Source organism: Chelonoidis abingdonii, chromosome 17 (assembly GCF_003597395.2).
Source record: "Chelonoidis abingdonii isolate Lonesome George chromosome 17, CheloAbing_2.0, whole genome shotgun sequence".
NCBI lineage: Eukaryota > Metazoa > Chordata > Testudines > Testudinidae > Chelonoidis > Chelonoidis abingdonii.
Window position 1 is genome coordinate 33,815,862 of NC_133785.1, and position 125,137 is coordinate 33,940,998.

At 44.0% G+C, this 125,137-nt stretch overlaps 1 protein-coding gene across 2 annotated transcripts; it reads right to left on the reverse strand.

Annotated features, from left to right (window-relative positions):
- Nucleotides 1–45,185: 45,185 nt before the first annotated feature.
- LOC116822127 (monocarboxylate transporter 2-like) lies at nt 45,186–119,410 on the reverse strand. Of its 2 annotated transcripts, none has more exons than XM_032775765.2 (5): nt 119,097–119,410; nt 116,514–116,773; nt 62,319–62,462; nt 52,156–53,031; nt 45,186–47,771 (listed from the first exon to the last, which is right to left on the reverse strand). In XM_032775765.2, exons 2-5 carry the CDS (start codon nt 116,728–116,730, stop codon nt 47,470–47,472), a joined length of 1,539 nt encoding a protein of 512 aa, XP_032631656.1. In that variant the 5' UTR covers nt 116,731–116,773; nt 119,097–119,410; the 3' UTR covers nt 45,186–47,469. The 2 variants fall into 2 exon arrangements, with proteins under 2 accessions (XP_032631656.1, XP_032631655.1); XM_032775764.2 differs by lacking the exons at nt 116,514–116,773; nt 119,097–119,410 and adding exons at nt 93,230–93,489; nt 95,841–96,096.
- Between the last annotated feature and the right edge of the window lie 5,727 nt (nt 119,411–125,137).

Sequence of the window (125,137 nt, forward strand, 5' to 3'; positions counted from 1 at the left end):
GCATACCCTAGATGCTGTGGAAAGATTATTGGAGGCTGGCACAGAAGCTACTGTTCCCTTTTTGATAAATTGCTGCTGCTTTTAATATCTTTTTAACCATTTGCCAGTGCAAAAGTTAACTCTCTGATGTTGCTCCAGTAATTCAGCCATATATAGGAGGAGGATTTAATTTCTTTAAAGTGTTTATTATTGCATATATTTATTGTAGATGAGGTGACAGGCAGGTACGTCCTTAGTCTCTGACTGGTTACTCTATGAGGTTATAGCTGGATTTTCACAGCATTCAGAAAGTTCTGAGCAGCCAAAGGGTGATAAACTTCAAACATTTGGAAGTCTAGAGAAACCCAGGATTGACTCCTGGAAGGGAGATCACTGAGCACTTCGTTAAAGGAATTAGTTAAGACTGGTGGCCTTTGACGAGTTCATAATGTCTGAATGCAGATGTAAGGGTGCTGAACATTGCTCAACAAGTCACGTTCCCAGCCTTCGATTGTTATGCATCATATGGGAGCTCAGGAAGCTTAAGAGTGGATCAGTGCTTTGAACAGCAGAATTTGAAAATGTATTTCTGATGCACAAGCCAGATACCCAGTGTAACCTTTGAGTTTTGGTTTTTTGTTTTTTTTTTTAAGATTTGGATGGCTTGTACATGAGTTAAGCACCTAAATAAAGATATCAATAGCACAATTCAAACATACTTTGTTAGATAGCTAATACAAGGGAGATTGACTGCTTGGCAGAATATATTGTTTTAAGGACCACAGAAGGAAACAGCAGATTTGTCCCAAGGTTAAGAAGGACATTAAGCACTGTGTTTTTGCTTAGATTGGCTTTATTGGAATTATTTTCCATAACATATGGATGATTTTTTACACCATGCCCACTACTGAATAGATTTTCAAAGTTCATTTCTCTCCAGCATAAATTATCTTGTCTTTTCTAAACTGGCAGTTGAATTACTATAAGAAAGTGTGAATATGAATTTGCAATCAACATTATGAATGTGGGGTGAGTGTTATTTTTTCCTCCACTAACTCTTCTCAGAAGATTTACTGTCACAGTGAGTGTTTTAAATACATTAAATATAACATGAACATAGTTGCTCACATGGACCTAGTAGTTTAAAGGCTCATTAATCACTACTTTAAATCCCAAAGTCTCCAGTCATCCTAATTAATGATACAGTGCTGAACTGTAGTCTTGTAGTGTCAACAAAAACAAGCTATTACCGATCTCAGCCGATAGTGACCATGAGTGCAAAAACTCAGGAAGGCACTTTAAGTGTAGTAAAATTCATAAACTTTCAAGAAAGAAGGGCCCAGTCCTGCAGCCCTTTTTCATCCAAGGAATTCACCCCAGGATGTGCAAATAGTCCCTCAGTGTTCAACTTGAGTTGGGTTCAGCGGGACTACTTGCACCAGTAAATAATAATCATTGTGATGAACAGCCCTATTGGCTTCAATTAGACTCCTCACTCGAGTAAGTCATACTTGCATAGGAATAGATTGTGCAAGCCTGAGGCACGCTCACTTGTGTGCTCGCTAGCATGAGACAATTGTTGCACAATCAAGGGTGGCAGATTTGGAGCCCATATTTGTAACTGGAAATCATAAATCATAACTATTTATTATTCAAACTCATTAAACTGATCATCAGGGTAGTCTGAAGTTTTATTTTACTTCCGTTTCCAAGGCAAACAACATTAGAATTGTATGGCTTTCTGTGTGAAGTATTTTAACAGGCAAATTGTTGTTTTCTTTGGTAAAATCAAAAGAATATGAGATCAACTTTCATTTTTGCTTTAGCTTAGTGTGTTTATTGAATGTTAGCAACACATTCCACTAGAAAAATGTATCATTGTTTCTCATTCTGTAATACACACACATGCAGGATCCTAGAACAGCACAGGACCACATTGCAGATTTCTTTGCCCCTCTCGGTCTCTGCCAGATGGAAATTAATTAATTAGATGGTCTTGAAAGTTTGAACTTAGCTGTTTTCAGGAAGCAACTTCCTTATGGTGATAGGAGAAAGGAAGCTATCTAGAGCATAATCTAATTGCATGGCTTTTCTAAGTAAAGTAGCACATTGCCATTGTGTCACTAATTTCTGCTTTTTACTCTTGTTAATTTTGATTATAATTAAATTCAGTGGTGCACCATATGGACTCAATGGTTCTGCCCATGGTCCTTTATGCAGAATTGGGGCTTAGGCTATCTCTACACTAGGAATGCTTTGCCAGTAAAGGAGAACTGCTACATTCTATTTGGCAAAGCACTCTTAGCAGAGATGCCACTGTGCCGGCAAAGGATTGGTCCTGCTTTGAGCAGGGGTTGGACTAGATGACCTCCTGAGGTCCCTTCCAACCCTAATATTCTATGATTCTATGAAAGCTGCAGTTGGTGCCAATATAGTAAAACCACTCCCCATGAGTGAAATAAGATATACCAGTAAAAGCACAGTTTTGCTGCTAGAGCTGCACCTACACTAGGGATTTCTGCTGGCACAGCTATATCTGTCAGCCATCACACTTCTTCACACCGCTGACTGATGCAGCTGTTTCAGCAGAAGTCTGTAGTATAGACAGGAAAACATTTTGCCTTACCCTAATCTGAGGGTACGATGGGATTTTTAGGCTATATAATTTGAATTATTTCATTAACAAGGGCCTATTTCATTCTTCACTAAGTTAAATTTGCATAAGACAACCATGTTATAGTTAATGTAAATCATAATTATCTGTATAAAAAACACAAGAGTTTTGTTCTGTTTCTTATTGAAAAATTATTCTGCAGTCTGACAGCTAGTAATCTCTGTTACACGAATGCTTTTCTTTGTGTTGGTAAGTTACAGCAATAAGACATAACCAGGTGTGTGTTAACAAGCGAAGGGGCCTGGGATGGCCAAGGTTAATGGCTGAGGCCCAGATCCACCTAACTCCCACTCAAAGTGATGGCAGTTTAGATACCTGAGTTCATTGAACTACTTCAGCAGGCATTTAAAACGGGTTTTCATTTTAGAGAAGAGAAGGAAGAAGGTTTGAGGTTAAGGCACTGGACTGGGATTCAGGAGATTTAGGTCAGCTCTACCACAGACTTCTTACGTGACCTTGGGCAAATCACTTAGGGCTTCCTACAAGGCATGTTGCTGCATGTCAAGCCAAGGTGCAAATCTATAGCTGTAGCAGTGTCCCTAAGGAGCATTACTGTGAGGCAAGCTGGTGCAAGGTAGATTCACTCTCTGACTTTCTGTGTAGTAATCTGCTGTGTAGACAAGCCCTTAAGCTCCGTGTGCCTCAGTTCCTCATTTGTAAAATGGCAGTGATAATACTTCCTCTCTCCTGTCGTTAATCAGCCTTGTCTATTTAGAATTTAAGCTCCATGAGAATCCTTTCCCAGAGTCTGGCCTCGCATGGCATTTGTCCTGCCTTCCTTGTCCCATGAAATGAGTCACAGAACATACCCTAAAATCCTGTGGATCCTTCAGGTAAATTTTATCCTTGGGCCCCAGCCCTACAAAAAGCTCCATGGGAGCCCCAGAGATTTCAATGCAAGGGTCTGCCTGTGCAGAGCTCATTGCATGGTCAGGGCCTTAATTAGCAAGGATGTGTCATGAATTCCTTCCACAGCTGTTAGCCTTAAAGGGATCATTTGAATTGTACCATGGGAGGCTTTTTAATAGCCATTATGAAAAAGAAAAATTCCTAAGAAAACAAATAAAGTAGGTAAATGGTTTATTCTCATGAATAAGCTGTCATGTTTTTTTTCTCCACGATGACATTTTTAGCATTTTTTTATATATATCTATTCTTCTGGAACAAATGGGCTAAAAGCCAAACCCAGCATGCAAACAGCTGTACATTTTGGGGAAGTTCATCTCTCATCTCCAGATCTAAACTTGATGGCCCATCACTATCTCCACCACCTCTAGTTTCTAGACTTGCTGAGTGCTGATTGCACACATACCAGTGATGATACTAGTGATGATAAACTGCACAACCCAGTGCCTCCTGGTACATACGGATATCACCCCAAATCTCTACCTCCCTACCTCAGGTGATTATGCCAAATCATTGCAACCGTTTAATTCTCCAGAATTACAGCTTACAGAGGACATCATGCTTGGTTAGTTATGCATTGGATTGATTAATATGTAAATCCTGGACACATTAAGTACCCTTATCGCCTGTTGCAGAAGATGCTTAGTACCTCACATGAGATGGTTAGCCCTTGATAAGATGAGCCCTTGTCCTTGCATGGGATATGTGGTGGAATAACCACACTTGAGAATGAAGGATACAGGTCCATTTATGCTAAAGTAAGTAATTCCATTGACTTCAGTATATAATGACATACTAGCCTAGCCCATAGCAGAGGTATTTAAATGTTCCTTATTTAATCCACCCACACATTTGTAAACTTTCCAGCTCATCTGCGATATCTTCCAAAAAAAGCTCAAGTGGCTTTGACAAATGCAGCTGAGTGATGTGCTGTAGAGCAATGTAACTGCCTTGGTGGCCATTTTATTTTTATTATCCTGTCATGGGGACTGCTTGGAAGTAGGCTGGAGTGAAAGTGTCTGTGTCTTGGCAGCGCGGGTCTCTTCACTTGTAAGAAGCAATACTGAATCCGGTAGAAGTGCACAGCAAAGCTGAAACCTACCTTGCGAAAATGATAACAGCAAATGGAAAAACATTTAATGCTGGAAGTGATGGCTAACTTGACAGTCTTGCAATAGTTTGCCAGCCCTGAAATATATTCCTTGACAGCACAGAGTGGGGCAGAAAAAGCTGAGGCTGCAGAATGGCTCGACTCTGGTTCAAAAAAATTGTAATAACAGAAGGGTGTCTCGGGAGTTTGCTACAAGTATATGAGAATGATATTTAACTGTCCTTTGGCTAACCAGTGTAGGGAAATAAAATTAAATATATTTCCTGAAACTGATCCTTAATTTGGTGGCTCAATCCAAACAGGACTTGAAGGGCTCATTAGTGCGGTACCTAGTCCACTATGATTTGCGGTGGAGAGCTCATTGATTACTAAAGTGACCATGGGCATTGTCCACCACTTGACATCTGGCACATTACTAAATATATACCATCTTTTTCCTAGGAAAGTACTATATTTAAAGTTGTTTTACCAAGATCATCATCATTTGATAGCAATAGATACTAGCATGACTGTTTCTCCGTGTGCCATTTTCTAGGCACCTAAAAGAAAGTTACTATCTCTGCCAGAAAGAACAGATGTGAGAAAATTGCAAAATGGTTGCCAAGCATTGTGAATTAACTCTGTTGGTCAGATGTTCAACTCCCCCTGTTGATCGTGAGCTAATCTAAATGAAGAGTAAATCAATCATTATCTACATTCATGCTGTCCAGCAAGACCACAGGAAGCCCTTTGATTAATGCACACATTCTGACCTAGAGGATGTTCAGCCCTGCAACTCATGGTTACAATTGGTTTTTAATAACCTTGATAATAACCTTCTGATGGGTCCATTTAGGATACTTTGTTAAACTACAGTTTTTGCATGTCATCAGCTCAAGTCAGTATGACATTATTTTGGAGTATTTAGAACTATTCTGGCCATGCTGTTGATCACGAAGAGAAGCGTTAGATCCTCAGCCAGTGTAAATTAATTGACTTTGACACTGACTTCAAGGAGCTGGGCTGAAATTTTGAGCAGAACTTGGAGTATGAGTCAAAAACCATGCATAAAAATATTAATATATACTCTATGTATAGACATAGAACATCATTAAACTGTGATCAAAACTGAAAAACACTCAGTTTACCCCTTATCTCATACACCATCTAAAGCCATATCCTCCTGAATGTGCTACAGTAACACGTACAACCAAATGAGCAAACTAGTCTCCTAACAGCTGATCTTAGGTCATGTGCTGAGCTCCTTACTCAGTTATTCTGCAATCCTCCACACTTACAGTGACTCCCCGTTTGATGGGTGTTCTCTCTGAATAGGGACCAGGTGACAACTGAATGAATATCTCAGAGTTTGACCCGGTGAGATGAGGCCAGGCACATGGGTGAGCTGCAGACCTGATGCAGGATCTCAGACCCAGAAGTCAGAGCATGGTGGAGACTACTGACCTTGTGAGGTAGTGCTGATGGATGGTGAGTAAAGATGCCAAGCAGATGAGTCATTGCTGAGGGTATGGGATGTGGGAAGGTTAACAAGTTGTCATTAAGGTGTAAGTGAACCAACAATGATTCGGTATGGCAGTTTCCAGTAATTTATGACATCTGCTGCTGATAAGGAATGCATGTCTGCAGAGCTTGTTGGCACAAACAGTTAAATCTGAAAAGAAACCCACAGTCCTGAACACTGTGGTATACGAGGCTGGAAATCTGTAATTTCATAATTACAAACTATGTAAATCAGCATAGATCCACCGAAGTCAATAGAGCTACGTTGATTTACACCATCTAAAGGGTTGGCCCTGAAAGATTCCAGATTTATAATGATCTTGTAAATATTGACACACTAGCATGAAATAACTCCTCTTTTCTGATCCTGCTCCCACTGGACATTGGGATATTTCCATTGACTTAAGTGAGACTGCATCCAGAATGTGCGTAGCTAACCACATTCCTGAAACAGTCACAAAGCAACAGTAGGCCATGTCATACATAGGAAATATTAGTTTCATGGAGAAAAGACTTTCTTTACCTTTTTCTCCATTACACCAATTAACAGCTAATCATTTTGTATGAAATAACACAATGTACCATGAGATCTGATCCAGCTATCCCTTTATGTACAATCATCTGGGTTTAATTGCATTTGGACAGCACAGAAGTAGGATTAACAAACAAATCTAACAGCGACGCTGACATTAATAAAAACCAAAGGAATGCGAATAAATGTTTCCCAGATTGGGTGAGAAGTGTTAAGTGTTGTTAATTGTTGTCAACCACCTGGGATTGGTGGGGTGAGGTGGGGCGCTAAAAGCAATCTCCACGCCTAGCACTCAGGGAGTTATACAATTGTATAGTTATATTATTATTTATTTCTATTATGACAGCAGCTAATGACACCGGTTGGGATCAGGGCCCTATTCTATTCTACACAGGCTCTTATGCCACTCTCATTGTATTGGGCACCACACATACACATTGAACAAATTCAGTCCCTGCCCAAAAGAGCTTATAATTTATACATATGATAAGACAACAATAGGTGGATACAACAAATCAAAGGGAGGGAGGGCAAGGTAAATAGTGAAACAATGCCAATGAGCATAATAAGTAGGAGAGACAGCATGCTGGCTGCCTTATTGCATATAAAACAAGCCCTAAATCAGACCCATATCGAATCAAAATTGCTTGATGAAAAAACTGCATCTTAGAACATAGGCTTTGTATCGAGTCCTGTATCCAGTCTGACAATGTGGCCAGGAAGGTGCAAGAAATTCTTTCATAGACAATTTTAGAATAACCTGCTGTGATGGGGGCTTCCATTCCCCACAAGGATGAAGGGGTTAAGGTGGCTAGGTAGGCCAATTAACAATCTGGGCTGTACCTGGGAGGGGAACCAGGGCATAAGGAGGACTAAATAGAGATGACACTCAGTTGGAGAGGAACAGGAGGGACCTGTGTAAAGCCTAGTAGCTGAAAGTAGACGGGGATGGGCAGAGAGAATGTATCTGCTGTCACTCTCAAGATGAGAGAAGACAAGGTAGGAGGTAGCTCAGGGATACAGCAGTAAGGTTTAGGACTGTGCAGATCTTGGCTGCTGGTTCTGGGTACCTGGGCTGGAACCCAGTGTAGATGTCAGACCTGAGTTCCCCTACCAGCCCCTGGGGAAGTGGTCCCATTAAGGGGTAGTGAATGGGAAGACTGCCTGGGACAGTGGGTCTCTAAATAGACTGAAACACACACAAACCTGGAAAGGGGGAAGAACTATGGTGACCTGGCTGGAGGGCAGGAGCAATTAAGTCCTGAAAAAAAGAGAGGTAATGTGAGCAATTGTAGGAAGGGGTGTCAGCCTGTCAGAGCTAATCCCAGATGTGGCCACAAAGAAGCACACCAGAGGTGAATAGAGCACCCCAGGACCTGCAAATGGGGAGTTGAGCACCACCTTTTGATATGTTGATTCATAATCCCACTATAATGTCTGGGTGTAGAAATGCTTCACCTGCATTAAGCATTGCATAGAAGAACTTACCCCTCATACCTGCCTATCATCAGTAGATCTCAAAGCACTTTACAAAGGAGGTCAGTGTCATCCTCATTATACATCTGTGGAAACTGAGTCACAGGGAGGCAAAGCTGCTTGGTCACCCAACAAAGCCAGGAATTGAACCAGATCTTCTGCACTCCTGTCCAGTGCTCTGTCTATTCCATGATGCTGAATAGAATAGAGGGGTGATGGAGAGTTCAGAGATGCTCAAGTGCAAAGAAGACAGTATTTGAGGCCCATTGTCACTGTCCAGATTCACTGAAAGTATGGAACATGTGTCTTTTTCCTGATTTAAACATTTAAAATATATATATATTGCTGTCAATATGGATCTGCGGTTTCATATGATAAGTATGCCATGGAACTATGGTGACAGCAATACTGCAAAATCAATATCTATGATACAGGATTTTAGAGAGGCTTTTGTTGGGCAAACTTTTCTTACATTCTAGTTCTGAGAGTTCTGCATCTGTTAGGGAAGTTGAATAGCAGTCAAATAGAAAGCATTCTTTGTCCCTCACAACCTTCTACAGTGTGTTGCTTTTACAGTAAAAAGGAGCAAAAGCTAACGAAAAGCACCTGAGATGTCTGGCTTGCTAAAACAGAAGTCTTAAAATGGAAGAAGCCTATCAATCACTGTGTTTTCAATACGTGAACAACATATTAGTGTCCATGTTAAGCAATAATGTTGTGCAGAAATGTGAGTTTTGCATACCAGCAAAACTAACATGGACTCCCTGCTGGCTTTTTTTTCTTCTTCTTCCCAGTACTCACAGCAAGAGAATATCTGTTTGAGCTAATGAGTCAATTAGCTTTGAATTAGCTGATTGAAGATCTCATTGCTACATCAAACAGCCAAATAAATCGCTACATTCCTAGGTTCGCAAACAGATTTTTTTTAACACACAAATCTTCCTGCCTTGTTTTTCCCTCACTGTAAAAGTTCATTTATTAAAATGGAAGTTATTGCTGTGCAAAAAAAAAAAAATTTAAAAAAACCTACTTTGTTTTCCTAGGGCTTTGTGTAGATAGTTTCTTTGATGTTTTTTCCCCCATTCTGATAGATTCAGAAATCATAAACTCTTCTCTAAGTTTTGGGCTTGTGCAATTTCAAAATCCTAGAGTGAAATTCATTTGAAAGTTCTGAGTTTATTTGGGATGCATGAGGAAGCAAGAGATGGGTCTGATTTCAATACAAAACTGTCTTGGTTTGCGTATTATTTATTGATAATGCTTTTGTTTATTTATGGTAGCATTCACTGTTTTGCTGGATGCTTTCCTATTATTGCCAAACCTAAGCATTCACACATCACAAGTCAGGCTGCAGAAAATATGTATTTGGGTTCTTTTTATTTGACTTTCCTTCTTTTGAGGCTTTAGGGTGCGCTCAGGTCATGTTTACTAGTTTCTCTCCTCAGCCATATGAACTAAAAACTTGCTCTCTTTTTTTTTTTTTTTTAATGAAAGCTGAGATTCTCACATACTCATCTGAATCCAGGAGCTGGGATGTGAGGAAAAAATACCAAATATCATGACACTTGGGATAATATTGCGAGAACTGGCAACCTGGCTTTCCGGACAGACAAAGCATTGCTGCCGGGAGTTTAAGAGCAGACAGAAAAACAGGTTAGAGGGAAGGGAAGCCAATAAGTGAAGTGATCTAGATGGTCCTTAACCTTATTTTTGCCAAAACATGGCCAAGATCATTTAGATTCAGATGAGCACAGGTTCTGTCAAAACTCAACCCAAGTTCATTCCAAACGCTTAATAAACCTGGTCGGTTTCTAGTTTATAATAAACCTCAAGCTGGCATATTTCATGTGTTGTGGAGTTTTGTAGCAAACATTCTACATAACTTTTTCAATTATTTCCAATCAAATACCTCTTCAGGATCTAGGAAGAAACACTGTCATGGTCCGATCTTACTGAAAAGATAGGACTAAGTTAAGAGAATCTGTGATCAGCACAAAAGGGACTATAATCAAGATAGAAGTATTATAATATAATTCCATCTTCTCTGTGAGAAGGTGAGATTTATATCTGCCCCATCTTATTAGTAAAACTGGTTTTCTGACAGCCAGGAAGGAAGTCATCAGTAATTGAAGAAGTGGCTGCCTGCCTGCAGAGAGAAAAACCAGGCTAGAATAAAAGCAAGGGACCAAAAAGTTTGATACATTTCAAGGCAAGGGAAGAAGCAAACCTACCATCATTGTTCACAGGTGCACCTGAGGGAGGACATCCTGGTTGTAATGGCTGAGACTGCAGCTTTGTCTAGTAATAATCCTCAATATTCTCATAATTTCCAGAGGAAAAGGGAAAGTCACAAGACATTGTGTTGTCTCATTCCTAAACCAATGAGCCCAGCTTGCAGGGACAGACAGCATGGGCATGCCAAGAGGTTAGCCAAAATCCTGCAGAGGGTATCTGGGTAAGGTAGGAAGGATTATCTAGTAAAGGAGATGGTCTACATCAGTGTGTCTCAGGGTTGTCCGCTAGGAGATCTTATTTAAAGTCAAAATTTCATGATCCCCTTATTTTTATAATAAACGTAAGGATAAAATGTCTGAGTGGTAAATCTGTATAATTTGTATGTGTGTGTTTCTCAAGAGGTTGACAGAGAATATTTGACCTTCAAGTTCAAGTGCGACGTTTTTCTCTTGGATTGGAATGCGATTCTTATTTGAAGAGCAATGCAGGTTGGAGGAGCTCTAAAGTAATATTTTGTTTGATTTCCTATGATGATCATGATTCACACTGGTATCGTTGTAGGGTGACCAGACAGCAAGTGTGAAAAATCAGGATGGGGGTGGGGGGTAATAGGAGCCTATATAAGAAAACGGCCCCAAAAATCGGGACTGTTCCTATAAAATCGGGACATCTGGTTACCCTATATTGTTGTCTTGTTTTGCATATAAAGCTATGGCCTTTTCATTCCTGTATCAGATTCATGGCTGACGATTCAGTTATGTTTGGAAAGGGAGGGAGATTGCAAACCTGCCAAAGCTAGTAGCAGAGGACCGAAAGAGGCAACTGGAATTCTTCGCACCTGGTAGCTGCAGGAGGGTCTATTGCTTCATGCAGGATCCTTTCTTCCATTTCACTGGGGACATGATGTAAATGTAACACAGATGCTCAGGATAAATAATTGAATGAGAAACAAGGGATATAAAATTAGTGAGCTGTGAACATACAGTCAGGACAACTACTGAAGTTGCATTTTTGCATCATTGTGCCAGCAATATCAGCATTTGAACTTCTTTTCCCAATGTTAATCCCTAATGGGGGCAAAACTGTATAGTTTTTCTTGGAGCTTTGTTACAGCCATGATATTTGTACAATAACAGCAGTGCATTCCCATTCTCCAGCTCACTATTTTTATAGCACAAAATACACAACTGTCATTCCACCTTGTGGTTTTCTTGGACACAGCTTTCCCATTTGAAAGAGTTAAGCAGTGGCTTTCACTCCTAATACAAGAATAAGCTGCATTGTTGACAATGGACTCAATTTTTTTCAGCGGCTCAACATGCCCTCTATCTTTGTGCCATCTAATTGTGGGTACAAATGTTATACTTTTGACATCCTGGGTCCAGATCCGCAGCTAGTATAATTGGTGTAACTCCATTATTTTCAGTAGAACTACACTGATTTATGCTGGCTGGGGATTTGGACCCTATCTGTTACATCCGATCTATGGTCACAAATAGTTAATTTCTATCACTGGCACCTACACTTAACTGTGCGCATACAGTTGAAGTCAATTAAACACACAGTTAAAAAAAGATATATTAGAATTGGAAAAAGTACAGAGGAAGGCAACAAAAATGATTAGGGGTGTGGAACAGCTTCCATATGAGGATAGATTAAAAAGACTAGGTCTGTTCAGCTTAGAAAAGATACGACTAAGTGGGGATATGATAGAGGTCTATGAAATCATGAATGGAGTAGAGAAAGTGAAAAAGTAAGTGTTATTTACCCCTTCACATAACACAAGAACCAGAGGTCACCCAATGAAATGAATAGGCAGCAGGTATAAAACAAACATAAGGAAGTACTTCTTCACACAATGCATGGTCAACCTGAAGAACTCATTGCCAAGGGATGTTGTGAAGGACAGAAGTATAGCAGGACTGAAAAAAGAAGTGGATAAATTCATGGATGATATGTACATCAATGGCTATTAGCAAAGATGGTCATGGATGCAATCCCATGCTCTGGCTGTCCCTAAACCTCTGATGGTAAGAAGTTGGGTCTGGACAACAGAGGATGGATCGCTCAAAATTGCCCTGTTTCATTCATTCCCTCAAAAGCATCTGGCACTGGTCACTGTCGGAAGACACGATGCTGGGCTAGATGGACCATTTGTTACCACACAAATATGGGGCGGTCTCAGGCCTACGCATTGGTCTGACCCAGTATGGCTATTCTTATGTATTTTGTCCATTTTTGAGTATTTCATTCCAGTATCTCTATAGTATGCAACTTGTCCTCTGAACGGGGCTTTTGAGTTATCAGTTTCTGCGGGATATGACAATTGATTAGTATACCTGCTCCTGTTTAACACTGAGCATGGAGGTATCCAAAGTTCAGCTCTTTCATTATCTTATGTGTACGTGGAGAAAATTGCTTCACACTCCTACTGGAGGATGTTGAATGAGAGGGAAAGAAAATTAATAAAAATGCAGTATGCGAGATGTTTGGAGACTAATCAAGGTCACATGGGGTTTAAAGGAAAATGATTCATATTTGATTAGTGAGCTCACTTTTTTGAGAAAGGCAGCTATGCAAAAGAACAATCTCAAGTCTGTAATAAGGACCTGTTAAGTAGTTAATACTATTTCACTCCGAGGGGCTGGTAATAAGATCCATGTTGGCAATGTTTTTTTGCCATGAGTGATCTCTTTGGCTCTTTCCAATAACCAGTAGTAAGTATGCCACGTTGGGACTGTTGAGGTGGTTGGAGAGGTTATAGAAAAGTTTCCCCAACCCATTCAGTTACATTTCCCTTAGTTAAGAGTCTGTCTTTCCCTACTTTGTGCAGGGCTGGAGACATTCCAGGCAATCATACAAGGAATCCGCATCTGGGCACATCTGGAATGATGCAACAGAATAAAAATGCCTACTACATTCAGGGGATTGTGGTAGCCTGCTGGACTATGTTGACCTTTTCAGTATTCCATATTTTGATTGATTGGCCATTTTTCCTCTTTGCCAGGTTGTAAACAGGGGAAATAGCCAGCCAAAATGAATGCTGCAAGTTGCATAAGCTAAAGCAGAATTTATATAGAATTTATGAGAGATGAAATTCTGCTACTGTGTTCTCATAAAAATTATAAAGAGAACAGAAAGTGACATAAAATCAATCAATTTTCATCACAAAGATCATTATGAGAAGAGAAAGTAGTGTCCTGTTTTAACTCATTCTCATTACAGTTATAAGATTATCATGTCAAGTTGACACATGAAGGGGCTGAGTGGAAATTCTTCCTTATCTTGGCACTGGAAAAAACAAACAAGCCAAATTACCCTCATCTTGTCCTATGTGCGATCTTGTCTTATTTCACAAGCCATGTAGGCATCAAGGCAGATCAAAACTTCAATAGGAGTCTCCCCACTACAAACACCTGGATGTTTTGGTGCTTCAGTAGATGACACTCCTCCTCCTGAGTCAATAATAAACCAACTCTCCAGCGTGGTCTCGGGAAGCATTGGATGTTGGTGGTGTCATTTGTTTAAGTATATGCAAAACCAAAGTCCTGTCAATTGTGTTTGCTAAAGAACCCAAGGCACTATTAGCTAAATAGTATCAACTTTGCTGAACTTCCCCTTGGCCAGCTCCCCTACATCCCTCAGTCTAGCTGTTAAGCATTGGCTGATGTCTTATAGGTGTTGCCTACCAGATTTTTCTTTTGGTTCATTGATATTTTTGTTTGTTCTTTAATTCCTTTTTTGTAGACTAATCAACACCATGCAAATCAAAACACTGACTACTAGACATTACATGCAGCCTAAACCTCTTTTGCATGCCTACAACATTATTTAAGTCCTCCTAGGCAAGGTGAAAGAAGTCTGCAGTTAGGTATGTATCATCTCATCTTGCGTCAAGGTCAGTAATAGACATTCTGCGTACGTACTTCCTGCTCGTGGGTATGAATTTAAGTATCCTAATGTACAATAATGTGCCACACTAAAATGGAGAATATATTGCTTTATTGCTATAAATGTAATTTTAAATGCCCATAATGTGTGGTGATCACATATTTTTATAGCCGTTTACTGCATATGGAAATGTTGAGAACATATAGATGCCCAGGGTTCTTTCAAGGGTGCTATTAGGTCTTGAAAGTTAACTGTAAAACATTTAATTGGGGGCAGCTGCTGTTTGCCAAGGCACGGGGCTGTGGAGGTCAAAGTGGCTGCAACTTTAATATCCTGATCCTTCTCCCATTGACTTAAATGAAAATAGGATCAGGTCCTTATTGAATAACTCAGTTAAACTCTTCAACCAAACTTAAACTAGGTTGCACGTTCTTGTAAAATTCAGCTCAGATCCACATGCTATCACAGTAACCTGAGAGCTTGTTACAGGGCCCTGTCCACGCTATAATTCCAAATGCACACTGTGCTAGGAGCAAATGAGATTTTTACTCTTCTGATTGGATTATAGATAAACAATCAGAGGCTAGTTGATTTAAGACCTCCAGTATGTTTCTAGCAGGCAGGTACAGATCCAGTTGCTGTTCTGAATCATGCTCTATTGGCAAGGACTGACTAGCAGGATATGAAGTAAGAAGCAGGTGGGTGAATAGTATGTAAACAGAACCAGAAAGGCCAGTCAATCCTGGACCAACCCACTAGGCCAGCTGTTTGAACTGACAGCCGTAAATTCCAATCAGTCCCTGCAGCTCTGGTTCTCAATACTACAAATGCAGAATAACAAGCCCAAAGTGGAAAACCCAGGCCTTCCACTTTGCAGAGAGGATGGTTGCACCATTTGTCATGCAAGTCCACAGCACTGGATCTTGTTGGGTACATTCAAAAATCTAGTCCTGTTCTCCGCATGCATTGTTCCTCGTGTGGTGCTGAGCAACTGTAGTTCGGTTTGGAGCTGACATCAGGTGCTGTCAGACTGTATAACTGGTACTGACTTGTAATGAGCTCTGAACATTCTGATCTTTATAACATATTTATGAGATATGATAGTCCTTATTCATAGCATAGATACACCAGTTATTTCACAGCATATGTAATCCAGGAATTTTGCATGCAATTATGGTGAGAAAATAAAGTACGTTTAGGAAAAAGAAGTCTTCCAAATTTGGCCAACATAAAACTTCACTAACCTACTGAAGACAGGATGAGCTGACATGATACTCTAGGGCATAATGCCCTGATCAGAGCAGGTGTTTCTTCATAGCAGGATTACAAATGCAGCTTCTCAGTTCACCCAGCCTCTTCGCTCTCATGCAGATAAAGTTCCCAGACTTAACCTAGGATCTGCAGAGCATGGAATGTGATGCCTTGATTCTCTCCCGATGGCTGCACACAGCTTCTGAATATATAGGACTCTACATACTTTACTTTGCTTCCAAAGAACACGTGGGTATTAACTGAAGTCTAGAGATGGAGCAGTTAGGGAGGTATGCTGAAATCTCTCAGCTTTACTCAGAGTGATGTTATTTTAGGGCATGCTGAATTTCCTTTGCATCTGTTGATAGCATACCTGGCTGTGGGGCTGTTATGTATTTGGAATCCTTGGGATACTTGACAATACCCACATGATGAAGGGAAGTGATATTACCCCATTTTTCAGAGGGAGACGTGAGGCACAGAGAGTAACTGCCCTAAGGTGACATGGGAAGCCTTATTTTGGGGGGTGGGAGAAGAGAGAGAGAGAAAGGCTGCAGGGAATTGAACCCAGGTGTCTCAAGTCCCAGGTGGGTGCCCCCACCACTGCACTATCCTTCCTCTGCATAGACTGTTATACTGAGTCCAGTATTCTACCTGTGGGCTCATACTGTGACAAGCATGCAGGAGATCTAACAGGCCAGATTCTCTACTTATGGAGCTCTGCCTAACCACACAGACTAAGTGTCTAGCTCAGTGTCTCCCAGAAAGCCTCAGTGCAGATGTCAGCAGCCTACAGCATCATCGGTAAATATGCCTAATGGCCTGTGATGGGATGTTAGGTGGGGTGGGATCTGAGTTACTACAGAGAATTCTTTCCTGGGTGTCTGGCTAGTGAGTGTGCACCCACATGCTCAGGGTTTAGCTGATCACCATATTTGGGGTCAGGAAGTAATTTTCCCCCAGGGCAGATTGGCAGAGCCCTGGGGGTTTTTCACCTGCCTCTGCAACGTGGGGCACGGGTCACTTGCTGGAGGATTCTCTGCACCCTGAAGTCTTTAAACCATGATTTGAGGACTTCAGTGGCTCGGATATAGGTTCGGTGTTTGTTATAGGAGTCAGTGGGTGAGATTCTGTGGCCTGCATTGTGCAGGAGGTCAGACTAGACAATCATAATGGTCCCTTCTGACCTTAAAGTCTATGAGTCTATGCTCCTTAGGAGGATGAAGGGTGCAGCAGGACAAAAACATGTTGCTACCTCTTTCCCAGCCCTGGGCGTCTTCGCAGCTTGTGGTCCCTGCACGCATGACTGCACGGGAAGTGCTGTTGTTGCTGGGTCCCTTCTCCCCTACTTCTGCTTCTTAGGCAGATAGAACTCCTCCTGGCGCTCCCTAGGACACAGTGAGGGTGTGGCCGCTGCTGCACTCCATCAGAGAGTGTAGCATGCTTGTCCCTGTGCACCTGGCCTGAATTTGTGCAGGAGCTCGGACCAGACGAAAATAAAGGTCCATCTGAATTACAACTAAATACAAGATCTGATTTTTCTTTACAAACATTTGCTTTTTTTCAAATACAGCTTTTCAAAGTAAACTCCAAAGCAAAAGTCCAGTGAGTACCTGGGCGGAGTATTCCTTTCAGACAGATTCCTTCTTGCTGTGAATTCACTCTTGGTCTTATTCATTTTCAATATTATGGCCGTTGAGTCTTAGCACTGACCTTTTCCGTGCCAGACACTATAAAATTATTGCCATTCCTCATTTAGAGATCTGCCGGAACATGTCTTCTAAAAGCATGGGATGTTTCTTCTAATGGATCTTCGTTTTTTAGGGAGCAATGGAGAATTATGTTGCTGACCTTTCTTTGTGCTTAATAGGATTTTTTTTCATGTTCAGAATCATGTGATTGGTTATAATCAGGACAAAGAGCAGTATTTTCCTGTTTGTGTGTGTGCTGGCATGTATTTAAATGTTTATTAATAATGTTACAACAGTACTTACAGCAGAGCGTATATGATAGGAAATCTCCCTTTATAATCAGAGGGGTAGCCGTGTTCGTCTGGATCTGTAAAAGCAGCAAAGAATCCTGTGGCACCTTATAGACTAATAGATGTTTTGGAGCATGAGCTTTCGTGGGTGAATATCCACTTCATCAGATGCATCTGACGAAGTGGGTATTCACCCACGAAAGCTCATGCTCCAAAACATCTGTTAGTCTATAAGGTGCCACAGGATTCTTTGCTGCTCTCCCTTTATTGTCACTTAGAGAATACTAATGGCTAAGAAATCTTAAAAGGTATGGTAGGTAAAAAAATGAGACTACTGATTCACGTCATCTTCTTCTTCATGCTGATAAAGCAAAACATACTGTGTAGTAAAGCATCTAAGTTTTCAGTAATTTCCATGCACAATTAGCTTTCTGTGTATTCAACGTGAATTTTGTTTGACCTCGCCAGTTCAGTGGAAGTTGGACTTGAGTTTTGCATTTGTGTGGAATGTCTATTCTATTCTCCTACATGGGGCTAGTAGCTGTGCCTACTATTAAGGTTGCCCAACACTTCCTTTTATAAGAGCGTGGTTTCAGTTGCTTAAAACTTTTGCCAATCGCTAACCATTTAGAATGACAGTTTGCATGCTGGGCATCTGCTTCACACTGAATTTGTCTGGATAGTTGGAGCCAAAATGATTGTCTTGTTTCTGAGAGTAAGGGTAGGGAAAAAATGCTGTTTTGCCAATGTATTAAAAAAATTCTGGTGACTTTTCTTTGTTCTTTCTTTCTTTCTTTTTAACAGCTCTACCACCTGCATGCTTTGGAGCAGGGATTTGAAATGTGATCTTTGTCAGAGATGTGCCTTTGGCCATCCCTGTGAAACTGCCTAAATTTGGCTGGATGATAAGCCATTCTAAAAAGGCAATTTGCACATGTTCTGTAGAGACTTCTTCAATTTTTCGCGTCTAAGATCTCCAAAGAGTCATCCTCGCTGAGCATACTCAAGCCTCTGAGAGCTTGTCATGCGGATAAGACTGAGCAGGTATCAATCCCCCAGGCAACCTTAATTCTGGGGTTTCCAAACTTGTGAATGCTTGACTTTACAAGTGTAATAATGTTCTCTTAATGTAGTGTGTGTGTGTGTGTGTGTGTGTGTAATATGTCAGTTCGTGTACCTCCTTCATCATCGTAGTCTCTGAGTACCCTCCAGTAATGCATTAAGTGGCCTGATTAGAACCTCAGGTGTCATTTTTCTCCTTTTCTATCCCCAGCAGAAGAATTGTGTGTGCACTGGCATGGTTTTGTTGTGGTAGGATTTGGTTTTTGTTTGTTTTTTATTAGAGAAAGCAAGATTGAAGGTGTGTGCTTTGCACTTGGAACAGAAGGTGGGTGAGGTTTGCGATGGTGCTTAGTTCTTGTCAGAGTTCATTATGCACTTTCAGACCAGACCCTCAGAAACCTCCGTCTCCTGCATAGAAAGGCATTACCTCTATGGCACAGTGCAGGATCAGGCCCTTCGTGTGAAACGGATTTATCCTGTTTTGGTCAATTTTAAGTCTTGTTTCTTGAGACATGCTGCAAACAGACCAGTCTTAACAACTTGGAATGTAATGCTGTATTTTGGAGATGTCTCCGTACAACAATAATTAGAAAACTTTGCACTTGCAGGGACAGATCCTCAGCTGGTGTAAATCAGCACATGCCACTTGAACATCACACAGTTATTACAAGACAGAGCTGCTTTCTGCATCCCAGTCCTCTGTGCCAAACACTACTCCATGCAGCTCTGTATTCAGATGCACAAGTTCTTCTTGTGTCTGCAACTCAATTTGGAGATCTCATTTGATGGAGAAAGTGAGAAATCAAACATGTCCAAGGCACAGTGATTGAAACACATGACCCCAACTCAGTCCCACAATGGGACTTCTGAGACACATGCTTAAGCATCTTGCTGAATTGGGGCCTAACTGACCTATAAGCATTCAATTTGTACTCCCCCGGGCAAACTTCAGGAGCCAAATTGTATCTTCGGATGCAAGTGTCTGGAGTTCCTTTGCCAATGGGATTCATGTGAATGTTGCTTCGGAAGCAGAATTTGGACTTAATAAAGCTGCTTTACCACAAATAAGTGAGGGATTGGATTTGAATGTGCCGTAATGGACCATAATGCTCAGCTCCTCCATGCATAAAGCTTGCTGGAAGGGCTTCTCACCTCTGCCTGTCTTTGTATTTAGCAGTGCTGGAGCAGAAGAGCAAGGGCTTTTCCATTAGCACCTCCGGTTTTCTGCATCTCCACCATGCTGTACCTCTGGCTGTCCTGACCTGCAATCCAGTGACAATAGATAAAAATAGCAGCAGTAAAGGAAATAGTATCATCATGCTGTCACCAAGAATGTTAGTTGACATTCTAGAATCCGTATTGACCCTCTGCTAGTGGGTCACAAAACAGAGCCTCCTCCAGCTGATGGTTCATTTTTAAAATTTCCATTGATGTCAATGCAACACCTGCAAGGCTGGGCCCATACTGCCTGTGTTTCAACTGACTTTCTGCTCTTTTATTCACACTGTGAATAAAATGAATCCCCCAGAACTGAAGCATTTAAACTTAGTGTATTTCTCGTTTGGTCATCGCATATAAATCTGTCATTCTTCCTGCTTAATTAGATAGAGTGCAAACCAAAACAATCTCAAATTGCTCTTATATTTTATTCTACACTTAATCAGTGCTTCTTGTTTGTCTCTAAATTGTCATATAAATACAAATTAAATGCCATGACATCTCTTTTGGGGACTCAGTCAAATACTTTCCAGTTAATTTCTCTCTTACAGCAAGATTAAGATCTTGAATATATGATTGCATATTTGTCACACACTTCCTGTAAAATAATCTACAGCATATGCATGCGCAAATTCAGCAGCTAATATTCTAATGTACTCCTCCTCTCCAATGTAGTGACAAGCACTTTTTCAATACTAAGCAAATACATAATGATGATATGTCTCCATCTGCTGTTTGTGAGATCAGAATCAAGTTCTATGTCTGGCACCTGGGGAGGGAAATAAGACCATTTTGCAGTGATACTACATGTGTGATTCCCCCATTCTCTCCTTTTTCCTCCATCTCACAGGGATCCTTTCTGAGTAGTATCTTATAGTTCCAGCAGAACAGCTAGCTCCTGCATTCATTGTAATTTCTACTCCCCGGCAGATTCATACTGTGATTTCTGGCAATTCAGAGAGGTTTGTGGTTCATCACAGGACTAATGGGTGAACATGAACTATTTAGGCTTTCAGGGTGGAGGGGGACAATGTTTCCAGGATCTGAATATCTGACAAGCAGATGCCTCTTCTGCTCTTCAGAAAATAACTATATGATGCCATGTTGGCCAACAGTCAACTCTAGAAATAGACAAATGCTAAAAGAAATCTCTGCTGATGTTCACTTGAGTTTGTAAACGTATTCGTGTCTCTTTTGTGCTCATTGTCCACAGAGATTGAAAGTTACTGGCGCAAATGTTTGCAAAAAGTGGATTTCAAAGCCTTGTCCACAAGAGTTTGCAGAAATGGAAGGCTGTGAAGCCCTGATCTAAAGGGGTGAGTTTGTGGGCCCCAGAGGCCAGAACTCAGGGGATACAGTCTGGAAGAAGGGCTCTGAAGCCCTGATCTAAAGGGTGAGCTTGCAGGCTGAGGAAACCAGGACTTGAACCACATAGCCCCTGAATTAGCAGCAGATAAACGGGGGCTCACTTTGGGAAGTGGGACCTATGAAGAATAAATTAGAGCCCAAGAAAGGGGGAACATGACTTTAAAGACGTTGTGAGTGGATTATTTTTGGAAACCTCAGGGAGACTGAGGCAGGGTGTCTGCAGGGCCACTTCAAGCCACAAGGAGATGCCCTGGGATGGCACAAATGAACAACAAGCATTGACTTTCTACAGGTGATCACAGCCTGTTGTAGAGACGTAGCTGTTAATCTTTGATAACAGTGTTTCCCTAAATACATTATTCTGTTCAATCTCACACTCCAAATTTAAGGAGACATGTTCAATGCCAGATGTTTCCTAAAACATTCAGACGAATTCTGCACCCTTTGCTGACTTTGCACTCAGTCACTGAGGCAGACTCTCATGGCATAGCAGTGGCATGACAGAAATCCAGAGTTGGAGCAAACTTTTCAGCATGTCGCCTTTTTTTTCCCCTTATTCCCTGTGCTTTTCAGTTCTCCACAATAATTTGTCATGGCTGGTTACATTGGCACATCATGTTCAATTTATCACCGAGAAGCAAAATGAGAGATGATTAGACAACTTTGTGAAATATTTGAAACTGAACTAACAGCTCAGACACAGCACTGAGCTAGAGGTCAGACCGGACAGCTCTGTTTGAAGGCAGTCCAGCTGCTGTGCCACTGCTGAAGAAGGTCCTCTCTATAGTGGGGGTCAGGAGTTGCCACACCGCATGGGGTCAGCTTCCACCAACTCCAGTGGCTGCAGCTGCACTATCCACAGCCCTGAGGGCCAGTGTAGAGGAGTTGGGGGAAAGGGCCTCCCTCCTTCCCCACATCAGAGCTAGCCTCCAAATACAACAGCTCCCATTATGCCTCTCCCCTACTTTGGCCAAGAAAAGTCTTGATGAATACTGGGCACTCCAAAAAACAGAGTTAAAACCTATTATAATTTGGACCTCAGCGAGGCTCTGTGAGGGCACAAGGGTCTGCATGCATGGCTCGGCTTGCAGGAGCAGGGCCAATGTCATCAGAGCTTTGACCAAAGTAGATGGCAGCTTTGCTTCTGGTCAGAAAATAGAGCTGGGCTGACCTAGCAACGTCCAGCTCCTAATCTCAATGTCAGCATTCAGGCCTGGGATGTTACCGGAGCCATGCAGCTCTCTGGATCCAGAATCCAAACCAAACCAAAATGAGGAACGTGTCACCAGAATAGCTGTTCTCTTGAATCTTCTACTGTTTCGGCCTCCCCCGGGTCTCCATTCACCCCATCTGGGTTGCATTCGACACGGCCGGCTGGCAGGCTCCACCAAAGGGGTACAGACTGTCCATTCACTTTTTAGTGGGGATTGCCCATGTCAGGCTGCCCAATCCCCAGACTGACGATATCTCTTGGGGATGGGATAAGAGTTGTCATGGAAGGTCCAACATATACATGCATGGGGTAGCAGGCAGCGGCACCGTGTATTCCTTCAGTAAAAATATGCATTCTAGGAAGAACTGCTCCTTTCCTCTTTAGGTTTTTTTGAGATTTTTTTGGTATAAATAGGAAATTAAAACACAAATTGTTTGCTACATGAAGATGTGGCACTTATGAGACATACTGAAAACAGGTAGGAATGTAATAGAAAAATAATTTCTGCATAAAAATATTGCCCCCAAACTGAAACATTCTGAGAGGAGAGTGCATATCTCCTGTGACGCAATGGTTAGAATGTATGTGTAGCACACATGTGTACACACACACACGTTGCTGTGGATGCCAAGCACTGATCCTCTTGACCCTTCAAAACGCATACACATAAAGTAAATGATTACTGATCGAGGCTATACTTGCAGAGAAACAAAACCTATCTTAAAGAAAAATACATGTCACTCATTTATAAATTGCCTGTAATTAATTAATGACAACCAAGCCTAAAGAAGGGATGTGAATATCCTCTAGGCAAACCTTACGATCCCTGGGGAGAACAGGTACATTCTGAAAATCAGATGTTAAAAGTCAGAAGGCATGCTCTAAATGAAACCCTGTCTTTCCAGCATGGCATTGAATGCAGAGTGAGACTGATCTCTAGTGGTTAAATCCAAACACTGCATTCAGCTTGAAAAATCTCTTTACAGCATATTCTAAAAGCCAGAGCAGTTGCTATAAGACAAAAATCACCCCTCTTCTCTTAATAGAATATACATTCATCACTTTAGCTTGTGTGCCATTGCTTGCATCGTGCAGATAACTAATTAAAACATAAAATAGGCTCTTTGAAAAAATAAGAATGACAAGGGAGAGGTTTAGGTTCTTACTTGTTGGCCGCTGTTTTGCAGGTACAAATGCCAGGTACATGTAACAGGGTGGTGCAGTTTTCCATGGATTACAGTCAAGGCCAGGTTAAGAGCAAACTGAAAATTTGCCCCTTAGTATCTTTAACATACCAATATATATTTTACCTTCAAGAGAAGTAACACCTTTCCTATCACATAATGTATTTCTTGGAACATAGTTGATGATAGAACATCAGGGCTGGCTTAAAAAAAAGTATATTGCATGAAAAATTTTGGAATAATACATGAAAAAAATATTTTGATTTAAGTCATTTTCCTGGAAATCTATTGTTTTGTTTAAAAAATAAAAAAATAATCTTGTTTCTATTCAAAATGGGGAAAAAATGCTTTTCAGGTGTTGGGTTTTCTTTTTTCCTCTAAGGTTTCTCTTCTGTCATTACCTTCTTTCCCCACCCCACAGGATAAGGAGGGAGGAAAGGAAAGAAGAAACCCCAAACTGAAAACCAAAATATTTTGGTTTTGAAACAGATTTTTGTCTTTCATTTTGAATAAAAATAACCAAACAATACAAACATTTTCCATAACAAATGCTTATATTGTTTGGAAAGGGCATTTTTATTGGGAAAAAATGCCTCCAAAGAGAAACAGAACCGACTCTTTAAAGCATGTATGTTTTCAGTCCTATCCAAACCATTCGTAATGAGATATGCACCAAAATGTTAAGGCTAGAAGGGACCATAATGACCCTCTAGTTGGATCTCATGCATAACTGGTTCATGTATCAAGTGGATCCTGTGTAACTCCCAGTTGAATTACTAGAGCATATCTTTTGGAAAGTCATCCAATCTTGACTCAAAGACTTCAAGCGAAGGAGAATCCACCATGTCTCAGGCAAACTGTGACAGTGGTTAAGTACCCTCCTGTTAAAAATGTGTGGCTTATTTCTAGTTTGAATTTCTCTAAATTCTGCTTTCATCCATTGCATCTTGTTATGCCTTGTCTGCTAGATTAAAGAACTCTCTAGCTGAAATTTTCTCCACGTGTAGTTACTTACAGACTGTGAGCACATTACCTGTTAAACTTTTCTTTTTTTTTCTTTCTAATGAAGTGCTCAAAACCACTCATCTTTTGCTTCAATTCTTGAACTACCCTGGCCCAAATTTTCAAAAGTGACTTACGATGGTTGGACACCCAGTTTGAGTCTCCATAGCCCAGATTTTCAGTGGGCGGGTGATCAGCACTTTATGAAAATCAGTCCCCTTTCCTGTGCCTCTCCCTTGATACCAGAAAAAAAAATGGAGGAACCCATAATCACTCGTGGCTTTTGAAAACTTTTGAACTCTTTGGCTTGATCTCTTTGGTATGACTCAGATTGCTGCCTTCATATATAGGTCACACGCACTGAAAATTGTTGCATTCTCTGGGGTTTACTTGCAACACGCATCATTACCCCAGTGTAGTCTGAATATTCCCTTTTTTTAAAAAGCTCACGTTAAAAAAATTACGAGTTGTAATTTTGTCCTTTTTTTAAGTTGTCTTTGACATGCATAAAGAAGTACTTTACGGGCTGCACATAAGACCCATTGGAGTTGCTGGGAGAAATCATTTCTGTCTCATAGTGCTGGCCCTGTATAGAATTTTTAGGAGAATTTACAACAACAACAAAATAAAAGTAATTAGTATCAACTTAGAAGAAATATTGGAAGTCTTGAGAGAAACGGATTCTCATTGAGTTATGATGTATAAACCACTAAAATATAAAAACACCACTTTGTCCACATGCTGTAAGTGCCTGTAACTGATCTGGCTATAGTTCTGTGGACAATTGCTTGAAAATGAACAAACTCTTAGAAATGTATCCTGACACTGACTTACTACGCACCGATCTTTAATCGAGTGGGGGTTTAAAATTAGCTGATAAAATAACAATAGTGGTATCATGTATATTTGTATATGATTCATTAGCAGCCATTACGAAGCATACGTATTCACCCACGAAAGCTCATGCTCCAATACATCTGTTAGTCTATAAGGTGCCACAGGACTCTTTGCTGCTTTTACTTAATGTTGAGTGATGAACTTTTGCAAAACTCAGGAAAAAAAACTGGAAAGAGTTCAGAAAAATATGCCTTCATCTATAGCTATCATATGAAATAACAAACCAATTTTCCCCAAATAATTAGGGATGAAATGTATTAATCCTTTATAGTGTTTGGTGTACACTTCATTCCACGTGCTTTGCACCCAACCTTCATACCATACAAGCCAATCTAAGTACTTAAATGCCTTGGGGAAGGGACTATGCTTTTATTCTGTGTTTGTATAGTCTCTTGCACTATACAGTTCTGGCCCATAACTGGGACTTCTAGGTGCTACGGTATACAAATAATAAATTAAGATCACTGAAAAAGAAGCCATTTTGGGGAGTAGGGGAGAGAGGGGAGGGAGGGAGAGAGTAGCAGCCAATCAACACATTGCACTGGGAGAGAGAAAAGTTGGCAAAGAACATGAATTCTTTAAAAAGACTGGATTTTCAACAGTGTTCAGCATTGGTCCAACTCTACTCTCACAGAGGTCAATGGTAAGCTTCCCATCAACTTCAGCCAGAGTAGATTTAGGCCAATGTTGAGCATTTTTGAAAATTCAATCCTCAATATCTACCCAGAACAGACAGCATGTCTGGGGCCAGATCCTGTCCTGGTGTGAGGTCATTGGAGCTATGCCAGCTTACACCAGTTGAGGAGCTAGTCTAGTCTTTAAGATCTCATTCAATGAACTGCATGAGACTCCATTTATCTGCTTTGAAAGGGTGAGTTTGTCTTGGTGGGATTTGAACCTGGGGCTCCAGGGAATCTAGCTAGTCCTATCCAGTGCCTTTCCCCTGGGCAAAAGAAAAGCTGCTTTTCTAAATAGCATTTGCAAAGGGGTGAAATAGCACCTTCTAGAGAGCTGAAGCATTTTTTCATTGCATTCATCCACCCTGTAATCTACCAGCTAATTGGGCAGGGAGATGTACCCATTCTCTGTCCAAGATATTCCGGGCAGGCCAATAGGGCATGTAAATGCCTTAACATATGGTATCTAAATGGTGGGTTACAGGCTTTTATAGCAGAGCAATGTAGGGCAAATTTAAATTTTGCATGAGTAGGCAGATCTACAGTAGGCTATGCCATTACATGGTTGGATAAAGGCTCCTGGAGTTCTCATGGGAAATGCACTGGAATTTATAGCATAGATTCCCTTATATTAAAACACTGCAATCATTGTTTTGGTGGTAAGTAGTTGTGCAAAGCTTCCATCTTCCGCGAAATGAGAGCACAGAGCTACATAGAAACACCCCATCAATTTTATTGCCTCTTCTGCCACTTTTTGATAAGGGCCGTCTCTCTCTCACACACACAACACACACGCACGCCTGGGGAAATACCTCCCCAGCGTCTCATTTGGATTAGGGAAGTGCTATTTTCCAAATCCCTTGCAGCGAGAGAGACTGTGTGTATACGTGAGAGAGATGGCACTTTCTGCAGGTGAATTCGGAGGCATCTTAAACTGGGCTGATGCCCGTGGCATTTTAAAAACAACCCTGCATGTTTGCTGTCTGCTTCAAAGCAGGTCTGCACATTGTCGCTATTGTGTCTCCAGCAGTCAACACCAAAAGCATTTGCTGCCTTGTGACAAAGGAGCATCTCAACATGCATCAGGCCATAAAACTCCTTAGGCAAGCGCCCTACCGTTTGTCAGAATTCTGCAGGCCAGTTCCTGCCTCTATCTGCAAACACTCACTCGCTAGTGTAAATGAGGAATAACTCCGTGTCACTACGCTGGCAGAAAACCAGCTCAAAGGAAACCCTTTTTCTCACAAGTTGCTGAACTGAATCCTCTGATTCGGGGACTAATTCTTCTGACCCTGATATGTTTGAAAAATAATTGAGTATGCAAAGATGGTAGGTTAAGATCAGGTAATATAAAGTGGGCAAAGATGTGTGTTAATTATTATAGGTCAGTGACGTTCAACCTTTCCATAACAAGGACCCTCGTCCCCCTCTCCCAGGAGTCTCCTCCCATGGAACAATTCAGGAGAGACTGGCTCGGCCATAGCTTCATTGCCTTAGTTAAAGTAGAGATGGCACTTTCTATTCGACTCTCACCCAGACTAGGGGGTCAGGTTTAGGGCTATTCTTGTGCCTATTTAAAATGCTGTCGTGTTTGACAGGGATGCAGAAATCTCTTTCTTACTTATTTGGCTGTTACCATGACATCAAAATTAATTTTATGGGCTAGATTTTCACTACTTAAATAGTGAGGTCATGTCCACAGAAGGTCCTCTTGGCCATATGACTCTGCTGTCAAAATAGTCTCTGTGGACTCTAAACCTAGGAACACAACAGATCTGATTTTGTGCTCACTCACACCAGTGTAAATCCAGAGTAATTCCACTGAAGCTGAGGGGAGGTATGCCAGTGTACACGTGATGTGAGATCCAAATCAAGTGTCTGCATTAGCCGGTGTTGGACATTTCCACTTGCACAAAGCTATATTTTTGATTAAATAGTATAAGCTAATAGCAGAAAGAACAATGAGAAATGGAAACAAAGTCATATATGGAGGGTATGTGATGGGAGAGAAATGGGTAGGGAAGAATGAGTCTAAAGCTATTGGGAAAGATTTTCCTGTAACTCCCACCACAGGTTTTCCTATCATGTAATGCTGCTGACTTCTGTCGAGTTGCTGCTGAGCACATCAGGGTAGCTGACATGTCCATGAAATATCATGAGGCTTGAGCCATCTCCCTAGTGCTTCCACAAACGTGATGCAGCTTAGCCCCACACCCTCCTCGAGGCCTCTCTGTTTGCAGGCACATTTTGCACTCATACTGAACGTCTGCTCACACTCTGCCACACTGAATTGTCAGAGCAAATCCAATAACTTATGCCCCCAGCTACCTGATCTGGGCTTGCAAATTGTGACTGCGAAGAGGGAGGTTCTGGCCCAGTTTATAGTCACTGGCATTTCTGAGAGGCAGGTTCTTTTACTGAATGAACCCCCACCCATTAGTTCAAATGGCAGTTATAATGCCTACATGCTTGGGAGTAAAGCAAAACAGCTGGCTTTAACTTTTCCATCTTTATAAGATCAATTTCACAAACTTTTCTAGGTAGGCTGATTGCCAGCAGCAGGAAGAGTGTAGTAAATTAATTATAGATGTATGTTAAATTACTTTCTTTACCACCTTCCATTCTGGGATGGGCTCCCGCAAGCAGGAAGACTGATGAAACAGCATTTTTATATAGCCCCCTGATACTGGATATTTTTACTCGATGGGCACTATCATTTCTGAGTTCACAAAAGCTGGAACTGTGTTTCAGGAAGCCCATGGCCAATCTAACATAAACCCCAACCAGTGTAAGCATATTGTGGCTAAAAACATACGCACTAGCATTTGAGCTATCCATCTTGAGTCTAATATTGGCACCCCTTAATAGAGTATATGGCTACAAGCCCCTAAACTTATATATCGGATACAAAATATTAGAATGTAAATAGTGTTTATAAGTTGACTAGAATATTTAGACATCATTGAAGAAACCCGGTTGGTTAACTGGGCATTATATCTATAGACACGCCCAAGACATAGCAGCTGAAACTGAATCAGCTATGAAGGAAATCCACATACATTTTTCCTTTGTTCCCCTTTATAGCAAACTTGGCCAAAGATATTTTCTAGGGAGCCATGACCAGCTGGAGTTATCAACCCTCAGCTGAACTTCAGGCTATCAGCTCTTCACAGGCAGTTATTAATTCCCAGGAACTATCCTCTTCCATGATTTTTTATTAAAATCAGTACATTACATTACCACCAGCTCTAATTACTAGCTTTAGCTACACTTCACAAGGCAAGTAAATTAACTACAGTGTAGTTAGGTTGCAATTACAATCCAGTTACAGTACTGTCCTAATCATTGTTACATGTGATTACCACTGACTCCTATAACTGGAAGTAGTACTTAATGGCTGAATTACTTAGTCTTATCCCTCCAGTCTTATACCCTAATGTAGCTATACTGTACTCAGTGTACCTGCATTTAGTTTATCCTAACTTGTAAATGACTGGGCTAATTTTACATTGAGCGAATTACTTAAACACTCAAGTATTATAATCGATTATTTATAAATTTTTAAAAATAAACAGAGTAGAAGTATTTTACTTGTGGAAAAGTTAACACGTTACGAAGAATTTAGGACAAGAGTGGCTAGAAAAGTGTGAGAGATGGGGCTAACTAGCAGTGTAGACTATGAGCTCTCCATAGGGTGACCAGACATCCCAACAAAATCAGGACTGTCCCGATATTTAGGTGTTTGTCCCGTGTCCTGATCAATCTTTGGTTGGGACGCAATTTGTCCTGATATTTTGTTCCACTGGCAGCACTTAGCTTTTTTTTTTCTTCTCTTGCTTCTACGCCAGCAGCACTCAGCTTTTTTTTTATTTATTTTCCTTCACTGCTCTGCCGGCACCATTCGCCTTTTCTTCCCCCCCCCCCACCCCCCCCCGCTGCTCTGCCGGCAGCACTCGGCTTTTTTTTGTGTGTTACACCCCCTTCCCCTCCCCATATGTCCTGATATTTTCTCCCTCTCATCTGGTCAGCCTAGCACTGCATGGTGTCTTCCTCAGACAACGTAGATGTTTAAACAACGATTAAATGGTGGGTCAGCTGCATAATGAGCACCTAACAAAGATTAGGCAAATCAGTCTTGCCACATTCAGGGCATATTTCAAGAGCCTCCTCTTCAGTAACCCATCCTTATGTGTATATACTACTAATCTTAGTCATGATACATTAGTAGTAAATATAGGCTAAGAGTCCAGCAAAGCGCTAATGAGTTATAACACTGCACACCTCTTGTATGGCTAAACACTGGTGGCCAGATTGACCCAGAGAGATGTGATTTAGACCCAGAAATAAGGGTACTCAGAATTAGAGGCCACTTTAGCAAAAGTATGGTTCAGTGAAAAAGAGCATGCACCCTGTGAAAACAGGCTCCTAAAGATATTCCATGTTGGGTACCATAAAAGGAAGTACCCCAAATCACGCTGGGTAAGTGGCATTATAACTCTCGGAATACGCCACTGTTTGACGATGGTAAAATGGATAACCTGTTTGCACGTCTTTCAGAAACCCCACAAAGCTTATCCCGCTCACAACATAACAGGAAGGTCTCGCTCTTGGTCTTCATTTTTCACCACAAGTAATTAAGAGAAAAATGTATCTTCTTTATTAGCTTTTTGAATGAAACGCAAAGACTCATTCATCTTAAACATATCAACTTGCTAACGCTATTGCCGGACAGAATAATGACACACATTGTGGAGAACACAGTCTGTCAGGAAGGAATATATTTTCTCCTAAGTCATTCTGCATGCATATACAATCCCCTTACTCTTACTAGACTGGCTTGTGAGAATAATGCTGGGGAGCTACAAAAACACAGAGCAGCAGAAGACTGTGCCATCCCAAATCTCATCCCTCAGAAATGAGGCCTCTATCCATGTTAAAAATCTCAGCTCATGAGCTGGAAACACACCTTACACTTGGGTGGGGGGGGGGGCACAACCATAGGGCAGTCCCTTCAGTCCCCTACTGCCCTATGCTTGTGAGAATAAATACTCATAGACTGTCCCCTCTCTCCTTGGTGTGCAGTCGTTGTTTGGATTTCTCTGTACCCCAAAATGCTGTCAGAATCCACATCAGTGGAATGTAGCTATCCACCTGAAGGACCTGTACGGGCCTGTGATCATAGCATCTGAGCATCTCACAGTTTTTCATGCATTTATCCTGCCATCCCTGTGAGGTAGGGTTGCCGTCTTAAGAACCGGACACTCCAGAAGAAGCACTAGAAGCACCCCGCCCCGCCTCTTCTCAGTGAGGCCCCATCCTGCCCTTCCTCTTTCCCCAACACCCCACCCCTTGCCCCATGGTCCCATCCCCCATTCACTCCTCTTCGTCCTACCTTCCTGTCACTTACTGTTTTCCCCCCATCTCCCTGCTCCCCTGCCACGGTCAGAAACCAGGGCTGGGAGCTGCAGCTGCCTGTTGCTGGTAGGAGGTGGCCCTGGCTGAGTAGGAGCTGGCACAGGTCGTGACCCAGCATGTCCTCACCTCCTCCACCTGCAGTAACCAGACTTTGGGTGTCCGGTTTATACTACTGACCGGACACTGTCAGGTCCCCTTTTTGACCGAAATTTCCAGTCAAAAAACGGACAAGGCAGTGCGGTTGTCCCCATTTTACAGATGGGGAGCTGAGGCACAGAGAGGCTTAAGGTCATGCAGGATGTCTGAGATACAACTCTGGTCTCTCAAGTCCCAGGCTAGCTCTCTAGCTTCTGGACCATCTTTCAGGAGAAAAGGACAAGGGGTTCCTTCAGGGAAAGTCGTCAGCTGCAAAAGCTCTGTCAGCATGGCTCCTTCATAGATGTATTCCTGTGGGAAGGGGTGCTAGTACAAACCAAGAGTTGGCTCAGAGATGGGGCTTCGGCACGTGTGGATCTAACCACCTGCTGTTACTCCATGATCCACTGGGGATTGGGTGAGGGGGAGGAGTCAGCCAACCACAGCAATGAAATAACGGGGAGAATTTTGCAAATTTCTTCCTCTGTCACACCTCTTCCATGATTGAGCCTTCAATAGTGCCCTCCAGAGCTGTAGAACATGCAGAAAAGTTTTCCAAGTGCTGATTACACATGCTGGGTTGTAAGGAGGATGTGGGAAAGGCCATAATGAACAGTCTGAGAACCTCTGGAGTTGTGTTGATACAATGGATGATCGGCATTGATTATCAGCCTTGATACTGAGTTACACACAGCTTAAAAAAGTGAGAGGGTCATATGTTCAGGAAGAGAATGCAAGCCCTGCCACGACTAGGAAAATTCCCCCTATCCTCACTTTTTCATTTCAGCTGTTGCAGCACATCCACACCCTGATAGCAGCCACTAGCTAACATTTCGCATTGCACGAGAAAGAGATGGCAATGTATAATACAGATTTAGTATGCGCCAGGTTTAATCAGAATTAGATCCAGAAGATAAAGCTCACTGATATGTGCATGATTGTCTTTTCTCATAAATATACAGAATGTGATAAAAAAAAGAATGAAAAGTATGCTAATTGTGGGTGAATAGCCTATCAAAAAGAGTGATACTCCCCTCTCTTCTGGTAGAGAGACAAACACTTCCGTAGCAGAACGTTTTTGGCTTGAAGTCTTTGTGCTCATGACCTGCAAGTGCAAAAAGTAGGGCTGTTGATTAATCGCAGTTAGCTCACACGATTAACTCAAAAAAATTGATAAAACTAATCATTCAGGCATTCACACGGCACTATCGTAGCCGGCATTGCTAGGTATTTATGTGCCAGATATGCTAACCATTCGTATATGCCTTCATGCTTTGGCCACCATTCCAGAGAACATGCTTCCATGCTGATAACACTTGTTAAAAAACTAATGTGTTAATTACATTTGGGACTGAACTCCTTTGGGGAGAATTGTATGTGTCCTGTTCTGTTTTACCTGTATTCTGCCATATATTTCGTGTTATGGAAGTCTCGAATGACGACCCAGCACATGATGTTTAATTTAAGAACACTTTCACTGCGGATTTGATAAAATGCAAGGAAGATACCAATGTGAGAGTTCTAAAGATAGCTACAGCACTTGCACCAAGGTTTAAGAGCCTGCAGTGCCTTCCAAAATCTGAGAGAGACAAGGTGTGAAGCATGTTTTCAGAAGTCTTAAAAGAGCAACACTCCAATGTGGAAATTACAGAACCTGAGCCACCAAAAAAGAAGATCAACCTTTTGTTGGTGGCATCTGACTCAGATGATGAAAATGAACATGCATTGGTCCGCACTATTTTGGATTGTTGTTTTGCAGAACGCTTCAACAGCATGGAAGCACAAATTCTGGAATGGTGGATGAAGCATGAATATTTACTGAATCTGGCATGTAAATATCTTCAACGCTATTCTACAACAGTGCCATGCAAATGCCTGTTCTCTCTTTCAGATAACATTGTAAATAAGAAGTGGGCAGCATTATCTCCAGCAAATGTAAAAAAACTTGTTTGTCTGAGCGACTGGCTGAACAAGAAGTAGGTCTAAATGGACTCGCAGGCTCTAAAGTTTTACATTGTTTTGTTTTTGAATGCAGGGTTTTTTTTTTATATAATTCTACATTTTTAAGTTCAACTTTCATGATAAAGAGAGAGCACTACAGGATTAGCGCCATCAATAGTAATAGCAACTTTGTGAGGTTTTCTAACCAGTGAAACTACACTGATGCATATAACAAAGGCCATATATACTCTACAAAGACTATAGCAGCATACCTAGGGCATCTTAGCAATGCTAGCACAGTCTAATAGTGTAGACACAGCCTTCAGTGACAGGAGAGGTTGCTGTAGGAAACCGCCTCCCTGAGAGATGGTAGCTAGGTCTTCTTCCATCAACAAGGTCTAATAGTTACAATGCTCACAGCAGTTGATTTTTCACACACTGAGCACCATAGCTATGTTAACCTAAATTTTAAGGGTAGGCCACGCCAAAACCAAATTCCCAGGGTAGAAAAGGGCTTTAGTCTTGGCACAGGGGCCTGATTCTCCATTGCACAATGGGAATGCAAAGGGGGAGTGAATCTGCTACTCCCAGTGCCCAGAGGAAATGACTAGTGGTCATGGTTCGAGTCCTTCCTGGAGGGACACTCCCAAGGAATAGTGCTGGGAAACTGCACTTCTACCACTAGTCCCCTCACTTGTGGAGCCACACAAGGACCAGTTTCACTCTCGGGTCTTTTTCAACATCTACAAGTAGCCAGTAGTGAAGTGGCGAGATGACATGGACGCTAAGTGTCAGCAATACGCATATGACACACAGTTGCTCTACTTACCCTTCACCACAAGTCACTACCACCAGGACAGCTCTGTGCTCAGATAAGATCAGCTTGTGGAGGAAGAACAGCTGGTTGAAGCTGAAGCCGAGCAAGCTAGATGTTATGCTGGTGGGCAGGGGAAAGCATTTTGAAGAGCTTTCAGACACAGTGCAGTCACATTTGGTTAAAGGCACAGGCATGTAATTGGTGGATTCAGTCCACAGCCTAGGTGTGCTTTTCCTGATGCTGAGCTCTCACAGGGCAGTATTAATAATTAATACTGTCTAGCCTCTCTGACTAGCAAGGGGATTCTGTCCTGTCCTGGGAAATGATGCCCATGCCTCAAACATTCACACCTGCATCACCTCATGGCTGGACTACAGCAAAGCGATGTATCTGGGCATGAAACCTTCATGCAGAGGAAACTCCAGCGGGTACAGACCACTGCAGTGTCTCCCCTCATCATACAGGCTATTGCAAACACATCAGACCTGTCCTCTACTCTCTGTACTGGTTTCTCATAGAATATCAAATCACATTCAAGGCCTCAGTCCTTATCTTCAAAGTGCTCAAAGCCCAGGATAGCTCATAGAGCCTGTAGTAGAGCGTGACCGGGGCTCAATCCTCCTTCAGGGAGGGGAGGGGAGCCACGCCGGCTCTCCACGCTCCAGCCCTCTGGTTGGGCTGAGCCAACCAGGCCACAGTATGTAGTTGAGTCCAGGCCCCGGGGCAGGGTGGGGCAACACACAGTCTGAGCTCAGGCCCTTCAGCAGGGGCTGAGCAGGTAAGACAACCACTGTAGATGGTCTCCTTAGGCAAAGGGAGGGGGAGTCTGCCACCCTTAAAGGGCTGGCGGGGGAACGCAGGCCCTCCCACTCCACTGCGCTCCAGCCCGGGGCCCTAGCAGCGGTCAGCGCCGTTGACGTCAATGGGGGATCCTGACCGAAACACACTGACATGGGCTCAGGCGAGTCTGCAGCCAGACGGGAGTCGGCTGCCCCCGGGCCACTTCCAACCTCCCCCTCCCTGGGTACCTGCCCTTCGCCGGCGTCCGGGGGGGTCCAAAAACCATGGGTTCCTCAGCAGGCTCGGCGGTGGGAGGAGGGTCCCGTCCAGTCCTCAGGGTACCGGGGGGTCCGGTCCAGTCCTCAGGGTACCGGGGGGTCCGGTCCAGTCCTCAGGGTACCGGGGTCCAGGCGGTCCGGTCCAGTCCTCCCCAGGCCAAGCGTCAGAGGGCTCAGCCGGCTGCTCTGGGTACTGGCCCCAGGGGAGGTCAGGCCAGTACCCCTCCGGGTACCGGGCGCGGGGTAAGCCGGGCCCAGCGGGAGCTCGGGCCCCAGCGCCTGCCTTCTCTGGCAGCCTCCTCCTAACTGAGGGCTGGGGCCGGGCTTTTGTACTTCCTGCCCCCCCCCTGACTTCCTGGGGGCGGGGACAAGCGGCGGGGGCCTTGGACTTCCGGGGGTGGGGACAGGCGGCGGGGCCTCCGCCCGGGGCCACAGCTTCTTTGGCCTATTCCCTTCAGGAGCGTGGGGGAGGGGGGCCCCTCGCTACAGAGCCCAAAGCTCCAGGCTGGAGACCGTGGTCACCAGCTTCACTACTTTGGCACAAAAAGAATGGCTACAATTAGGATAAAGCTAGTAGACGACGTTTTCTCAAGGGGCCGATCTGACATTGTGGAATGAACTCCTACAGGAACAGGGGATCATCACAAACCTCATCACTTTCCACTTCAAGTGCAAGGTGCATTTCTTTGACCTGCCTTCACTAACAAAGGGGTGTGTGTGTGTGTTTTTTTTAAAAAATACCAACACTCCAGTGCACACACGTCTCCCTCCTTGGGATACAGGGCTGGCTCCAGGCACCAGCTGAGCAAGCTCGTGCTTGGGGCGACAGATTCGACAGGGCGGTATTCCACCCAAACCTAGGGCGGCACAGCTGCTTTTTTTGTTTGTTTGCTGCTCCAGCCGCCCTGTAGGAGGCGGCGGCGCAGAGGAAGGGCGTGCCCTGCAGCAAACTCATGTCCTTCCCTCTCCGCTGACCGGAGCGGAGTGCAGCCCTCCCGGCAGGCAGCTCGGCAGTCTGGGACGCGTGGCGAGTGCCCCGCTGAAGCGCTGGCTGCCCCTCTTCCCTCTCTCTCCCCTGCTTCCTCCCCTTCCCCCCCATTAGACCAAACACGCATTCTGTAGCACAGGGAGTCCCCTGGCTCCGGCCGCCCTGTAGGGTTTTTTGTTTTGTTTTTCCCCTGCTTTGCCGCTCCAGCCACGCTGTGTATGGCAGGCCATGACTGCTCATGAAATTGGGGATTGGGGTGTGGGAGGGGGTGAGGGCTCCAGCTGGGGGTGAGGGCTCTGGGGTGGCGCTGGGGCTGGGGGGTTGCGGTGCAGGAAGGTGCTCCAGGCTGGGACAAAGGGGTTTGGAAGGCGGGAGGGGGATCAAGTCTGGGGCAGGAGGTTGGGGCACAGGAGGTGGTCAGGGGTGCAGGTTTCAGGTGGTGCTTACCTCAAGCAGCTCCCGGAAGCAGTGGCACGTCCCCCTCTGGCTCCTAAGTGGAGCTACAGCCAGGCGGCTCTGGGCACTGCTGTGGTAATCTAGCCTCCCAGTCCCAGACCTGAACTTTAGCGTCCACAATCTGGTCCTGTCCCAAACCTGGACTTTTGTGTCCAAAATCTGGGGGCTTACCTGAAACTCCCCCAAGCTCACTACCAACTTGGATATTCTCGCTGCCACCAGATCAGGAATTGATGGCCGATCCCCCTTCCTCTTCTGGTGTCCCCAACCCTCCTCTGGTGGGACACCCAGATTCCAAATCCCTGTGGATGCTAAAGCAGGGGAGAAACCCTCCCCCCTCTTCCCAAGGCTTCCTCTTGGTCTAGCCGCGGTATCAAGAAACCGGTTTTCTCTGCTTCCAAGAGATAAGCGTTCTCTACCCTCAGGACAACTGAGATGCAAAATGCCAACAGCTTGGCTTGCCTTCCCGTGCCTGCTCTTTCCCTGAAGCAATAGGAAAATAGCCCACAGCCTGGCTTTTCCCTTCCTTTCGCTCCCTAGGAAAAGAAACTTCCACACGTTTTAAAAGAAAAGTTTATATAAAAAAAGAAAGAAAATATAAAAACAATAATCTTGCATTAAGAACTCAATACAGGCCTCTTGCTTATAAGAAAATATGAAGAAACGTCTTGATTAAAAGATAGCCGATTAACCAGTCCAACCAATCCACATACATGTATAATACAACCCAAAGCTCCTCATAGCCGAATGGCTTGGGGTTCCTTTGTACTCACAATGTGTAGGAGACACTTGGAGATAAGATGCAGTTAGGAGGAAGCTTGTTAACTCACAGCCGAGAAACAACAAAAGAACACAGCCATCCACATCTATTCGTACACCCAAAGTTCCTCATACTGAATTGCTTTGGGGTTCCTTGTACTCACAGACTTTTGGTATACATATTGGAAATAAGAAGGAGTTAGGAGGAAACCTTGTTTACTCACAGCCGGAAAACAAAAAAAGACCTGAGTATGCCAATTCCGGCCCCGCACTTAAACAATCCAGTTCTCTGATTGGTCCTCTGGTCAGGTGTTTGGTTACCCTTTCCAGGTAAAAGAAACTTAACCCTTACCTTACCTATCTATTTATGACAACTGCGTCTGCAGGCGCCACCCCTGAAGCTCCCACTGACTGTGGTTCCCGAACAATGGGAACTGCAGATCTGGCGCTTGGGGTGGGGGCAGCATGCAGCACCCCCTGGCTGCCCCTACATGCAGGAACCAGAGGGGGGACATGCTGCTTTTTCCAGGAGCCACACAGAGCCATGGCACACACAAAGCAGCCCAAGCCCCCAACCCTGCTCCCCAGTGGGAGCTTGAGGGCCGGATTAAAAGGTCTGATGTGCCAGATGTGGCCCGTGGGCCGTAGTTTTCCCACCCCCATCTTAGATTCTATGGTGATGAGCATGGTATAAGAAGCTATACAGAACAGAATATGTAAAGGCAAGACAGAAGGGCATCAGGAACAGGGCTGGCTTGGAAAAGCATTACTGTGAACTTCACTTAAAACGGCATGGGGAAAAATGTGTCATTGTCCCATTGCTCATAAATGTAACATAAAATGTTGACACCTGCCAATAATGTGATATCACACGACATGCCAAGTATGATTTTGGTGTCATTTGTATCCACTTTGATGCCATCAAATATAGATAGTAATTAAATTATACCCATTATAAATGCCAAGGCAGATAGACTGGTAGCACTGTATGGCAAATACAGCCTTTAATCCTGAGATATCCTGCCGTTATGCAAGGCTGTGTTGACACTGATGCATAGTATACATTTAAACACACACACACTGGTTTCTGGTGTGTCTAACTGTGCCTGCTCATATTTTATAATCAATGTTAATGTCACTGCTGCGTGGCATGACAGTCCCACCTTAGCTAATTCTTATAAACCTGCAATTTCTGAATGCAGCCAAAGAAATCTGGTGTCCAGTCTGTTGGCCAGTCTCTCATACAACAGCTACATAGTACTACACAAAATGACTGTGTATTGCAAATATACGTTTGGTTAGGCTATGGAGGTACATAGAGGAAGCTGTTTAACATAACTAATATCTCTTCCATTCAGCTTTGTTATGGAACTTTTGGATTTGAGTCACTCAACAGTTGCCTACATTAAAAGGAGCGCAAATCGATTTATTTTTGTTTGTGCGCTGGCTGCTGAAAAGCCTCTTCCCCTTCCTAGGCTCTAATTTAGCTCTCTCACAGTCACAGGTGTGCCTAGACAATGGCAAATGCACAACCCTTTTATTTACAAAACCAGAAGCCGGCTGAATGGACAGGAAGTTCTGGAACAGCCTTCCAAGGGGAGCACTGGGGGCAAAAGACATATCTGGCTTTAAGACTAAGTTTGACAAGTTTATGGAGTGGGTGGTATGATGAGATAGCCTAATTTTGGCAATTAATTTGGCAACTGATCTTTGATTATCAGCAGGTAAGTATGTCCAGTGGTCTGTGATGGGATGTTAGATGGGGTGGGATCTGACTTACTGCAGAGAATTCTTTCCTTGCTGGCTGGTGGTGGGTGAGATTTTGTGGCCTGCATTGTGCAGGAGGTCAGACTAGATGATCATAATGGTCCCTTCTGACCTTAAAGTCTATGAGTCTATGCTACCAAAGTTCTCCGACCAGCACCCCAGGAAAAGCACGTGCACCTACAGTGGAGCACTCATAGGGACAGTACTTGAAGAAGAATCAGAAACTGCAGCTGCCTGTGCTTTCTCCACAAGTCTTGCTTAACCATTTTGTTAACTGTTGACCCTTGACTGCATCTTAGCTGGCATTTTGCTTGACAGGTTTCCCTAGCAACAGAAAACATAAAAAACGTAGGAAGTAAATTACCTTTAAACACTGGCTTCCTTTGTGGAAGATATGTTTTAGCTCAGTTAACGGGCTCAATACATGTGTCACTGGATGAAATTTGAGGCCCTCTGACATGCAGGAGACCAGACTAGACAATCTAGTGTTCCTTCTTGCTGTAAAGTGTGTGGTCCAATCCTGCATCTCTGGCAACTCACATGAGCAAAGGCTACAGGGTTAGGCCCTGTATCTCTGGTGCTCACCAAACCACAGCATTAGCAGATATAGGCCTGGGCTCCACTTCAATTTAGGTTGACATAGCTGTGGCACTCAGGGGTGTGAAAAATTCAGCTGCCATATCATCACTGCTATTTTAAACAAGTTAGCTAGACGGAAGCTAGCCTGGCTAAGGTCTACGTGAGCTGCAGTCACAGTTTTGATTACAGTGTCAACAAAGCCTGAGCGAAGCAGGGCCAAATTTAGAGGAAATGTGTCCACTTGAGTAAATTAGGCTCCATCACACTACTTTATACTCTGACTAACATACACTTCCTTAGTCTCAATCCCCCATATACTGCTGGGGAAATGAAGGAACCCAAGTCAGAGTAGCTCATAGATTAAGGAACAGGAAGTATAATCAAGCGTAAATGTAGAGATTAGCCTGCTCTCACTAACACAATTTTGTACTCTGCTGTTAGTTGCTTATCTTGTTACGTCCCTTCATTTTGGTCCATCAGTGTAGAATTCAGCCAGCTGGGGTCCCTTCCATTGCATTAGATTCAGTGGGTCAAATTCAAAGGCAATGTGTAAGGGAATAGGGGGGGGGGAGACTGTAAATTAAAAGGTAATACAGGGAATGAATCTAAGTCTAAGAGCATCTCTAAAGTGTTATAAATTATACCAAATTAGCCAGCATTACTTGTGCTGTGGTTTTCTCTTAGGCTGCGATAAAGAATAGAATTGTTAATGGAGAAAAGGGATCGCTCAGGCATTCTCTTGCATCTAATGAGGTGTAATTGATTGGAGAGGAAATTTTGAGCTTTCGAAGTTTTGCACATCTCAGTTTGTGTGAGGAGCTCTCTTTGAAGCAATTGGAGAGACAAGATGGGTGAGGTAATATCTTGTGTTGACCGACTTCTGTTGGGGAGAGAGCAAAGCTTTTGAGCTTACACAGAGCTCGTCTTCAGCTCTGGGCCAACTGAAGCAAATCTGAAAGCAATCACACAGCTTCATCCAGCTCTGTTACAAACCCATAGGAGGTGCTGGTCAGGCCTTCCTGTGAAACAGCTGTCATTTTTAAAAACAATAGAGCAGGCTGCAGAGCTAGTGCTACCTCATGGTCTCAGCTTGCACAGCTTCTGTGACCTAAAACAGATGGGAGTGAACCTCATGAGAATTGCCTGGCAGTCCTTGACAGGGCCATTGCAGTAGCAGAGGGACAGGAAAAATCTTCCACAGTGATTCCTCTGCTTCTGTTTCTTCAAGGACTGTTTCATGGATATGGTTTTGCCATCTGGCCTGGATTTTTGCTACATAAAAGGGACTTTTTGGCTAAACAACAAACTAAGGATTCTTTTAAAACCCCAAGCTATCCGTGAGTGTCTGAGTGACACACTTTCCATACGGTTACAAGTTAATTTAATGCAAAATGTATGTCTAGTACTTGACCTCAAGTGGAATGGGTTGAAAACCATCCCTGCACATCTAAAATCTCAATTACACTCCTGTGTGCCTGTTATGTATGTTTATTAACCACCATTCATTCCTCTTGACCTGCATTCACAGATGCTTTCCAGACTTGAGCACGCATGTAAATATGATTTGTGTGTCCGAGTTGCCATGCAAATCACCAAATTAGATGCACACACAGTGTGCATTGCTTCTCAAGAGCACACTCCAAAGGATGGTTATCATTACATCACTTTCATTTTCAACAACTGCAAAATGAGCTGATGAAAGTTTACTTGCGGCAATTGTCTTTGGAAGCCCAATTTAAGGATTGATCCTGACAGGTGCTGAATACTCTGGCCCCAATTCAGCAAAGCACTTATGCATATGGTTAACTTTAAACACAGAGTCAAATATCACTGGGGCTACTCATATGCTTAAAAGCTTTGCTGGGTTAAAATCAGAGTGTTCCGCGTTTTGTAGCATCAAATCCTTATAGAGCCAGGGAACTGTCATTCAGAAAGTTACTTTAGACCTAATGACTATATTAACACAGGCTGGCCTCTCGGATGATAGAAATGGTGTTGTAATCTTACAGAAACAACATAAATATGGACAAAGGAGCAGCCCAAGTAATAAAGAAAGAATATAGCTTGAAGGAAATTATGAGAGAACTGGTGGATTAACCCAAGGAGAGTTATTAAGAGATCAGGAACTTGTTATTAAACATACTGACAGCCTGTTGTACATGTGTGCTGTGCTAACATTAAGATTTATAAGTTTATTTATGCTTTCCACATATGGATATGTTTATTTATCTGCATTAGAAATGTTACTGTCTGTAGTAGTGTTATTTTTATTTTATTTATTAAGCTTCTTTTGGAGTTTCATTATCTCATGGTGCCAATTCTCAGCTGGGGTAAATCAGCATTATGTCCATTGACTTCAGTGGAGCTATACTGCATTATGCCAGCTGAGGATCTAACCAATTGTTTCTAGAGTGAACAGATTGATGAGAGCTGGTGAGAGGCTGAGATATGAAAGCAGCCCTGTTGTAGTGGAGCCCTCATTATCAGACCCACCAGAGATGATTCTCAGCTGCTTTCAATGACATCAAGGAGACAGCATGCAATTAGGAGTGCTAGGCTAGTGCGGTAAATGAAAAGACTCATGCTGGTGCCAGCAGACTTTGAATTCTGTCCCAGAAGAACTAGATTAAAGAGAAGGAGGATAGATCCTCATCTTTCCCTAGTTCTTCATCAAGGAGAATTTGGATGCTGTATCTGATGAAGCTGATATTTGGTGTGGTAGCGGGAGTAGGTATTCTAAGGTTGATGTTGGTTCAGGCTGACAAGTGAGAGATAAGCAGGAGGCATCCATGAGCTGCTGGCCTATGAGGATCTTATTTAAACGCAGAAGCTTTTAGAGGAAGAAAAGGCACAGCTGGTGAGATCCTGCCACTATTTGAAGTCAATGAGAATTTTGCCTCTGACTTCACTAAGACTAAGATTCCACCTAATATCTTGCAAAAAATTGTATTTCAGAAGCTCTGCTCTTCAACACAACTACTGGGTCAGCTTAAATTTAGACCATGCCACTTTAGATACCCAAACGGTCTGTTTTGAAGGTGGAGACATGTCCGTTCTTTCCCCTGCCACCAGCTGCATGCCCAAAAGGGGGAGGACTCAGTAGGGCAAAAACTGAAAATTATGCCAATAAAATGTGCTTGAATTAGAATCCCCTTATGTCATAGGCTTGCAAGGTAATGTGTACTGACCCAGCTAAGGAGAAGAGAGAGCAGATGGCTCTCTTGGTAACTGATGTGTATTTGGTATGTTAGCTTTACAAACCGCAGAATATTTGTTACTGAATTGTGATGGGTCTTCTAACTTTTAAAATAGTTACAGCAGAATAAGATAATATAAAAATACCTTACAAGAGACAGAAAATGATCAGAAGAATAGGCTAACCTTGATCAAGACAAGCAGTATCAAAATAAAAATACAGTGAGTATTATGCTTTGGATATTTCTGTGAAGGTCACTAGACTGTTCCAGGCCTTGGTAGGAGAGATTATGGTTCTACTTTTTTTCATACTAAAATATTCATCTGATTTTATTAAGCCATTCTGTAAATGGCCTTTTCAATATGCCATAACGTTTCTCTGGGCAACTCTTTATGAAGAGGCTGAGACATTATTTAACCTGTTGGGTTGTACCTATTAATGGAAGATAAAACATGTGATGGTCAATAGTGAATGCTTGATTTAGATTTGGAAATCCTGGCCCACATAATATATCAGAGTGCAAAAATACAGGTTGGTGTGGTTTTTTTTGACATGTCCACTGTATGTGTTGTGACAACCATCTTGGTTTAGTCTGTCTGGAATATGAGTGACATCAGAGTTGAAAAACAGGAGCAAAGGTTAGCTGTAATATTCCAGATTAGGTACATTTTTTAAGGCACAACCAAAACCATGCAATCCTCCATGCTCTGAGTGGAGTTCTGCATGGTCAAACTGTTAATAATAAATACTTAGGCCTTATACAGTAAATTAAGGTTTATTTCCTGCCCATTATTAAATCATGATATAGATGCTGTGCACCTGACGCAGGTTACTGGCCTACCTGCATCAGTTGCACAGCGTCCATATCGTGATTGGCAGGTACATGACAAGCATGTTCATAATAATCTTGTTAGGATATTACCTGAATTGCATATGGGTTTGGTTTAATTAACATTTCACCAAGAGCTGAGCAACAGGCATGGTGACAAGAAAGTCTTTTGTTCTGTTTGTTTAGCTGCCATTGATGTTAACAAGAGTTATGCACATGCATCAAAAGGAGATTAAAGACCCCAAGGTTCCTAAATACATCAGGGATCACAGCTAGCAAGAAGCAAGTCAGTGTTAGACCTGGTGATGCTTGCAGAAACAAATGGAAGAGATTGTGTAGTCTGGAGAAGCTGTATCACTTAAACCAAGGAGTAAAATATTTCCTCTTCGAAAAAGCTACAGTAAAGATCATTGTGGCTGCTATAAAGCCCATTGAAGTCAAGGGAAATCTTTCCATTCGGTTCAATGGGCTAGGAATCAGGGTCACAATCTTGTTCCCATTGAGGGCAAAGGGAAATCTATCAGGTGTTCATGCAATATCAAATGGAACTCACCCCCACCCCACCCAGCTGCATTAAAAAACCCATTCATTTTAAAAACTATGGGTGCACTTAGGAACAGCCAGACTGCATCAGCCCGAAGGTCTCTCTAGAGCACTAGCTTCTCACTGATAATGTCCAATACCAACTGTTTCAGAAGGCGGTACATTAAGCCCAGCTGTACACAAGTATGGAATAACCTGCTGACCCTCAATTAGTGGCTGGTTTATGCCCTGGGCAGGAAGGTTTATATCCCTGCTCGAACTCTTGTTTAGTCTTAACATTTACTGCTATAATGCTCTATATTCTGGTTATCCATATAAACATCCAATCCCTCTATGAACCCTGCTTTGTTCTTCGCCTCGGTGTTACTGAGTTCCACTGGCTTTTGGAGTGGAAAAGGATGAGGCTTAGTCCCCACTCTGTTTGCAGCAATCTATACTCTCACTTACATGTAGCTGGAATGGATACTACTGTATGTGATGCTATCACCAGACTTAAAGGGAAAGCACAACATTATCCTCACAAACTGACACTGAATCAATTACAATTGCTTTTTTTTAAAGAGAGCTTTATTGAATAGCTTAAAGCTTACAAATGACGTGCTGTCAGGAAATGTTCTGGCACCTCCATGAATGCCATTAGTTTGGAATAGTTTTGTTCATATTTACATGACTGTGATAACGAGTATTTAAAAAAAAAAAATCCAATGTTACTGGAAGGTGCTGTCCGCAACAAACATAAGATGGTGCCTAAGGATGAAATCCTAGCACCACTGACTTCAATGGTAACAGCATTTCAACCCACTGCACAGCCCCAAGTCCTGTGGAGGAACCTACAGTTCTGACCTATGTTTAAAGGGCAGCAGAGTACATAGAAAAGATTCATTTGTAAAAAGCCATCGTTCACAGCTAAGCTGTACTCAGTCTGTAGCTTGGGTTTAATTAAATACTGTTCTCAGATGACAGAGCTATGAAATATGATTTTTCTCCAATATTTGCAGTGAGCTGGGAAGTCATTAATAATACTTAGGCCCAGGTTCTCAACGGAATTTAGGTGCCTAATGCCAAGGGAAAGGAATAGGAGTTAGGTGCCTAAATACCACTTAGGACCTGGGTGTTGGTGTTTATACAAACCTTTACAGTTTAACTAATGAGCCCTCACAACTCCCTGTTGTTATTACCTGCAGTTTATTGATGAGAAAACTTGTGGCTGGGGAAACAGATATATAGGACCGTTGAGGGTGAGTGAAACTCTATGGAAGCCAGTGGCCTTGATCCTGCGAACCCACGGGCTTAGCTTTATTCACGTGACTCGTCTCATTGAAGTCAATGGGACTAGCTAGGAGTAAAGTTAAACATATGTGTAAGCATAGGTGCTGCCACACCCCCTGGCTTGAAGTGGTTTCCATTATATACAGGGTTTACAGTTTGGTTCAGTGGCTCCCAACGTCCCGTGTGTAAGTCGTTGCAGGACTCCAGTTGTTCCCACTCAGTTGTCACTGTTGATTGACGTTGATGGAATTAACTTTTGCCCTTTTCTTGAAGGCTTAAGTGGTGCACAGGCTCATGCTGGTCCCCTACACAGGGTGAATTTCACCTTTGTTAAGTTACTCTGCTCACGGTGCCTGTGGATTTGGCTCAGAGCTGTTTTCCCAAGGCCCTACAGCAAGTCATTGGTCAAGCTGGCGGCTGCCTAGCTCCAGATCCTGTACTCAGTCCACAAGACCACGTGGCCTATCAGGTACTGCACACACACAACCACGTACCGGGGCACACTGTCTTGTTAGAAGCCAAGGCTTCAATTCAAGCTGAATCTTTAAACCAAGCATGGCTTCAAAATGAAGGTGATTGGTATTAAGCCTAGGTAATTTTCCCTGTGATGAAGGTGTATTAGTAAAAGTGAAGCGGCTAAATGAGGGAAGCATTTAAGCTTTCCTGATAGGTCCTTGAGGCCTGATCCAATACACACTGATGTCAACGGGAGTCTTGCTGTTGGTTTCCCTAGACACTGATCAGGCCCATAATGACAGTACTTAAATGACGCAAAGAGTCCTGTGGCACCTTATAGACTAAAGACATATTGGAGCATGAGCTTTCACGGGTGAATACCCACTTCGTCGCAGTGGAATATTCCTCTCTAATACAATCTAATTCAAAGCTCACTGCAGCCAGTGGGACGTTTTGCATGGACTTCAGCTACATCTACACTATGAGCAAGTGGTGTGATTTCCCTGCTCGTGTACACGTACTTCCGCTAGCTGTCATTGGGTTAGCATGAGCATTAATAGCAGTGTAGCCATGTCAGCCTGGGTGGGGGCAGTGGAGGTATGGCTGAGCCATGTTGAGTACAAACCTGCCTAAAACTGGTGGGTGTGTACTCCGTTCAGCTTACCCAGACCTCTGCTGCTGCTCCCCGTGCTACCATAGCTACACGGCTACTTAGACTCATGCTAGCTCAATGAGAGCCAGCTCGAGTCTGCATACGCAAGCAGGGAAATCGCACTCCTAGCTCATAGCCTTTCATGGACATTGGAGCAGGCCTAAGAGCAGAATGGAGGCTGGATGCTTTTAAGATCCCTATTGGTAACAGGAACTAGCTAAAGAAAAACGATGCAGCACTCCAACAATATAGGAACAGGTATTGCACTCTATGTGCCAGCACTTCGTAAGAAGCTAGACTTTTTTTTCTTTCCTTTAGGCTTTTCCTAGGCAAAGCAAAGAGTAGAAATAGAGCAGAATCAATGCAGATTTAGACATCTAAAGTCATGTCATTGTTACAGTCAATTTAAGAAACACAAAAAGCAGTTTCCCAATCAACCTGTTAAAACAAGCTTAGACTTCACTTTTGCCATTCACTTCTTTTTTTAGCCCCTCTTTTTCATCTGTCAAAGGTTCCACCTCTGGACCATCCTGCATCTTTTCTTTGGCCCAGATATTTCCATCCTCTGTTTCTGTCCTTATATGTTTGTTGTCCTTCATGGTCTCTTCTGTTGCTATTCTTTCCCTCTCCTCTTTCGCCAGCATACGGTAATTGTAGTAATTCATGATGAACAGGAATGCTCCTGCTAAGACCATCACAGCTCCACATTTAATGAACATGTATTTGTAATCTCCAAAAGTATCTATAAGTGTACCTGTGAATTGCAAAACAGAAACATAGTTTAGACATAGTTTAGATGTGAAGGCAAAAATCAAAATATCTATGGTGGCTTCTGTTTCTGAACACTGTGATAGTAGTGCAGAATAGGATATTTTCTGTACTTTCTAATAATTTAGGCTCTGATCCTGCAAAGGCTTAGTATATGCTTAACTTTACGTCCTGTGAGTATCATATTGAAGTCAATGAAACTATTCATACTGCATAATGTTAACCCTTGCTTAAGTCTTTGAGTGATGGAGGCCTTTCATATGCACATGAAAAACAGAACTATATAATAAAATATTATAATTCTTTATTAACAGATATTTTTGTGCTATTAAGTGAATTTAGGGCTTGTGCATAGTACCAAATTGGCAGCACCAGGTTCTCTCCATCACCCTTGCCATCAAGCCTCTGCCTTCAACTGCAAGAATCACCTGATCCAAAGGCACTGAAGTTAATGGAAGTCTTTCCATTGATTTCAATAGTCTTTGGATTAAGCACGGGATGAATAAGGTCCACCTAGCTGAGTCAGTCCCCAGCCTCTTTGTTAGGACTGGAGATAATTATGACAGTGGCCTGTCTGTTGAGACACCGGGCCATTAAGATATGGGATGGAGACCCACCAATTCACTAAGCAGCAATCAGGTGGCAATGACGTTCAGTCATTACCAGCCTTGCCTGGGCTAGAACTGGTGAACTAGAGGTGAAAGGGCTTTCCATAGAACGTGTAACATTAGTTGCAGGGAAAGCAAAGAGGGTGCTGTCAATGTTAACCATTTTCAATTAGAGATGCAAAGTGTGTGAGGTAATAGCTTTTATTGAACCACTTCCGTTGGTGAGAGGGACAAGCTTTCAAGCTTACACAGAGCCCTTCTTCAGGTCACCTGTATAAGTTCGAAAACTTGTCTCTTTCACCAACAGAAGCTGGTTCGATAAAAGATATTACCTCACCCACTTTGCATCTCTAGTATCCTGGGATCAACACAGCTATAACACCACAACCTACAGCTGTTTTCAATGGCAGGAAAAATGTGACAGCTTCATCTCAAAGGTTAATGCCTTGGCAATGGAGTTATGGAAACATTGAAAAGCTTTGGTTTAACTGACCTGTCAATGTTTGCCATTATGTCAAATGTAACATAATGCAAACTTTGTTGAGACTGAGATGCTGAGTATTAATGCCTGTGTATGGGAGCAATATAGGATTGAATTTAACATCCCAAATCCTAATTAAAATAAGATTGACCTCAAGCATAGCCTTTTTAGTTCTTTCTTGCACTTAACAGGCTGTATATAAGCTCTGATTTTTTTAAACTATTTTTTCTCTTTGAGAAGGGGAACCTTTAATTACTTCCTGAGTGACAACTAATCTGTTGAAAGTCTGGTGATTAATTATCCCAAAGTATGCTTACTCTAACTAGGTATTTTTTGGACACTAAACATATTTACTAATTGCAAAAATTATTTCAGGTGGTTTTGGTCACCAATCTGCTTTCTTCTATAGATATCCTGGTACACAGCTCTCAATACATTGTCTTATGGATGTTACTCATGAAACATCAACCAAAGGCTAATTACAGCAATTCTTCCTCCCTGGTAATCAGGATGATCTGGAAGTCTGTTAAATAGGTTTCAATGAGGGTTTTAATGAGTAGAGTATTGGAAAATTCAACAGTAGGATAGTCTCGCCTCTTTTCCTTTGAGAATAAGAAAAGCTATAAAACACACAGGGAACAATTTGCTTAGTTCATTAAAGCAGAACCCTGCAGTGGGTTATTAAATGCCAAAGAACCAATAAATTTGTTGCTTATTAAAATGATGAAAAAAATACTCCAAAACTAATATTACTATTACACAGCACTGTTTTGGCCTCATTAGCAGTCTTTGGCAATTAGCTTAATCTCTTGCATAAAAATTACAGAACTTAGAAAACAGTCACCTTAAAACCTTCAATTTGCTATGAACTATGTAATGACTGTGTGAAAAGAGGAGCTGCAGCTGCTTCTGCCACACACTGTAAGCTACACAGTGAAAGGAAGAATTAAATTGCTCTGTAAAACGTGAGAGAACGAAGCTTAGTCAGCTCTTAGTTTTTTATCCTATGACATTCAAAACCGCATTAACTCTACCTTTCCCTTGTGAGTGCTGAGATTTGCTATCACGTAAAGTTGGGTTGTAAGCCGCTATCACAGTTTAACAGTTTTATATACAAATACCTGCAGAGCGCCAAGCCTAGTTAAAAGTTGACGGCCATTCAGCGCACATAAAGGTACTAGCAATGGACAGTTACCCTATCCAGCATGTGGGTGTGGTGCAAGCTACTCTTCCGCGCCTGCACCACCCTCTGCTATTCCAGCGATATATGCAGAATAAATGGCAGCTGGGTGTCACATACAAACTCATTTAACTCATGGCCACATGAGGTTTTATGATGGGCCCAGAGAGGTGAAAAGTGTGTTAAATAATTATATTATGTAGATATTGTTTGCTCCTTGATGGGAAAGGAATTTACAGCACATGCTACATAATATCCCAATATAATGTAATTTTATTCACGGGAGAATCCTTCTACTGCCTGCCAAATGATTCTGGGCATTGCTGCAGGTTTGAACATGTATTGTTAGCATGGACCTTTGAGGAGAATGAACTTAAAGCTCGAGGTTATAAAGTAGGCTGCGTTTAGTAGTACCGCTCTCATGTTTCGTTACAGGTATGTTCAAGTACTGAGCTGCGGCCAGTGAGAGCTAGTAAAGGTGACTGCCGCTCTGTTTGCTTTACCAGATGGAGCACACACAGTGACTGCAACCACCTTGCAAGCTGCGCACAAGTGGGACTTTTTGGTTCTTTCAAAGCCAAAAAGTACTGAAGGTGCAATGAGAGGACAGACTATTGGAGACTGGGTTCTCAGCGTGTATGTGAGACGGAGGGTTACAATCATAAAAGAGGTCCCCAGATGTCCTTCCACTGACAGCAAATGGCCTCATTTTTGTTTGATGTCGTCTTAAATTATCAATCCTTTATCAGAGTGGCACTTAGAGCTATGAACAATTTAGAACTCTTACTCTGAATACTAGCTAACATCTAGGGCCCTCATCCTCAGTGATATTTAGGTGCTTAATTCATTATTCATTCATTATTTCAGTGGGAGTTAGATCCACAGCCTTAAAGGTATTTAGGTGCTTCACTCCCTTTCCAAGAGTGCTATCACATGCACAGAGATGCTGCGTAACTTTCCTGCAGTACTGATCCAGGGTTGTTACAGGTTTTTGTAGCATCATCTTGTAGTGCAATAAATTGTAATATGGTGCTTGAGAACAAAGGGAAAATGGTGTCTGAGGAAACCCTGTGACAAAGCTGGTCAGTGCTGACAATTTTGCCACATATATCTGGGGCTAAGCACTTTACAACAACATAGGTCCCTGCTCTGAACTGCTTGCAGTCTAAGATAACACAAACTCAAGTTTTTCGTGTGGGACATATGAGAAAAGAATAAAGGCAGCCAGATCGCATTCATATTTATTTTCTATTTTGTCAAATATTTTAGGAATATTATATATTTTTTAAAACTGTAAGAAGGAGAAGCAAAAATTCTCAAATCTATTCAAAATAAATGATTTTTTCTTTTAAAAAACAGGCCATTTTCTTCACTACAGTCTTTAGAGCTGGAAGGCTATTGGCCAAGCTGAGAGGATGAACATCTATAAATGGAAGCGTGCCGAGTTCCTTTAAGGCAAGAAAGTACAGCTGCACAGAAATTAAAAGCACACACATCTGTGGCAATATGGACCTATTGTGTCCTTACAAACAAAAAAAAACCATCAGCTAAGATCCAGGGGGCTTGATTCAGCAAAGGGATTTCAATGGGATTATTATCATGTTTAAAATTAACCATGTGCTGGATGGTGGCGTTAAGCAGTCAATGCTCTGCAAGATAGAGACCCTGGCCTGTTAACACTTATGCATGTGAATAAGTTTACATATATGAGTAGTCACATTGCGTAAAGCCACTTACACACCTACGTGTTTGACGGATGACGCCTAAAAGCCTCACCACACAACTGTTAGTTTCAATGGGAATTTTTATATATGGGACATATGCAAGTTCAGGTCCAAGGAACGAACATATGAGAGATGATCTTTTTGTTTTTAATGTTGCTAAATCCTCAGTAAGAGAAATCTTGGAGGACAAATCTATTACCTTTATTACTCTACACATTATTATTTTCCAAAAAAAAAAAAAAAAAAAAAGCGGGATTGAAATGGAGAAGATGAAGTTAGCCCCACCCCTCTGCATCCTGTATTTATCTCAGTACCAATCTCAGAATTAGATCAAAAGCTGACATGTCACTAGAGTTATAGTATAGAAACATTCTCACCTCCAATAGGTGGTCCAAGAAGTATCGTGCAACACTCCACTATGGTGACAAGGCCAACAGCACTTGTGAATCGCACAGCTCCCACGAGGTCCATGAGGGTTTCAAAGAGCATGGCACAAACCATACCAAAGCCCAAGCCAAAAAAGACAGAGTATACGACTAGACCCGTATAGCCTGTGGCTAAGGGACACAGGAGATGGCATGCACCATTAAAAGCAATTGAAAAGCTGAAAAAATACTGGATCTTTGGCCTCACCCATTTACTGTTGGCAATAATTCCAGTGGTGGGTCTGGCGATCATGTCGACTATTGCAAGGATAGAAAGGAGGAAGGCTGCTGAGTATTCATCAATGCCAAGGTGCTTCGCATAAGGTGCCAAGAAAACAATAGGGGCAAAAAATCCCAGAAACATGAGCACGTTTCCAATCAGGTAAATCAGGAAACCTCTGTGCTTAAAGAGGGAGAAATCAAGGTACTTATTGAACTTCTCACAGCAGTCTTTGTCCTCCTTGTCTTCTGTTCCGCTCAACAAACTGACAGTTTTGAGAGGGACCATTTCAATGGAGCTGTTATTGGGCGGCTCTTTTACAGTCTTTTCAGCTTGCTTGACGGTTTGTTTCCGAACAGGATCTGCTGCCATTCCAATGGGCCTGAAGAGAGCGCCAGCCACACAGCAGTTCAGTAAAATTGCCCCAAGAATAAAGAAACTGCCCCTCCAGCCAAAATTGTCAAAGAGGAACTGATTCAAAGGAGCAAGAGTAAACAGCATTACGGGGCTCCCAGCCATGGCAAGGCCGTTGGCGATGGGTCTCCTTTTCAAAAAGTATTTCCCGATGATTATCACTGAAGGCTGAAGGTTAAGAGCAAGGCCAAATCCTGTAATAGATGGGAAAAAAACAGTGACAAACGGTGTAAACTATACCACCAATTCCTCCATTCGGAATATGGCTCTGTTTAAATCAAGGGTGAGATCCTCACTGCCACTCTGGCTCCCTTTATACCAGGTGCAAGGGCTGGACTGGCGTGAAGTGGCCCTAAAATCCCCAGCTCTGACCAGGGGAAGGCGTCACCCGATGCAGGAATGGAGGAAGACAGCCCTAAAGCTGCCTCCAAGGACCCCCTTGACAAAGGGGGCATGCTGGGGGCAGAAGGCTCAAGTGAGGCAGGGACCATGTTTTTGTTCTGCATTTGAACAGCACCTAGCGCAGTGGAGCCATGACTAGGCTCCTAGGTGCTTATGATAACAAAGAACAAGAAGTCAGGGCAGCAAGCAGTGCTGAGGAGATGCCAGGCGGCGCTGTGGCCCATAGAGTAACCTGGAGATGCTGCTGTCACTTTGCAAGGCCCCTGGTGCTGTCCAATTTATACCTGGGGCCTCTTCAGCCTCCCTGAGAAGCCCAATATCAGGAGGGTGCAAAGGTGGCTTAAAGCCACTTTCCAGCCCCTCACCATGGGCTGAAAATCTCACCCTTATAGTAATGGCTCACAGAATATGGAAATCTGTATCCCTAAAAGACCAAATAGAAGTGTACAGGTCCCATGTGCTTTTGTCCAGACACAACAGCTTGGCATGGTAACAGTACCCATTTATTACAAAAACACTATGACTGCTTTATTACTGCTAGCATATTATCATGTTTGCATAATTATATTATGGCCTGTTCGCTGTGACTTGATCACACACTCTTTAGTAACCATGCAACTAGACAGACCTCGACTTTACTGGCGCTTTTGACTTTAAATCCAGCTTTTGACCATTTTCTGGTGCTGAAGTCGGCCTAGTTAATATAGCTGCTGCTAAACTCATTCTGGCAATGAGCAATAGAGAATGGTATTTAGTAACCGCAGTAGCTCCATCAGAAGTCCTGGAGACCACTGACCATCAAATGTCAGCGAGGATGGTGTGGTCTCTGGCTCAGAGCCGTAGAGCAGCTTTCAAGTGGCCGTGATCATTCCTGAATAGAAGAACTAGCACTTATGGGCACTTGCCTTTTTCACTGAGAGGAGCTGCAGGACTTCATTCTCTCCCCACTGTTGTTCAACTGCCAGAGAGGAGAAAGGTGTGGAACTTGAGGAGTCAAACTAATTCGAACTTTCACTTCTTTGACAGCACAGAGGGCCATATTACCATGCTGGTCAAGGCTGCTTTCTTACCATCAATCAGTTGCATACATACAAAATGGGAAATGACCGCCTAGGAAGGAGAACTGCAGTAAGGGATCTGGGGGTCATCCTGGACCACAAGCTAAATATGAGTCAACAGTGTAACGTTGCTGCAAAAAAAGAAAACATCATTCTGGGATGTACTAGCAGGAGTGTTGTAAGCAAGACACCAGAAGTAATTATTTCACTCTACTCTGCTCTAATTAGGCCTCAACTGGAGTATTGTGTCCAATTCTGGGTGCCACATTTCAGGAAGGATGTGAGAGAGTCCAGAGAAGAGCAACAAAAATGATTAAAGGTCTAGAAAACGTGACCTACAAGGGAAGACTGAAAAAAATGGGTTTGATTAGTCTGGAAAAGAGAAGACTGAGAAGGGACATGATAACAGTTTTCATGAATGTAAAAGGTTGTTACAAGGAGGAGGAAGGTAAATTGTTTTTCTTAACCTCTGAGGATAGGACAAGAAGCAATGGAATTAAATTGCAGCAAGGGAGGTTTAGGTTGGATATAAGAAAAACTTCCTGTCATGGTGGTTAAGCACTGGAATAAATTGCCTACGGAGGTTGTGGAGTCTCCATCATTGGAGATTTTTAAGAGCAAGTTAGACAAACACCTGTGAGGAATGGTCTAGATAATTACTCCTGCCACGAGTGCAGGGGACTGGACTAGATGACCTCTCAAGGTCCCTTCCAGTCTGATGAGTCTATGCTCAGATACCAAGGTGACAGGCAACCTTATAAAAACTTGACCAAATGAATCAACTCTTTCCATTAAGTCTCTCCCTGGGCATCCATGCAAGTCTCTCCCTGGGCATCCATGCCTTTGCTACATCCAGGCTACTCGATAATATACTCCTAGCTGGGCTCAGGTAAATGCCTAGACATTGCCCAATAAATAAATGAATAAATATGGCCATGCCATTATTATGCCGTACATAGCATTTGGTATTTAACCACTAGAGGGCCACATGCTTACATGCTTGATTAGGCCTCACATCTCAACCACGGGAGGGCTGTGGCATTCCTGCCCACTGCAGAAGGGCAAGTAGACCTAGAAATCAAGTGCAGTAGCACCATCCCTTCCACTGTTGGTTAATGTGCTGATGTGAGCAACTTAGCCAAGAGATTAAAAGGCCTGAGCGGTCCAGAGCACATTACATTGTAATAGCAAAAATGAGCTGCCACTGCAGCGCCTACTAATATAAAAGGGCCCTAGAGCTAGAGATGTTTAAATTAAAATACACTTTTTATTGTATTTAAACAAAATAGCAATAGTAAGAGTATTATAAATCTCCATAAGTAATTCAACCACCTAACTGACCATTAGCTCTCCCATTGCATGTGCTGGAATCTGTTTTCTACCCCCAACAGATGTTAAATGTTGAGCGTTGGACGGTCAGAGCATTCTTGGGTTCTTTAGGATACCAGTAAGAATCTGTTCTACTGAAAAGATCTTTTTAAGCATCTGTGTGCTGCTTTCTCTTGCAAAATAAAATGATATAAGTAATGTATATTGGTCTTAAAGTTACATTTAGAAATATAACACACATTTTCCACCCTAGCCCTTAGCTAAAGAATGATCCCCTGTAAAACAAAATGGAAATTTCATCCTTGAATTGGAAAATGTGAATCTTGAAAACAGCGCCATGCTGATTTTTTCCAGTTCGTTAATTTATATAATTAGTTTGTTTAATTGTGGAGTACCTGATTAAGCATATCACTTTACAGAATAAAATGTAGGAATGTCAAGGTCCTTCAAATTAATTACGGAAAACTATTGTTAATAAGTAGTATTAGCTGCACAGAATTCCAATGGTGTAGTGTAGCTCAAATTCCACATATGCTGTGATAACCACGGTGGTGTTAAACAATTGCTTTCCAACTGTCAAGCTTCCATTTTAAAATTTTTTTTGAAATGTTTTGAAAATTCAAAAGAAATTACAAAACAAATATATGTTAAAATAACCTTAGGGCTATATCCCTGGTAGGAAATTCAGACATAGTTATGAAGCACAGTCCTTAACTTGACCTGATGGATCTAGGGAGTCCATAAATGTGATGGGACTGATCCTGAGTTGGTACAGACTGCACACTACGCACAATCGCGTGGAAAAAAAAAAGCATAAGTGAGACTTACAGGGTATGTAGTTCTTCTGCTGGCTCTCAGCAGTAGCTGACATAACCCAGTTATCATAGAGACCTGCACAAATGTTGGGTTAAGGAACTAACCACAGTTTAAACTTTTCCAGCCTCTCTCAGATGAGTCTGGAGAGTTATCGTTTATTTTAATGGATTGTTTTTCATAGCAGCAAAGAGTCCTGTGGCACCTTATAGACCAAAAGACGTATTGGAGCATGAGCTTTCGTGGGTGAATACCCACTTCATTGGATGCATCCCACGAAAGCTCATGTTCCAATACATCTGTTAGCCTATAAGGTGCCACAGGACTCTTTGCTGCTTTTACAGATCCAGACTAACAAGGCTTCTCCTCTGATACCTGTCTTTTATAGGAATCTACAATATGCATTGGCCAAAAGAATCACTTTGAGGAGAATAAAAATTAGATAAGAAGTCAACTATCCATTTAACCAAATCAATTAGAATCCTGTATTATCTGACCATTAATTTACAAGTGACGCAAATTAATTTAATATAACCTCATTCTGTTCCTGCTAATTAGGATCCGACAGTTTCAAACTTACTGACTGGATGTTCTAATTACTTTAATCTTTTTGCTAATTTTATTCTAAAATATTTATATCCATTTTCTTCTCATTTGCTATCACAGCAAGAGGGATCCCAGACCTTAAACTGATCCCAGCAGACGGCATTTTCTTCCAAATAAATCAGAGAGGCTGTATCATTGTGGCCTACAAGAGGAGGCTGGAGATGAAGAGAAGTAATTTGAGCATGACGGAAACCATCCTTTCACCCCATTAAATATACTCCAATTATTATGAGAATTTGTGCATAAAATGGCTTTATAATGAGCCTTGCTCAATAACTGCTGTTCCCTGTTACGTATCAGTAAAGGTATGTATGTCTGTACTGTAAACACACCCTGTGATTGCAGCTCAAGACAATATATCCAACCAAGCTTTAAACTCATTAGCACAGGTCCTGGCAGGGTTTGTTTCAGTACAGGCTAGTCTACGACTAATACAGGGGAGTCGCATCTTACGTGGAGGTTAGGTTCTAAAGTTAATGTGTAAGGTGAAAATCGCGTATAGTCAAACGCTCATTGAGTGGAATGGCAAGCGTAATCGCCCACACTACAGGTACAGTATTTAAACTGTTATTTTTCTCCTTTTTGTTTTGTTTTGCCAAGCGTGTATAGTTAAAATCACGTAAATTAAATGCGCCCATGATGCGACTCCACTGTACTCAGGGCTCCGGGTGGGTTTGTACAGCCAGTGCTGCAGCTCATACTGCCACGGCTTCGGTATTCCAGGACCCGAGCTAGCAAGATTAGAGTTAGCTGGAATTGGTGGCCTCTAGCTGCAATCACATCCTGTGATTACAGCATAGACATAACCTAATGGGCTGATTGCAATGGCCTCAGAGAAGGTGTGATTTTCCAAAGAGCAAAGGGCTGGATTTTCAAGTGCCCAGCACCCACAGCCGGAGCCAGATTTTCAAAAAAAAGCTCAATATGCAGCATGCTGCAGTCTTCTGACATCGCCTCAGTGTCTGATTCAATGGCCATTAAAAGCAATGTCTTTCCACTGATTTCCATGGGCTTTGGATCAGGCCCTTAGGCCAAAATCCTCAAATCCTCTTGTTGAAATCAATAAGAGTTAGGCACCTAAGTACCCCAGGCCCTTAGTCTTTACTCAAGCAAAACTCCCACTGAAGTCAACAAGAACAAGGGTTGGATCCTGAGAGGGGAAGAGCTCCCTCAGTGCCAGGAATAATAATAATTAATAAACCAGTATTTGCATCTCTATGGGGGTCTTGCCTCAGAGGATCTCAAAGTGCAGTGGAAATAAGGGTTGGCCATAGAATTTCCACAAAAACAATATTTTGACAAAAAATAGAAACAAACATTTCTGACAATGTTTGTGAATTGCTTCCGTTTTCCTGCCAGCTTTCTCTGACAGCATTAACCAATGCTCAATGAGTTCAGTAGCAGAGATACTGGGATGAAATCACACAACCTGAAAGGCTGCAGCCTCTGGGGTGGAACACAACAGCATTGCAAAACTGTTTTGGAAAGGAACTGAAGATTAAAACCTTGCCCTACTGAAACTGCAAAGGCAATTAGAGTTAGGCAGAAGGTATGTATCTGAATTGGCACTGGCCACAAAAACAAGGCAGCTACCACTCATCTTATTATAAGTGCTATGGAATATTTAATGACCACTAGTGGTCAGGTATTTGGTTTTATGTCTCATTCAAAAGATAAGGTGGATGAGGTAATATGGTCTCTCTGATATCCTGGGACAGACAAGGCTACAACACTGCATACATCATCCAAAAGATGGCAGCTCCCACAGCGTAGTGCTCCCTTGCAGCAGGCAGGGCACTACTTCCCTGACTCAATGACTGTATGAATTTCCATCTGACCTACATATAAATGAGGGGTGGCCAAACTGTAGCTCATGAGCTGCATGTGGGTCTTTTACAGTTAAAACGTGGCTCTCGGAGCCCCCCACACCCCTCATTCTCTGCCTACCAGATTGTTTAGGGCAGTTCAGGGCTTCTCCCCGGTGAGGAGGTGGTGGGACTAGGAGCTTCTGCCCAGCAGGGAGGGGAGTCTCAGGGCTTCAGCCCTGTGGGGCACCTTCCAGGGCTTGGGGCTTCAGCAGGAGCAGGGCTGAAGCCTCCAGACTCCCTGACTCTGCAGGGCAGAAGCCCCTAGCCCCATCACCTTGCTGCAGGATGGAAGCCCCGAGCCCCGGCGGGTGCACTCCGTCTCCTGAACTTTTGAAGACTGTTGTATGCAGCTCAGAGGGTTACTAAGTTTGACCACCCCTGATATGAATAGAAAAAAAGACATACTTCAATTGAGAGAGCCATTGAGAATGGTGTGTCTATCTAGACAGTGTGAACTGATACATTCATGTTTCTAACTTCTGCCTCTGAAGAGAAGCTATTAACATGCCAAAGGCAAGGGAGGCTAGCAGAGATCTCTTGCTGCTGGGTTTCTCCTTGGAAGTACACGGGGATGCTCTTCCCAGTCAGTGTGCGTCTCCTTGTCAGACTGAGCAGGAGCCTTGTAGAAGTGTAGTTCATTGTAAATTGCTGTATATGTATCTCTCAGGTATTTACTTTCCCACAGTCATGCGATCAGTAGGCTGGCTTTATAATTACCCTTAAATGCTCCCACGTCAGATCTGACCAAACTAGGTGAAAAAACATTTCAAATATAACTAGGAGCATCAAGCTAATTAGGAGCATTGAAAGCATTTTCTTCAACTCTGAGAGGATTCTCATTTGCTCCTGAGCACAGTAGCAGCAAACCCAGGAAATTATAGGTGTGTCTAAGGCCTAGTGCACTTGGGGGAGTTTTACCAGTTATACCAGCACAGTTATACAACAAATAAGTAGGAGCGGGGGTAAGTTCTGTGCTTGCACGATCAGATAACACTACTCCCTTATTTTCACTGGATGGATGGATCTTGTGAGGCAACCTGCAACTGTGTCGTTTTGCCTTACCAGTACAGTAATGTAAACCTCTTCCAAGAGACTCAATTCCTTTGCACACTAGTTACTTAGCAACATCTTTAGGTGCAAAAATCTGGACCTGCAGCTTCTTGGGTGTTTGTACAGCACCTAGAACAACAGGGTCATTACTCTGAGTGGGGCCTTGGTGTGTCAGCCCAATACAAATAATAAATAATTATAGTTTGAAGGAGACGCTTCCCCGAGGGGCAGCTTACTCCATAATTGTCCATTATGGGGAGGAGTCTAGTACATTCCTGTGGTCTGATACATTGCGGCAATTTACTGTAGCTCAGCATTTACTCCAAGGCATGCGCTGTTTCATACTGGTGCACTTCATTCATTGATAGTGTGAAATGCTTATATAGTCTGTAACAAAGGATTTGTGTTTTACATTAACTATTATGATTTCTTAGAGGGCATTTGTTTGTAAGGGAATGTTGCAATCAAGTGTTCGGCAATGGCATACAGCTGGATCCATTGCCCCTTGACAAGCACATGAGGTTAAGAATTGCAGGTTATTTTTATATTTGGAATCTCCTTCCAAGAAGCTGTGTGAATTGTTGCTCAGTCCGCGAGAACAGGGTGTCACCTAAATGTGGTGGCACAATCAGAGCAGCATAAGAAATAAAAATAAAACAAGCTACTTGGGGGCATGAAGTAACATTTCGCAATCAGATTTAATGAGATGGTCTGGGTGCAGGGGAACATGGTCACAAGTTTTCTGTCCCAATTAATGTTTTTCCCCTTGCCAGTAAACTGTGTTATTAATCTTACAAGTTTAGCCCCTGGAGTTCATTATCAGACTTCAGGGCTATCTGGTGCAGCCACAGTGACACGGAGTATATTAATTCCATATCTCAGATGCTGTAAAGTCAGTACTTTAGCGTAACGTGTCATGCTTTCAAACAGATGTCCTAGTTGCACTGGAGGCAGCATTATAAACATCTCTTCTAAAACGATTAAATGGATGCTGAAAATTAGGCACCTAGAGAAGTGGCCTGATTTTCAGAGCCCCCACCCCTTGTGCCTAGTTATGAATTTCAGAGTCTAATTTTAGGCATTCAAGCTAGAAAATGCCATTGGCTCTAGTGCAGAGCCAGTCTTAACCTAACTATGAACTGCTGGGTTTGGCTCACTCTGAGTTTTTAAAAGAAAGAAGCTGTGTAAACTGGAGAGGGAACAGATTTCACCAGCAATCGGTGGATTATTTTTGGTGAGGGGGGAGCGGGGAGGATGAGAGGAGGAGGCTTCAGAAAACACAGAGGATGCCCGTAGCTGGACTTGGTTGCTTCCTCCCTGCCACACTTCCTTCTTCCCAGAGGCAGCTGGAGAATCCAGGCAGGGCTGTTTCTCTGCAGCTCTTCCCAGAGGCTAAAGTGAAATGTAACAGGAACACAGAGGAAGCACTCACGGTACCAAAAATGGAGAAAGGGGAATTGTAGGGAAGCAATTCATCTGAGCCAAGGAAATAAGGGGGAATGCCTCTCGGCAAACCTTTCCTATAATCCTGGACTCTTCCTGCCTCCTGGGATTCTTGCTCTAGCACACACAACCTGACTTCTTCCTCCTGGTGAACTCTGCCCATGGGTGCTTAGAGCTGTGATGTACCAGCCCAGCTATACGTGGATACTACTGTCCCCGCACACAGACGGGCAGACGGAGGGCTGTACCCAACTCTCACTGAAGTCAACAGCAAAATCCCTGCTGACTTTAGCCATGCAGAACTAGGCCAGCCATTGAACTCCAGGAAAGGAAAACTTTTTGGCTTAAAGGGTTATTAGAATTCCAACTTTTCAATGAAAAAGGAGCAGTAAATTTTAGGAAATTTTTAAAGGAAAAATTTCTTGCTTTCCGATCAACTCTAGTTTTTATTATTTTTATCTAAAGAACCCCTCTCACCAAAATGAGTATCAACAAAACCTGAACTCTCGTAGCTCTGCTATTTTTGTGCTAATCGCCATCTTCAGAGAGAGAAACATTTTAACAGATAGGGCTATTTGATCATGCAAGGTGCCGCATGATCCACTGATTTCAGCAGGAGCTGAAGGCACTAATAACCATCTCCATTATTGTCCTGGAGGAGAGCTCACCTGCAAAGAGCCTGCTGCACGTTGATTCATACAAAGTAAGCTGAAAACACAGTTATGAAGAAGTGTAGGCCCATGCCATGCAAACATTTAAGCATGTGTAACTTTACTTGGGTGAGTAGCCCTAGTTGTGAGACTACTCAGATGCATAAAGTTATGCACATGCTTAAGTATCCACAGGAGGACAGGGGCTTGCCTTAGAAAAGAAATCTCAAAAGACAGTGCAGAAGGAAAGCTTATTTGTTACCTGAAATGACTCCAACACAGATGTAAAGCTGTAAAATGCTAGTGCAGAACGCCGCTGAAATCATCCCAATTCCACACAGCAGGCCTCCAAATATAACCACTGGTCGGCTGCCAAAACGATTCACTAAAATACTGCTGATAGGACCTGAACAAAACAGGCAGAAGAAGAATCCCAGAGTTAGACAGCTTTCAAACACCCTGCCTTTTGAAAATAAGGTGGTTAAAGCTCACTGTAGTTTCATTAATACTTCAGCTGTTGGTAACAGCTGCTTGAATTTCCTCATGCTAAGAAGTGAAGAAGAATGCAAGATGATCTGTATTATGGTGGCGTGTAGAGGCCCCAACTGAGGCAGCGCAAGGCACTCTAGATACACATAAAATTTGCAGGGCTGGTACAGAGGGGACGGTGATCAATTGTTCTCCATAGCCACTGAAAGTAGGACAAGAAGGCTTAGTCTGCAGTGTGGGAGATGTAGGTTAGATATTAGGGGAAAACTTTCTAACTATAATGTAGTGAAGCTCTGGAACAGGCTTCCAAGGGAGTGTGTGGACTCCATCGCTGGAGGTTTTTAAGAACAGGTTGGACAAACCCCCACCATGGACAGTCTAGGTTTACTTGGTCCCGCATCAGTGCAGTGGGCTGCATTTGATGACTTCTCGAAGTCCCTTCCAGCCTGATGTTTCTATGAGTCTATGATAATAACAGACAGTCCCTGAACCAAAGAGATTACAATAGAAACAAAGAGCAGGAGGGGCAGTCCAAGGTCAGACAGCAGGTTGGGAGCAGAGCTGGGAACAGAATCCAGGTTTCCTGGGTTCCAGATCAAGCATTGAACCACACTGCCTATCCAGCATTTAGGCTCTAGTGATCCCACCTGTCAGTGTGAAAGGGATTAAGAAATAAAGGGTGATCAAGAACATTGGTCCGTTTGGGCAAAGCAAGTCCGTCCCCCCGCCCACCCCCCATAAGATCTTAATGTGTCTTTTACTCAGAGCCTGTCTAGACACAAAAGTGGTACTCTGTTAGTTAAACCGGTATAGTTAAAGTGATACAACTCCACTAGTGTGGATGCAGCTATCTATACTGGTATAAGATGCGTATGGTGGCATAGCTAGTCCCATACAGGAGGGGGAATATGCTATAGTGACATGCTGGTATATTTACACCAGTATAACTGCATTCACACTAGGGGTTGTATAGGTATAACTATTTTGGTTACAAAAGGGCACAGACACACACACAAATAAATGACAGACTGGTACAGAACCTGTATGTAGACCAGCCCTGCTGCTTGACACAATTTGCACTAATAACAGTTGTAAAAGCAGCAAATAGCTAGACAAAAGGTCTGTTTCTGTTCAACAAGGGAGCAACACTGTAGCGCACATCTTGGTTTTGTAGCCCCCTCCATGCCCCTAGTCCTGTGACAAAGCTGGCAGCCCTCACTGGCCTGCACACACAGGGCTGAGGCGATGATGTCAAGTCTTACACCAGACCCCTGGAGCAGGAGGGGAAACAGGCACAGAAAGGCTGTCCAAGGTCACACCCGGCTGTTTTCTCTGCCTGCCCAACACAGGAATCCCCAGAGGACTTGCCACAACCCCTCCCTTGTTTGACTGTCAGGTAGCTCCAACCACTTCAGGCAGATTATTTTGATATTTCTCCTCCGTCTTCTGCTTTGCGCATCCTCATTAAGAGCCTCTAGGCACATCAAGTCCCCACCTTAAGAGCCTAAGCTCCAGTTCGAGTTGCAATGTCCAAGCACCATCTACACAGAATTCTTAGCACGCTAGTGAGAGCTCCGCTAGCACAAGTCAGTGGACTCAATTGCTTGTTCCCAGATGCAGTGTAGACACCACCGCCGAGGCTGCCCTGTGCGTGACACTGCCGGTGAGTGTTCTTGGCATGAGGTGATACTGAATTGGGCCCTCTGATTTTAGCAGAGCCGTCATACTCAATAACGCTACTGTCTGCCTAAAAGGATGTGCTTAGTTTGCGAGAACTGTCTGCAAAGGGGAGAATGAAAACACAACAAATAAAGACTAAGACCTTGATCCAATGCCCATTGAAGTCACTGGAAACACAGTCATTGACAAACAGGTTTGAATCAAGCCCTAGATGGACAACTGGGCTTGGAGATCGGAGTTGAAGGCAGGGCTACAGTTATTCCTAACACAGATGCACACCTCATCTTGTCAAGCCAGGTCATCTGCATCAGAAAGAAAGAAGAGATTCATTCTGCCCTTCATATTGGACCAAAATCTGCCCCCTCCTCCACACACAGCCTCATTTGCGTTAATGCTTTGCAGAGTCTTCACAGAAATGAATCCACTGTTTTTAAGTGACTTCAAAAGGTGAGAGCGCTTGAAATCTCAGTATAAACCATCTTCATGGAAGGTCACATTGAGAGTTCCAGAAAAACATAATGAATCATGTTTCTGTTGTGCAAGCTGCCTTCACAATCTGAATGAAGATACGGTTAATAACTTTATAGTAAAATATGCTACATGAGATTAGTAGGCACACATGAAAAAATATGTATCATATCCTTTAAAACAAAATATACAATGTTAAGAATTTCATTGTTAAGAGCTGCAAAGATAGGAGTCACACACTACTAACCATTCATTCATTCATTCAAAACCTGAATGAAATCACAACTATAATAAAGATTAACCAAGTCTGGTTATAAGATGCAAACAGTGAAGGAGCCTATGGAATCCCTTTATACAGCTTTTGATCAGTTCCTAAATATTCCTACATTATTTCTTGCCAAAGCAGTTTTCATCCTTGTGGATAAAAGGGAAAAATAGCCTAATACATGACTGATTTCCACCCCCAAACAATTCTCAGCACCTTTGTTAAATTCACACCATAAAAAGTACCCCTCTACCTTCTTTCTAGCTAGATGCATATGTCTAAGATGTCCAAGGGGGCCTGCACCTCTATTTTAAAATGTTTAGGGGCTCCACGAATGAAAAAAGATTGAAAACCACAGTCTTAGATACAAGGAACCATTTCCAATGTCTTTCCAGTGTTTAATGGATAAACACTGATTTCATATTTTTTTGTAATGAGGGTATTTTATTCATGTTTACTGATTAAAAGCTAAAATCAGTACCCTGTATACAATGTAAACATCATATAATTTTTCTCCTTCTTTTTCCTTTATGTTGCTTTTCCTGGTGAGGATCACGGCGGCAGCATGGAGAGTAGGGAGGACCAGACCTCCTTTTCCTCCACAACAGGTTCCAGAGCCTCCTGGGGGATTCCCCAGAGTTCCCAGGCCAACCGGGAGATATATCCCTCTATTATTATTAATCTCTGCATGTTACAGTCCCTTTAATTGAATGATGTGTTATATGGACTCCACTTCATGTATTATTCAGTTAAAGGAACCATGTGTAGATAATTGAGGTTTCTAGTTTTATGCCCTAATCCTGCAATAGGATCCGTGTAAGCATCCCTTTGTGCTCCACTGAAATTAATGAGTGGGCCTGGGGATGAGAGAGAGACACTGGAGCTAATTCAGCCCTGATGTAAGCAGACACAACTCCTACTGAAGCGCCATTGATTAGGAGCTGTTTTGCTTAGATCAGTGTTGAATTTGTCCCAAAGTGTTGTGTGATTCAGTAGAGAGAGTGAGCTACTGTCAAAGATCCTGTGAAAGGCACTACCCCTTTGAAACTGGTCTGCAGCCAAAAAGGATGTGTACCTTACATTTTTCAATTTTACAAAATGTTCATGTCTCATCATGCAAACATAATTATGCAACTGGGGAAAATGTGGCTCCAATTACATTCTCCCGCAAGCTTACATTAGGGCTTTGTAAAACAGTGGACTGTTCCAAAGAGTACTGGGGCTCATGAAGGCCTTTATGGCTTCTCCTATGCCTTATATTAATCTGTTAATTCTGTCTTCCGTTAGAATAATAATTGAAGTCCTGGGATGGGAAGACAGTATTATGTCATATGCAAGAATACCCTCCCACATTTTCTGTTCTATTCTGGTTTCTGTCATCGGCAGTGGCGATCCCTCAAGGTCGAGGATGATTTTTCATAGGTTTTATTTTTAATGGGTCCTTTTTGTGACTGAGGAGTCTGATTCCTGAGCCACAGGCTCGATGGCAGACATTGCTGGAAGACAGGGTTGGGCCGCAACTGCTGCATGACAGTTGCCTTTCCGGTGTTTTTTTGCAATTTTCCTCAAAAGTGGACATGCCCTCTCTGATGAGTCTTCACCAGTTACCCCTGTCCTGGGCTGCTGTCTCCCAGTGGGTGCTGTCGATGCCATATCTTGTGATGTTTACCTTAAAGGTGTCTTTAAAGCATTTCTTTTGGCCTCCTCGTTTCCTTTCTCCTTTGGTCAGTTGGGCGTACAGCAGTTGGTTTGGGAAGTGTACATCAGGCATGTGCACACAGTGCTTGCCCCACCTCAGCTGGTGCTGGATAATCAGGGCCTCAACACTGAAGATGTTGGTCTCTGTGAGGCCACTGACATTGGTACAACGATCCTCCCACTTTATGTTGAGGACCTTCTGAAGAAAGTGCTGGTGCTGGCGTTCCAGGTTTTTCAGGTGTTTTATATAGGTCACCCAAGTCTCACAGCCATAGAGGAGAGTTGGGATTAACACCACTTTATAAACTAAACATCCAGTATGTGTTCTGATGTTGTGATTGTTGGTGAGAGAGTCTGCCAAAGGCAAGGCTGGCACAGCAAATTCTGTGCTGAATCTCAACGTCTATGTCTGCCCTCTGTGAGAGATGGCTGCCAAGATAAGCAAAGAATTCTACATTTTCCAGTTCTTCTTTGTCGATATAGATCTTCCTTGCTGGGTCTCATGATTGACTGGGTGGAGAACTTTTGTTTTGACGATGTTCAGAGTTAGCCCTAGGTTTTTGTAAGCTTCAGAAAAACAATTAAGGGCTGTTCGAAAATCCTCCTTTGAGCGTGCAACTACAGCACTGTCATCTGTGCACTGGAGTTTGGTTATTGTTGCCAATATTACGTTAGCTTTAACACGGAGATGAGAAAGATTGATGAGGTTGCCATCAGTCTGAAATTGGATGCCAATGCCCTGTGGTAGATGGTCTTGGGTTAGTGCTTTCATAGCTGCTAAGAAAATGGAGAAAAGAGTGGGTGCCAATACATAGCCTTGTTTTACACCAGTTCGGATGACAAAGGGCTCAGAGATAGAGTCACTGCACAGGATGGAGGCAGTCATCTGGTTATGAAGGAGTCTTACAACGGTGATAAATTTGCTTGGGCAGACAAACTTTGACATTTTAAACAGAGCCTCAGGGTTGACAGAGTTGAGGGCTTTGGTCAGATTGATAAAGGCCATATTCAGCTCCTGGTGTCCTCACATCTCTGAGATCCGGAGATGGTAGTACCCTTCCTAAAGATAACAAATCCACCAAAGAGCGCTGGAAGGAACGTGACCAAAAGCTTCTAAATCGAGAAACAACTGTGACTGACGACACCATCGACTCCATCCCTCAGCACCCAGTCTGGGAAACTCTTGCCAACCCACCAACACTTGAGGCTGTCTGCAAAGCAAATAAACAAACGAAGAACAATAAAGCACCAGGCCCTGATGGCTTACCAGCTGAGGTACTGAAAATGGGGGGAGAAACACTGACTAACGAGCTTCACTTGCTGCTGCTCAAAATCCGGCGCACTGAAGAAATCCCTGCTGACTTACGTAATGCTGAGATCGTCACCATTTTCAAAAAGGGAGACAGGCCACTATCGAGGCATTGTCCTCCTCTCCATCGCTGGGAAGATTCTTACTAGAATCTTACTGAATCGTCTGCTCCCTCTTGCAGAGGAAGTACTGCCAGAGTCCCAGTGTGGCTTCAGACCATCACAAGGCACCACCACCATGATTTCCACAGCCAGGCATATTTTGTCTGGTTTCTTTACTGTACCTACCAATGTACCTAAGTGCCTTCCAGTAGTGTTAAGTGACATGATTAGCATCTTTAATTCTGGTCTTTTCTTCTGTCTCTCTTCCTCTCCCCCAGGGGAAAATTGAGTGTAGATTTTTTGAAATTAGCTGATTTGTGTGTGGTGTGCTGTGAGTTTTTCTTAGGCTTTGTCTACACTTATCGGGTGTTTGACACACTGCAATTGATAAACCAGTGGTCATTTTAGTGGGTCTTCAACCACCGATTGCTCTTCTGTCGACGGGAGAGCATCTCCAGTCAACATCACATAGTATGGACTCGGCGGTAAGTAGATCTAAGTACGTCAACTTCAGCTACATTCTTCACATAGCTGAAGTTGCGTAACTTTGATCAATCTCCCACCCCCGCCCACCCCCCACAGTGTAGACAAGGCCTGAGTGAAGGCAGGTCAAAGTGTACCTTCTGCAGGAATACAAGGAGAGGGGTTTGTGGTGGTTCCATCCTTTGAGAGTTTCTTCCAGCCCCCAAGAAAACTCTGTCTCTTGCCCTAGCAAAATACGAGTTACTATAAAGAGCTTTGTTCTTAATCTTATTTCCATCTATTGATGCATTCCACAAGATTTCATCTTCAATCAATTTGCTTTATAGCAGGCTTATGTGACCTTCAACGATCTGGCTTTGTCTTTATGATCAGTGTTATCATAACCAGATTAATTTGTGTATTTGTACCGCTATATAAGCCACAATCTCAGTGGTGATGCAGGTCACGCAGATAGCACCACTGAGATTCTGGCATGTTAGCATTAATTACCATTTCTTTTTGTAGCAGCCATGGGTGGGATTTCCAAAGGCACCTAAGGAAGTTGAAAATCCCACACAAATTATTTCCGCTTGAATAGTTAGGGCCTTGTCCTGCACCCACTGAAGCCAGTCAGAGATCTGCCATCGACTTGAATGGAGCAGGCTTGAGAAAGCTGTGAGGGGAAATGGTATTTCATACACTATCATCACTCTCCAGACACACCCATGCTCCATGGCTAGCACATCTCTGTCACGTGCAGCGTATTACATGTCTGTGCTTAGCATAGCACACAAACCCAGCTGATTTTTGCAACTATGAAAAGCACAGACAAATACACCCCCGCCCATTCCAATGTCTTTTCATGAGCAATGTTGCACCCACAAGCCCAAATGCACCTCACTAATTCCAATATACCTACATTTCCCCCACACACACCTCCCAGAAGGAGTCCCTTACATGCTGGCAATCCAAAAAATGTTACATACATAAATCTTCCCCTGAAATATTCTGGGGAGCTTCAGAAAACATCAAACAGCTCAATATAGTGGAACAGAATTAGGAGTAGTGAGCAAAGGAGACAGTACCCTAGCTACAGAAAAAGGCAACATGATTATTGCTCCGCTTGAGGCTACAGCAAAAATTAAACCTGTGACAACATCTCTGGGCACTGCCGGAGTTAAAAGGTAGGATCTGTCATTTACAAGCTATTTAGAGTGCATGGATGGAATAAAGATACTGAATATTACCATACAGAAACCAATTACAACAGCAGTGTGCAAAGTTCAGATCCCAAGCCCATATTCCTTGCGGATACCTATGTGGCCAAATGTGCAGGAGCCGTAGGCTTCCTGTCCCACAGTCTGTACTAAATCATCCCAATTTCTTGCAAGTAGGAAAGAACGTGGGGCTTAAATGAGCCTCTGCGATTTTTGCCTCTTAATTAATAGAACTAAGGGAGAACTATGCACGAGAAACATCTGGCATATCTCTACAATACACTCATAAAGCTGCCACTTACTTGCCTTGACCTTGCAGAAGAAACAATGCAAGAACTGACAGATCCTCTGAAAAGTCTCAGAAATGAGGGAAAAGCCTTTGAGGTCTATTCAGCAGCTGTTGAGTGTGTCACCAATAAAGTGCACAGCTTTCAAAACCAGAAACACCTGAGATCCATCATCTTTAGTCCAGTGCCTCACAAAGAAAGGGTGATCACCTGGTATCTTCCAATGAGGAAATAGGAGATAAAGCTGAATACTGAAGCCTCTTATTAGACCAAAATATATTACATGCGGTAAATTGCCTGACATGGGGAATAGACATCAAGATTTTTGCAATGGATATTTTACTGATAAAAATGAATGAACATTTCTCCCCCGCCCCTAGCTTAGTGAGTGAGGCAGCCAATGACATGACCTGGGAAAGAGCTTCCTTCTCGATAAACTTTCAGCCTCTGTGAATTTCATTAATCATCTTTCACCGGGGAAAAGAAGTGGGCCAGTCGAGGACATTCAGAGATGGATCTGCTTCCCCTCTCTCTTCTGTTGGAATTACCCACAGTATTACTCCATTATATTCAGCGGGGCTTCTCCTGATTTGTCCCCATGTAACTGAGAGGGGAATTGGATCTGGACACTGCACAGTATTCCCTGTGTTAAACGATTCAGAGCATTCATTATTGTAGCTCCCACATGTAGTGATCAGAGCATGTAGTGCTGCTGGAGGATACTGGAAAGCTATCCAAGTACCACCACTTGGGTCTGTTCTTTGCTGGTTCCTTCCTGTGAAACAATGGAGAAAAGGATCCAGTTGAGGTGATAAGAGATTTGCAAGATTTACAGTAAAAATCAATGTGAAGGCTCAGAAACGGAAATATGCATTAACTGTTTTCCATTCCAGAGTCCTTATGCCATGAGGGGGAGGGCTGTGCACTAGCAAGATGTCCTGTCCTCCAGAAAACCTTATGGACTGGGGAACAGTGGTCTATACTAAGCATCGCCTAAACGACTATGGGAATAATGTCCACCCACCACTCCTGGAAGACCGAAAGAAAGTAAAGCACTATACTTAGCCCATATAAATCACACCAGTTTAATGCCTGGCCTGCTCAAAAGATCTATTTTCTCATACTTGTGTCAGGTTTCCATTCATCGCTTGCTTGTACATAAAAGGCCGTGTCAAAGAATCAGATTTTAGTGGCAGCAAAATACAGTAACTTGCCTACGGGAAATAAACGCAGGCACCGTCTCATTTGTTATGTTGTCCAATTACTTTTCACCTTGAGCTTTGAGTTTTCAGAAATGAAAGTGACTCTTTAAAAGGAGTCTGTAAAAATCCACATAAAAGAACTAAATGACCTGGAAGCCCAAAATCCAGCTACTCCTGAGAAGGAAGAAGACCCAAATTATAGTTGCACTAACAAATACTCCTTTGGTGTTATCCACCACTATGCAAAGGGCTTATTCAAGATCTGTCCCTTCTCAACACTGGATTAATTAGCATGTATGAATATTTATTGTTAAATAAATAGGCAGAAGAGTGACACACGTGGTGGCAGCTCTGACAATTAATAAGACATTGGTGTCAACCACCATTCACTCTGGGTAATAAAGGTGTTTGTGTGATAAACCTGGAGTGAGACAATAAAATCATCTCTTTTAAAAGCTGACACAAATGTTATGGAGCTGGTAAATTTTAATTACATTAACATTATCCAGCGTTGTGATGCTAATTTGTGTGCCACACTTCTGAGATATGTAAGGGTGGAGTCTCTCACCTCTTATCTGTCTGTCACTCAATGTAAAAAAGAGGAACCAGCTTTGAAGCAACAAAGCTCTGATCTACTAGCTCTGATCTACTGAATCCTAGCTCTGATCTACTGGATTTATGGTTTAACATTTTAATTTCCAGGATACATGTCCTACGTGCATAGGTTCAGAATTTCAGATGGCATGTTGAAAACCTTTGGGCCCAGATTTTTTTTCAAAAAATGCATAAAGTTAGGCTCCTAAATTCATGTTTAGGCACCCCAATAAGTGCACCTCAATACTTGCAGGAACACCGAACATGCAGCAGTTTTAATTGACTTCAGTGGGTGCTGCTTAGCAATTCTGAAAAATGTGGATGCTCACATATTGCTCATTAGGATGCTCACATATTGACATGATAGCCTAGCTTTAGACTCCCAGTTTTAGAAAATCTTGGCCTGGCTTTTTTGTGAATTTCTCCCTCCCATTCCTCAATCTTGGCTGAAATTTTGACAGAAATATATCCCTCTCATAATCTGTCTCCATCCAATGTCTAAATGTAGAAACCAAGTTTGCTAAACCACTGTGACACCCATTTCCTGACCTCAGGAGGCTTTGGTTTACATCTTCCTTGAGTCTACAAGAAAGCTAGTTTTCTTCATGCATGTTTATAAGGGTTCTTTGTCTATAGCCACAGTACTATATAATATGGCCCGAATAAGCAGGGGCTGGTAGCTCCTCTTCTAGGGCTAGAATAGTTGTAAAACATGGTTACTCACCTTTGTAACTGTTGTTTTTCGAGATGTGTTGCTCATATCCATTCCAGTAGGTGTACGCGCCGCGCATGCACGTTCGTCGGAGAACTTTTACCCTAGCAACTCCAGCGGGCCGGCAGGCCGCCCCCTAGAGTGGCACCGCCATGGCGGGTGATATATACCCCTGCCGGCCCGCCCGCTCCTCAGTTCCTTCTTGCCGGCGACTCCGACAGTGGGGAAGGAGCGGGTGATGGATGATATGAGCAACCATCTCTCGAAGAACAACAGGTTACAGAAGGTGACCGTTCTTGTTTTCTTCTTCGAGTGCTTGCTCATATCCATGTTCCAGGTAGGGGTGACTTCCAAGCCCTTACCTAGGTGGTGGGCGGTCGGAGTTCAGAGTCACTGTGCGAACCACAGCAGAGCCGAAGGGCGCATCACTCCTTGGACTGGATGAGGGCATAATGGAGCAAACGGTGCACTGGGATCAGGTCGGGCTGCCCTGAATTCTCGTAGGCACTGGTCGAGGACGCTGCCGATAGGAAGCCGGGCTCTGGTAGAGTGGCCAGTTTACTGCTGCCGGAGGAAGATGGCCAAGTCGTAAAGGCCTATACAGGACGATTACCGCATGAGAAATCCTCTGAGAGCGAAACTGGTACCCTCTAACTCGTTCCCGCGACGCAACAAAGAGTTGGGCGGACTTACGAATGGTTTGTCGCATGTATGTTAAAAGGCGAGCGCTCTCCTGCGCACGTTCTAAGGAGATTTAACTGCTCGGTCTTATGAGAGACAGGCGAGTTTTGGGAAGAAGACAGCCAAGAATTCATGTCTTGGTTTGACATAAAGCTGAGACGACCTTGGGAAGAAATGCGGGTGCGCCTCAGTTGCTCCTTGTCCCGGATGAACACCGTACACGGGGATCCACACGAGGGCGCGGCAGCTCTGACACGCGCCGAGCAGGAAGTGATCACCACTAGGAATGCCGTCTTCAAGACAGTAAAAAGAAGAAACAGCGTAGCCAGCGGCTCAAACGGGTGAGGCATGAGAAGGATAGCACCAGTTGAGATCCAGGAGGGGGCTGGGGGGGACCTGCGGGGTTAAAGGCATGCCAGCCTTTGAGGGAATCTGGAACCTTGGTGTGAGACCGAGCTGTGCTTCCTCCCTGGGTGAAAGTGAATGGCGCTAGTGAACGCGGAGAGAGAGTGCCAGGCCCTCTCCGTTGAGCGACCAAATGGTTAATCTAGAATGACCGTATGGAGACATCGGGTGGGATGTGGAAGCGCTGTTTCGCGGCACCAGCACGTAACGCTTCCACTGCTACGTATGTCGCCCTGTGGATGGTTTCTACTTGCCCGAGGAACCTGTTTCACTGGGGAAGAGCAATGTAATTCGGACGAGTTTAGCCATCAGGAGCACGCCGAGAGGTGCACCGACTGAAGGCGGGTGACAAAGGCGGCCGTAGGTCCTGTGAGTCAGGTCCAGGTGAAGAGCAGGAAACCGGTGTGACCCCAAGGTTCCAGCAACGAGTAGTACACATGCTGGCGGGCCCATGCCGGAGCGATCAAAATCAAGAGGCCCATGTCCTGCGTGCCTTCAGGAATGGGCCCTTCGTGGACAACGGAACGGGCATGGGAACGCTAGAAGAGGTGCGTTGTCCAGGGAATTAGAAAGGCGTCTGCTATCGAGCCCGGGCTGCGCGGCCCTGGAAAGAGCGAACATGCGGGCACTTCATGTTCCTGCGGCGTTGCAAAGAGGTCCCCGGTGTGATGCCCCACTGCCAGAGAGAGCAAGGCGATCTGCAAGGCCATGCGTGGGAGCTGGAAGACGGTGAGTACGGTCCGCCAGGTATTGCGAGCCCCGGGCAAGTTAGGAAGCAATCGTGAACTGACGTGGGCTATGCAAGAATTCCCACAGTATGGTTGCTTCCGACGAGAGAGAGGAGATTTCGTTCGCCTTGGCTTTGTACGTAAGTAAACTGCGTCGTGTTGCGATAAGGACTGAGATACACGCCTTGATCTGACGCGAAACGCGAGACAAGCCAGAGCGGACAGCTCTTCCAAACTCCCGGACGTTGATATGACAGGGCGAGCTCGGGAGAGAGACAGCGCCTTGGGTCCGGAGGTCCCAGGTGAGCCCCCCCTCCCAAATCGAGCGGTCTTGATCGTCAGGACAGCGAGGGCTGGGCTGATGAAAATGGAAGCCCCGCCTGACGAACTGATCTAGCCACATTTGGAGGAAAGGGAGGACGCCTTGTGGAATCGGTGACCACCTTGTCCAAGGTTGCGGCCTCGATCCGAACGGAGCTGGAGGGATGAGCCAGGATCTGTAGGGCCGAAGGCGGAGACGGGCGGTGCGCTGCGCTGACGAAAGTTGCAGGCTGCCATAGTGCCCCCAACAGCGATCAGGCAAGTGCGCAGGGAGGTCAGAGGTGCCGACGTGAGCCACGGATGATGGGCTGACAGCGTCTGGAAACGTCTGGAGGAGGACCGCCCGGGCTGTATGGTGCGAGGCCAGAACAGGCTCGATAAACTCTTATCCGCAGAGTAGGGGAGTAGAGTGGACTTCCCACATTGAGTCTAGCCGAGTTTGGGAGAAAAGGTGGCTACCACGACGTGTGCTGACCCGGATCCTGCGAAGGCCCCGGATAGGCAGTCGTCGAGGTAGGGGAATACGTGCTTAAGCCCGACTGCCGACGGAGGGAAGGCGACGGACTACGGCCATGCATTGGAGTGAACCCTCTCGGGGCCGTGGAGTAGTCCGAACGGATAGGACCGTGAATTGCATATGCCTGCCGTGACAATGAGCTGGAGGATATCTGGATGGGCGGGAAAGAGAGGATATGGAAATAGGCGTCCTGATGTGAGGGCGGTCGTATACTAGTCTCCGGGACCAAGAAGGGATAATGGTCCCAAGAAACAATGCGGAACTTAACTTGGTAGGTATCTGTTTGAGTCGCGGAGATGAGGATGGGGTTCGGAGACCTCCCTGGCTTTGGGGATCAGAAAGTAACGGGAGTAGAAACCCCTTTCCGTCTCGTCCTCTGCACCCCCTCCACGGCTACCTTGTTCGATTGAGCGTTGCAACCTCTTGCAGGAGCATTTGTTTCGTGAGAGGGGTACCTGAAGAGACGAGGAAAGGAGGGCGGGTGGAGGGCGGGCCGAAGCAAACTGCAAGGTAGGTCCCAAGCCGCAGCGTGCGGAGACCAACGGTACCGTGTAAGCTGTCGCCACGCCGGGAGGAAGAAGAGAGACGGTTGGAAAAGGGGGGGATGGAATTCTGAAAGAAACTGGATACAGCGCCCCCGGGCGCATCCTTTTCAAAAGGACGGCTTAGGACCGGAGGATGGCTTGGGGGACCTTGAGTTTGGCCCCCATGGTGCCGCATGTCGTCGCCTGCCGCCTTCTGTTTACGTCTCTGGCAAATCTGCCCTTTGTCTGGGCCTGCGGGAAGGGCCTGCGTTTTGTGTGCGGTCGACTGAACGGAGCGACGCTGCTGTTACAGGCGTGTGCATTGCCGAGGGCACGCATAATTGACCTGTTGTCCTTAAGATTTGCAGCGAGGTCTGTCTTCAGATATAGGACCCTGCCTTCGACGCGAAGTCCTGTGGTTGTGCTCTGGAGTTCCGGGAGGGAGACCAGACTGTAGCCAGAGAGATGCGGCGCAGGGGATCCGGAGAGCGATTGGTCGAGCGGCGATCACGGCGTTCTAAGACACTTGCAGTTGCAGTGCTGCGACCCTTCTGCCTTCGTTCCAGGAGGGCGTGTGACTCTTGCGGCGTCTTGTGGGAGAAGCTCCCTAACTTCACAGAGTGCCTCCAGGTATTAATTTGTAGCGGACCGTGAGTAAGGCTTGTTGGTTTGAAACCCGCAGCTGCACGCTCCGCGAAAGACCTTACGGACGAGCAGGTCCATACGCCGGCGCCTCGCAGAGACTTTCGAGCGGAGCTCTTGTCCATGGTCCGCTCCTCTCGTTCAGATTGACGACGAGGGAACAGGGGCTTGATGGAGTATAGATAATTCTATCTTCGAGGGACCATAATACTTTGCGCTCCACACCCCGAGCAGCGGGGTGGAGAAGGAGACGGAGACTTGCCAGCAGATTGTAGTTTGCATTGCCGATGGTGTGGATTAAGCAGGGCGAGCAGGGGCATCCGCCTAATTTGTGACAACCGGTCGGCAACTCGAACCTCCTCCGGCTTGGATCTCAGTTTTGCGCAACGGCTGAGAGAGTCCTGTGAGCCTAGGTCAATGGGGGGGGACGGATGGTCGTCGTCCGCCCTGGCTTCACTCGGCGAGATGAACGAGGAGGAACCTGCAGGAAGTGCGGCAGGTTGTGTTGGCTTCAGAGTGGACCGCTGTGTCTGGACTGCGGGGCTCGTTCGGCTGGTAGGGAGACCGTTCCTCTGCAGGGATGAGCGGTGGCGAGAAACACGTAGCCTCTGACGACGCCTGCGCTCTGACCAGGCCGACGCGCGGAAATTGCTGAGAACCCATGGGCTTGGTTGGTATGCCCAGGGGTCAGAAGCTCCCACTGCGTGCGGGCATGTTCCTGGTGCCCTCAGGGAAAGGGCGGCGGACCTGTCAACGTCCAGGTAGACACTATCGTCTGGAAGAGACTGAACCCTGTCGAGAGGCCACGGGGGCGGCACGCGAGTAGTGCGCAGATCACAGCGGCCTGACGCGACGGCCTCCTCCGGATGCCGGGGAGCGGTGCCGCTTGAGTATGCCGTGCCGGATCTGGACCGGACTGCCCAGCGGGGTGCGGAGGGTCGAGCGGGATTGGACCTTCGGTGCCGTGACCAGGGCTTCTCGAGTCCACGGTGCCGGGTAGCATGGGCTGGACCGACGATGGCCGGGAGTACCGGGACAGAGTGAGTATGCATCGGGCGCCGGCGAGTGCGACCGGTGCCGCCCGGGGGAGAGCGGTGCCGGACTGCGAGTGCGCTCGAAGCAGACTCCCTCTGGACGGGATCAGGTGCCATGACCGGAGGAGCGGGCGGGAGCGAGTCAAGGTGCCAGGACGTGAGCATCCGGGGATCAGGTGCTCTCATTGGCGTCGGCTTGCCCTTTAGACAGTACAACCCGCGACGGCGGTGCCGGGGGTTGGGGGCGCCCAGGCTCCGTCTGTCGATAAGGTCCGTTTGCGACGAGACTGTCTCGGGCGTAGACGGGTACGAGCCTCAACCCAGGATCTTGGCCGGGAGCTAAGAGGATGATCACGGACTTGCCCAGCCCGGAGTCAACGAAGCCCTGGCGCGGCCGGCGTCGGCTCGGGTGTCCTTCCGGGGGTGTCTTAGCCGGGGTAGAGGACCGAGGAGGACCTCTTCCCAGAGCCGGTGCGGGGATGCGGGCTTGCCGCTGCGGCTCTTCGCAGGTGCCGAGGATCCGGTGCCTGAGGCGGCTCAAGTGCCGAGGCGCGGTGTGGAGTGCGTTCCATAAGGAGCGTCGGAGCGTGGTCTCGCTCCTTTCTTAGCACGGCCGGAGGCTTTGCAAATGCGACTTCTTTGGGAGTGTGATTTCCCAGGCACTTTAAGCAGGCTGTCGTGGGATCCTGGTGGTCATCGGCTTTTTTACAACCGCGAGCACGCTTTGATCCGGCGAACAGACACTCCGCCCGGCGCTAAGGCGCGCGGGAGAGGGCTAGAGCCCGAACCCGCTAATTATAAATAACAAGTACTATAACCTATAACTACAAACCTATATACTAAATAAACTACAAAATATAACATATAACGACAAGAAGAAGGCTGGACGTGAGAGGTCACTAGTGCTGCGCTCCACGAGTTTCCAACGACCGACACGCGATAAGAGGAACTGAGGACGCGGCGGCGGCAGGGTGTATATACACCGCCATGGCACCGGCGCCCACTCTAGGGGGCGCCTGACCGGCCCGCTGGAGTTGCTAGGGTAAAAAGTTCTCAACGAAACATTGCACGCGCGGCGCAGTTAACACTACTGGAATTGGATTATGGAAGCAGGGCCACAACTTCTAGGAAAAAGAAGGGGAACATGGCTAGTTACACGAAATTGAGGGGGGTGGGGGAGCGATGGATTCAGCATTCACATCACAATCCCCATCAATACCTGGTCCAAGCCAGGGAAGCTAATGATCCAACCAGAGGACCAAATCTGGTGATGAATCCTGGTCACATGCCACCTAAGGCACGTTGTGCATATGCTAAGAAGACCACTATCTGTGTTAGTAAAGCTTTGGGAAAGCCCTAGCAGATCTTTCTTGTCCACATTTGGCACCATCTGTCTAATGGTAACCCATGTGGCTGCAATTGCATCACCAGGATGAAATTCATACTGTACAGATTTAATACACTGGCTTTAAAATTTACTTTTTTGAACAGATTGTAATTTACCACAATACCTAGTCCATCACTCCAAAGGGTTAACAAAAAACACCTTTGATTTTTTTTCTTACTAGCACATAGTATTCTTCTTTTTTGTTAAGTCTGTCACAACTCTGTTCCTCCGGTCTGGTAACCTTGCTAGCTGCACCGAAGGACAAAATGATAAAGCTATGTGACGACGGAAGACCAAAAACACCAAAATATTTCACCTGAATCCATGGTGCTACTATTTGCTGTTAACTAGAATGGGCTATTTAAAACAAACAAAAAAAATGAAGTACACAGGTGGTGACCTTGTAGGGCTTGAGTGGTTTGTGATGTTCAGTAGACGTGTACGAATTGACTGAGCCCCATCAATGACAGAACCAAAATCATTATTTGCATGGATTCTCAATATAAATCAGCATAATAACGAAAATCCTTTCCTGGGATCCTTTCCCACTTTGACTTGGTGGGAAGGCTTATGTACCCCAACAATCCAGAGAGCTATGCCGGTGGGAATTTTAGTTCCTGGAAGGGCCACCCATGCCGGACCGGGTAAAAGGCAAGGACCAAAGGAAAAGCAGCCAACTGCTCCTCCACACTTCCCACGACCTACGCTTGTCACAGAGCCACAGGGTACGTCTACACAGCACAGTGAGTTTTAGAGCCCGAGCTCCAGCCTCAGCCTGAACATTTACACGGCTATTTTTCACCCCGCAGCACCAGCCCGTGAGCCCAGGTAAGTTGAGCCGGGCACTGAGACTTGCTTCCGCAGTGGTTTTTTGCTGTGTAGACATACCCATTGAGTTTAAGGCCAGAAGAGATACTACATTATCTAGTCTGACCTCTTGTCTATCACAGACTGCTAAATGCCATCCAGTCATCCCCATCCCAGGCTCACCAACCAGATTTAGACCAAAGTATTACAGCCCTCAGGGGACTAAACTATTGTCTGCTACAGGCAGAAAAAAAAGGGAACACAACAAGGGAGCCTTTCCAACACACAGCACAATAGACAGGGATGACGAAGCCTTGTTCATTCCCTACAGGCCATCTGATGCCACAGGAAGGATTCAGATTATAATGAAGCTATACATATAACAGTCAGGGTTCTTGTTCTTACAGCAAGTTAAGGACTTAGTGGTAGATTTTTAAAATATCTAGGTGTCTAATTCCCAATGAAATCAATGGGAGTGAGGTGTCTAAATGCCTTTAAAATCTGTCCCTTAGTGCCTTATCCATACACTTACATACAGGCTTCTCTTTATTTATGGGAGCAGAGCCATTGAACTCAATAGGTGTAAAGTGAAGTACGTGTTTAAGTGCTGGCAGGATTGGGACCTTAGATCCTGTAAGTAAAACATGACCTATAAATGCTAAATAGAATCAAGGTCCAGAAAAAACTACTTGGTACAGAAAGGCAACAGAATGAGAAGTCATGGGAACAATACTGAATAATGATTATTTATAATTATTTCTACTGCTGTGGGATTTAGGAGCCCCAGTCTTGGACCAGGGCCCCGTTGTGATAGATGTTGTACAAACATTGAACAAAAAGATCATCCCTGATCTGGCCAGTTTACGTCTAAGTAGAACAACATGGGCTTTTTTCCAGCAACTGGGAGGCTGGCCTGCAGCTACCGTCTCATCATTTCAGTTCCTTCCTAGACGTTGCATCTTCAGAGATGGCCACAAGAAGCGAGGTGATAATCACAGTTATTTTTACATATACGATACAAAAAAATCTTTGTCATTGAACCAGCACTACGTAATTGAACACGTCTCTCTAGTGAGTCACCAGGTGATGATATTCCTGTAAATACTGACCTTCCTTCTCTCATCCACTCTCTACTCCGCTCCGCTGTTACCCTCAACTTGATACTAAATGTCTAAACCTAGTGCTTGATTCTCCATCACGTCCTTTTTCCCAGAATTTACAACTGCCCGAAGTGAGTGCAAATTATTAGTAGTATTACGGTGGCGCCAGGATACTCCTTAACTCGCTGTGCTAAACCTGTCCCTGCAAACACACAGACATGGCAGACAGAGGGCACAAGGGGGAACAGAGGCACAAAGTGACACTGCAGATCAGTGGCAGGGCCAGGAACAGAAGCCAGGTGCAGGACCATGGAGAATCAATCCCATTGATTATAAACTGCTCAGCGCAGGGGTCATGCATTTCTTTTTGCTGATGTAAAGCACCAGGCTTGGCTTAATCATAATTAGACTTGGCAGAATTTGATTTTTATTGGTTTGTAACAGAGAATATCAATGTTTATTGTTAAGCATTTTTTCCAATTTTTATTGATTTCAAGTTTCATGGCTGCACAAACTTGTGGATTTTAAGCATTTTTTTTAATTGTGATCAATTTAAATTTTCACACTTTTAGGAAACTATGGGCAGGGTGAAACAGTACCTATTTAATGACAGTAGACATTCAGTTTCAAAAAGTTTTAGCCTTATAATCATTCAAACACAGATTGTCAACATCCCATGTCAAAACATATAGTAAATATTCTTAAATCAACCTCTAATAAATTCTCAAATAGCATTTTTCTTATTTTGCCTCTCTGTAAATTTCTATCATCATGGATGGAAATATTTTTTCCATCAATTTGTATGTGTTTGGTGAAATTGACGTTTTCCAACATTTACTGATTCCACAAACAACTCTAATTCACATCTATCAGTGACAGTATTATGGGAAAGACTGGAGACAGTGAGCACCGAACAGCTGAGTGCTAATGCTGCCCAGGGCTTAGAGTCATTGATAACCCCTGAAGTGGTGGTTTTGGCCAAGTTCCTCAAAGGTATTAACTGCCTAATTCATAGACACTTTGTCTCTATTTAGACTAAGTTATACAGAACCCTGGGCCCCAATCCTGAACCCGCTAGTATCTTTACTAACATGAATGGTCTCATTGGTTTCCCATGAGTAGAATTACATGCATAAGCGTTTGCAGAATCAGCACAGTGAACTGTTTCTGGGGAAGGCAATGCAAGAGTTGCAGCACTTACTGCTGCAGCTGTCCAACCTCAGTGATGCTAGACTAAACATGCTGGTAACAGACCCCCCTCCCCCCCCCAGCAGAATGCCTACTAAAATAATTGCAGTTTGAAGGAAACATTTCTTGAACTGGACCACGTACCATGTGTTTCTCCCTTTGAACAGATCTGCATTTAAGTGGGAAGTTGAAAAGAGAGATGAAAATACCCATATGCAGTAGGGTCATTGTAAAATGTTAACAAGCAGTGTGATCTAATGGATAAAGCTTGGGACCTTCAGAGTAGTAACCTGATGTGCTGAGTATCCCTGAGCAAGTAACATACCCTTTCTGGTTTTCCTGAGGGGTGTCCTGAGGACTGATATTTGTACAGTGATTTGAAAGGTCTACAGCCCATTGAAGCTGATGGAATGATTTCAATGACTCTTGAGTCAGGCCTAAAGTTACCTTTGCGCATGATCCCACAGCCTTCGTTTCACTGGGAGTTTTGTCCGAGTTTGCAGAATCAGGCCCATTATCCATAATGCCTTATGTACTTGCATGTCCTTTCTATACCCAGCATTGTAATGTATAGTCTTAGCAGCATAATGCAATGGAACTATACAATTCTAGATTAAAATGTGCAAGGTCAATTGTTGACTTTCAACTTCCCAAGTCCAATACAAGCCCAGTCCAATCTTCCCAAGCCCAATACAATCTGCTGTTGGTAGCAGATGCTGCATTAAGCGTTTACAAGCTTTGCGAGAGAAAATAAAGTCAATAGAGGGGATCTCCAGAATTAGATCCTCTGGCTTTTTCATCCAATTTCAAATTGATAAATAATAAATAATGACAATAATAAACACTGTCTGGCTCAGGGATCACAGTTTTATTCAAAAACAAATCACAATTTCTTTGGAGTTTTCAGATGCTGCCTTGTATGTTCCTGTACGTTAAAACATTCAGACAGTGATTCTCAAAACAGTAGCGTAAATATTAGTATGTGGATATTGCCTTGATTGTCCTTCAGGTTATTTATTAATTGTAGCACAGTAGCAGCAAAAGGCTCTAACAGAGACCAAGATCTCATTGTGCAAGGTGCTGTGCAAACACGCAATAAAGCCCTCTTGTGGTTTTGCTCTCTACTCACCATTAAGAGTCTGAGGAAACCACACAGACACAGCTAGGGTCCAAATAATTGTAATTACAAACATACGTGGCCTACCTATGTATACACCCGGCTGCTCTCTTAGGTTCTGGTGGCTTCTGCAATAGAAGACAGAGAGGAATCCCTAACTATTTAAAGGGATACTACCCAATTCCTATAAACTACAGACACAGTGTACAATCCAAACAGACAAAGGAATGAGTAGTATTCCCCTTTTACAGATGGGGAGACTAGGGCACACAGAGATTAAACAGCTCCCCAAGGATTTTGCAAGAGCTAGGAATCAAATCCAAGTCTCTTAAGTGGCTCCTCTGTGTCTTAACCCCACAACCAACCTCCCTGTTATGGCATCCCTGAAGACACTGGTTCCATTAAGAGCCATATCCTATCGCTTTGCTCATATGTTTCACAGGGGGGCTCCAGGCACAGCACACCAAGCGTGTGCCTGGGGCGGCAAGCCACGGACGGGGGGAGGACGGGGAGTTCTGCCGGTCGCTGCAAGGGCGGCAGGCAGGTTGCTTTCGGCAGCATGCCTGCGGAGGGTCCACTAGTCCCGTGGCTTCAGCGGACCTCCCGCAGGCATGCCACTGAATCCGCGGAACTGGGGACCTCCCGCAGGCATGCCACCGAAGGCAGCCTGCCTGCCCTGCTTGGGGCGGCAAAATACCTAGAGCCACCCCTGATGTTTCATCACATTTGTGTCTGTGCTTCGCGGGTGCAAACACCTGCACAAATTCTAATGCATTCTAACAGTGAGCCTCAACAGGTGTGGTAGATGCAAATAGTAATACTTTGCATATATATAATACCTAGCTGTTATACATTGCTTTTCATCTATAGATACCATAGTGACACTGACCTACCTTGTGATGTGCTTGCTCCATTTCGAAGACGAGGAAACTGAAGCACAGCGAGGGGAAGTGACTTGTCCAAGATCACTCAGCAGGCCTGGGACAGAGCCAGGAATTGAACCCGGATCTATTGAATCCCAATCCAGTGTTCTCAATTGAACTATTTAAAAGACAAGTGAAGTGCTAGTAGGCATGCCGTACAAGCCTTCAAGTTTCAGCGGAGAACACATTTTGCCCCTTCTGCATGCTTTGCCTACGGGCATGATGAACATATTTAGTGAAAAATTGCACCAACTGCCTCAACAGATATTTTTAACAGACTGTTTGGCCAGTAGGACCCAGACACCTCATGTGATTTTGGCTGAGAATGGCTACTCTGATAGACCCCCACGTTGCAGAGCAATGGCCTCTCTCAAATGTAACAGTGAAAGGATGGAGCACCTTTCCAGCGAGGATAATCAGGTTTATTAGAAACCACATTGCTTGACATTAGGCATCCAAAACAGCTTTAATCCTCAAGAGGGAGGATGATCCAGTGATACACAAGCCAGACAGTCCTGTTTTGGAGTGCTTTGTTCCTTGTTTGGCACCAGTATTCTGCATAGAGGACACACTGTATCAGGCACAGAGGTCACGCAGACAGGGGCAGTGCAGCAAACTCTTCAAAATGGCATCCTTCATGTGGCTTGACCTTGCACCTTCCCACATGGACCAGAATGCCCGGTATTCTGGGGATGCATCAGTGGCCACCCTATCCAGTGATTAGGCTGCTAGCCTGACACTCTGGAGACCCCCATTCAGTTCCTTCTTCTTCTGCAGACCTCCTGTGTGACTTTGGACAAGTAACGAGGCCTGGATCCTCAAAGGCATTTAGGCACCTCAGTTTCCCATCTGCAAAACAGGGATAAAACTTGGCCTGTGCTATGCAGGAGGCCAGATTAGATGTTCATAATGGTCTCTTCTGGCCTTAAAAATCTATGAAAAAATACCAGCAGTTGATTAACTAGTAGTGTTAAAGCGGTGCCATGGGAGGAACAGGTATGAAGACTGAACTACCCACTCTCTGGATCACACCAGTGGAGGGACAACTGTTTCTTTGGTGCCTGTTCTGTGGCTAGAAAAGAGGTCTGCGAAGGACAGACCGAATTCTATACTCTCTAGGCCTGTCAATCCAGACCCAAAAGTACAATGGGCATAATAATGCAGGATATTGAGTGTCCTCAACTCCCACTGACCGCAGGGTGTTCAAAATCTGCTCAGCATTTTGCAGCCTTCACCCCTGGATTCAGGACTAAAAGGCCCCTCCTAGTCTTTGAGTCCAGGCCCTGCTATTGCAGGCAATCCCTTCACAGAATCCCATTCATAGACGTATCGAGTTCCATCTTAAAACAAGGTAGGTTGTTTGCCTCCCTGAATACATGTTAAGGAAAATGTAAATTGTTTATAATGATTAAAACACAAGTATTCCATTTCTTCAATCTTATTTCCCAAAACCAGAGCAGTTTTGATATTATGGGCCAGCCCCTCAGCTGCTATAAATCAGCAGTGCTCCACCGAAGTCAACAGATCTACACTGATTTCCACCAGCTGCAGGTCTAGCTTGGTGTATGAAAGAAATACCAGAAAACAAGCTCTTTCTGACTCATTTGTGAAATGCAGACAGAGAGCATGGCATAATGTAAGCAGTGAAAGAACATCCTTCTAATGAGGATCATGTCAAGACAATGAGGGACAGCAGACAGAGGAAGTCTGAAAATAAAGGCTATTATTAATCAGAACATCAGAGTCTCCATATTTTGTTGAAACATATAGGGTTAGTTCCTCAACTGGTGGAGAATTGACTTCAGTGGAGCTATGCTGGTTTCCAGCATCCCACCCCAATGCCTTTTAATCTGCTGTACAGTTATTTCGCTCTGTCAGACTTAGAAACCCACTTAAGGAAGTCTTTCTCAAGCAGTCCTACCACTTCTTTCTTCATCAGCACACAAGCAGGCAAGTAGTCAAGCCAGTAATCAAGGATATTCTTCTGTTATCAGCCCTGCAGGATTAAGAGTAATCCTGTAAAGGAAAGTTGCCCAGAAAAGATGCCAGAGGAGGACAGTGACCCATCAATGAACTGAGATGAACAAACAGCACTGACTGTTGACTTTGAACAAGGCTTTTGATCTACATGGCTAGATCCCAAATAACTGCATTTGGCCCTTTTGCTACTGTACGAGACAACTTTGGGTTATCATACATACTGGGCTGCACTGGCACGGGGGTTGGAATAGAGCCCTACCACTCCAAGTGAGGTTGGGTAAGTCTTGTGCCTTGATTTCATTGCTAAATGGCTGAGGTGTGAAACCAGTCACTTGTCTCACTTCGCTCAAGGCACAGTATGGACATACACTCTTTTACACGCTAACACCGGCTGGATAAGCTCGTTGAATTCCATTTCACAGTAGTCAGTTACAACATATTTACCCTGGCATCCAGGCAAGGTTACTCCCTACCTATTTTAGACTGTTTTGTTTTATAACACCACATCCAGACACGCCACGTTCTCCCCATGTTTCAAGCAGGATGAATATATGACCAAGGCTTGCAAAAGGGACCAGTGATTTTGGGGTCCCAACTTGAGACACTGTGAAGGGGCCTGATTTTCAGAAAGTGCTAAGCACCCGCCTTCTGAAAACCAAGCCTCTTTAAAAGGGCCTCAAGTTGGTTTTGTTGTTGGTGGAGTTTTTTTGGGAGGAGGGGTCTTCTTTCAGCATATTGAAGATATAAGAGAGGGCAAATGAAGATCAGATGTTGGACCATCAGCCAGCTGAGCAATCCCTGTCAGGAAGTTGATGCCATTGGTAGATCTTTGGGTCAGATGGGCCAGGGTCACCGTGCTGGAAAGGCCGTGGCAAGGAATGCCCTTGAACCTTGGCATTCTGTCAAAGGAGCATTATTGCCTTTCATTTCTGTTTCTTGGTCTGAGTCAACCACACTGACTCAATGAGGTGAAAGGAGCAGATCACAAAGATATTAAACTTTCATGAATCTTCATTTAGGCTAAATGAATATTTGGAGACCAGTTACTTCTTCCTACAGTGTATATTAGTATGGCACTAGGCTTAATTATAGAAATTACAGCAAGATAGATTTGATTATATATAGTATAACGTGACCCAATGGCTGGAAGCTAAAAATAGAGAAATTCAGACTGGAAATAAGGCATAAATTTTTAACACAAAAGTAATTAAACAACTGAACGACTAAGGGTCATGGTGGATTCTCCATCACTGACAAGTTTTAAATTGAGATTGACTATTTTTCTAAAAAATCAGCTCTAAGGATTATTTCTGGGAAGTTCTCTGGCATAGTTATAGAGGGGTCAGACTAGATGATCACAATGGTCCCTTCTGGGCTTAGGATCTATGAATTTATTATTCCATTTGAGTTCATATTTCATGCCCACCAGTGCAATATCTAGTCACCTGTGATGTCTTGGTTTTCTCCTGGTTTGGAAATAGAATTACTTAAAGTTCTCCAGTGAGGACAGGATACCGCTATTGGTCAGAAAAATAATATGCATTGATGCCATCATTTGGTATTATTTAGAGAAGACCCTGAACCACACAGCACACATCGAAATCCAGACACAAACTTCCCCAAAGCTCAGGGCAGATGCAGTCTGGAACTCTGCTTTTTGAGGCATTGCTAGCCACGCCAGCTTGAGAATCTAGCTCTGGGTTCCATCTCTTGCAAATCCATCTCGGTAACTACAGCACGTTACAAGGTTTTTGTTCTCTTTGCTGGTTGAAACATATTGAAATTAGAAAGTCTGATGACATTTTCATCAAAATTTTAACAAGACCAAAAAACAACAGGTTTCATTTTTGTGACAATTATATTTTTTAAACCAGCTCTAGTAAAGAGCATATATAAAAAAGCTTATGTTCTTACTTTATTATTTCAATTAAAAAAACAAAGTTACAAAACCTGATGTCAAACTATTAACTACCTTGCATAGTAAAACAGGTTTTATTATATTGGCTTGCAGACAATTGCAATAGCCGCTTTAGCAGAACAAAACTCTGAAAACTCATATAAACTGGTGCCTTGTTCCTTTAATGACATCTTCTAAATCACTCAAGCTGTTTATGTCAGCCCGCTCTAGTGTTAAATGCCCAGTCAATCACATTAGATGGGTTAAATACACTCTGGGGCAAATGTGCTTCAAGTGTTTAATGTTCTGTGAACTCCCATGGCTAACTTGTCTGCAGTCACTAAGCAATTTGGCGTCACCAACTTGACGAAAACTGAAACAAACAAACCCAATGCAGGAATGGAGAAGGGGAGCAGAGGACAAATAAACGTGCATAATTCTAAAGGATTGTATGGGAAAGGTGAAGGCCTTGATCATACAGCTGCTCCAAAGATGGATCTCTATGCATTCACTGACCCTCTGTTACAATTGTGGTAGCAATTCATATGTGGTAACATTTAAGATCCTTTCAAAGGGACAGTTAGCTAATTAGGATAAAATGCCTTCCATTCCAATGTCCTATTTAAAAGCATACACTGTATTTTAGCCCTATTGTTTTGAACAATGTAAAAGCCAGAAGAAAATGAATTACAACGTAGGAACATGGGAATTGCCAGACTGTATCTAACCCAGCATCTTTTCTGCAACAGTTGCCAATACCATGTGTCAGAGGAGTGAATTAAACAGTTATGGAATAATCTACCCCAAAGGAAAGTTCGTTTCTGATACTTCAGTGGTTAGACTGACCCCTGAAGCATGAGGGTTTATATCCCTCCCAGAACTTGTTTCTGGTTTAATACTTATGATTCTACCTGGGTATTTTCATTACCCAAATAAATATACATGCCCTTTTTAATCCTGCTAAATTCTTGCCCTCACTGTTATCTTGTGGCAGTGAGTTGCACAGTTAACCATATATCTAACATTCCCCAACCACCTAATCTAGCCTCCACCTCCACAGTGCGGAGGTCCCCACAGTAGCACTTCCACTGGATGTCAGGGCCCAAAACATGGGCTGCCTAACCTAGTGGTTGGAATCAGGAGCAGCATCAGAATTGTGGTCACACCAAGGGTGAAAGCTGGAATCAGCAACTGAGCTCAAGGCATGGTGACAGGAACAAAGAAGAGGTGTGGCGGGAGGAACAAAGAACAGGGTGAGACAGCAAGAACAAGGAGCAGAAACCAGGCGAGGAAGCAGGAACTTGGTCTCAGAGGTCTAGGCAGCAACAGGCCTAGTGACTAGTTGCTCAGACAAGGGATGGGACAGGAACAGGAAGCTTTGCACCCAGTGATGCCCAATCAGCAGTCTGCTATTAATCATCTGACCCGGCAGAGTCAGCCTGTGCACTCTTGGTAGTGGCATATTAGCAGCTGTTTGTTCAGTGGCAGAGAGGATAAGGCTCCCATTTGGTGGGTTCAGGATATGTGCTACCTGACAGAAGGAGTACTGCAGAAAAGGATCTGGGGGTTCTAAAGGGTTACAAACTAAATATGAGTCAACAATTTAATACCATTGCAAAAATAAGCAAACATCACTCTGGGATGTGTTAGCAGGAGTGTTGTAAGCACGACACGAGAAGTAATGCTTCCGCTCTACTCTGTGCTGCTAACTGGAGTATTGTGCCCAGTTCTGGGCACTAAACCTTGGGAAAGATGTGGACAAACTGGACAAAGTCCAAAGGAGAACCATAAAAATGATTAAAGGTCTAGAAAACATGACCCATAAGGAAAGAATGAATGAAAAAAATGGGTTTGTTTAATCTGGAGATGAGATGACTGAGCAGGGACTTGATAACAGTCTTCAAGTAGGTAAAAGGTTGTTATAAAGAGAAGGGTGAGAAATTGTGCTCCTTATCCACTGACAATGGGACAAGAAGCAAGGGCTTAAAATGCAGCAAGGACTATTTAGGTTACACATTAGAAAAAACTTCCAAACTGTCAGGGCAGTCAAGCATTGGAACAAATTACCTAGGGAAGTTGTGGAATCTCCATCACCGCAGGTTTTTTAAAAACAGGTTGGACACACACCTGTCAGGGGTGTTCTAGATAATATCTTGTCCTGCCTCAGTGCAAGGGACTGGACCAGATAACCTAGCAACATCTCTTGCAGTCCTACATTTCTATGATTATTTATCAATATCACTTTAAAAGGATTAAATGCACAGCAAATAATGAGCTTCAAGGGGAGCAAAGGAACCTCTCATAGCACTCCCCAGTCCCTGTCAAGCCATGCAATTCATTCTGCGGAGACTACTGTGATGAGGGAGAAGGGGGTTGGGCAGGGTAGCTACGCCTGAGGTTGGTGGGACAGAGCTTATGTTGCCAAACTACTGCATGAACATCACCCCGAGCACTGACCTTTCAAAAATTATACATCCTTCCTGTGGGCCTGCATACTTCTGAGCACTCCTCCGAGGTGAGGAGAACCCAACACGCCCACGGACGGATGTGCTCATGTCCTTGCAAGGCTGGGCTCTATGGGATTGACCCAAGGGAGTCCACTGAAAGACTCCCACTGATTTCTTGAATCAAGCACTAGGTCAGCAAATACAAGCCCAAGAGCATTCCGTATAGGTTAGGGGCTTGTTACAGGAGTGGGTGGGCGAGATTCTGTGGCCTGCATTGTGCAGGAGGTCAGACTAGATGATCATAATGGTCCCTTCTGACCTTAAAGTCTATGAGTCTATGTGTATGCCTTTAACCTTTCCAGAGTGCATTACTCCACGAGGGAGGAAAACTGCATTCATTTTATTTTAAAAGCATGCAAAAAAAATGGGAGTAACCTCCTGGAACTCCGATTCAGGACTGACATGCCGTTACATTAGTTTAATCAAAGACTGCCCAGGTTGTTCACAGTCTGTTACAATGGAAGTAGCAAAAAGTAAGAGCTACCCAGTATGCTCTGTTTTGTGAGCTGATGAGGGTGACTAGATATTGTATTACAGAACTTACAACCTGTCACAACAAACGATAAGCTACAATTCAGAGGACTGCTTCATTTATTGCTCTGCCCAATGTTCGGCTTTGCCTGAACACCACAGCCAGTTATCTGGTACTCAGCCCGCTACTCCTATTGACTTCCAGTGGGCATTAGATCAAGGCCTTAGACATCTGGCAATGCTACTCCCAAAGACATTAATGCCTTTGCTGTACAGGCCAAATTGCTTCATAGCTGCCATCTTGATAGGGACAAGTTACCTGCCGAGGCCAAAACAAGGAAAAACATTTCCAGCACGCTGTCAAAGCAGGCATCCTGTGTCTCCTTCACGCTTGGGATTTAAAGTGGGGCAGGCTTTCATTGGCTTCTATTGAGGGAAACCAGCTGGTGCCTTATCGTCAGCAGAGAGGGTCAAAGTCCAAGTTCCTGCCAATAAAGGGCCAGAAGTGATGTAAAATTTGCTCTGGGTATCTGAAGCTAGACAAAACATGAGGTCAAACAGGGTTGTTCCCATAGCATGTAGCAAGCAGAAAACGATCTCGGTATCATGTACGCCGCAAATCGGGGCAAAGGTAAATGGTGTAATGATAAAGGATGACATCCAAAACATCACACGCACCAGGAAAACCCTGCACGTTCCATCAGACTGAGCAGAAAACGTGCCAGACTGCACTGCCATAGAACAGAAGAGCGCAGTTTCGAGGGTGCATTGAGCAATGCTGCTAAACCCCATACATCCTGCACCTTCTAACAGCAGTACGATCACTCAGGCCAGTCACCTGCAGACACCTGAGGCCACTGGGCATGCCAGGAACTTGCTGCCCAGGGCTAATATTTTTTAGGGCCAGGTTTGAGTCCCACATCCCATGTCCCTCGACTCAGTTTGATATTTTCCAGCATTGACATACTTGGTTTTTGCCCATTTCTTTCAGTCCTTTTGCACTTCCAGCATTACAGACCCACTTTTCCCCATCACTGCCCATGCAGCCCAACTCCCCCCACAGCCGCACTCCCCTCTCACTACCTCACTCCACCTATGTTCTCTCTCACACACACACACACACACACCCATGCTACACCCATGCTCTCTCCTGCCTCAGACGCCCCGAGTCCCCAAATATTGCACCTGTTCACAAGGGCAATAGGATGTTGAGGATGAGAGCTCTGAATGGAGGCCATGGGGGACAATGGGAAGCTAATGGACATTAATGTTGACAACTGGCCATGTGACTTACTTATCCATACCGATATCTACTTATTTAACGAAACAGGGAATTTCCCCCAAACAAACGCTTGGCTGGGTCAGAGTTACAGTTGCTCAACTGCAAATTCTACAAAGACAATCACTAAAGGTCAAGCAGATCTATAATCACTATAGCTAAGTTCTTAGACCGCAACATTGAAAAGCCTTAGAACAAGACATAAAATAAATACCACAATGCTTTATAGAAGGGTACAATTTTCAAAAGCACCTATCTGACTTCAGAGGCGAAGGCCTATTTTCAAGAGGGACAGAGTCACTTCTGAGCATAGGCCCTGTAGCACCCACAGAAAAAAATTGGTGGGGTCCCATCCTGCCCCGCCCCTCTGCTCCTGCTCCTGCTCACCTCCACCTCCGCCTCCTCCACGAGCGCGCCATTGCATCTTGCTTCTTGCAGCGAAACAGCTGATTCGCGGTGCAGTGAGGGAGAGGGGAGGAGGGGGAACGCAGGATGCTGGGGGAAGCGGTGGGGCCAGGGCGGGGATTTGGGAAAGGGATCCAATAGGAGCAGGGAAGGAGTGGAGTTAGGGTGGGGACTTTGGGGATGGAGTTGGAATGGGGGCAAGGCCAGGGGCGGGGAAAAGGGTGGGGAGGCACAGGCACCCACCAGCGCCGGAGAAAGTTGGCACCTATGCTTCTGAGCCCATTTGAACGTGAATGGGATTCAGGCTCTGAAGCACCCAAGGGTGAGAATTTCAAAGGTTACGTAGGCTCCTAAAGATGCAGAAAGACACCTACCAAGATTTTCAAAGCTGCCCAATTAGATTAGATGCCTGACTACCACAGAAATCCAAGTGAGGTGCCTAATATAAGTGCTTATAAACCCAATTAAGCACCCATCTGCATCTTTAGACACCTAAATACCTTTGAAAATCTGTCCCTAAATCACTTTTGACACTGGCATTTAGACTCTCAAGTCACATTTTGAATTTTTGACTCGAAGCAGCATCTGAAACATGATCTGTGCAACACAAGATTTTTGATTTCATTACCCAAGTACAGCTTTCTAAAATATGCAAGATACTCCAACACACATATGAATAGAGTGCAATCAGAATCTACAGTTTCTTTAATCTGTAGGTACCTGTACTCCCTCATTAGAAGAAAACAAAAACAACTGCATATTTCTGATGTACTCACCTCCACCATAGGTAGTGGCCAACATAATTGAAGACACCCATGCAATCTCACTGTAGGATGTGCCAAAGACATCCTGGATTTCTTTGAAGAAGATTGCTATGGCTTTAGGAAAAGCATATGAAAATCCAATGGAAATGAATGCTCCAAATACTACTGCCCAGCCCCAGCCCCCATCAGGAGGGGTGTAGGCTAGGTGTGTGTTAGCTGGAGGCGACATGGCCAGGCTAAATTAAAGCCCAGAAAGCACTCCTCTGCAAGCCCTGAAAAACAAAGTGTACACACGCAAAATTAGTCCTTGGGCAAGTTCTCCACAACCACTTCTCTCTCTCTCGCTCGCTCACTATCTCTCAGTGGTAAGGGTTTGGAAAATCTGCCGCTGCTGAAGCAGAGTCAACAGAAATTTCAAACACTGCTTTAGAAAAACACAGTTCCTAGGTAAATGGCATGCTAGGTGATGGTGCTACAGTACAGCAGATAGCAGCTCATTCTAAATCTACTTGCACCCTGGCCTAGTGACTCAGCCTGCCCCACTCGCTTTTATCTATCGACCGATGAGATACCAGGGATCTCCATAATTATTCTTTTGAGGTGGCTAAGATTTTGTTATGGAGGTTACAGAAGTCACGGAATCCACGACTTCGAGAGACTCTGTGACGTTTTCCACTGCAGCTGTCCAGGGGACACCGAGCTCCCAGCCATGGGTCCGCAGCTCTGAGTTGTCACAGGCAGCGCCGGAGGGGCGGGGGATGGGAGAAATCCCTGTGCTCTCAGCCACTGTGGGTAGCCCCTGGAGCCCCAGCAGCAGTGAGTGCTGGACCCTCCTCCCTCCCCATTTTGTCAGTTATTTTTAGTAGAAGTCATGGACAGGCCACGGGCTTCCCTGGATTTTTATTTATTGCCTGTGACCTGTCTGTGACTTTTACTAAAAATGGCCATGACAAAATCTTAGCTTTACTAAAGAATAACAGCCCAAATTTTGACCATTTCCACATCCCTTTGCAACTCTAGTGGCTTCAACTGGCTCACTCTGGGATGCAACTCCAGGAAAAATTCATTCTGTGTGTAACATTCCCCTCTTTTGGAGAGAACAGAATTCTATCACTGTATCTCCTTCCTACAGCTGTGTGTGTTCAAGGAAAACCTGAACCCCCCAATCACCACCACCACACACATAAGCAGGAAAAGGCAGAAAGTTGCTGCTTGAAAATGCAGCCAGGAGCACAAAGACAGCGTGACGGCTACCATCTGTGGGAACATGCACACTCAACACATACATGCACGATCATGCACACAGACTACACATAGGAGATAAGCATACACACAGAACACACCAGGAGCAAATCAGATCAAAGGATTCTTAATCAAGGACCCTGTTATGTGCAATGCACATGCCCATAGAACGCGATATGTACTCACTGAGAACACTTGCATATGCAAAGAATACCTCTGCATTCAAAGAATGAATATGCACATAGAACACACAGCACACGCATATGGAATACACATAGCCCGAGTACATGGGAATCACATACACACCCAGCACACAGGCTGGCATTGTGAATGCACATGGATACACAGAAACAATACAAGAAACATCCACATATAGTATGCAGACGATATGTGAAATAGGCACATGGCACACAGATTACATCAGATACACTGGCTTATAGCATACACAGGCCTCATATGCATATGACACAGCAATAATGCATGAAGCACACGGGCATACGGAAGACACACGGTACACAGGCTACATAGATCTGTGGCAAACACACTAGGCTCACACACACAGCACTGTACACAGAGTGTACACACACAGGTACATCCATATGGCACTATGATAATAGATGAAGCTCACATGCATGTGGCATATACAGGGTACACAAGAAACAAGCATGTTACTGCATCTAGCACACACAAATAGGCAGATACATGCGGCACACAGGCTGCACATAGAGTGCGCACACTGGCACATGCATATGGCACACAGGTGACACAGAGCACACACACACAGAGGCACATGCATGCAGCACAGGCCACACACAGACTGCACACAGAAGCACACGCATGTGACACACAGGCCGCACACAGACTGCACAAGCAGGCACATGCATATGGCACACAGGTGATGCAGAGAGCACATGCAGGCACATGCATGTAGCACACAGGCTGCACACAAAGTACACATGCAGGCACCTGCATGTAGCACACAGGCCGCACACACACAGATACCTGCATGCAGCACACAGGCCGCACATGCAAGCACATACATGTAGCACACAGAGTGCACACACAGGCACTGCATGCGGCACACAGGCTGCACACAGAGCGCACATGCAGGCACATGCATGTAGCACACAGACTGTACACAGAGTGCACACGCAGGCACATGCCTGCCGCACACAGGCGGTGCAGAGGGCACACGCAGACACACATGCATGTGCCATGTGGCACACAGACTGGGCAGGCAGGCCACAGACAGGCACATACACGTGGCACCCCGCCACCAGCTCAGCTCCCTAGCAAGCTCCCAGCGCCCCCCAGCTGGAAACACCCCGCCAGTCCCTTCCCCGAGACAGGGGATTCCCGGGGCCCCGCGCCGGCCACTCACCTGCGCGCTGAGCCTGGCACTGCGCGGGCAGCGGCGGCGGGAAAGCGCCAGAGTGGGCGGAAAATCTCAATGCAACCAGCGCGAGGGGGGCTTAAAAAACCCGCGAGGGCGGGGCCGGGGCCAGCCTGCCCGCTCCAGACCCGGGGGGAGCCCAGGCAGAAGGGGGTTAACAGTGATTCCCTTCCCCTGAGACAAGTGCCCCCCCCCCCAGAAGCAGCAACTGATCAGCACCCCTCCCCCGGCTGACCCGCCCTGCCTCTGCACGGGGCTGCAAATCCCAGCCCCAGCCAGAGCGCGCCTCTTGCAGCCACGCAGGGGTGTAGGCGGCGGGGGCAGCGGCTTTGGAGACGCGGTGCAAACGCGCCAGCTGTTGCATCAGTTTCCTTGCACGCGCTAAAAGTGACCCTGGCTCCCCCCTTGCTCCTGGGCAGGACAGGCGCTGAAGGGAAAGACGCGGCGCCCGTTCGCAGGCGGGCTTGGAAAGCTCAAGGAAACACCCCGACACTTCAACAGGAGACTTTGCAGAACCGGCAACAAACTTCTCGCCTTCGTTTGAAACTGCCGGTCCACAGCCGGATGCGCCGCCGCCAAGGGCTCTGCAGGGCGAACAAGGCACATGGGATGGGGGGGGTCCTGCTGCATTGTGAAAATAAAACACTGATCTGCTCTGAAAAGCGAGAACCCTCCCTGGAAGGGGCACACGGCATCGCCTTAGCCGGGTTACCAAGTGCCCCCACCCACCTAGTAGTAGAATTGTGCAGGGGGCGGGGAACAGCAGATGCTTTTTGTGTTGTTTCCTTTCAGTGTGTTTCCCGGCTTGGTTTCATGCGGATTGGTCGGGGTGTGTTGCACTCGTGTCCATCCTGCCAGTTTTGCTTTCTGGTTCTCTTGCGCCAGAGCCCAAGGCTGCAGTGTACCGACTGCAGAACCTGCAAGGCCACTTCCAAATTCAAACTACAAGCTGTTTATTCAATAATAATAATAATAATAAAAAGTAATGGCATTTATCTTACTAGTGGAGTGGGGCCCTCACTTTTGAAAATTTTGCCAAAGAAAAGATTTGAAGCACAAAATAATAGGTCTTTGAATATAAGCTATTTTCCACTTATTTTTAATATATTCTATGTAGCTATTTAAGTTCTTTTATGTATAAAAGCAAACCTAAATGCCTAAACGATGGGCCGAAACCTCGCTGATCCTGTTCTTTTAAGGTTCAGTCCTATCTATTCCCCCCCACCCCATACAGCAGCGGCTCCAGGCACCAACGCTCCAAGCATGTGCCGGGGCGGCAAGCCACAGGGGGTGCCTGACGGTCTCTGCAAGGGCGGCAGTCAGGGACCCTTCAGCGGACCTCTTGCAGGCAAGCCACCGAATCTGCAGGACCAGCGAGCCTCCTGCAGGCGCGCCACCGAATCCGCGGGACCGGTGGACCTCCCGCACGCAAGCCGCCAAAGGCCCCAGCCTGCTGTGCTTAGGGTGGCAAAAAAGCTAGAGCCGCCCCTGACCCCATAGATGCTGGAACTAACGGTGCTGCCGCACCCCCTGGCTCAAAGTGGTTTCCATTATATACAAAGTTTACAATTTGCTTCAGTGCATCCCCACTATAAAAATTGTTCCAGCAGCCTTGCTCTACCCCAATTTCTAGGACACCCAAGCCACATCTCCACTCACCTCGCACATCCTAAATTGCCCTAATAAACATTGTAAAATGCAAAACAATGATGAACCAAAGAGCATTTGGGTGTTTTGTGGTGTTTGTTTAATATTCTTTTATGCCCTCTGGGCTGCATAATCTGTAAAGCATACAAATAAATGTTATTTCTGAATGATTATGAAATCTGAGATTAAACTGAAAACCTTGGACCTTGGAAGATATGAGAATGTATAGAAATTTTAAAATATTTATCACAAAATCCTGGATATTCCTTTCTATGCACAAAAAAGTGTATATTTGAAAAATACCACATAAGGGAGAATTGCCTAACATTAAGTACAAACAATGTATCTTAATGTTTAACAGTTTGGTTAAAATAGATCTGATAACACAGAAATGGTTTTGTAGATTTGTTAAATAGTATCTCTTCACTTGTGTAGCCTATAGGACTAACCTGTTTGCTTGTGTATACTATCTATATATAGATATCTTTTCTTAGAGTTTAAGTATTTAGTTTGTTGTAATAGGTTTATAGATTTATATTAAAGTAGGTTTGGATGTAATGGAAGAGAGCTACAGACCAGATCCAGTATGTTAAGCTAAAGCACAGTTAGCGTATCTATCTCCTGTGCCCTTTTACCCAGAAAAGCAAAGTTAACCTTTTATCTTGTTTTTCCTATACCCAAATAAAGTGCCTATGTCTAGGTCTAAGACCAGCAGACAATGAAGAATGGCAGGGGTGGGGTTCAATATTGTACCCACAGACTTAACCAGTACACCACAAGAGTCTGATGTGTGTACATAGCTGTCATCAATATGCACATACAGATTAGCCTGTGGGGTAAGTGACCCTAACATTTCTGAGGGTGAGGAATGAAATTTGGGCATAAGAGTGTTGGTGTCACTAGGCATAAATCTAGGCCTCAGTGAACCAAAGCTCCTCCATGTTGAACTCTACTTGATCTAGAAAGCTAGCAGCTGTAAAATTAAATGTGTAACAGTAAGTTATCAGTTGCAGCACAGCTAAAACCGGTCTAAAGCAGTAGTGATAAGGCCTGTGCATCTTTAGCAGAAGGACAAGATAACTTGCAGAAGGAAAACTTACTAACGAGCTGCCGCGGCCAAGATTACTTAATGCACCTGCGCTTACGTAACTGCTACAGGGGGAGGAAGGAGGAGGGGAGGAGGAAGAAAGAAGAAAGAGGAAAAAAACTTATAAAAAGGGAAAAGCCGCTTGTGTAGGGGTGCATGATTTGAGGCGTTCATCTCCTTGCACCACTTTGAGATCTCAAATAAACTTTGCTTGCTTCTCCACCCTGGTGTGTGTTCATTGGCGCTTCACACTCTGGACAACGAACCACTGTTGCTTGCCTCAGGCACCCTCTGCGTCGGCAACAGTTCTTGCCGTCCCTGGGTGGGCTCGAGGCTAAAATTAGCCTTGCCCAGATCCCTCCTGGTGGTCAACGGATCGCGGCGACAACCGATGCCCAGTGCACACCGGTGACTTCACCGGGGGCCTCGGCGGAGACGCAGTTCGACCGACCCTGGAGGGCACAACGGTGCAATGCGCTTGAGTTGTGGAGAAGCAGTTGTGAGCGATGGTGAGGAACCGGTCCCTTGGATAAGGTAAGAACAGTCCAGTGGTCTGGACTTTGGCTGTGGGCGAAGGTGAGGAACCGGTCCCTTGGATAAGGTAGGAACAGTCCAGTAGTGTGGACTTTTGCCCGAGGCTGGGGTCGCCCAGTCGTTGTAATTAGAGGCTGGGGACGCCCAGTCGTTGTAATTCCCATTAGACAACAGAGCGTCATATAATGGGTCAAGGGCATGGTATGGGGCGCCAGGTACGGTGTACACCCTTAGAATGTATTCTAGTGAATAGGAAGATGTTTGGTTCAGATCCGATGACTAAGCATAAACTGAAAAAAAAAAGGCAAAGCAAGATCTCAGATGCAGAATGGTACTGGGGGCCAGTGTGAGTGACTGTTACCGGAAGATGCCCAGAGTATCCTGTGAAGCAAAAGCTCGTGTCCAGGACTACTCTAACGCAAGCCCGGTAACTAGTGGATCTTTAGGAGGTCCGACCCATAGTGGGCTGACTCGGTCTGGCATCGTCTGGTGAGAAAGCTACCTGGGTCTAGGAGTGTGTGTACCCATCTCCCCTTCCCTTTCCTTTCCATGTGGGCTACTGACAGTCTGATCATCTCACTGGATGCAATCAAGAGTAAGCGGCGCCGTCTCTCAGAGACTAGCTGACGCTCTTTGCTGAAGGGAGGTATAGGAGGGTCGTGGCCATCCTCGTTAGCCTCTCCTGTGTGAGTACCCTGTAGGGAAACATCCTTAATTTATGAGCCACTAGCGCAGACAGGGCACCCTCCCTGTGTGTGTAAGTGGAAAATGGCTGGGGGGACAGTCTAAACATTCCATCTCACCCCCTAAGAGTACCCCCGCATATTACATGTATGTACATTATGGTTCATCAACCTGCAGGTATTTAGAGAATTGGAATATTTACACGCGTGAAAATCCATCTAAACAATGCCCACAAGAAGGTACTTCAATCTAGATAAGATCATACATCTAAGAGGAGCGTTTAATCACCAAAAAGCCCTGACACAGCGTGAGCAAATTTGTCTGTTGAGGAAAGGAACGGGTTAATTTGAAATTCAGCTTGGCCCAGGGATAAAAAGAAAGTTGCTCTGCGTTCAAGGTCAAGAATCAACGCAGACTATGCTAAGTACAAAGAAAAACTGCTTTCAGCTCCAGCTGGTTGTGGAAAAAGGAAAATTGACAGAGGCAAACCAAAGGCAATATAAGTTACAGAACTGAGATTACATTTGCAAAGCTTAACTGTCCAGTAAGATCCAACAGTGTTCCTTTTGTGGATCGAGCCGGTGACGGCTTGGTGACACCAAAGAAGCCACACGCAGCCGACCTGCCTGGTATCTCTGAAGAAGACGCTTTGTGCAGGTGGAAGGATTCCAGGGTTGTAAAGAACAGCCCCTCAAGAGCAGAAGCATGTTGGAAATTCTGGACAAGCTGTATAACAGGGATAATCCTCCCATCCACCCCCCCCTCTCTGACATATACACAGAAGTGGCAGTCTGGACATACACTGTGTGAGTTGAAAGGGATTGGGCATTACTGTTTTTCCAGAATTAACTGGAGCTTAAAAAATTCAGTTATAAGGTGTTTTTTCTTCATCTTCCCCACACATCCTTGTAGTGTCAGCCTGATCACCTGAACAAGGGATAATTTGGTAACAGAAATTTTGTCACAGTTTGGCGAGCAAATTAAGAAAGGGGAGCCCTGCAGAATTTACACCATCTATTTGTTTTATTCCTTTTATATGTTTGCTTGCTTGGTACTGCTGGTGTTATTATGTGAGAACTGCATGAGTAAAAAGTGAGCCCTAAATAGGATAAGAAACACTATCAGGTTCTGGTTCTGTTCTGTTTAACCGGTTACTGTTGTTTTTCTGCTTCTGTTTCGTTTGGGCGTTAGGAGTGTGGGCGGAACTGAAACTCTCGTTCGTAATTCCTCAGAGTGGAAACCATGCGTGCGAGGAAGCTCTGAGTTCGAATTGAGATCTTCTGTCCCGTCCCTCTGTAGCGGTCAGTGTATAGAATGGAAAGCCTGGCTTAGACGTAAGTTTCTCTACTCTGAGTAATTCTCTTTTCTGTTTAAGTGTCAAGCAGACAGATGGGATGAGTCTCCTGGGTAAACCCTCTAAGGGGTTGGGATATATTTAAATAAATGGCCTTGCCCAATGGGCCATGTGTTTTTGTCCAGGTGACAAGCCTCACGAGGAAGGACTCGGGTAGTCTTGTGAGTAAAATGTTAAGGGAAGAGACCAGGAGGGGTGGGAGCTAGTGAGATCCCACCCTCCTAGCTAACTGGTAGTGGAGACAAGTTGGTGCCCATGGAAGGGACAGTCAGCAAGAAAAGCAGGATTGGGCCCAGGCGGCAGGCAACAGACAGAGGGAGATGGAAAAGATTGGAAACGTTTAAGGGTGACTGGGAGGAAGGATCAGTAATGTAAGCATGGGGATTTCAAATACCCAGGACTTACTTGGAATGGTGAGTTAAGTTGATAAAAAGTGGCTGTTTGAGGACAAGTAAGTGTTTATAGTGGAGAGTGAGAAGTTAACTCTGTAGTTGCTGGAGGAACAGCAGTTGAACTTTATAAAATGCTAAAGAGAAAGTTCTTGGGTGTCTGTGAAAGTTTGTAAATAAATTCTAGGCAAGAAAATTATTGGATTTGCATCATTGGTTTGGCTATGAAGCCAATTTAGTTAAATAGCTGAAGAATGTATACAGTGTATATAATTGCAAACCTGGGCTGCCTATGAACAAATACAAGAAAATATGGGGTAATCCTCTGTTTTGCCTGAATCAACAAGGGTATTTTGTATATTTTAAGCGATGATTGTCTGCCGAGAAGGGTAGACCTTTGGTTTTTTGTCTTTTCCAGATAACCAGAAGAAACTGATGCCAGGCTGAACAGCATTCAACGTACCATGCATTTACTGGCACAATAGGATTATGTTTGTGTCTTGGTCTTATTTGGTGTTTGTCTTGTCCGGATATGTTTTGTGTTTAATATTTTTATAGAATAGCCTAGTTAAAATCAAACAAAAAGGTTAATTAATGCAGATACTTGTCTTAGAAAGAGAATCCTGTGCACCTTATAGACTACAGACATTGTTAGTCATGAGCTTTCGGGGTGATACCAACTTCGTCAGATACTTGTCTTGTTCAACTTGGATACAAAGTGGTTGGATAAAATCAGGATGAATTGTATATACTAAAGTCTAATGCATTTCTTAAGTAAGAAAAAAGAACTTTCACTGGCCAAATTTTTAATGCAAAAATTGTTTGTAATTGCATACCAACAGTTTGGACAAAGACTTGAAAAGGTAACCCACTCCCCATTGGTACATGAGATCTTTCTGGCTACCTCAGATTTCTAGCCAGGGGGGCTGCATGGTGGAAAGCTATTGGACTAGAGGTTGTATTGAATGAACTCCTCAAAGTGGGTGTGCTTGTTCTAGCTTTGTTGCTCCAAATCTGTAAATAAGGTATTTTAGTAAAAGGTGTTGTGGCATATTAATTGATAATTAAGACTAATGTACTGTATAATGACAATGTTTATGTATTCATTGTTGGGAAAAAGGTGTAATAAGTGAAATAGTGGAAGTTTCCTTTGGCAGGGTTAAAAAAGAAGCCAAGAAGGGAAAAGTGAAAGAACAGATGGAGTTAACGGAAAAAAAATATTAGCTAGCAAGGCTCAGGGCTATAGAAAGACACTGAACTCCATTCAAGGACAATGTCACATTAGACTGGCTAACAACAGGAATAGGAGGCGTTGAATGCCCACAGCAGCTATAGAGAGTTTGCAACACGCCAGGCCATAATGAAATGTGTTAGGTTTCTTTGCTCCAGGTAAGGAAGCGCTACCCGAAGCCTTAGCGCCCATGCCACTCCTTGAACCAGGACTGGATTGAAATGTAAAGGTTCACCACGAAAGACTGCTTGGCTCAGCTGAAAAGGCCCTTATAAGCTCTGCCTGACTAACAACACCGCTGTTGAAGTGCCAAAGCTGACTGCTGGACCCATATTTCAATGCAAAAAAGACCCCTCCACCTCAGAGAATTCTCCTATTGATGCTTAGCCTATTCTCCTTCAGGCTCCACTGTGCCTCTGGCAGTGGGAAAAAGTTACAAGGTGAAAGTGTAGTAACCTCTCCTTGTCCATGACAGATCTACTGTGCCTTTGCATTTTTCTAGAAGAATCAAAAACCATTACAGGGGATGTGCTGGTAACTTCTCCCTGGGTGGCTGATGAACCACGACTGTTTCGGGGAAGAAGAAGGAACACTCAGAAATTGCCAAAAGTCCAGGAATTCCTGACTAGAAAGGACATTAAGACTGACCCTGGTGAGGAAACAAGAATTTACATGGGGTTGGAGGGGCATTTGTGGGACCCTGCTTGGGAATATGGGTAATTGGATTGGGTTTGGGTTATTCTACAGGCCATGCACCCTGGTGTCTGGAGATGCAGGCTTGATAATGTAACCCCTCCTATGCTCTTTAATGTTTAATTGCCTTTTGAAAGTACCTGAGAATGGTTAAATAAACAGAGTAATATAGTGCTACACCAAGGAAAGTGGTAGTTGAATAGGTCATTTGGAGGCTGGGAAGGATTGCAGTGTGGATCTAGTATTGTAGGAATAGGATTTCCTGAATGACAGCTGATGCCATTGGGTGACTCTTGATACCAGACTTGCCCACTGCCCTTACAGACGCATCAGATATATCCATCTGATCTGTGATCATGGAAACATACTTGCACACTTTCTGGTGAAGTGTGGCTCAGGGGGGGTGTGCGCCTTTATAAGGGATGAATGCCCGTACTATGTCCAGAAACGCACAGGATAATTCAACAAGACATTCTGTTGCCCGAACAGGCTTTTGAACAGTGGAAGGCCCAGGAAAGGGAAACCCACTATTTCTGGTTTCCACTCTGGAACGGTTACCCAACTTGGGGGGACTTAGGGGAGGCATTTCGCCTCTGCCTCATGGTGGGTTGGTGTGTATTGTTACCTCGCTTTTGTTTGGATTGCCTAAAGCACTCTACATAGAATTTGTACCTCCTTCCCCCAGGAATCCGCTATACTCCCTCATTATATGACCCCAGCTCCCTAGAGCTTAATCGCTTTTTTTGTCCTCAAAGTCTGAGAAAACTTCAGACCAAAAGTTTGTTGAGGTATTCTCAAGGAGGGAGTTGTTAGTGTCACTAGGCGCTCATGGTTGGTCACCTGAGGGCAGGGCAGTAGAGTTCAAACCGATGACCAGAGGCAAGAACAGGTATTGTGGGACACCTCCAGGAGGCCAATTGCAGTGCTGAAATTGACCAGGGTGTCTACATTGGCAGCAGGTGCTGTAGCCCCGGTGCAGAAAGCTGTACACTTGTCATCAGGGTGTTTTTTTTTTACAGCACTGCAACTGTGCAGTTTCTGTACACTAAGTGGCCTGGCAGTGTGTACACCTCAGGAATTACAAAGCAGAAAGCTGCTTTACTGGTCAGAAATTTGCCAATGTAGACAAGGTCTGATTCACTAGGCAAATGTTCTGGTGTCCAGGAGAATGTTTGTTGAACTGGGATCGGTAGCCCTCATCACTTACCAAGGCCTCAAATCTAGAAGGAAGTCAAGTATGAGCCTATTCAACAAATATGTTGACACTGAGGTTGTGCAAAATCACTTCAGGTATGGTTGGGAGCAGACAGACCAAGCTCCTGGTATGTCAGGGAGTTTCCTGTTGGTAACCAAAGTACTTCCAGCTCCTGGTACAATTCGTCTGCTTGGTGCATGGGGTTGCAGCACTCCTCAGGTTTGGGCTGGCTGCTCCTGTCATGATGGCCAGATTTGTGAGAGTGACATGGCAGCACACACGGTGACAGCACCTACAGCAGGGCCTGGTTGTGGAGGGGGAAGGAGGCAGAGCCTAAGCCAGCAGCATCAGGCGGTAAGGCAGGTGGTCGGGTAGCCTGCTTCCCGGCCACGCTAGGCGGGGGAAGGCTGTACTAGCTGAGCTGAAGGCTAGGGTGACCGAGATCCCAGTGGGTGTGTTGGTGTCACTAAGCATAACCCTAAAGTAACTTAAAAGGTAAAAGGTAATAAGGATATAAAGTCTACCTGTTTAGGCCTCAGATGAGCAAGAGTCCTTCCATGTTTAAACTTTAATTGACCTAAAAGGCCTGGTGTAACAGCCGTTATCAGTTGCAACAGTTCTAACTGGTCTAAAGCAGAAATAATGATGCCTGTGCACCTTTAGCAGAAGGACAAGATAACTTGCAGAAGGAAAACTTACTAACGAGCTGCCGCGGCCAAGATTACTTAATGCACCTGCGCTTACGTAACTGCTACAGGGGGAGGAAGGAGGAGGGGAGGAGGAAGAAAGAAGAAAGAAGGAAAAAGACTTATAAAAAGGGAAAAGCCGCTTGTGTAGGGGTGCATGATTTGAGGCGTTCGTCTCCTTGCACCGCTTTGAGATCTCAGATAAACTTTGCTTCTCCACCCTGGTGTGTGTTCATTGGCGCTTCGCACTCTGGGCAACGAACCACTGTTGCTTGCCTCGGGCACCCTCTGTGTCGGCAACAAGAGGAAGGATTTCCGGCATTTGCCCTGTAAAAGAGGTGACCCACCTTAATAGAGCTCTCTCCATTCTTACTGACGTCAGTTCTATTCTTACTTATTCTATTTCTATTCTATTTCTCTCTCTCTATCTATTCTATCTATCTACGATGGCTACTACTATTAGTAGGCTATACTTGTTCTTCTTAAACTTTAAGGTTCAAGGGAAGCAGGCTAAGCTTGGTTTCCCTAAGTTTTATTCTTAGTTTTATTAGGTTTTGATTTTAAGTTAGTCAAGTAAACCCTAATTTAGTTTTGATAGCTCTTAGCATTAGATTTCTTCTAAGCACTGCATCCCTCACTCAAGAATTGAGAAACTTGAACTGCAAGGCTGGTCCTGCGTCTCTTACCACCAGGTTATCAAGGAAGGGTGTGAGTATATTAACCAAAGCTTTGTTGCATATAATACTATATTATCATATGTATCTTTTGAATAGCAGTAATGCAATTGTAACATTGTAACTCTGGTTATTTTACCATTTACTTACTATTATTGATTTTAATAGAAAGTCTTTAAGGCTATATCTGTCTCAGTGTGAGCTTCCTGTCATATCCCTGAGGGTCCTTTGTAAATTCTGCGGAGCCTGATTCAGGACAAGAATTTTTATCTTCTGATCAAAGAAATTGGCGAGCCTAAAACCCATACTATTAATATTGATGATAATTATTAATATTAATAAATTAAAATTAAATACAAAGTAAATTAATAAATTAAATTCCCATGTCATCCAAATTAATATTATCAGTACACCCTAAATCAGGCTACACTTGTTTGTGTAAGAAAAGGAAATTTTTCTGTTAAGCAGGTAACATCTCCTTTAACACTAATTTCCTTCTCATAAAACTGCATAGTATTGCTTTTAATCTAGAAATCTCATATTACAAATGCATGTATATGTAATATAACAGCATATCATTTACATTTTGTTGTATCCCGCCATGTTTATGCACAGCAGTTTGCTGTGCAATACATAATTATATTTAAATTCCTACATATCAAAATTCTCTTTATGAAACTTATTGGTAACAATTTAACAAGTTGCCAGTAAATTACAGTTGCTTTCTCACACCTGTATTTAGTCCAACTTTGCCTCTTCAATTCTGGTTTATATAAGGGCCTGATTCAAAGCCCTTTGAGATCAATAAAAAGCCTTTAAGGCCCCATCTACCACCTTTGGGATAAGGCAGCTATTTCTGAACCACTCCAAACTTTATGGAAGATCGCATCCAGATATGAGTTTTGCAACTAGTCCCTCTTTGTATAACACACTGAACCAAAACCCATCTCTGAACCAGAGACATTTTAATCAGATTTGGAGACATGCAGATACAGTTATCAGTCTCAACTTGGTGATGCAAGCCAATCTCTACTCTCAGGAATCTGGGACCATACAATCTTTATCAGGGTAAACAGAACCCAAAATCATCTTCGGGGCTTGTGGAATAGCATCCTGTTGTGATTATTTTTTGACATAATGTGATGATGTCATGCAGTATCATGTTCTGCAGTGGCATGCTAACATATCACAACATGTTAGATGATACAGACATGGCAAGTCTCCTTTCTAAGGGTCAGAAGAACCACACAGCCTGGTTGCCATACATGTTCTCAGAGCCATAATGCAATATTTTCCCTCCATACATTTGAAGAAGTGTTTTTTTTACCCACGAAAGCTTATGCCCAAATAAATCCGTTAATCTTTAAGGTGCCACCAGACTCCTCATTGTTTTTCTAAAGCAATAGGTACACTGTATTTATGGAACATTTAGTATTAGGGAGAATATTTTTCCAGCATGAAAGAAATTCACATACGTAATTTCTTGCATCTAGATTGTGCATGGACCACATCCTGATGGTAACCTAGATAGGCCTAACTTCTTTAGGCACCCCCCACTGGGATCTTAATCTGGTTCTCTCGAATGACTAACACCTCTCATTTGAGAGACGGTTCTTTTCATACCCTTTTTTTCTTCTGTGGTCTGGAGCTTTGGCCTTTCAATGAAAAATCAGCCCTGTAGGCTCAGCAGGAAATCAAGCCAGAGTCCTCAGAGCCAATGGTAAGGTATTGTCCCTTAACAGCTCTTGTGTTTGCTGAGGGGTGGCTTTATCTTTTCATTCTTGGTTGTTTTTCCAGACAGCCTTATATTGAGATAACCTAATATATTCATATAGTAAACATCTCAATAACCAGGCCAACATACCACGTTGATAAATTATCACAGGGCAGCTCCAAATCCATCACAGTTATAATCTATCTTTTCAAGAGAGCCTGGTGATTTTGATTTTAAAAAGGTATCTCATTTAAAGGGGCCTGATTGTCAAAAAAGGCTAAGAACCCACCCTCTGGAAATCTGATCTGTTTAGGTGTCTCAAGCTAAGCACCCAAAACCACTACTTTTGAAAATGTAGCCCTATACTTGCATTAATATCTTATAATTAATCCATTTAATGTGCATTGTTTTGTTGCATTCAAGCAGATTTACAGCTGTTTAAAACAGTAAAAAAATCCATTTAAAAATACTTTTTTTGGCCTGAGTATGTATATTTTTATAATGCCACTAATCAAAGAAAGCTTTTATTTTCTTTTAGTTACATTAGTAAAGTCATGGGGAGGAATGCTGTCCATGCATTTCACAGGAACTATGGTCATTAGAATCCAAAGGGAAAACCCAACCATACATGAGTGCAAGAACTAATGTGAATCAATAGAGTCAATGTTTCCTTAGACCAGTATTTAAGCCAGAGCTTTCATGTGCCACTGAATTCTCACAGGGGTTGAAAGTTATCTGACAATTACCATAGATAAACCTTAAATCCCTGAACCAGTCCAAGTTCTTTACTCACTGATCTCCATAGAAACAATTTATTATCCTTACGTAACAAACCAGGTTTTTTTTTAATTGGTTTACTATATAGAACCAATATGCAAGATGGCAAGATAGATTACACTATGCTGAGTAATCACTTGCTTCTGAGATATCAACTTCAGTTCAAGGCAAATGCTTGGTAGTTCAACCTGGCCAATAGGGTGAAATTCCCCATAAACTGTAACATCAGTGGAATCCAGATACTTTTTCACATCCAACAATTCCATTAATGTCCTCAGTGTGACCTCATTTTGAGAAAGAGATTACCTGGTACATTTGAAAATGGTTATTGTGTTTAGAGTTCTTACAATATTCTTAATTTCACTCAAGGGATCAATATATATTACTATGGGTTATTGTTTGACGGTTTTTAATTCCATAAAGTCCTTTGCACTAGATCTAAAACAGATGCAATCATTACATTCAAGCTTGAAGACATATCAATAGTTTCTCTCAATAGCCATAGCAGAACTCACGGCAGTATTAGCTTTATCCTCTTTTGCCCAAGACTTTGGATTGCCTCATCACTGAGCATGACTAACCAAAGTTAACACAAAATGCCTTCTAAGAGCGTTTAGCCACAGGCCCTCCAGCCCTTAGGGATTTATTAGCAGTAATAGTTGCAAGTTAGGAGTTTTAATTATGTGAAAACTTACTTATTCAGTTCCCAGTGCTGTGATCTAGTGAGAAGCCAGCAATAAAGAGGACTGCAAATGAATGGGCCACCTTTCTTTATAGCCATGCTCTGAATCTAGGGTGACCAGATGCTAAGTGGAAAATATTGGGACTGCCGTGGGGGGAGGGGTGCCTTTTTAATTGTTACACTCACGCGTCTGGGTCTTTGGCAGCTGGTAATAAACCTTGCCACCAAACACAGAAGCACCCATCGCCAAAATGCTGCCAAAGACCATCAGCGACTGAAAGACCTGCCGCCAGATTGCTGCCGAAGACCCGGACAGGTGAGCGTAAAAAAAAAAGTCCGAAACAAACTATCGGGGCAAATGGCTTCCGACCATACTTTGGTCGGGACAGGGGACAAACTTCTCAAAATTGGGACAGTCACGATTTTATCGGGATGTCTGGTCACCCTATCTGGATCTGAGAGGCAGTTGTACTACATCTACCTCACTCATCTAAGTCAAGCTGAGATTCTTGATGGGGCAAAAACCTTGACTGTCATCAGCTTTATCAGATATCAGGGTCAACCACTCATTTTGGATGTTTGCCTCATGCACTGAATTTCAATTTCAGGTGTTATCCCACCAGTTAGATACTAGACCTCACAGGGTGAAGTTTTGTCATCTGTACAATTGCTCAGATTCCCCATTAACTGGAACTGGGTGGACATTTCACAGGGAAATCTGAAAGCAAACAAAGCTCTCTCTTCAGGCTCAGTTCCCCAGAAGACTCACATTCTCAGATGAAATTGGGCTGGAGACCCCAGGTTCCATCAACCTGCTTAGCATTTGTACATTTAGTGAGTGAGATGTGGGTGGCCTGAAGTCCTCCCAGACATCAGACACACTATCACTGGAGATACGTTTGGGGCCTGGGCAGCTGGTTCACTCTCTTCACTTTTTGAGTTTCTGTTTAGCAGAACAGTAATTAAACAATGCAAATAGAGACTATAGGTATAAACCAAGGTACTGGATATTTACAAGAGCTATGAGGAACAGACAATGATCCCAAATTCGGGATGGCATGCACAGTCACTGACATAGATGAGAAAAAGAAATCTATCCAATAAAGCAAACTATGTGGCAGTACGGGACATTGCATCCCCTGAACTCTGCATTTGCCATCCCCTAACTAAATTAATTCTAGGGATGGTTAGGTCCCGATTCAGAAGGAGGGCTGTGGGGAGCTGCAGAGGTGGACGAGTGTGGAGAATTTATGTAAATAAGTGTGCCAGAAGCAATCCAAAACCCACTGTGGGATTTTATGATAAAGGCCTAAGAACAGATCTTGGGAATCCAAAGACTGTGCTCTTTGGAATTGTGAAATATACAGCTGGCTATTTTATTAAACTGTCTCACTTGGTGGTTAATGTCTGGGAAAGACTGAGATATAACATCGGGGTAGGTTTGTGGATAGGCCCATTATTAGGAAATGCTTTAGGATCAGATCCTTCTGTCCATTCCATGGTGTGGAGAGGCACAAAGATGCATCAGTACCAGCAAGGAGGAGCCAGGTAGTGAGGAATAGTTACCAGCAGAACAACTTAATAAGAAACGTGGGCTTGAAGCTGCATGGGAATTAAGGGTGCATAGATGACCAGAGAGGGGCAACCAACCTCCCAACCCAATGAGTATTTTGGTGAAAATCCTAGTCTCACCAACACATACACCCCTCTCGAAATCCCTTGTTCCCTCTGCAGGTGTATCGGACTAGCTGCCACAAATCAGGGATGCATGGCAATTACAGTGCAGAGTCACAATTAGACACCTGTGGCTGGCCTGTTCCAGCTGACTTGGGCTCACAGGGCTCAGGGCAAGGGGCTGTTTAATTGTGGTGCAGATCTTTGCGCTCGGGCTGCAGCCCAAGGTCTGGGACCCTCCCAGCTCACAGGGTCCTAGAGCCTAGGCCCCAGCCCAAGCCTGAATGTCTACATTGTAATTAAACAGCGCTGCAACCAGAGCCCCGCGAGCCCAAGTGAGTTGGCATAGGCCAGCCGTGGGTGTCTAATTTCAATGTAGACATGCCCACAGGAGCCCTGCTGCCTAGGCAGCCTGCAGAGCACAATTGCACTGATCCTGCTACATTTCCATCCTCACATACTTCATGCAGGATTGGCAGGGGCAGCAACTGGCCCTGGAAGAGAGTTCTAGTGTATTGGTATGAACTGATAACAGCTCAGCAAGCAGCTAGACACATGGCAATCTTCTCCAGCTCATGACATCCCTTCCCATTTAGTAATGTTTTACAAGGGGTCAAGGAGAGGTCAAAACAGAAACTTGGTGTTTGCTCAGCTCCAGTATTAATAGCAGAAAAGAGACCAAACTGCCAAAGGAATTCATACAACGAGAAATAATTCATTTGTTATCCAGGGAAATGCTTAAATAGCTCGAGTCCCAGGTCTATGTGGTAACAGCAGATGGGTACATGCACCATCACTGCTGGAAAGGATGGTTTCCTATAAACTAGACATAGCAATGAGATTTTTTTTTTAAGCAGGTATTTCAATCAGAATAACCTGAATAGAATGGTATTGTAGCTGTGTTGATCCCCAGATATTAGAGACAGGATAGTTGAGGTAATAGCTTCACTAATAAAAGATATTACTTCACCCATCTTGTCTCTCTAATAACCCACATTATGTAGAGAAAACAGATACGGTTCCTTTAAATCTAATAACCAGAATGTTTTCACATGGGAATTATTCCCCGGCTACTACATTGCAAATATCCTTGCTTACCTTTTAATCCTGGAGTGGACCCTACATTTGGGAAGTGGTTGCCTAAGAAGAGGGAAATAACATAGTTGAGGTTTTCAAAGCAGTGCAGGGGACTTAGCTATTCATTTTAAAAGAGGATGTGTGGCTAAATCCCCTCCACAGCTTAGAAAATCTCAGCCTCTGTATTTAAGTCTATCCTGACTGGGGGTAAAAGCTGGCAGTTTTTAAAATTATGTGTATACATGGCCAAATACATGGCTTGTGCAGAAAGACGTATAATTAAAAGGTTAGTCAGTGGGTGTTGCAGTGTCCCTTTGGATGGAGGAGAAACAGGAGTCAGTTCTTTGCAACAAAAATAAAGGGGTTTGTTTATTGAGGCCACTGGACATAGACGTTCTCTGTAACATGAAGTCTTGAAATCATGATTTGAGGACTTCAGTAACTAAGCCAGAGGTTACGAGTCTATTACAGGAGTGGGTGTGAGACTGCCTGTGACCTGCATCCTGCAGATGGTCAGACTAGATCAGAGGTGGGCAAACTGCAGCCCGTGGGTCACATCTGGCCTGCGGGACTGTCCTGCCCAGTCTCTGAGCTCCCAGCTTGGGAGGCTAGCCCCTGGCCCATCCACCGCTATCCTCCCTCCCCCACAGTCGCTTTGTGCCGTGCCGCCAGCACTCTGGCCCATCGCTCCTACCAGGCAGTGTGGGCGGCATGGCTGGCTCCGGCTGGGTGGCAGGGCTGCGAGCTCCTGCTGCTCTGAGCAGCATGGGCGTGTGGGAGAGATTCGCTAAGGGGCAGGGAGCTCCGGGGGACAGTCAGGGGCAGGGCCAGCTCCAGGCACCAGTGCAGCAAGCAGGTGCTTGGGGCAGCCAATGGGAAGGGGTGGCACGTTCGGGTCTTCAGAGGCAATTCAGCGGCGGGTCCCTTGGTCCTTCTCGGAGGGAAGGACCTGCTGCCAAACAATGAAGCAGCGGTAGAAGTGCCATCGATCGCGGCTTTTTTTTTTTCCTCCACTGCTTGGGGCGGCAAAAATGCTGGAGCTGGCGCTGGTCAGGGGACAGAAAGCAGGGGACAGTTGGATGGGGCAGACGTTCTGGAGGGGAGGGGGCAATCAGGGGACAGGGAACTGGGGGGGTTGGATAGGTGTGGGAATCCCGGGGGGGCTGTCAGGGAGAGGGGGTGTGGATAGGGGTCAGGGCAGTCAGGTGACAGAGAGCAGGGGAGGTTGGACAGGGGGTGTGATCCCAGGGGGCAGTTGGGGCAGGGGTGTGGATAGGAGTCAGGGCAGTCAGGGGATAGGGAGCAGAGGGGTTGGATAAGGGGTGGGGACCTGAGGGGCATTTAGGGGTGGGACTCCCAGGTGGGGGCACTCAGGGACAAGTAGCAGGGGGAGTTCAGTGACACTGAAGAGCAATCCAGGTAGAACCTTGAAAGTTAATAGTAAAACTTTATGCTTGATCTGGCGGACAACAGCCAACGAGTACAAAGAGCAAAGCAGCGGGGAAAATGTAAGCAAACAGACCATCTCTACCCACAGTAACATCAAGCTGCAGCCTTCTGTACCAGAGCTCTGATCTCCTTTCAGGCAGCCATGTCTTTTCTGCACAGCTCTAGTCCAAAGCAAACCCGGCCATAGCTGATGTGCAGTCTAATCTCTCTAGGCATTTAATGCCACGATCATCACTGTCCTATCTGAGCTTTTATTGTGTCCTAAAGGTAAACACAATAAAGGATCTCTGCTTCCTTCCTCGATTAATTAGAACAAGTGACTAGAGCTGGGTGGGGAAAGTTTTCCCTTCCTGAGAAAACTTTTGCTATTTCAAAGATTTTTCCTGTTCTGCACTGAGCTGAAACCAAGCCCCTCAGAATTTTTTCAAGGGAAAGACGTCCAGAATTGCCAGTGTCCTGACCATCAGGCTACTCAGCTGGGCTGAAGGGGACCCAGGCTTAAGTCCTGGCTCTAAAACAGCCAGAAGAGGGACTTGAACTTGGTATCCCATGTCCCAGCTGAGTGCCGTGAGCCACCAGGCTACAAAGTCAGTCTGTCTCTTTTTCACTTTCTCCAGTTGAAGGATTTCCATTTTGTAGACATTCATTGAGCCAGAGAAAGAGCAAGATACTGACTCACAGTTTAAGTTAAACTGGTACAACTTTCTCTTATGTCGACAAAATCTTTAGACTCCTTTGCACCCGTTTCTTCCACTAGTGATCGGTCCAGAATTTAGGGACACCCTGTGTGGTGACACTATGCAATACAAGCTGTGTTTAGCTAGGCATTGTCTTCACCACTAAAAATGTCATGGCTTTTGCCTTAGGGTAACTGACCCATGCAAGCTGTTCTGAGGTAAAAACATAGTGATGACAAGGTCCTTAGTTTTACCATAGGGTAAACTAGGCAAGGTCAGCACGCTAATCCTGCCCTAGTTTACCTTTCAATAAAACTAAAATTCCACTTATGCAGGCTGGGATGCTCACTCCGAGCTGCAGGATAGACACACCCTTTCTTTCAAGTGCCTTTTGCCAGGCACTCCCTTAACATGGTTGGAAGCTACTATGACAAGATTCTGATTATAGTGATCACAGGCACGGAACCAGTTTCTAAAAATTATATTAGGCCTTTAGCCTCCACTTCATCTCTTTGGGATGACATTTTCTATGCTTCTAGCACTCATGTTAAAGGTGAATGTTTGAGAGGAGAGGAGGAACTATGATTTCAATTGAAGTCAATGTCAGAATGCCCACTGATTTCAGTAGAGCCTGTCTTTCATCCAGAAAATTTCAGCCATGTTTGTTAAGCCATTTTGGAATTAGCCAAGTGTGAAAAAATTTTTTAACTTTTCCTGCTAAAAATAATTAAGATTTTTTCTGTGCATAGTTAGCTCAGAAATTGCTGTGTTAAAAACTGAAGTTGAGATTTCCAAAGGAGATTTTCCCACACAATTCTCACTGTAAGTAATGAAAGTTGTGCGTCTACACCCACATGAAAACTTTTATAATCTCAGTAGGGTGACTGGATGTCCTGATTTTATAGGGACTGTCCTGATATTTGGGGATTTTTCTTATATAGGCTCCTACAACCCCCACCTGATTTTTCAGACTTGCTGTCTGGTCACCCTAAATCTCAGCCTAAGCTTTCCTATGACTTAAGCAAGGAATACTCTGATAGAGCTGGTCAAAATATTCCATTGAAAAATAGTTTATGAAAAATGGCCTTTCAAAAATGAAATTTGTGAAAAAGTTTCCTTAAAAAATGTTTGACCAAAAAAATAACTCCATAAGACCCTCAAATTTTGGAAATTTGGTATTTTGAAATTTGTTTTCACCTTTTGCTTTCCTCTTCATCCTCCCTACCCCTTTGCTATTAAATATAGTAGAATGAACACTAGTGAGCACCCATCTCCCCCTTCCCCTTTTCATTTTCTCTTTTGCCCCTCTAACTTTTCCAAAGTTGAGGACATTTTGAAAAGTTTGAGGAACAAAGAGTAAAGAAGAGAAAAACCCACCCTGCAGATTATATAGGGTTCCTAGGTGCTAGAGTAATACAAAAAAATAAAAATAGTGTATGTGGTGTAAAAAAGAGGAAAACACAAAATTGCAGTAATGACAATTTGAAATTTATCTAAAATTTCATTGTTTTAAAAAAAAGTTTTACAATTTTAAAACACAAAAATAAGCCCATTTGAGACAAAAATGAATGAAATTTCTCCAGTTTCTTTTTTCAGTTAGTGGTAGTCATCGTTAAATACAAAACAATAGCAACAGAAATTACCCATGTGCAGTGATTGTACACACCTTTCCCTTGATATGATCCTGCTTTATTTTTATTAAAGTTTTAAAAAATAATCATAGAATCATAGAATATGGGGGTTGGAAGGGACGTCAGGAAGTCATCTAGTCCAACGCTCTGCTCAAAGCAGAACCAATCCCCAACTAAATCATCCCAGCCAGGGCTTTGTCAATAATAATTCAGCCTACATTTTGAAGATCTGCTTTCATTTTTTAAAACTCCAGTCACTGATCTGAGTGAAACACAGCACTTCACAGGATCTAGCCCCAAATGAATAAAACGTTTTTTATATAAAAAAGACATTTAGGTGTTCATAATAAATGCCAGGAAAATATGATGCAGAAAACTTCCCCTTGTGAAAAAACAATCATTAAATCAAGAAGTTTGAGTAAAGTCTTGCAAAAAAGTCATCTCACCCTTTCCCATTTAAAATGGTACTTTTATTAAACTTGTTTGTTGAGAACTCCTACTGACTTCAATGGGGCCAGGATTTCACCCTAAATATAACAAGACTTGAAATAAAACCATGTGAACTGGCAATATCATTTATATATTGATTTCATCACCAAAACATTTCCTAATGTAAAAGTTTATCAATATTCTCTCAAGTGTCATGGTAACGCTTTATGTTGTTAAAGGACAGCCTCTAGAAAACCAGAGTTTCCGTTTAAGCCTCCCCAAAACTTTCGAGAGGATAACATTTTTCCCCACCCAGTTTTTAAGCAGAGATATTCCCTTCCTGACCCAATGAAAGCCAGCACTCTAGTTTCACTCACCTCCCCCGTAGGTAGTCGCACACATGATGGAAGTCACCCATGCAATCTGGCTGTAGGATACATTAAAAACGGTCCGGAGTTCTTTGAAATAGACTGTGAAAGCTTTAGGGAAGGCATATGCAAATCCGACAGAGATGGAAGCTCCAAATACCACTGCCCATCCCCATCCACCATCAGGAGGGGTATAGCCTAGGTCTGTGTTAGCTAGGGGAGACATAGCTAACCAAGATCTCAGCAAAGAAAGCAGGTCTCTGGGAGTCCTGAAAAACAAAGTGCATACCTACAAATTAACTTTTCATATTTAGCCCTAAATTTTATGGAATTGTGTACTAAGTGCAATCAGAACATACATAAAACTGATTATTCATATGTAATAAATGCCAGAGTCTCTCAAGTCACCCATTTGTTCTAGGCAGAGCAGATGCCATGCCATAATCCTGCCACAACCGCCTCTTAAAACATCAAGACACTATTCCAATGTGGCGGCCTGAGAGTTTCTAACTTTTTACAGTCAGTTAGTGGTAAGGTGTATACAGATATTCAGAGCTAAGTGGTGGAATGCAATCAGTCTTCAGTGCAACTTATCTTAAAGAATAATATCTATTTTGTCCCTTCAAAATGTTTATGATAAAAATTTGAGGAAAAACAAATCTGTCACTTAAAATATTCTAGGTCTTCTGATTTTAGGTTTTAACCAAGAAACACTGATAAGATGCTCCCGATACAAAATTTAAAAAATGAAATCCATGTTTATCCAATGAACACCAGAAAAACACTGGAAATGGTTACTTACATGTAAGTACTTGTCTACATGGAGCAGTAATACATAAGAACACAAGAAAGGCCACACTGGGTCAGACCAACAGTTCATCTAGCACAGTATTCTGTTTTGTCACATTGGCCAATGCCAGTGCCCCAGAGGGAATGAACAGAACAGGGAATCACCAAGTGATCCATCCCCTGTTGCCTGTTCCCAGCTTCTGGCAAACAGAGGCTAGCGACACCATCCCTGCCCATCCTAGCTAATAGCCATTGATGGGTCTAGCCTCCATGAATTTATCTAGATCTTTCTTGAACCCTGTTATAGTCTTGGCCTTCACAACATTCTCTTGCTCATATGCTCAGAGTCTAACTGATCATAATATATGGGATCATGAAGGAATTTTCTTCCAGGTCTGACTGGCAGTGACCTTGCATTTTTTCCAGCTTCCTCTGCAATGTGTGGGTGATGGCCATCACCAGTGTGGGAATGTTGGACATTGGGGCACCTCAGTTCCTCCTATTCTCTATGGGGCGCAATAGTCTAGTCTTCTTAGGGCTGTAATACTTTAGCCTAATTTTGATTATTGGGTTTAGTGTGCCCTGTGATGTATGGAAGGTCAGACTAGATGATCTGGTGATCTGGCCTTAAAGTCTATTACTCTATTCCAGAATGCAAATTTGTGTCCCAACATTACTTTCTCTCTTGCTGCTTCCATTGCATGTGTTAAAAGATCATTGCTATTGCTTAGTCATACACACATTGCTATTTCATTTCACTCGCCTATTAAGTGCATCTCCTGCATTTGTCTGGAAACATCTCTTTAGTGCACTGACAGTCCAGGAGTCTTTTGAAGGCTCCACACCAGCAGAGTGGAATACTAGAACCCTGATGGGGTTTATATCATGCTCGTGTGTGTGTGTGTGTGTGTGTGGTGGGGGGGGGGGATACTGATGCAGATCCCTGGTTTGGGGAGAGGATCTCAAGAGGGAAGAAGGTGGTGGTGTAGGTCTCTGAGGAGACTGGAAAGTGATGCTGAACCTTGGAGGTTCTCTGCACTTTATAGCTATTGCAACACCTGCCAGGTCAGAGGGGAGGAGCTGTGGCTCTTGAGGACAGAAGCTCAAAGATGGGAGGTGTATGAGGAAAGGCTTGGAAGAAAGAACTACCCGGGAAAGGGCTAGAGGAGCAAGTCTGGTGGGAAGGGGCTCAGATGTCAGGTCTGAGGAATAAGGTATGGGGTCCCTGAAGCTTAGCAGTGGTATAAATAAATACCCCTGAGTTTGAGGGTCTCAGGGATCAGTATGCACCACAATTCGGGAATGGGAAGTTGGGTCATCTGACACTTGGAGGGGCTAGGAGCTGGTGCCCCTTTTTGGTGTCAGGACCCCCACTTATGTCCACAGAAGTTTCATAGTCTCAGATAGGTGTCTAAAGTTTTTGGCAGCAAAGAGATGGGGGCTGTCATTTAACAACGACATAGAATCACAGAGCAGGGAGTCTTAGGGGTAATGCTGTTTTTCTTCTTCTCATACAGCTTCTCTGCCTCCCCACTCCAATATGCAGATTCTCCCAAGAACCTTCCCCAGTCCTCTACCTGATTTCATTCTGTAGATTTAAAGACCCACCTCCTCAAAGGTCCCTTGGGCTAAATAATGGGCACTCCTGGGGGGTTGGGTCTTGAAAATGGGGGACTCAATGTCGCTGAGCCCCAGGAGAGCTTGGCAGCTCAGAGATATATGGGCATGGAGTTGAAGGATAAGGAGAGCCTAGAACTTCTTCCTACACTAAGCGGTGCTGGAAAGATTATGGAGGTGACTTACCTTAGAAGCTGGTTTCTAGGAGCTGTTCTTACTGCAGTCGAGCTTCCCCTCCAGAGAGAGAGAAAAAAACAAAGCTTGCCCTCTTCTTAGGGTAAATGATTCATTGTACGGTTTTCAGATGGGAGGGGAAAGCCTCTTGATTGCAGGTTATCCCTGCTTAAAAGAATAATTCCATTGCATAAGCAGCAGGTGATTGGCCTCGCAGGGTGTCCGTCTCCCCAGCACTGCATGGGAATGAGGATCTGACTCTCCCAGCTACTGATTTCCACAGGATCTCCAGCAAATGGCTGACAATTTCTGGAGAGCTGACTGAAAGTTCCTGGTGGGCAGCCCTTGGCGTATGCTTGTCTCTTGCCAGAATATCAGATTATGTCCAGGAGCGAGACAAACCAGAGGGGATATTGCATCGTTAACATTCTTACCACACTCCCCAATCACTCAAATAAAATAAGAGTCAGAAGAAAATCACTTCCCTGTGCCTTGTAGGAGCCACTCCAGTTGCCTTCTCTTGAGATAAAGGTATTGAATTGATGGAAAAGACCAGTTCCACAGCAAGGAGGGAGAATGAAGGTGGACTGTCATTTGTTGCTTCAGCACAGCTGTATGTTTTTCTTATGTTTGCAACAAAGGGAGTAAAACTAAAGGAAAATTATGTCTTCAGAGGAAGTAGATCAGAACTTCATCCTGTACCTGACTGATAGCTGACCACCCTGAAGAATGGGAGAGTAAACGGTGTTCAGTAAAGTGGCAAGAAAAAAAGAATTGAGGAAGTTTAGCTTATACCTCAAAGAAAAAAATTTCAGGGAGAATATAGCTAGGTCAATTTATACCAGCTGAGGGTCTTTCCCATCAATTAAATATCTTTCTCTCCAGAGAAGGGGACTGGATTGGCTCCTAAAAGACCCAGCAAGCTGGTTTTCTTCTAACTCTTCTTTTTATGACATTCTGATTCATAGGATTCAAAACAAATATAAAAAAAATCTTTTCTTTTTCAAGTCTGTGACAATAGTATTTACAAACATTCTGCTACCAATGCTCCACTTCCCCTTCACTTAGGTTTTCCTAAAAGCAGTATTATTGCTTCTAACCTGGTAATGAGAAGACACAGCTGCTGATGTGGTGTGCTTTGTCCCAGCCCACCTCACGCGGAGAGCTATGCCTGGGCAAACGTTGTCTGAGCAGACCCTAAGGATGGGCCCATGCCAGGTTGGGATAGTGTCAGTCACGCCATAGATATATTCTTTGGTATGGGGCTGGCTGGCTGAGAGATGGTACAATGGCTATGCCAGCATAATCCAACATCCTGAGAGTGTGTTATTGTGATAAGATATCTAGCAATTAAAGGATGTGAAAGGTATATGCTCTTGATAAAGTAGTTTCAATGTGTTATTTTTAAGACTATAATCAGCGATAATGCAGAAATGAATCAATGCTACATATGCAATACATACATCATCATGTTACATACTATCCCTCCTGTTTTATAGTGCAAAATTGGGTGTTCTCCTGCTCTGTACAGCCACCGCTATTGTTGCTTCACCCCTCGCTGTATTGTTCCTCACAGACCTTCCTTTGATAAGAGCCTGATCCTGGGAGGTGCCAAGCACTTTCAACTCTTGTAAGTTGAGGTTCCAATTCAGCAAAGCATTTGCACATGTGTTTAACTTTAATGGGACTTAAAGTTAAGCATATGCTTATGTGTTCTGCAGCGTCAAGGTGCATATGGGTTTTCAGTATCATTTGTACTTCAGTATTGCTGAAAAACAAAATGCTGAAAAAACTCGTGTAGGGCCTCCCTGGGAGGGTGAATATTTTGTCTGACAATAACAATTAAATCATTTTCACAGTCACCTGGAATTACTGAATAGATCTAGGCAACCTGTGTTCTGTAATAGGTTAACAACCTATATGCCTCCTCCCTCTTCCTGGTGAATGACTGCAACCTCCCACCTCTGCTGTCTCCAAACACTCTTCCCAGGAGTGACTGTCCTTTCCCAGCAGCAGCCCTCTCTGTTGCCAGCTTCCTGGCTTTATAGGCCTGCTTCCGACCAATTCCCTGCTCTCTGGCTCTTCCTCCAGGTGCAGCCTGTGGAGTTAATAGGCCTACCTGACTAGTGTGACCAGACAGCAAGTGTGGAAAATTGAGACGGGGGTAGGGGTGGGGGTAATTGGCACCTGTATAAGAAAAAACCCCGAATATCGGGGCTGTCCTTATAAAGTTGGGACATCGTGTCACCCTATACTTGACCACCTTAACCCCTTCCAGTCCTGTGTGGACACCTCATCACAAGGCCATGTACAGAACACACTTCCTTAGAGATCTTTAGGCTGTCCAAACCTGATCATAACCACAAAGAAAGTGCTAGCATACACAGCTGACTTTTTATTTGATGGAATTAGTACTAGAGAATTTGGTATTCTGCCTAAGTAATAATCATGAGTCATGGCTCATCACCACACGAAAGCAGCACTAACTTATGGTCTTCTGACAAGAAACTGTCCCAGTCACACAATGCAGCATTTTTAATGGCACGTTATAATGTCACGGTCTGGGAAACTAGCATTTGCAAACCCAGTGTCTTACTATGGCCAGGTCTGATCACAGTGGCACAAAGTATTCTGGGAAGAATTGGTGAAACCATGCTTGCATCATGTGTTCTTGATCCAAAATTAAACAAAATACTCTGATACAGAATATTTTCTCAGGTCAAAACTTCCTATTCTCCTGATTTTTCATGTAAGGGGGGAATTTTGCACATTGTCTTTTCTGATAATTATTTTTCACTAAATTTTAGTACTCTTGGCTTGTCTTTCTTTCTGAAATCCAGCTCCAAGGCCAGAGGTTTGGAATGACTCTGTTCTCTCCCACAGTGAAATCTCTTAAGGGTTTTGCTAGCTGTGGTATTATGGTATGTGCATTTCTTTTTGCATGTCCCCTTATTATAGTTGGTGCCAATGGCTATTCTTCACAATTCAAGCCAAATTAGAGTAAGGCGTTGGTTATTAGGAGGCATCTTGCTTGATTTCTAAGGGTTATAATAAAGGTATGGACACTTGACCAATATTCCAGTGCCCATGGACATATCTGCTGGCCCCTGCCATTCAGAAGGTCTAGCTTTGAATTGTAAACATAGTTCTGAGAATTAACTAGAAGATAACATTTTAGTACAGCCAAATCATGACCTTGTAAAGTTATAGTTAAAATACCTTTAAAGTCTCATGTTTATGAGTGTGTTTATTGTTAACTTAAGTACACATCTTTTGTTAAGCAGCACCTAAGTAATTTGACTAAATAAGTCAAGTACTGTATACTGCTGTTTTGAAGCTGTGTTGGTCCCAGAATAGTAGAGACAAGGTGCTGTTGTTAGATGCTACCGGTGTGGTGCTCTGCTCTGTTCAGTGTTGATACCACTTGGCTGCGTGCGTGTGTTCCCTCTGTGTGCTGTCCCAGCTCTGCGCAGATAGCTGACACAGCAGACCCGAAGAGAACACCCAATGACCACAGACTCTAGTAAGCTACGAAGGCACGTCGGCCAGGTTTATTGCCGTATTGGACATAATGATAGTTCCCTGTAGATTTTTACTCTAGCTCAGGGCATACTACGAGAAAGTGCCCTTTGGCAATGGACTCGGCTCAGTCAGCGGCGGGACTTTCCACTGCCCCCTCGGCCAGCCAAAGACACCGCCCCAGGGATGTATTCTTATACACAGGTACAAACAATTTACACATCACTTCTGACATATTGAGGTGCAACCCCTCTACGTAGCCAGGTACAACCCCTCTACGTAGTAAGGTGACGCCTCTCACCTTGTACATGTTGGTTCGAACAAAACAACTCTATCCATCATATTAACCTTTTGGCCTTGTCATTGGGATGGGTCAGCCTGTTCCTTGTTATCTGTGTGGAATGTGCAAGTATGTGAATGTTCTGATATCTAGTGTTCAGTACCTTTTAGGTACGTATCTTCTTGCAGCATCAGCCCTTTCCTTGCCAGCTTCTGTGAGCAGGGCCTGCCTCTGGCTCACAGCTTAACTTTGCTTTATGTTTTCAAAGTCTTGACCATTACTTTAGTTCAGGCCTCAGGCCTCATACTGGGCCTCTGATACCAAGGTTTATATCTTAGGGCCTCCTCTTACTTCATTCCCCCACTTTTTGTCTTTTTATGGGGAGGATGTTTACCCATCATCCCGGAAAAGCATAATGTATGGACTAAAGATAACCCAGCGGGCTAAACACTGTTATGTGGTTATCTTATTTTACCATCCACACACTGCCCATTCCCTCGTACAACTGATAGACAGATGTAATTGTCCAATTCATTAAGGCCCCTTATAGTGGGCCTGGGAATGTTAGGCTTGGGACCATGACTGAGGAATGTAGTATTATGATTGAGCCTTAGAGGCACCCCCAAATAATTAATATATATGAATTATATGGATATGGCATATATGTATAGTATGTATGTGTACATAAGACACCAACTTATATCCAAGCGTAACCATGTTTTTCCAGGCTGCTGGTGTACTCTGACCCTTTTACTTTGGTGACACAGATAGAAACACGCTCTTATTAGGGCAATTCCAGTTATCACCTGTCTCATCGTTACTAGTAGGCTGAACGTTTTAAAATATTGGGATAGGGATTATGCTAGTCTGTCCCACAGTGTATATGAGAAGTAAAACAGAACTTTGGAGTAGTGACACTACCACTGAGGCCTTTATATATAAATATATTGTAATTAGTTACTACACAGTACTGTCCATTCATTTATAGGTTACCCTTTCTGCTGGTTGTCACCCTTGGGTAAGCTTCACTGGGCAGGAAACAGAAGTGGGTAGCTTCTCTGTTCCATTGGTTGATGTCGCTTCAGTTGTGTTTTATGGATGCTGTCTTCCAGATAACCTACTGAACGGACAGTAACCAATTTATCAAATATTGCTGTGTTAGGATTTAATATTGGTATCCAGACACTGAACAAGATTGTTTTGAATTACACGTGCCTCAGTTAGGATGCAGTGTCATTGACCCAGATTATGACTGGTACTAAAAGGGAATTTTTTTACCCAATTTGTAGTTACTGTGTAACTTAATTTCTTTACCAATTTGTTTTTTTTTCTTGCCTTCATGATGTTTGCTGCTATTCGTTTGTTGATTTTTTACCTGTGGGCTGGTTAAACAGTTTAGCAAGGTTGTGCACATTGTGCGTGTTGTACGGCAATAATACAATACAGCAATAATACAGTTGTGTTTACACAGTAACCAAGTTGAAATTAAATGACAGTTTTCCTGGTCCAGCTAGTGGTTTTTAGCTGATTGTTAATTTAATTGTCCATATATGGAAGACAGAGGGGTATTTGACCAGTCTCTTATTTATAAAGCATTTCATTTTTCTTTTCTTGATGCTTGGAGGTTTCTTCACTGTATGCTGATATTATCTGGTGTCTTCAGGGTGTGATATTTTCTGGCATCTTTTGTCTGTGGGATGCAACTTAAACAACTTTTGTCAGTTAACATAATAAAGTTTTTTATTTTGTTTTTGTTTTGCTTATTTGTTTTCGGTAACCCAAACTTAATACACAGTTTAACTTAGTTTGTTTACAATGTAATAAGAACAATGTATGTCATAAGGTATAATTCCCAAATCTGAACCTTAGCATCCAAAATTTGGGTACCTGCATGAAACCTCTAAGCTTAATTACCAGCTTAGATCTGATAGCCTGCCACCACCCAAAAATATAGTGTTTTGGGGCACTCTGATCTCCCCAGCCTTCCTTGGGGACTCCAAAAACCCAAATCCCTTGGATTCTTAAAACAAGGGGAAATAAACCATTTCCCCTTCTGCCTCCTCCCAGCCTTTCCCTGAGAGAGACAGTAATCCTGGCACAGAGAGAAATTAGCCTCTCTCTCTCCCCCTTCCCTCCTCCCCCACCAGTCCTGGTGTTTAAACCCACTCTCCTGGGATAAAACAAGGGAAACAAGGAAAGATCAATCAGGTTCTCTAAAAGAAATCTTTTAACAAAAGAAAGGAAAAAGTAAAGA

Bases quoted from the DNA above. Each gene is read 5' to 3' on its own strand.
- LOC116822127 (XM_032775765.2), bottom strand. From the start codon at position 116,730: ATGTCTCCCCTAGCTAACACAGACCTAGGCTATACCCCTCCTGATGGT. The intron at 62,463-116,513 runs GTGAGTGAAACT...TGTTTTGTTCAG, and splicing joins TGCGACTACCTACGGGGGAG to GTCCTATCAGCAGTATTTTA. The intron at 53,032-62,318 runs GTAACAAATAAG...CATCTATTACAG, and splicing joins CTGTGTTGGAGTCATTTCAG to GATTTGGCCTTGCTCTTAAC.